Source organism: Lotus japonicus, chromosome 3, assembly GCF_012489685.1.
Source record: "Lotus japonicus ecotype B-129 chromosome 3, LjGifu_v1.2".
NCBI classification, from domain to species: domain Eukaryota; kingdom Viridiplantae; phylum Streptophyta; class Magnoliopsida; order Fabales; family Fabaceae; genus Lotus; species Lotus japonicus.
In genome coordinates, this window is record NC_080043.1 from 73,325,090 (window position 1) to 73,469,268 (window position 144,179).

The 144,179-nt window shown below is 36.7% G+C and overlaps 10 protein-coding genes, 1 long non-coding RNA gene and 1 pseudogene across 29 annotated transcripts; 5 read left to right on the forward strand and 7 right to left on the reverse strand.

Moving 5' to 3' along the window:
- Positions 1-1,097: 1,097 nt before the first annotated feature.
- On the forward strand, positions 1,098-4,538 carry LOC130745769 (uncharacterized). Of its 13 annotated transcripts, none has more exons than XR_009021863.1 (9): positions 1,109-1,570; positions 1,825-1,963; positions 2,387-2,713; positions 2,822-2,937; positions 3,030-3,052; positions 3,232-3,361; positions 3,507-3,613; positions 3,722-3,893; positions 4,178-4,538. XR_009021863.1 is itself a non-coding variant. In XM_057598141.1 (6 exons), exons 3-6 carry the CDS (start codon positions 2,532-2,534, stop codon positions 4,218-4,220), a joined length of 354 nt encoding a protein of 117 aa, XP_057454124.1. In that variant the 5' UTR covers positions 1,098-1,570; positions 1,825-1,963; positions 2,387-2,531; the 3' UTR covers positions 4,221-4,538. The 13 variants fall into 13 exon arrangements, 1 of the variants encoding a protein (XP_057454124.1); XR_009021861.1 differs by having other exon boundaries at positions 1,110-1,570; positions 3,011-3,052; XR_009021862.1 differs by having other exon boundaries at positions 1,110-1,570; positions 3,011-3,052; positions 3,290-3,361.
- Positions 4,539-23,743: 19,205 nt separating this feature from the next.
- Positions 23,744-27,632, reverse strand: LOC130745770 (transcription factor NAI1-like). Its single transcript, XM_057598143.1, has 4 exons — positions 27,341-27,632; positions 26,994-27,188; positions 24,603-24,956; positions 23,744-24,049 (listed from the first exon to the last, which is right to left on the reverse strand). The coding sequence occupies exons 1-4, from the start codon at positions 27,383-27,385 to the stop codon at positions 23,978-23,980; spliced, it is 666 nt and encodes a 221-aa protein (XP_057454126.1). The 5' UTR covers positions 27,386-27,632; the 3' UTR covers positions 23,744-23,977.
- Positions 27,633-34,927: 7,295 nt separating this feature from the next.
- Positions 34,928-35,389, forward strand: LOC130744691 (uncharacterized). The gene has a single exon (XM_057596855.1). It carries the CDS (start codon positions 34,928-34,930, stop codon positions 35,387-35,389), a length of 462 nt encoding a protein of 153 aa, XP_057452838.1.
- Positions 35,390-35,479: 90 nt separating this feature from the next.
- On the forward strand, positions 35,480-37,460 carry LOC130744692 (uncharacterized; annotated as a pseudogene).
- Positions 37,461-38,938: 1,478 nt separating this feature from the next.
- Positions 38,939-39,588, reverse strand: LOC130748617 (uncharacterized). The gene is made up of 3 exons (XR_009022747.1): positions 39,521-39,588; positions 39,331-39,429; positions 38,939-39,004 (listed from the first exon to the last, which is right to left on the reverse strand). It is a non-coding gene; the product is annotated as an uncharacterized LOC130748617 (long non-coding RNA).
- Positions 39,589-47,635: 8,047 nt separating this feature from the next.
- Positions 47,636-47,989, reverse strand: LOC130744693 (uncharacterized). The gene has a single exon (XM_057596856.1). It carries the CDS (start codon positions 47,987-47,989, stop codon positions 47,636-47,638), a length of 354 nt encoding a protein of 117 aa, XP_057452839.1.
- A 3,078-nt stretch (positions 47,990-51,067) lies between these two features.
- On the reverse strand, positions 51,068-52,330 carry LOC130744694 (uncharacterized). Its single transcript, XM_057596857.1, has one exon. The coding sequence runs from the start codon at positions 52,328-52,330 to the stop codon at positions 51,068-51,070; it is 1,263 nt and encodes a 420-aa protein (XP_057452840.1).
- A 348-nt stretch (positions 52,331-52,678) lies between these two features.
- Positions 52,679-55,558, reverse strand: LOC130744695 (uncharacterized). Its single transcript, XM_057596858.1, has one exon. It carries the CDS (start codon positions 55,556-55,558, stop codon positions 52,679-52,681), a length of 2,880 nt encoding a protein of 959 aa, XP_057452841.1.
- A 4,660-nt stretch (positions 55,559-60,218) lies between these two features.
- LOC130745772 (putative UPF0481 protein At3g02645) lies at positions 60,219-62,190 on the reverse strand. The gene has a single exon (XM_057598144.1). It carries the CDS (start codon positions 62,080-62,082, stop codon positions 60,379-60,381), a length of 1,704 nt encoding a protein of 567 aa, XP_057454127.1. The 5' UTR covers positions 62,083-62,190; the 3' UTR covers positions 60,219-60,378.
- A 14,358-nt stretch (positions 62,191-76,548) lies between these two features.
- LOC130745773 (mediator of RNA polymerase II transcription subunit 15a-like) lies at positions 76,549-87,027 on the forward strand. Of its 5 annotated transcripts, none has more exons than XM_057598146.1 (12): positions 76,551-76,806; positions 77,846-77,969; positions 78,248-78,359; positions 78,473-78,593; positions 79,457-80,653; positions 81,080-81,150; positions 81,866-81,940; positions 82,528-83,880; positions 84,027-84,365; positions 85,592-85,783; positions 85,866-85,954; positions 86,667-87,027. In XM_057598146.1, the coding sequence occupies exons 2-12, from the start codon at positions 77,860-77,862 to the stop codon at positions 86,866-86,868; spliced, it is 3,861 nt and encodes a 1,286-aa protein (XP_057454129.1). In that variant the 5' UTR covers positions 76,551-76,806; positions 77,846-77,859; the 3' UTR covers positions 86,869-87,027. The 5 variants fall into 5 exon arrangements, with proteins under 5 accessions (XP_057454132.1, XP_057454129.1, XP_057454128.1 ...); XM_057598145.1 differs by having other exon boundaries at positions 76,552-76,806; positions 84,027-84,371; XM_057598148.1 differs by having other exon boundaries at positions 76,553-76,806; positions 77,890-77,969; positions 84,027-84,371.
- Positions 87,028-87,144: 117 nt separating this feature from the next.
- On the reverse strand, positions 87,145-88,941 carry LOC130745774 (uncharacterized). Of its 2 annotated transcripts, none has more exons than XM_057598150.1 (2): positions 88,226-88,941; positions 87,145-87,373 (listed from the first exon to the last, which is right to left on the reverse strand). In XM_057598150.1, the coding sequence occupies exons 1-2, from the start codon at positions 88,789-88,791 to the stop codon at positions 87,325-87,327; spliced, it is 615 nt and encodes a 204-aa protein (XP_057454133.1). In that variant the 5' UTR covers positions 88,792-88,941; the 3' UTR covers positions 87,145-87,324. The 2 variants fall into 2 exon arrangements, with proteins under 2 accessions (XP_057454133.1, XP_057454134.1); XM_057598151.1 differs by having other exon boundaries at positions 87,973-88,935.
- A 33,919-nt stretch (positions 88,942-122,860) lies between these two features.
- LOC130745776 (protein TOPLESS-like) lies at positions 122,861-131,256 on the forward strand. 2 transcript variants are annotated; one of them, XM_057598153.1, is made up of 26 exons: positions 122,861-123,029; positions 123,438-123,575; positions 123,679-123,858; positions 123,970-124,083; positions 124,169-124,327; positions 124,802-124,985; positions 125,105-125,231; positions 125,346-125,455; positions 125,546-125,717; positions 125,820-125,929; positions 126,012-126,081; positions 126,243-126,316; positions 126,401-126,496; positions 126,574-126,669; positions 126,821-126,948; positions 127,068-127,302; positions 127,385-127,546; positions 127,619-127,711; positions 127,877-128,023; positions 128,852-128,962; positions 129,068-129,247; positions 129,347-129,475; positions 129,553-129,648; positions 129,813-130,001; positions 130,087-130,253; positions 130,771-131,256. In XM_057598153.1, the coding sequence occupies exons 2-26, from the start codon at positions 123,496-123,498 to the stop codon at positions 130,973-130,975; spliced, it is 3,414 nt and encodes a 1,137-aa protein (XP_057454136.1). In that variant the 5' UTR covers positions 122,861-123,029; positions 123,438-123,495; the 3' UTR covers positions 130,976-131,256. The 2 variants fall into 2 exon arrangements, with proteins under 2 accessions (XP_057454136.1, XP_057454137.1); XM_057598154.1 differs by having other exon boundaries at positions 124,808-124,985.
- The last annotated feature ends 12,923 nt before the right edge of the window (positions 131,257-144,179 follow it).

Consider the following 144,179-nt stretch of genomic DNA (forward strand, 5'->3'; position numbering starts at 1 on the left):
TCTTCGCACCACCGAAAGCAGCGCTCCTCCGTCCCAAATCGCACGGCCAAAGCCACCATCGTGTAAACTGTGTCGTCGTCGAGCCCCAAGCTACGGTGTCCATTCTCTTCCTCTCGATCTTGTCATTCTCCACTCTTGATGCCACTACCACTTCATCTCTCCACACTTATGCTCGAATCTGGGACCAGATGTGGGTTGGAAGAGGCTGAGGGACGAGATCGACGGATTCGACGGTTGTGGGTTCAGAGGAAGGGATTTGACGGTGGTATTGGTTCAGAGAGGAGAATCGGTGGTGGTGGAGGTTTTTGAGAAGGGGATTTGAAGGGGTTGGGATGGCAGAAGAAGAAAAAGAGAGAGATAGAAAAATGATGACGATGAGAAGATGATGATTGAAGAAGATGATGTTTTTTTTAACGTGAAGAAGATGAGATGATATTGTAATCCTTTTTTTTTTGTTACAAATGATATTGTATTATGTTTTTTTTTCCTTCTCCAGAAAATCATATTCTGTTTTTTAAATTTCTTTAAATATTTTAGGATTTTTTATTTTTTTTTAATTAATTTTATCAATTTAAATTATGTTAAAACATCCACATCAGCAAAAACGTTAGTTTTTGGACGGAAAACTGGTGAGGGACCAAAAGTACTAACAGAGTATAATGTGGAGGTAGCAAACTGCTATATTTAAAGTTGAGGGACCTTGTTTGCACAATTTAGAAACTTGGGGGACCAAAAGTGCTAATAAGCCTACTAGTTATTAGAATGAGCATTGTTATTCAGTACAAACAATTATCCAAAGAAACACGTACTTGTCGATGCTGGTGTAAAATCAGGAACTTGAATGTGGGTCTCCTTGAAAACTAATGTGGTCACCTAAAACATTCTTGCATTTCATTTTTATCATTTTTGTAATATTACCTATTATCAATCATCAATCAATATATTAGAAAAGAACAACTTCTAACATGACGTGTCGCTCCCACAAGCCAAGTTAGTGACGTGTCGCTCCCAGATTAATTCTCTCCTAATATTTTACACGTCAGTCCTTCCTCCTTGGCCCCACTTGCCACATATGCCCTAATTTCTCCTTACCTTATTTCTCCTTACGGCTAAACCTAAATTGATCTCAAATAATAAACTCAGAGCAACAACGAAGGTGCCATGGCTGAATTAATCACTTCTCCAACTAATTTTCTCCACAAACCGACCTCTCCCTTCTATTCCCTTCCTATCTGTTTTATGTTAAATTGTGGTTGATACAAGATGTCAATTTTCGTGAAAAGGGGCAGTCAATTCAGAATTTGAATTCTTTAATGATCCTTTCTGCAGATGTTCCTTTATCAAATTCTCTGCGGCATTGCTTACTGTGACATTTATTGATATAATATATTAATATCTTATAGTTGGCTAATTTGGTATAAAATGATTGTGCACATAATGCAGAGACTGAGCATCAACCTACCCAATATCCAACTTCGGAGGAGTTCAGTATTGAGAAGATAAAGTTCAAGGCTTTCAATATGGGTGGTCACCAGATTGCTCACCGGGTCGGAAGGACTATTATGCTCAGGTTTGTTTGATTTTTATCTCTTTTTTTTTTTTTTTTTTTTCTGTTTCAATGATCTGCTCAGATTCATGTTCATGGATATAGAAAATGGTTTCCATTCTTATTTGGCTACAATTATTTAGCGATTTCTCATTATAATGGTGAGTTGGACTCAATGGTTTTTTAGTATCTTGGTTCTTTCTTTTATATTTCTGGTGAATTGGTGTGGACAGAGTTTTTCATTAGTTGTGTCTTTAATTTCCATTTATGATTTTCAGTGCTGGTGAGATACCTTGCCAAGTATGTGGATCCAGGGACATAGGAGATGTAATGCTGATTTGTGGTGATGAAAGTGGCTCCCTTAGCTGTCAGTGTAGTGTATTACTGTTTAACTCAAAGTATGATTTGCTTCTTTGGGTAAGTATTCATTTGTTTCTTATATATTCAAATTTGGTTTGTTTTATGAAGGAATCAACATGCAGTTGTTTTTTTGTTCTTAATAATACAAAATATAGCTCCCATTGTAATAGTTGACTATGCATGCATAATTGTAAGTTGATCTGTTACTAATTTTTAGTATCTGCCATATGGTTTTTGTGCTATTAACCACATGCCTTACACACCTTTTTGTTTGGTTTCTTTCCATTTAGTTGTGTTTCTTTTCTTGAATAAGCTTTAAATGACAAATCACTTTTGTGATTTACTAGCTTTTTTCCAGAGAGTTGTTTTTCATTTGGATTTTATTTGTGTGCTTTTGACAATTTTTGACAACTACCATTCAAGTGTTACCTTTCCCTCCTTGTTGTGTTAATTTCAAATGCTTTATTCTTTTGTACGCAGGCTGAGAAGAAAGGGCTAGACCACTGGATGGATGTTGAAGCCTTGAAAGATAAACAAAAACAAAGAAATTGGTAAAGTACTATGCCTTTTTAGCTTCTGATCAAGCTGTGCAGTTTGATGGAGAACACCGGAAGAGAGAAGGCTGATGAGAAATCGATTGGAGCAAGCAAAGAGAAAATTCGAGAGTTTAATCAAATGTGCATTTAGGGTTTCAAAATGGGGATTTGAGATTGATATCCACCGAGAGAAGAAGCAGTGTGCAGAGGAGAGAGAGAATTCAGGGTGCATTCAACAGAGAAGGGGAAGATGGCGAGTCTCTCTGATCCGGTAGGTTTTCAATTCAATCTCTCCACCTCAGCCTTCATTTTTTCCTCGACCTTCTACCATCAAATTGAAATTTTGCTCTAAATGATTAGCTCAATTTGATGCCTACAGGAGCATGAGGATTTTGTGCGAGACTTTGACTTCATCATTTTTTGGGGATCTGTGGATTCCAGCGAGTTTGGTTGTGGTTGGAATCGTTGAAGCACATCCCATGCTCCGAGGAGAAGGTTGGTTTTCTGGATTTCTTCCTTCCGCTGACTTCTATTTGTTTCTTTGTTACAGTTTCTTGAATGATTGCAGGTTCAACAAATTTCGTCAGATGAATACAAGAAGCCCTCTTAGGTAATCCTCTACACTACCAATTTTATGTGTCCGAGATCCCATTCCCCAAATCCCTTTGTTCTGCTTTCTTATTCTTATCATTCATTTGTTGTGCATTATCCCTTTGTTATGTTTTCTCTTCCTCATTTTCTCTTCACAAGTTGCAGTATGTAGTTACAATCTTATGTTGGTTGATTCAGGTTTTAGTTGTCAGTAGTGAGGGTGCTGATTTCGTTGTTTTTTTTTACTTCCGATAAGCAGACCTGAAGATTGGGATAAAGCCCCTGATCCCAAGAAATATTTTGTTCAATTCTTTGGCACCGAAGAAATGTAAGCCTCTCTCACCTAGCCTTACATATAGTTTTCTTTGATTACATTCTATACTTTAGTTGTTGAATTGATATTATCTGGACTTTTAAATTTTCCTTTCATTCCTTTTGTCATTGGAATTCTTGAATTTGACTTTTCATTTTAGGTTTTTAGTGGAAATATATGGTGGCAAAGAAAAAGTGCAATCCACGGAACCACTTTGCCATCGACTTGCAATCCAAAGTGTAATCTTTGTTAGCCGTCTTTGCGTTGGTAATGTTTTTTATGTTGGTTTCTTAAATCTCAATGAGTATTAGTCCTTGCCTTGGACTGTATCAAGATTGTTAAGAGAAGTCATTATGCTCTTTTCTTCTGTGTCAGCGGCGAATGTTCTTCCATCAGCAAGAGAATGAAGAGACGATTACATCAGATTCTTTTATTAATCGATTTATCATGTATTAGATTTAGACCTATCAGCCTATTAACTAACCTTTCTATTGTTTTGCCGGAAACAATAATGGGCTTCTCTTGCCCCATACCACCACAGACCAAGGTGATTCCTATTAATATTTGTTTCTTTTTATTTGTAGTACTACTTGATGCTATTTCAGTGACTTGCAATATAGCCTGTCAAAACATCTTTATACCCCCACCACAAAACACCACCACTAGAAGGAAATATCAGTGATCAACATAATACTCCAACTGCTGTTTTAAATAGCATTGTCAAACGAATCTAACATTCTAACCTCATATTTTTAGCATTATAAATGGTGAAACACCTGTGTTAAAGGTATGCAAATTCAATTTACTGATATGTTCCCATCATGATTACAGGTTTGCCCATATTGGGTTGGTCTTCTTGAATCCAGGATGCTAATGGTTCTGATATGAATGCCATTATTAGTTTAATCGAGGTCAGGTGATTCTTTTTTGGGGTTTGACAAAGATGGATATTGAATTGTCTAAAGGTAGAGAGCTTCAAGTTGCTACCCACGTGAGTATGGGGACGGGTATATGTAAATTTTACAAACGCGGGTATGAGGATGGTACTATAGTACCTACCCATTGACATCCCTTCTTAGTTGGAATAAACACAATAATGTTATACTATATGATTTATCTTACACAATTCTGATTTGTGATACTATCACATTTATTTTTAAAAGATTAATATGTTGGTAATTTCTTATATCAATGATTTGTGTTATCGTCTTCATATTTACGAAGAATGTGAAACGAGTTCCCGTTGGTCTCAATCGGGCTTAGAAAAGAAGTCTTTATGTCCACTTTACTCATCAATTCTGACTCTTATATTTCATTCGTTGTTTAATATATTTTTAATAATCAAAGTATTAATTGATGTATCAAATACAAAAGACATATTTCCCGTGCAACGCGCGGGTAAAAAACACTAGTTTTATTAGAACACGACGAAGGTTTCCGAGGAACTTTATGTTGAGTGTTAAAATATAATAGAATATTATATTAGAATATTCTTTATTTATTTACCAATGTAATTACGCATGTAATCAAGTTTAGATTTGTTTAGCTTTTATTATTAGTCAACTATGTAATTGTATAAATAGAGTGTTTGCTCATCAATAATATTCGCGGAATACAATTCCTTCATGGTATCAGAAGCTAGTTCCGATCCTATAACCTAAGTTTTATTTTTATTTTATTTTATTGTTTTTTTTTCCTTTCGGCCGCCGCAGCCGCTGTTGCCCTCTATCCTTAGAGCGACGTCGCTGCCGCTGCTCTCACGTGCGCAACCCTCGTCGTGATTGAGTCCCCAGCCGCCACACTCCCCTCTTAGAGTGTCGTCGCTAGAGCTGGGTATGAGGTCTACCTCGCCCCGCATAAGCCCACCCTGCATAGGCCCGCACGTTAGCGGGCTTGTCCGTGTAGGCCCGCAAATAAATGAGCTTGTATTTAAGTTAACTCGCGTCCGCCCCGCTTAAACCGCAGATAAATGAACTGGCCCACAGGCCACTATTAGATTTTAAAATAAATCAAGAAAAAAAACCTAAAAAATAGAGAAAAAAACTAATTGCTAAAACAATTCTTCAAATTCCACATTACATAATCAAACTCTAAAATGTGCCACAAATTCAAAGCAAGAAGATTTCATGGTGGCGGTGGGAGACTTGAGAGAGACGGAAATCAGGAAAGAAAGAGAGTAAGAGAAGAGAAGTAGGGTACGCAAGGTAACTTGTCTGGTAAGTGATGAGTGTCTCTCACTTCACTTGGGTCTCTTGAGTTGGTTTGTTTTTGGGCCATTCTATCAAGATCAAGTAAAGTAGTTCATGGACTATGAAGATAGTTTTTTTATGTAATTATATGGCCCGCGGACCAGCCCGTAAAACCGCGGGTTCAACCCATTTAAACCGCGGGCTAAACGAGCCAGCCCAGATATGCCCGCATTTAAGCGAACCACCATACACCGGGCTATTGGCCATGCGGATCGCGAGTTACGCGGGTTGGCCCGTGGACTTTGGCCCGCTTACCCAGCTCTAGTCGTCGCTGCTCTCACGTGCGATCTTCGCTGTGATTGAGCCGCTCTCACATGCATCCTCGTCGTGATTGAGCCGCTGCTGCCGCACTCTACTTTTAGAGAGTCGTTGCCGCACCTTCTCTTCTTCTTCTCCTCTTAGTTCTCTCTTTCTCCTTCCTCTTCTCTTCCAAACCCTACCAAAAAAAAATTCACTCACAGCCGCGCACCACTGCAGCCGATGCCCACCGCCGTCCGCAACGCACCCCGTTGCACTGCTCCTTCGGGCGCCGCTCCCCACGCCTCCGTCGGCCGCTTGCCTTCTTTGCGAGCCCAACGCGCCTTGGGTCTTCTTCTTTACCACGCTGCACTCCTTCTTTGTGTATGCACGTGTAACAGACCCCCCAAGCGCCCCTCACCACCGATGCTCACCGCCGTATGACTACGCGGCTCCTGGCCACTACGCGACCACCACCGACGCCGCCTGTCAGCCTCCTCTCTCTCGTCGCCCTTTCGGCCGATTCCTCTCTTCTGCAGCACCTGGATCCAGCGGATCAGCCCCCATTCAACAAAACTGCGTGCCCGACCCGTCCGGATTCGGGTCCTAAGCCAAACAACTTTTTTAATTTTTTTTCCCTTTTCGGGTGAACCAGCCTCACTCGGTTCGAACTAGACCGGTTCGCCCAACTGGTTGAACCGGTCCACCAGCCACATTATATAAAAAAAAACCTAGTTTTTTTATTTTTTTTTAATTTTCCAGTCCATCATATGGCAGATCACACTCTGATTCAGGATCTCCACCGCCAACAATGGTTCCTCCTCTTCAAGTCACCTAGAGTTTTCTCCGGCCGCTCTCTCGTTTGAAGAGTATTTTATTTTCACGACAGGCCTACCTCGAGTCCTTTTTGATGATTTTGGTTCCAGTCTCAGCATCAGTGAACCTCCAGCTTCGACTGTGGGCGTGTGTTAAAATATAATAGAATATTATATTAGAATATTCTTTATTTATTTACCTATGTAATTTCGCGTGTAATCAGATTTAGATTTGTTTAGCTTGTATTATTAGTCAACTATGTAATTGTATAAATAGAGTGTTTGTCATCAATAATATTTACGGAATACAATTCCTTCATTAAGTTTAAACGTTGAATACATCGTCTATCATATTTTGAATGATAACAATTTTCAAGAGAATAAGTGAATTGGTTAAATAATTCATGTAAATTGTATTTCAGGAAATAACCTCTATGCTTCACATCCCCATCATTTGATGATAAAATACAAGACTATGCCAAAAGATGCAAGCGAGGCAAGGCATGAAGACGCTCAAGGAAGACTATACAAGCAAAGAAAGTAAAAATAGCCAAACCGTCTGAACAAGAGAAGAGAAGATAGATCAAGATAGAAGACAGTCCAAGAAAAGTCAAAGCTACAATGCTGACTACTTAAGAAATGGAAAGTCAAATCCCACTTAGATGTTTGACCAAGATAAAAGAAGAACGGTCGAAGAAAGAAGAAGAGTCAAAGCTTCAGGACCAAAACTATGCTAGACATATCCAAGCTGACAGATCGTTTTAGAAGACCATGATTAAAGAAGATCTATATCGTCTATCTCACAGGATTGAGTAATGTCTAGAGAAAGAGCGGCATATTCAAATTGAAGGCTCTCTGGCATTGTTGAAAGAGAAAGTTAAGTGCAAAGGATCACGTGATATCCCACAAAGCACTTTAGACAAGGAAACAAGTACAATGTTGCCACCATCAAAATTTCCTCTTTCTCTCACTAAAGGACTGAAACGTTTCTTCTAATGCTACCAACCGACTACAATATAGTATTTTGCCTCAGCAAAGGACACATTGCATTTAATGCACCTGACAAGAAGATCGTTTGATCAAACGGCCAGTACTCAAGAGCTCTACACGCTCCAACGGCTCTAAACATACCCTAGAAGCTCTTCTAGTATAAAAGGAGGACTTGAAGATTTTCGAAAGCAAGAAACTGAGCTAGAACTTTTACCTAAGTCGAAAGTCCTCTTCAAGCAAGAAAGAAGCATCATCAAAAGAAAAATTTAAGGGTCAAAACCTTTAGATATAGTCTACTTTAAATAGAGATATTCCTAAGAGTCAAATCTTCATATCCTACTCTCTCTAGATCAAGAACACAAAGTATTACCCAGAGTCAAATCCTCAAACACTTTGTAGTTCCCAAGTTTTGTAATTCCTACTATCCCTATGTGAGAATAGAACCTTGTAGAACCAAACGATCTTGAAAAAGATCTTAGGAGAAGACTTCAAAAATACTTGTTGTGGGAGGAGTCCGGTCTAATACTTGTTGGGAGAAGTCCTGTCAAATACTTGTTGGGAGAAGTCTTGCCTAATACTTGTTGTAAGAGGAGTCCTTGATACTTGTTTGTGGAAATCTTTGTTAAGCCAAGGACTGGACGTAGCCTCATCGTTTGTGGGTGAACCAAGATATATTGTTGTGTGTTTATCGTCTACTCTTTTACTTTTTATATCTGCTGGAGTAAACAATTGCAAAAATACCTTCATGAACTTATATTCGTTTGAAAAACTCAAGTTTTAAACTGAACGCAATTCAAACCTCTTTTTTGTGTTACTTTTTTCCGATATCACTTTATTTTTGCGAATCATTAAATTTTGTGTAAATCATGTGTTGTTCACTTTAACCAAGAGTGTTTTTTTTTTCTTCTGATGTGAAAAAAATTATGTTTTAAATGATAAGGTACATGGGCCTTATATTTTACAAAAAACTCTCCTCTCTCTCCCCGCACACTTATTTTCCGCATTCTTGTATTGATGTTACCATGCTGTGTCTGAATCGGACTGTACTAATCAGGCCCACTTTCTTTTTGCCTTCATTGTTGGGCTTCCCATATTGGCCCAAATCTCTTGTCATTTCTCCAACTCCATATTTGCCCCGTTTTTTCTTTAAATTTATATGTTTTTTTATAGGCAAATGTTAGTTGTTACTAAATTAGTTCTTCTCAGGGTTCAAACCCTGGACCCTTCGCCCTTCATTTCACTCAACCCTTATGTCTTTAACTCTTACCACTTGAGTTATCCTCTGAATATATATATATATATATATATGTAAAGTTTATTCTTAATAGTAAAACATAATTAATTATTATAACACAAAGTTTTCAGTTTCAAGCTTATAAGATAAGTATACTTTCAAAAAAAAAGCTTATAAGATAAGTATTATTCAAAATAGCTTCTAAGAGCATCTTTATCCATCACATTCACTAAAAAGTCCACACTTCATTTTATATTATTTTTTTACAATTTTCCATAGTGCCACATCATCTAAATCACTTTACTAATTTTTTACTCAAACCCAACAACTCTTAAAAGTTTCTCTAGTAGACCTCACAATCAACACCAAACCACTTTTACTTCAGTATAATAATAATAACATTTTTGTTTTTTGTGCACAATTTGAAGAGACATAGTGTCTGGTTGTAGACACTAATTTTTTACAGCATGGAGATCTCATTTGCTCCAATGGTGTGAGACACTCATCTTCAAGTGTCTTAGGCAAGAGACACTCTCATTGTAGATGCTCTAAGATAAGTGGGTTGTGTGGGTCAGTGCTGAAAATAGAATCTCAACTTTAAATCGGAAAAGCGTGGGCTAAAATAAGGGTCTTGGGATTACTTCTAGAGAGGATCCATTGTTGTGTGCAAATATAGAGGGAAGGAAAAAACAAATCGATATAGGCCGGAATTGGGATTTTTTATTTTTATTTTCTAGAGGGTTTTTTTTATAAACGGTACGTAATATATATATATATATATATATATTAAATAACAACTGAAAATACATCCACTAATAATGGCGAGTGAAGAAAAGCTAGAAAGTTATCCCACCAACACAGGTTGGGAAATTTCGACGTCATAGCTGCTAGAGTGTGAGCAACATTATTGCCCCCTCTTCTTACATGAGATAAATGAAAAGAATTAAAACTAACAGTAAAAGCTCTACAATCTTGAATAATAGAATCCAGAACCACACTCTCCTTCTTTCCGAGGAAACACGAGATCACCTCCATGGAATCTGTCTCAATCACCAGCGTGTCCAGCTCCAAACGTAATGCACGGTGATAGCCCACCTCAATGCGTGTGCTTCCGCCATGCAGGATCTGTGCGTCCGGCAAGAGTTTTGTTGCTGCAAAAAAACACTTTCCTTCATGGTCCCTAATAACCATTCCAAGTCCTTGATCAGCTACCCCAGTCCATCCAGCATCTATGTTAACTTTCAAGGTCCCTTTCACATGGTTTTTGCCACCCTACAACTTGGTGCTCAGCTACTAAATGAACACGAGACCCATGCGTTGTTGCTGACTTATCCTGCGCCTGCTGCCATTCCTTCAAAACAGTGGTAGCCATCACGTGAGTATCCTCAAAACCCCGCCTCAGCTCCATGGAATATGGTGGAGTTCCGCTGCTTCCAGATTGCCCACAACATCATGACTACACTAACACAAATCTCTTCCTGAGAAGACAACAACAAATCAGAGAGCCATTCCCGAAACTGTGGGAGTCCAGACGAACGAAGACAAAGGGAGGACGAGAACCAGCAACGCTGTGCCAGCTGCAATGAAGGAAAAGGTGGTCAATCGCTTCCGCATGAGAATCCTTGCAAAGCACACAATCGTTAGGCATTATCACTCCCCGCCTAACCAGATTTCTCCTACAAGGTAAAGTATTATTCATTATTCAGAGCCTGGGACAAAAAATGCTTGATCTTATTTGGGTTCCTCAATCCCCAAACCTTCTTCCAAGGAGGCTCGCTTGATGAACTTGCCCTTGTCATCAATCTCTTACCCTGCAGCTGGGAATAAAACGAACACATAGTGAACTTTCCATCCTCACACCACCTCCACCGAATATTATCCTTTAAGCCAACCCAACTAAGGGGAATGTTCTCAATAATTGAAGCTTCCTGAGGCATAAAAGTTGAGCGCACCAACTCAACATTCCATCATGGTAGGTTATCATGAACCTGTATCAGATCAGCCACTATCGTCACATCTGGATAGTCACCACGCATGGTCATTACATAGCCTGTCCCCGACCCTGGAAGCCACGGAGCATCCCAAACATTAATATCCCGACCATCTCCCACCTGCCATCTAGAGGTTGTTTTTCTATTTCACATACTTTGCGTTATTTTATAATGTCATTTTCTACATGAGTCTCTTATACTAAAATTATAGTAATAATATTTTTATTAAATTGTTAAACCTATTTGAATATTAAAATATTTAAAATTCACTTCACATTAAATCGTTGAAAAGTGAGATAAAATTTACTTCACATTAAATCATAAAAATTCACTTCACAAGTAAACATAATGTATTTTTAAAATAGAATATTCAAATAAATATATAAGAAGTAGGTTTAAATAAGTTTTTCGTCCCCGGAGAATACATCAATTTTGTATTTTGTCTCTGGAATTTATTTTTTGTTTAACATCCTCTCAAAATTAAACATTTTGTTTTTATTCCTTACTGTTACATTTTTCATCCAATTTAAACGGAATTACACATGACATGAGTTAAATAGTTAAAAAAAAAAGTTATTGTGTTTCTTCATTTGTACTCTTACATTAATTGTATTTATTCCGTTTAGATTGAAAGGAAAATGTGACGGCAAGTACTGAAAACAACAACACGTATAATTCTGGGAGGATGTTAAAAAAAATATTTTACTAGAATGAAAAACAAAAATAATGTATTTTGCAGGTGCTAAAAGTTTATTTAAACCTAAGAAATAATATCATATCACTCTCATTTGTATTCTTATCACTTTTCTATCATTTTTTCATTCTTTTTTACTCAATTCAAATATAAATTATTTCCTTTTCACTTGTATTCTTCTTTAATATTTTTTTAATTTTCTTTCCACTCATTTTCATGTGTGTAACACCCCGATTTCGGTGGCGTCACTTTAGTAACTCAAAAATAAAATAAAGCGGAAAAGCAGGTTTTTTTTTTTTGTTTTGTTTAAATAAAAAGACTTGTCGAAATAAGGTCTCAACCCAATCGCAATTAACAGCGATTAATATACAAAATAAGCACAGCCCTTGCTGCAACTAAAAACATCGTCACGAGTGTCCTCAAGTGACGGAAAGTAATATTAAGTAATTGAAAGTGTTGCCCAACGGCAAACAAGTGCGACTCATAAATAGAGTCATAAGTTTTATAAATACAGTCCTTCGAAAAGTAAGTCAGCCCAAAACGGCTTCCAAAAAGACTTCCTACGCCCGACAAACTCCCTGTGATCCTCATGGAAGAGAATCACACAAAAAGCTAATAGTCGGGAACCTACCCTGCCCCAAAATACAACTGATGAATCAGAGCTATGACCATGACAACCAAAATCAGTAACTCTAACCACCCATATCCTACACCACTATCTTCGACCCTCATCTGATCTTCCATGAAGTCCGGGTCCACGTCGAAGGCTCAGTAGTAGTCATTTCGCTCCGGGTCCTCCCCGAACGACGAACCTTCTTGAATCATCTGTTGAACGTCTGGCAGCAGGCCGACCGCCCAAACACAAACATACAAACAAAGCCACGGCGCTAGGGTCAACTCACGGAATATAGTAGATAATACAAACAGCATGTGAAGAATAAGGGGGTATGTATATATATATGTTGTATATATATATTTATATGTTCTGTATTGCCTACCCTAAGGTATATACTTAGCATGTTATCAAGGCTCTAATAACAATTCAATGAATAATATCTCAACAATACAATAAGCATTATCTCAACAATTCCATATTGGGCGCATGTATGCATGCAATGTCAATTCAAACGTTGATCCCAAAAATAGGCATGTCAAGTCGATCCAACCCATTGGGTCGAACACAAGGACTCGCACACGCAGTAAATGACAACGCCAAGTCGGTTCTCTCATTAGAGTCGAACATACGGACGTTGCGCGCGTCTAATGACTATCGCCGAATCGATCCAATCCCTCGGATTGAATATAAGGATCCGCGCGTGTCGAAATATTATCGCTGAATCGGTCCAATCCCTCGGATTGAACTCACGGACTCACGCGAGTTTATATGGCGATGGCTGAATCGATCCAATCCATCGGATTGAATATAAGGATTCACGCGTGCCCGAGTGACTACCGCCGAATCGATCCAATCCCTCGGATTGAATATAAGGATTCACGCGTGTCAAACGATTATTGCCGAATCGGTCCAACCCGTCGGGTTGAACATAAGGATTCGCGCCCGTTAAGCCGAAGATAATGTCGATTATGCGACAAAATGAATTAATCAAAAGAAGAAAGAATGAACTTGGAACTCATAGTTCCCGGCTAAACTTTAGATAGCCAAACAATAAACTGCTCATCGAGCGAAGAGTACCGAAGTACTTGGAAACTTATAATTTCCGACTAAACTTTAGATAGCCAAACAATAAACTGCTCATCGAGCAAAAGAGTATCAACATACTCGGAAACTTGTAAGTTTCTTCTAAACTTGGACTCGGCGACCCTTCTCATCTTTCAAACTAATATTCAAGCTCCAAGCTCTTATCTAAGGTTGTTACCATTATTCAATGGTTTTAGAGATTGATTAATGTCTTATGAGTTTTCCTTGAGAAAATAGGTTTCTTTTAATCTTATAATACTTCCTATAAGTTTCAGGGATCCCATAATCCCAAACAATTCCTTGAGAAGGTCTCGATCCATTAAAACATAACAAGGTCCGAACTCCGTTCGTCCTTTCGAACTCTCTCAAAAATCTCATAAAATTCGGCATGACTTGCCCGTTATCCTCACTCATCAGTATCACAGATATAAGTGGAATAGCATAACTAAATCAGCGCAATCAATAAGCATAAACAACATATTCCAACACATCCTAGATTAACCAGCAAACGGCCGAAGCCTCTCAGAAAACATTTTTCCATAAAGCGATAAACAATATCCAAGCAATATTCAATATCAACACAATAACCCAGTCGAATTGATCGACGCCTACAAGGAAATAGCTAGTAAGTAAGTTGCCCTAACCTCGAGTTGTTCTAGTCTCGCGGTGCAGGTCTCGCTCACAAGCTTGTTCAGTCAAGCCCAAGGTTTCCACAAACGAACCTTAGAGCAAACAAAGCAGAAATCAATCAAATTAAGTCGACATAATCGAAACAATACTAACTAGAGTTAGACAAAGCTCAAGAAACTTCAGAGTACAACACTTAGGCACGAATGAAAGGGCTTTCCCCGAATGGATGAGTTTTGACTCGATTCAAGTTTTGTGCAAAAACACTTTATTCGCTAAAACGTGCATAACTCGAGCTACAGAACTCGGAATGACACGAAACCGGCGCCAAAATTTCGACAATTGAAAGAGCTACGCAATGGCTCAGGTCATAGAGACCCAAAAATTATTTTTGGACACGGTACCCAAGCAAATAGGTTTCGGCCACTATGGAAAATAGGGTTTTCGAACTTTTTCTTCGATCTAAATCAATTCCTAGGTATTCTTAGGCGATATCTAGGCCAGGGAAACTCTCAGAAAAATTATCGGGTTAAAAACTGTCGCAGGGGTATTTTGGTCAATATTTTTAGCTCAGAATTTCAAAACTGAATTTTTGAAAAACAAATTGGATGGGGACGTCCACAACGACGTTTATGACGACAAATCCTACTAGCACTAAGCCAAGTCGATAGATTAGAGCGTAAAGGTTGCGACTTTGCCGAAAAATGGGTATTTAGGGTAGAAATTGATTCCGGCGGCATTTCGTCGATATTTGACAAAATCTAATCCGCAGAACACGCTCAGGAGCATGCAGGGAAGAAGTTTAGACGCTGAAATCAACTGATTTGAACAGTTTTTCAAAAACCTCAAAATTTTGAACTCAGAAAGTCACAGGAGAAATGGACAGAAACGACGATTCGAAGGAGAGTATAGATTACCTACCTCGAGGTCTTCGATTAGTGACGATCGGTGAAGCAAACGGGCAAGAAACGACGAAGATCCGGATCTCTCTCTCTCTCTAGGAACTCGCGGTTTTGGGGGTGGGGAAATGGGTTTTTTTTTTTTTTGCAAAAAATCTAATTTTCAAGCTATTTATAGGTTTTGGAAAAAACGGAAAAATGATTTTTTTGCGATTCCGATTTTTCCTGCGCGTTCCTCTGCGCATTCTAAGATAGGTTCTGGCGACAGAATTCCAGAACTCAAAATAGGATTCTTGGAATTAAACCAGAAGATCCAAGATCGGCATAAGTCGGTGTAAGTCGGTTTATCCCGAAAAACTACTTTTTGCAGTGATCGTCGGATGAGAAAACTTCCTTCTGAAGAAAGATCAGAATTGACGAGAGAAATAGGAGAACGCGGGTGGAATCTTCTTTTGCAGCTCCGAATAGAAAAAGTCTTCATCGTCTGTCGATCTTAGGTTTTCTCGAACTATCAGGGATTCCGTTTCGGCAAACTTCCGAGAATTGGAATTTGACGTTCGTACTTTCCAGGATTTCGCATCGAAATGGTTGTTTAAGGACGGAAAAGAGAAGTTCTAACATTTCTCTGAGGATTTTTGGAATTAGTTTCCATCGTGTCCTAAAACGTAAATTAACTATTCACTAATACCTTTGACCTAGGATTAAGCGTATGTTAGTCGTGCTATAACTCTTTCGGTTTTTCGATACATTCTTGGACTTTTCCTGAACCTTTTTCCTTCCCAAATTTATCTTAATCAAATAACTCTTTTATTTTATTCACTTATCCAAAAACGTTAAAACTTGGGCCTTACATTACTACCCTCCAAAAAGAAAGTTTCGACCTCGAAACTTAAGGGTCAGTAAAAAGTTCTGGATACTGTTCCTTGATCTTTTCCTTCAGCTCCCACGTCGCATCGCCTGTGTCCTTGTTCCAAATAACCTTCACTAACTCGATCTCTTTACCCCTCAACTGCTTTATCCTTGTGTCACCAATGCTGATTGGCGGTGTCTCGAAAGACAAGTTATCCTTCAACTCAATGTCATCCAGCTCGATGACGTGCGTCGGATCAGCAATATACTTCCGCAGTTGTGACACATGGAATACATCGTGAACGTTTGATAGGAAAGGCGGTAATGCGATCTGATAAGCTACCGGTCCTACACGACGAGTAATCTGATAAGGTCCAATGAACTTTGGCGTCAGCTTTCTTGACTTGATTGCTCGACCAACTCCTGTAGTCTGGGTAACTCGCAGAAACACATGATCTCCTTCTTCGAATTCCAGGGTTCTGCGCCTTTGATCTGCATAGCTCTTCTGTCTACTCTGAGAAGCCTTCATCTTTTCCCTGATCTGTTTAATCTTCTCAGTTGTCTGTTGCAGAAGTTCCGGTCCTACTAACAAATTCTCTCCATCTTGATACCAACATAAAGGTGTTCTACACTTGCGGCCATACAATGCCTCATACGGTGCCATGCCTATAGTCGTATGAAAACTGTTGTTGTATGTGAACTCAATCAGTGGCATTAGGGTATCCCAACTGCCCTTGTTGCCTAACACGCAAGCTCGTAGCAAATCCTCCAATGATTGGATAGTTCTCTCTCAGTTTGCCCATCAGTCTGTGGGTGATAAGCAGAACTTAATCTCAGCCTCGTTCCCAAAGCATTATGAATAGCTCCCCACAAATGTGAAGTAAACTTCGGGTCTCTATCGGAAACGATACTTATTGGCACTCCATGAAGTCGCACAATCTCAGCTATATATATCTCTGATAGCTTCTCCAAGTTGTACGTGGTCCTCACAGGTATGAAATGAGCCGACTTAGTCAATCGATCCACGACTACCCAAATCGAATCATATCCTTTTTGAGTTCTTGGCAACGCCACGACAAAATCCATCGATATGCTATCCCATTTCCATTGAGGTACATCCAAGCTCTGTAGCATACCTGAAGATTTCTGATGTTCCACCTTCGCCTTCTGACAGATTAAACATGCAGCTACATATCCTGCCACTTGTCTCTTCATCCCTGGCCACCAAAAATTCACCTTCAAGTCCTGATACATCTTTTTCCTTCCAGGGTGAATGCTCAACTTGCTTTTGTGACCTCCACTCATGATTCAAAACTTAACTCGATCGCTCTATAACTCATAGACGAACTATTCCCTTGGAATCTACTAGTCCATTAACGTCGATTCCAACTTCGTAACTATCCTCATTCGCACCATGAAATCAATCTTCTACTTAGTCATCATTCAAATTAAAACTCGACTCGAGTCTTGATACCTTGTGCATCGCTAGACCCAATCCCTTTTAACATCCATTCATCAACAACTTATAAGCTAATCATCATATCAATATCTTACAATCCATCATTGTCATCTCCCCTTTTTCGAGACTTCCCTTACTCGAACCATAAAACCAACCTTCACTTATTCACAACCCACTTTACAATTACCTAAAATCCTTAACACTTCCCCCAAATCCGAACTTATTCCCTAGAAGATCAAATCATAACTGTACCTCGGGAAACTTAACTAGTCATTTTATCATCCGATCCCTCAACATTCTGAGGTTTAACTACAATCGTTAATGCTAACACCACTAAATATCTTATTCGTACATGATTTTCACCTCCCAAGGTCAATCTTAACCCTAAGACCCTCATTCAACTTAGTGAAAATCACTTGCTAACCCCAGCATGCAACATCGGACTTCATAACAAAGTCCCATTCACTCTTAGACTCTAAGAAATTTGTCCACATATAACAACCTCAAGTATTCATCTTAATACTAACTCTTTATTTCTGTAACTAGATCGTCCTCCAATCAATCCGATACTTAGTCTCTCGTTTCAAGACCTGACAAACTTTGAGTCCTAAACACTTAAGGCAAGAATTATAGACTTAAACCTAAACTTTCACCAAGTTTGGACCTCAAATGTCCTTTAATTCTTCAATACTTCTTAAATGAATATCCTTTTCTTAAAACTATAACTCCTTCGCAAGCAAACAAATACTTCACACGAACTTTACCTCCCAACTCAACTAATCCTCGATCCAATCAAATCAACCTTACCAATCCATCTATCAAAGTCCATTGCCAGTTCTGATTCCGAATATCACCCCCTCAATATTAAGTTGATCAGGCCTAATACATCGAAGGTGAAGATTTAGAAAAACCCACTGGAACAGTCAATGAGTTCCTATCATCCAGTAGTCACAATTACCCTGATATTAAATCCTCAATGATGCCGCTACGGAACTACACACTCTCGACACCATACGTATACTATCCATACGGAATCTCTCGGAGATTCATTCTTCAGCTTCTAGCTCCTTTGTTAAACGCATCGGTGCAAGACTACTTTCTAGGCTTAACGTGTTATTCTAAACCTCGTGTAACTTCTATAGTTTAAACACGAGCAACGGTCAAATAAAGTATTATTAGGCGTAATAACTATAAAGTCAAAGCTCGACAGTAAAGGCAAGTTAGGTGTGTTGCACGTTCTACGAGAGTAATAAAGCATGTTATCCTAGAATGAGAAGGAATAGTTAGAAGGTTACCATCGTTCGTGCGCTCTCCTCTGACTAGTCTACCAGCTCCCTCGCCGCACGAGACATAGACTCCTCCCCGTGCAGCAGGATGTCTTCCTCTCACCGTAGGCACAGATGGCTCAACCCTGGTTACATTGCAATCCTTGGCTTGATGCCCCGGACGGTTGCAATTGAAACATAGAGGTCCCCCGTCTGGACACTTGTTAGAGTAGTGCCCCACCTTCTTGCACCTGTAACACGTTACTCCTTGGCCCGAAGTCTTGTTTCCTGTTCCTCCGGTAGCATTTATGGGCTTATACTGCCCCGAGGTAAAACCTTCCCTCAAAGGGCGTTGATACGGCTTCTTCTGTTGGAATTTACCTCTTCCTTTATAGTTCTGAGGACCTGACCTTACTGGTCCTCCAGTTCCAGCACGATTCAACCTCTTGTTCTTCATTAACTCCACTTCTGTGGCTTTCTCAACCAAGGACTGGAAGCGCATGATTCCCAACGGTTTCACTGAGTCCTCAATGTCAGGCCTCAGCCCATTCACAAAGCGTTTGCACATGTAGGGTTCATCAACCCCATTGCGGAAGAATCGAAAGTGTTTGGCCAACGATTCCAGCTTAGCAGCATATTCCGGAATGGACATGCTACCCTGACGAAGAGTCAGAAACTGTGCCTCACGCTCGTCACGAGCACTATCTGGAAAATACTTCTCCAGAAAAGCAGCACGAAATGAAGCCCAGTTCACTTCCACATTATTTGCTTCCATCATTCCTCTGGTACCCCTCCACCAGTACTCAGCATCGCCCAGCAGCAGATAAGTTGCCAGGCCCACCTTGGCCCCTTCACTAGTCTGTAGTACTTCGAAAATCTTCTCAATCTCTTGGATCCATAGATCCGCATTGTCCGGGTTAGTCCCACCCGTGAACTTGGGCGGATCCTGTCGCCTGAAATCAGTCAGCCCCCTATTCTGGTCTAGGGCTACCTCCCTCTCATGCTTATGACGCTCACGTTCAGCCTTGTCAGCACGCCACTGAGCGTTCTCCGCAGTTTGATTTGTCATTGCCTGGGCCATAGCAGTCATTGCCCCAGCGAGTTGGTTCATGTTCACCATGTTCTGTTTAGTTAAACAAACAGTTAGTACTAATCATAAGATAGCATCTAACATAACTATACAATATGATTAAGCACTAACTTCAATCAATTCTAAGCGAAAAATCGCTCGGCAGACAATCAATTTTCACTCTTTGCAGATTCACACAACCTAGCACAGAAGACCTATTCCCCAAAGACTCCCGAAAGACTCGACAAGCTCTGATACCACAATGTAACACCCCGATTTCGGTGGCGTCACTTTAGTAACTCAAAAATAAAATAAAGCGGAAAAGCAGGTTTTTTTTTTTTGTTTTGTTTAAATAAAAAGACTTGTCGAAATAAGGTCTCAACCCAATCGCAATTAACAGCGATTAATATACAAAATAAGCACAGCCCTTGCTGCAACTAAAAACATCGTCACGAGTGTCCTCAAGTGACGGAAAGTAATATTAAGTAATTGAAAGTGTTGCCCAACGGCAAACAAGTGCGACTCATAAATAGAGTCATAAGTTTTATAAATACAGTCCTTCGAAAAGTAAGTCAGCCCAAAACGGCTTCCAAAAAGACTTCCTACGCCCGACAAACTCTCTGTGATCCTCATGGAAGAGAATCACACAAAAAGCTAATAGTCGGGAACCTACCCTGCCCCAAAATACAACTGATGAATCAGAGCTATGACCATGACAACCAAAATCAGTAACTCTAACCACCCATATCCTACACCACTATCTTCGACCCTCATCTGATCTTCCATGAAGTCCGGGTCCACGTCGAAGGCTCAGTAGTAGTCATTTCGCTCCGGGTCCTCCCCGAACGACGAACCTTCTTGAATCATCTGTTGAACGTCTGGCAGCAGGCCGACCGCCCAAACACAAACATACAAACAAAGCCACGGCGCTAGGGTCAACTCACGGAATATAGTAGATAATACAAACAGCATGTGAAGAATAAGGGGGTATGTATATATATATGTTGTATATATATATTTATATGTTCTGTATTGCCTACCCTAAGGTATATACTTAGCATGTTATCAAGGCTCTAATAACAATTCAATGAATAATATCTCAACAATACAATAAGCATTATCTCAACAATTCCATATTGGGCGCATGTATGCATGCAATGTCAATTCAAACGTTGATCCCAAAAATAGGCATGTCAAGTCGATCCAACCCATTGGGTCGAACACAAGGACTCGCACACGCAGTAAATGACAACGCCAAGTCGGTTCTCTCATTAGAGTCGAACATACGGACGTTGCGCGCGTCTAATGACTATCGCCGAATCGATCCAATCCCTCGGATTGAATATAAGGATCCGCGCGTGTCGAAATATTATCGCTGAATCGGTCCAATCCCTCGGATTGAACTCACGGACTCACGCGAGTTTATATGGCGATGGCTGAATCGATCCAATCCATCGGATTGAATATAAGGATTCACGCGTGCCCGAGTGACTACCGCCGAATCGATCCAATCCCTCGGATTGAATATAAGGATTCACGCGTGTCAAACGATTATTGCCGAATCGGTCCAACCCGTCGGGTTGAACATAAGGATTCGCGCCCGTTAAGCCGAAGATAATGTCGATTATGCGACAAAATGAATTAATCAAAAGAAGAAAGAATGAACTTGGAACTCATAGTTCCCGGCTAAACTTTAGATAGCCAAACAATAAACTGCTCATCGAGCGAAGAGTACCGAAGTACTTGGAAACTTATAATTTCCGACTAAACTTTAGATAGCCAAACAATAAACTGCTCATCGAGCAAAAGAGTATCAACATACTCGGAAACTTGTAAGTTTCTTCTAAACTTGGACTCGGCGACCCTTCTCATCTTTCAAACTAATATTCAAGCTCCAAGCTCTTATCTAAGGTTGTTACCATTATTCAATGGTTTTAGAGATTGATTAATGTCTTATGAGTTTTCCTTGAGAAAATAGGTTTCTTTTAATCTTATAATACTTCCTATAAGTTTCAGGGATCCCATAATCCCAAACAATTCCTTGAGAAGGTCTCGATCCATTAAAACATAACAAGGTCCGAACTCCGTTCGTCCTTTCGAACTCTCTCAAAAATCTCATAAAATTCGGCATGACTTGCCCGTTATCCTCACTCATCAGTATCACAGATATAAGTGGAATAGCATAACTAAATCAGCGCAATCAATAAGCATAAACAACATATTCCAACACATCCTAGATTAACCAGCAAACGGCCGAAGCCTCTCAGAAAACATTTTTCCATAAAGCGATAAACAATATCCAAGCAATATTCAATATCAACACAATAACCCAGTCGAATTGATCGACGCCTACAAGGAAATAGCTAGTAAGTAAGTTGCCCTAACCTCGAGTTGTTCTAGTCTCGCGGTGCAGGTCTCGCTCACAAGCTTGTTCAGTCAAGCCCAAGGTTTCCACAAACGAACCTTAGAGCAAACAAAGCAGAAATCAATCAAATTAAGTCGACATAATCGAAACAATACTAACTAGAGTTAGACAAAGCTCAAGAAACTTCAGAGTACAACACTTAGGCACGAATGAAAGGGCTTTCCCCGAATGGATGAGTTTTGACTCGATTCAAGTTTTGTGCAAAAACACTTTATTCGCTAAAACGTGCATAACTCGAGCTACAGAACTCGGAATGACACGAAACCGGCGCCAAAATTTCGACAATTGAAAGAGCTACGCAATGGCTCAGGTCATAGAGACCCAAAAATTATTTTTGGACACGGTACCCAAGCAAATAGGTTTCGGCCACTATGGAAAATAGGGTTTTCGAACTTTTTCTTCGATCTAAATCAATTCCTAGGTATTCTTAGGCGATATCTAGGCCAGGGAAACTCTCAGAAAAATTATCGGGTTAAAAACTGTCGCAGGGGTATTTTGGTCAATATTTTTAGCTCAGAATTTCAAAACTGAATTTTTGAAAAACAAATTGGATGGGGACGTCCACAACGACGTTTATGACGACAAATCCTACTAGCACTAAGCCAAGTCGATAGATTAGAGCGTAAAGGTTGCGACTTTGCCGAAAAATGGGTATTTAGGGTAGAAATTGATTCCGGCGGCATTTCGTCGATATTTGACAAAATCTAATCCGCAGAACACGCTCAGGAGCATGCAGGGAAGAAGTTTAGACGCTGAAATCAACTGATTTGAACAGTTTTTCAAAAACCTCAAAATTTTGAACTCAGAAAGTCACAGGAGAAATGGACAGAAACGACGATTCGAAGGAGAGTATAGATTACCTACCTCGAGGTCTTCGATTAGTGACGATCGGTGAAGCAAACGGGCAAGAAACGACGAAGATCCGGATCTCTCTCTCTCTCTAGGAACTCGCGGTTTTGGGGGTGGGGAAATGGGTTTTTTTTTTTTGCAAAAAATCTAATTTTCAAGCTATTTATAGGTTTTGGAAAAAACGGAAAAATGATTTTTTTGCGATTCCGATTTTTCCTGCGCGTTCCTCTGCGCATTCTAAGATAGGTTCTGGCGACAGAATTCCAGAACTCAAAATAGGATTCTTGGAATTAAACCAGAAGATCCAAGATCGGCATAAGTCGGTGTAAGTCGGTTTATCCCGAAAAACTACTTTTTGCAGTGATCGTCGGATGAGAAAACTTCCTTCTGAAGAAAGATCAGAATTGACGAGAGAAATAGGAGAACGCGGGTGGAATCTTCTTTTGCAGCTCCGAATAGAAAAAGTCTTCATCGTCTGTCGATCTTAGGTTTTCTCGAACTATCAGGGATTCCGTTTCGGCAAACTTCCGAGAATTGGAATTTGACGTTCGTACTTTCCAGGATTTCGCATCGAAATGGTTGTTTAAGGACGGAAAAGAGAAGTTCTAACATTTCTCTGAGGATTTTTGGAATTAGTTTCCATCGTGTCCTAAAACGTAAATTAACTATTCACTAATACCTTTGACCTAGGATTAAGCGTATGTTAGTCGTGCTATAACTCTTTCGGTTTTTCGATACATTCTTGGACTTTTCCTGAACCTTTTTCCTTCCCAAATTTATCTTAATCAAATAACTCTTTTATTTTATTCACTTATCCAAAAACGTTAAAACTTGGGCCTTACAATGTGCACCCAAACAGAACATCTACTCTTAAACACTATCTAATTTTCTTGAGTTATTTTCATATGACTTAACTAAGTTGGTGCACTTTAGTACGTTGAACTTAAAAACAGAATTACAATAATTTCAAATAAAAAACAGAATCACATGCTAATTTGTTTTTTTTTTCATAAGCTAAGAAATGCATTAAAAGGACGCAGAAGTGGTGCATCAACCCATAATACATAGTTCTGTCAAAAAAAAAAAACCATAATACATAGTAGAAGTTCATAGAAAATTCATCTAAATGCTAAAGCAAACATAACTACCAAGTTAGATTATAGCTGATGCCAGAAACTAGAAGAATACACAAGAATTGACATGAGTGCAACAGCATAAATGAATTTGAAGATGAAGATGCCATCTATGTACAGTACTTATTCCATACGTACGTAGACATGCTACTGAGTCAAGATAGCTACTCTCAGGGTTTTGACTAGTTCATCGACTGTCATGTTGTATTCATCCCCCATCTGTAGCATATATGGCTAATCAGAATCCATGAGTATACTCATTTTATACGAAAATATAAAATAAATAAATCATAACTGTTAAATTATTTTAATCTTAACCGTTAAATTCAATAATAAATTATTAAGATTAAAATAATTTAACAATTATTTAATAATCATATATGACTACTTAAAAATGTCATGCTACTTTTCTGAGAAGTCACAAGCACTCATTGTGCATTATCTAATATAAATTTGGCTTACCCAAAAAAATATAACTTAGAGTTTTAATCTTAATCGATCATAACACATGAATGCAATTAATTAGTAAATAAATATGGTACTCTGATTTGTTTTCTCATGATCCAAACAATTCATTGATGCATTCTTTATATATAACACATTACAATATAATTAGATATTATGTTTACTTTCTTGTAACTTGTACTTTTGTCTTTCGACTCTTGCTCTTTTGTTGTATCTTTTCCCTCACCAGGGATAGGTTTGTCCCCTTGGAATGTTTTTCTTTATTCAATTTTTCTCCTTTTTAAATAAAAAATTAGTTATTATGTACCTGAGCAATAATGGTGATGTCGAGAGTGGATTTCCCAAATTGCAAGACACTGGTGTTGGCTACTGAGAGATGAAGATTTTCAAGATGAGAGAGTATTTTGAGCATGATTCCCTTTTGTTTTTCACAATGGATTATAACCATTACTTCCTTCTGTAACACTCTCACTCTCACCTCGGGAAAATTTTCATTTGTTCTTCCACCAGTACGGTAATTTTCAGAGTTCACTTCGCAAGAGGTGGTGCCTTTGTTGCTACGAATGTGGGATTGATCAACTTCTTGTTCTAGCTCCCTCACACGTTCTTGAAGTTGTTTCACGTAGTTGCTAGCTTTGTCCAGGATCGAAGTATTGTCCATCTACACATTTCAATAAGAACTTTTAATATAATTCATTACTTATATAGTTATAAGGATCTTAACCGTTAAAAAAAAGAAGAGACGTACAATTACGCTTGAAGAAAACGGAGGAGCCTATATGCTTTTTTTTTTGTACAAAGTAGGAGCCTATATGCTACTCCTACTATGTAAGGAATGAAATCAATTAGAATAAAATAAATATTACATTATTTTATAGTTTGAATATTTATAGTTCAGACAGTTTCTGCTATGGCATGTGAAATACCTTTAGAAAAAATATAGTTTGAATTTTTAAAATATACAAATAATATCAATTCTCTTTAAAAAAATATCAATTCTCTTTTAAAAAAAATATCAATTCCATCCCATATCGCCGCCTCTCATTTCATTTTATATTATTTAACAGAGTTCGTACAATATTAAAAAAATTACATTATTCTATTTCAAAAAAAAATTGCATTATTCCGTTTCTTTATGAATCCGGAGATTAAGGATAATGAAAAGTTTGGATGTCGATTTGGTAATATGCGCGCAAATCACTTTGGGAGATGATTATTTTGTCCTTTTCTAAAATTTGGAACATATTATATTTTTTTGAAGTTTTTAGAAAATACCAAACCATTATATATATAAACCTTTTAAAAAAAGAATTGCAAGTTGAGGAACTTTATTTCGTTAAAACCTCACGTGGTCGGGGCCACCCGCTTAAACCTTTTTCTTTTATATAAATGGTACTAGAATTCATTAAAATAAAGGTATAGAAATTAGGACATCAGCCTTAACAAGAGAAATAATGAGTTATGGTGGAACCTTCTAAACCCAAACTGACTAAGGATAGATGAAAATGTTCATTGTCAAGAAATCTGCTACACAATTGCCACTTCTACGAACAAACGATAAAGAAATAACATCAAAACCTAAAGACAATCGATGACAATCCTTGACCACCATGGCCAGTGAGACCTCGGGTCAAAAAAATTTCCAAGCGTGGAAGAGTTTGCAAACAATCTGTCTCTAAGCAAATTGATTAGACCCAAGTCAATGGCTAAAGACATAGCCCAACATAGACCCAAACTCTTTGCTAGCTACCATAGGCATAATTGTCGACACTGGAAACAAGCAACCGCACCCAGAGCCGCACCATCTGAGTCACGCGCAACCATTCCTAGGCTTGCAGTGCTCCTCCTCGCTTAAACTCTCCCATGAGGAATTAGTTTTAGAAAAATATAAGGAATTTTAGAAACAATAATATGTGGATTTCTTTATTTGAAAAGTATTTATAATTTTAATTTTATTATTAATTAATTAATATTTTTATTTGTAGCACTAGACTTGGAAATAATGCTTTCTTAATGCAATTAGACATTTTAAAAGAATAACACAAAAGCATCTTTCTTTAAAAGATAATAAGACATGGACGGCATTGACCCCATCTCATGTCCTTTGCTTAAATTACACTCTTAAGCCTTAATTAATATGTTTCATAACAAAAATATTCATCTCTCTATATCACAGTACCTTCCATTTGAAGTAATCTTCTAATTTCTAAAGAATAATTGGATGAGCAAAATTCATACAGAATCTTGTCCTACCAGTGGTTAACCCATCACCATCTCTACTTTATTTTTCCGGGTTTTTTCTGTTACTTTTTCTGACCCAGATTTAAAATCTACACAGAAATTAAATAACTTTTACTCTTTCCTTAATTGTATAGGCAAAGAAGAATATCGGTACACAACTCAGAAGCAAAACATGAAAGATCCACACAATTTTAGTGCATGTTTGAAAATTCATATATAATTGTCTTTCTTTTTTTTACAGTCATATATATAATTGTTTGAATCTAAAGTTAGGATCAATTCTCGTGAAAAACTGCTACGGGACACATGTAATTGAAATGAATCACTACTTCTCACTTCTCATAAGAAAGACAAACAAACATTTCAGTGTCTAGTTTTAAATAACAGCTCACAATAACACAGAAAAAAATGCAAAGAAATCAATGGCTTGAGTCATGTTAATATAGTTTTTACTAACCTTCTTCATGCTAGGTATGGTGGCTGAAAGTGCAAGCAATTTCTCAGAGAGTTCCCGCTGTCTCTCCTTTCTGTCTGTCAAGGGATCTACAGTCTCCTCAGCAAAAGAATGACCATCATCATTATCATCACCAATAAATTCATCTTCAAAACATAAATCCTTAACGTCGTCATCATCACCACCGCCACCAACTTCCTACACAACACAATCAATGAAAAAACACCAAAGCAACAGAAATGATCAGTTACATATAGATAGCAACACACGCGCACACACACGATCCAAGAAGGTCCCGATCCATAACCATATATATATAACATATCATGTATGTGTGTTGCTTTTATTACCAATACAGAATGATCACAAGGCCAATTTTCCCCTGACTCCACCATAATTTGACGACCGTGATGTAAAATTATGTACTATATATTAAAAGAATTCGCAAAGAAGATGATGTTGGAGTGAAGATCGTGTGGGTAAGAGAGAGAGGAATTAGGAGATTCGACCAGTTAGAGTTTGGATTAGGTGAGGAGAGAACTGTGCTTGAGGTAATGAGCATGGGCTGTGTAGTCACGCAACTCATCATCAACCTATAAATATATAGAAAGAAAATACACAAATCGATCCATAAGAGGACATGGACAACGAGTGATTGATAAGTTTTCGAAGGAGCAAATGTTTGTATATCTTTTTGTTATAACTCGCCAAACATGCAACTTTCATCTCAACCCTTCAATCTTCAATTTTTACACGTGTCATCCATCGCATGACCATGTGGGAGAGACTGCAAGGAAAGCGTGGTCCGCGTGTTTCGTCTTATAATATACTAACACTAATACTTAAATTCATTATAAATATAAAAGAAAGCATAACATATATATTAATATTATATATACATAGTTAATTACGTTCAAAATAAAATATTTTATACACATAGTAGTGCATGTAAAAGATTTTACACTGTAAAATAATTATGATTTTAAAAAATTCACATTAGTATCTAATTTGTAAAATAATTTAATCAAACTAAGTAAAAAATTTGACTCTTTTCCGATGTAAGAAAAAAATAAAAAATTTGACTTACCTATCGCATTATATTATAAGATAGGAAAAGAAGTTGCAAGTTGGTTACTTTGACATTTACCGACTAGTCATGTGACTTTGACATTTACCAACTAGTTATGCATGTGACGGTTCCGGAGCACGGGTACGGGTCAGCATGAAACCGTTTAAAAGTTAGTTACAACTTACAAGTAATCTGTCAAGTGAAATGGAAAACGAATATTAAAGATAGTAATTATATAGATATTTGAATTAGAACGAGACCAAGAACAACAGCCAACGTAAACAGTCATATATATGGCTAGCTACCAATCATGATGGAAAATAATACTCTCTCCGTCCCTAATTATAAGCTAAAGTTGTAAAAATCACGTTTATTAAGAAAGCCTTAATTGATGCTTTGATTTTTTAAAAATGGTATAATCTTTCATATTTACCCCTATTTAAGTGGGTAGTAGTAGGAGGAAAGAGAATAAAAGTGGATTTTAATTTCAAAATGTTGGAATTAAGAAACCAATAAATGCAAGGATAAATATGGAAAGACATATTAGCTTTTACAACTTTAGCTTATATTTAATAACAAAACATAAGTCTTAACTTTATCTTATAATTAGGGACGGAGGGAGTATATATTATCCCACCACATTTCACCTCCACCTATAGAAAGGGCATAAATAATGTTTCCTTCACATCTCTCTTTGAAGTGAAGAGAGGTGGAATATGGAGAGAGATAGGAAGAAAATAAAAAAGTAAAAGAGAGAAAATATGAGATGTGATAGATAATAAAAGAAGAGAGATATAAATAAAATGAAATGAACATTATATTGAGTGTTTAAAAAATAAAGTGTGTATATATCATTATTGGAAATAGCACAAATAGTCAAATAGAAAAGAGAGGAGTGGTAAAAGACATACTGCATGATATAATAGAATAAGAAGATGAATATGAAAAAAAATGAAAATGAGATAAAAACGAAAAATACATGTGGATACATAAAAAAGGCAATCAAAATAGCTGGCCGATCAAGTGGTCGAATCAAAATTATGGGCCAAATATGTGTACTAGCTAGAAATGATAGTTGGCCACATGTCTTACCGCATCCGCATGCATGCCACCTTTCGGCATGGACCATTTCAGGGTAAGCAATAAGTAAGTCTTAATTAGGTGAAAAGATCGAATAAATCTTGTACTTTGAAACATGCATAATTAAGGATGTTACATCACGTTTTGAGCGTGAACCGGATCCAAACATGCATTCAACAAGATGCAATACAATGCACATTGCACATTTGGCAACATACACATATGTAGAGGAACACTGTCATTTTCACATCTTTTGGTATAGGTGAGGAAGATGAAAGATGACGGGGACTGCGAGAAGAAAATTTTCATTGTTGGCTTTAGGGAAAGAAAAACTTGAGAGGAAGGGTAAAAATGAGATAATAATGATATTTATTTCATTAATCTCTTTAAATTAGCAGAAAAATAACGAAATAGTACAACTCTTAAACTCGATAAGATAAATGATTGCTTCCAATTATCCAGTAAAAATAAGATCAAACTCAATAAAAAACTAAATCAAGAAAAGAAGAATGAATTTGGACATCAATGGCGGCTTGTTGTCTCCTTTATCAATACAAAACTTTGACTTCCATCACAAAATGTTAACCTTAAAATCGCTTTCCGCAAGTGTTATAAAAATGAAAACATATGTTTCTGATAAAAGGAAATGCTACCCACCTTAAAATTTCGGTGTAAGGCAACGAACCGCTACCCAATGTTTTTTTTTTTCCGTTCAATAACCCACACTGTACGTTTTCTCAATCTTGTTGTCCTTCCTTTTCTATACCCTAAACCCTAATCGTTCTCGATCGTTCGCACCGCAAACCCTCACCGTTCCTCATTCATTTGGCCGTCGGGACCCGCTCTTGTTCAGGACGAAGCTGCAGACTCAGTATAGCTCTGGTTCTGAATGGACGAAGTTGCAGTCTCTCATGATAGCTCTTGCTTGGGCCATTCGAGAGCTTCTTCAGCTTTTTTCAAGTTTCACTCTCCCTTTCTTGCGAAACCCTTGCTTTCTTCCTTTCTCGTCAACTAATTTTATAAGTACTCCCTCTGATTTCGATTTTGTTTGGTTTTTGGCTTCTGTTTCGTTTCGTTTGGTTTTTGCTTCAGTTACTAACCGCTGCCAAACTTTAGCACTGTCTTGTTCATCACTGCTTGGGGAACCGCTACCCAATAACGCCTTTTTTGCAGTAGTGAGAAATGAGTTTATTATCCTCATGAATTATGTGAATATTAGTTTCACCAGTTAAATATTAATCTAAGAGGATAAAAGGATATTTGACAATTATATTTTGTGATTTTTACAATAAAAGAAAGCAATAAAAGAAAAGAATATAAGAAGGTTTACGAAGTTAACAAAGAAAAAGTCTATCCAGAAATGGATTCACATAATCGTCTAATTGCTTTTCACTCAAACACGCTTTCAGAATGTTTCATTTCACTTGCGATGCCTAGAACTATCCACCTAACTATCCAATGATTGGTTAGAAAATGAAGTATAGATAGAAACACATATATACAGGAATGATTTCTATTTACATCAATGAAGGAGTTTTCAACAATTAAAGAATCAAGCTACAACATCCTAGATACAAAAATAGAAAAAAAAAATTATATATATACACACGCACAAGGGATAAGAAAAAAAGAGGTGAAACCTAGAAGAACGGCGACAGATCCACGACCATAGAAACCTTACCAAGACGCCCATATCCTCCGAGAGATTGTCATGCTCCTCTCATGGTTTCCACCACGCTCTGGAGCTCCACTCCATCAATCCTAGCCCAAGGATCCCTCCTCCATGAAGCTCAGCCTCCCTTGCTCTGTTTTGGTACAAAAATGGGAGAAATTTTGAAGAGAAAAAAATTGTGTTCTGGCCCTTAAATAATTGTTGAAGCTGTCAAAATGGCGTTAAGCGCCAACCTTGCTTTAGCCCAAGGTTTCCACCAGTGCCCTTTGGCGCTAAGCGCCACTTCTTGGAGAGCTTTCCTCATGGAGACTAAAGAGACATAACTAAGTGACAGAGTGGCATTGGGCATTGATTTTATCGATGGGAAATACTCATCTCATGGATTGTTGAATCAACTCATGCTGAACGAAAAAAATTGCAAGTATTGTTACTACTCCGTTCCTTTCCAAACAATAGAGACACTTGTGAGTTCATTGAATAACTCAATACTACAAGGTGTTCTAACATTTGACATAGTAAAAGGTAGTATATTCTATGAAGAAGGAAGGAACAAAGAATGCAGAGAGAGTCTTAGAGGCGCTTGCACTGAGTATCATGGAAGAAACACCCACAATAATTTCAACACTAGAGACAAGTCAAGGGGTGAGTTAAGAGATAAATTCAGAGGAAGGTCGAGGAAAAGAAGAGACGTAGAATGTTATTGTTGTCACGAGAAACGTCATATAAATAGAGAATGAAGGAAGCTCAAGAGAGAGCAATAAGAAAATGGTGATGCGAGTAACGTAGCCGCTGTAATTTTTCAAGGCAATGAGGTAATTTACGTTTGCGATGATGGTCATGTTGATTTGACATCACACAAGATACATGTTGGGTAGTGGATTCTGGTGCATCATTCATGTAAACTCACGAAAGTATTTCTTTTCTTCATATACGAGCGGTGATTTTGGTCACGTGAGGATGATGAATGATAATCGATCCCACATTGTGGCCAAAGTAGATTTTTTCTTAGAAACCAACATCGGTTTTCTCGTAACATTGAAAGATGTGAGACATGTTCCTGACATGCGTCTCATCTAATATCCACACGACTACTAGATGAAGAAGACTATACTAGTGTGTTTGGGAATGGGAAATGGAAGCTAACAAAAACTTTCTTGGTGATAGCCTGAACTAAGAAAGTAAGCACTCTTTATGTGATAAAAACTGAATTCAATAATGACTGTGTTAATGCTCTCAAAGAAGACCCCTCAATTGAGCTATAGCATAAACGACTCAGACATAAAGTACGAGAAGAAAGATACATTGGCTTGTGTGAAAGGATAAATTTCTTATCTTAAGAGATGTACACATTGCTTGGAAGGAAAGCAACATAAAGCTCAAGTGTCTATTTGTTTTGGCATCCAAAAGGCTATTGACCAGAATCTACAATGGGGAGTTGTAAAAAAAATGCACGTATGGATAGGGTACACAAACAGTTGACCAATGCCTACTAGTACTCATGGAGGTGAAATGTATCTAGTAGAGTTTTCAATAAGGCTCAGCCCGACCCATATATATTGGTCTGTCACGGGTTAGGTTGAAAATGGGTTAGGTCAGACCAACTCATATTTTGACGAGCCAAAAAAATGAGTCTAATCCGGACCACTGCGGGTTGGCGTGTTGCGTGAAATAAATAAATAAAAACTTGAAAAAATCGAGAAATTAAATTAAAAAGCGTTGAAAATGTCATAAAAAGTAATTATAAGAAAAAATACTTATAAAAAATAGTGTTAACACATAGGCAAGAGACTTATAATTGTCACATGTCATGAAACATGTTTACAATTCTTATCCAGAGTAGATTTGAATTAACAATCAAAAAGACTTATACTAAGACATTGTGCATTTACCAAATCTACCAATCAAAGATCATAAAAATATTACACCATTCACTTTATGCATATCTAAAGTCACGTTCAAACTCCAAATCAACCTAGTTTAACAAATTGACATACAAATGTTATAAAAAATAAAAAAATAAAAAAATAAAAAAAACCTAACTTGTTGGTTGCCTCGCTTGACCAGCATGTCGACCCGTTTAACCCGTGGATTAAATGAGTCGGGTTACCGTGGCCCGAGATCTCTCGGAGTTAAAATTTAACCAACTCAACTCGGCTAACTTATGGAGTGTAACCCAAATCAACAACTAGTACATAGAGCATCTGCAACAAAGAAACTTTGTGAGTTTCTTTGTGACATGTCATCTGAAATAAAGTTTCTTAACTGTTGCAGAAAATGAAATTTCTCCACATGGCAAGCAATTGTGCTCCAAAGTTTCTCTTCCAAATTTAATGATTAAAAAATAAATAAAAAGCAAATAAAAAAACAAATAAATATTTTTTTATATTTGAAACAAGATAAGAGGGAAAAAATAACAAACAGAAGTGACATGATTGGGTTAATTTTGAATAACTCAACCGAATTAAACAAACAGACGAGATATTTGCTATGCTATCAACGTTAAATTAAATTTGCACTCATTGCAATTTTTTCTTCACAGTTCACATCCTTTCTGATAGTGATTTTTTCTTCAAGAATGGATCCTAACCACAATTGCTTTCTACAATTGGAAGAAAAATTCTGAACCTTCAAATGATCAAAATACCCAAACATCCCAAAACTCTTCAAATCCTGCACCTTTCCCAAACATGGGAAATATTTCCATGCATCCATTGCCTAACCATTTTTATCCACGAGTGGCAAATATGGGTAATCCATATGCAATGTCTAGCCAAAATTGGGGAAATTTTCAACATGTAATTAATCCCACCATGTATGAAGGAGCTTTAGCGGAAAGTAGTGCTGATCAACGACCGCAAACACCGACGGGGGTCGTAGAAGAGTCTCAAGTTTCGAATCTTTCATTCGATGCTGATGCTAGAATTGGTGAAGAAGGTGGAAGATTGAATGGTCGCCCAAATAAGAAAGTAAGATTTACACTGGCGGAAAATATACTTCTGATTCAATCATGGCTCAATATTTCAAAAGATCCAATTAAGGGAAATGATCAAAAATCAGATACTTTTTGGTGAAGGATCACAGAGAACTATAATGAGTATCGCGGTAATTCACCAAAGAAGGGACTGGGCGCACTCAAAAATCGTTGGCAAAAGATAAATTTTGTCGTTCAAAAGTGGGACATCCGAGAATGATGTCCTGCAGGATGCATATACAATATTTAATCAAGATGAAAAAGAATTATTCAAGTTTGAATATGCATGGCGTTTATTGAAAGATGATCCTAAATGGAATTCACAGTGGAGTAGCGATTCTTCAAAGCGTACAAAGAAGTCTGCTTCAAGAGACACATCTACACCAGCATCGGATGCGCCAACATCATCTCATTTACTCCGCCCAATAGGAATAAAAAAGGCAAAAAAGAAGGCCAAAGCAGCTAAATCTCAAGATGCATCCTCTCAACTTGTTGAGCTTAGGGCAATGCAAGAGTCGCAAAAAGAAAGATTTGCAGAAATAGCAGAATTGAAACAACAAAAGGAGACGCATTTCCAAATAAGAGAAAGAGAGGTAACTTTGAAGGAGTATGAAATTATCATGAAGGACACATCTGATATGACTGAAACACAACTTCATTTCCATACTGAGTTGTGCAAAAAAATTAAGGAGATGCATAAGTTGGATTAGACTTTTATTATTATCATATATTATTTATGTTTAGGTTGCATTGCTACCTATAAGAATCATAATGCAAACTTCAAATTCTATGTCTATTCCATGTTTTCAACATTAGGGTCATCATGGTAGCTCATGTATCATTTATGTCGGATCATCTAATATAAAATTCTGTAAACTTGCATCATATTGTTGTTACTATGGTTCAATGTATAGTCTTATGAATTTGTTAAAAAAAACTAGTTGCTATAAAATTAGCAATTATAAAACTAGTCGTTGTAAAATTAGCCGTTATAAAACTAGCCGTTGTAAAACTAGCTGTTGCAAACTAGCCGTTATAAAACTAGTCTTGCAAATGGATACTATATATACATTTTACATTATTTATGTTGGATCTTATATCCTCTCACATTGTGAAAAAGCTTCACGTCCTAAATTTATTTTCAAATGGATCCTTATGATTTAGAAAATGAGGATGAAATTGAGTGGAAAATTATAGAAGATGAACTAAATGATCTTCATGCTCAAGAAGCATGTATTCAGTTAATCATTGAGGAGCATCTCCAACAAGTTGATGGAAGCTCTAGTAATTGTAGACGTCAAAGATCTCACATAGAAAGGAATCGGGAAGAAAGACACGTTCGTTTGTGGAATGACTATTTCTCGACAAATCCAGTTTACACAGAAGAGCAATTTCGGCGAAGGTATAGAATGCGAAGACACGTGTTCCTTCGAATTGTAGAAGCCATCAGCAACACCGATGATTATTCCCAAATGAGAAATGATGCGACTGGGAGAATGAGCCTTTCACCATTGCAAAAATCCACTGCTGCAATTCGTACGTTGGCTTATGGATCCTCGGCCGATAGTGTAGATGAGTATGTGCGTATTGGTGAAAGCACTGCATGAGAATGCATGATGAGATTTGTTAAAAGAATAAATGAGGTATTTCGGCCAGAGTACTTAAGAAAACCGAACAACAAAGACATCGCACACCTTATGGAATTGGGGAAGGCACGTGGCTTTCCTGGTATGTTAGGTTGTATTGACTGTATGCATTGGATTTGGAAAAATTGTCCTACTGCATGGAAAGGTCAATATTGTCGAGGTGATCATGGTAAGCCCACCATCATTCTTGAAGCTGTAGCATCACAAGATTTGTGGATTTGGCATGCATTTTTCGGTGTTGCAGGTTCAAATAACGACATCAACGTCCTCAACCAATCTGATGTCTTTAACGAGGTTTTGCAAGGGAAAGCTCTTGAGGTACAATTTACATTAAATGGAACAACATATAACATGGGATACTATTTAGCAGATGGAATTTATCCAAAATGGGCAACATTGTTAAAACCAAGGTTATCAGAACCGGACCGGTGATGAAAACGGTGAGGGTACCGGTTCAAGGTTCAATGGTTCAACCGTAGTTCAACCGTGGTCCAACCGGTTTTACCGCTATAAATTAAACAATATTATTTTTAAATAAATAGATAATATATAAGGTAACATTGAATAAAAAAATATCCAAACAAATCCCACCAACACCTAGCACCAAAGCCACTACCATTGAAGCCTAATTTATTATGTGACTTCTGAAAATTGAAATAGTACTATATGATTTTAAAAAGGTATATAATGTAACTTATCATGCTATCTCTTGCTCGCTTTGTTTCTATTTAGACCAATGAATCCATCAATTTCATGTTTTATCATAATATATGCAAATAATGCAATACAAATATTTTATAGACTGTACTTAAAATTATAATATGGTTTTTTTTTTGGGTAAGCTAGCCAAATACTTGTATTAATCTACAAGGGGTGCCCCCCAATCGATATTACAAGAGAAAGAATAAAAAAAAGGAGATACATAAAATAAATTGGAGAGAAAACAAGGCATAAAACCAAGCCTCAAAATAATGAAAAAAGGGGGAAGAGGGGGCAAAGCACAAGCACAGAGATGAACAAAAGTGTATAGTGATGAGGTCCCTCGTGAGAAGCAAGTCGTCCATCTCCATAATACTTGTATTATGGGCTACTAAAGTGTAGTGCATACTGTATAATTACTGGTAATTTCACACCCTAGTTCTGTGTAATTCTCAGGAACAACACCAGTGGCGGTAAAAAACAAAAAAAAAACTCACTAGTGGTGGCGGCTGGCGAAGCACGGTGGAAGGAGGAGCACGGTGGAGGGCGGAGCACGGCGGCGGGCGGAGGGTGGCGGAGATGGGTGACTAGGGTTGTGGAAACGTGAGAATGTGAGATACGTAAACGTTTCTATTTTGAACCTTCTGTTTTCCTTTTTTTTGAATCCAAATTTGGGCATGGGCCGAGCCCATTATTCCAAAAAACGAAAAAAAACAATAAAAACATAAAACCGGCAAAAACCGCCAACCGGCCGGTTTTCACCGGTTCGCACGGTTCAACGCCGGTTTGGGCGGTTCATCAACGATTTTCAACCTAGGCGGTTATGTGGGTGCTTTGGACCGGCCAAGGGTCCGGTACCCGGTTTAACCGGTCGAACCGGCCGGTCCGGTCCGGTTTTTACAACCATGGTTATAACTATCTCAATGCCCCAAGGAGAAAAAAGAAAATTGTTTGCCCAACATCAAGAAGGAGCAAGAAAAGATGTGGAGCGGGCATTTGGAGTGCTTCAATCACGATTCACAAATATACGTGGCCCAGCCCGAGCTTGGCACCTGCACATACTAAAAGATATAATATATGCATGCATAATATTGCATAATATGATTGTTGAAGATGAACGAGAAATGTATGATGGCAATATTGACTTTTCATATGATCAACTAGAAAATGACGCTTCAACGCCTGAAGTATTTAGCGGCCACCTCATCCTGATTTTGCAACGTACCTTCAAAGGAGAGCTCAAGTTCGTGAAAAAGCAGTACATCGTCATCTTCAAACAGATTTAGTGGAGCATGTTTGGGAACATTTTAGACGTGAAGATAATCACAATTAGATTATATTTTGGTTATCTTGTTATTGTATTTTAATTTCAAATATTTCATATATATTATTTAGGGAAATGCTAACTTACTCCCTCTTGATTTTGTGAAGGAGTAAGTTAGCAACCAACACCTTTTCCTTTTGGACAAAATTAACCCCACCTTTATGTTTAAAAGTAATAAAGATATGGGTTTTTTGTCATTTAATTTACTCAAACTTCAAAAGTACTGATTTTTTCCCCTCTCCTCATTTACCAACAACTTTTCTTTCTCTTTCCCCATTCTTCTTCTGTAATTTTCTTTCCCTCTTCTCCCTGCATAAGATCTGATTTGCTCTACTCCATGTTTAAGCAACAAATTTTTTATTGAAACTAGGAGGTAGTTCCTAATAATGAATCAACTTACCACTACAAAAAAACGTTATTTAGTGGGGGTTTTTTTTGCACTTAGCGGGGGTTTTCAACCCCCGCGAGTTACTTAGCGGGGGTTTTGAAAAATCCCGAAGTTACACTCCCTACAAATTATTAGCGGCGTTTTTTAGCAAACCCTGGTACCTGCACAAGATTTAGCGGCGGTTTTTAGCGGGGGTTTTAAACCTCCCTTATCCGCAAGCTTTTTTTAACGGGAGTTTTCAACCTCCCTTAATTGCAAGAGATTATTCACTGTTTTAAACCTCCCTTGGCTACTAGAGTTTATTCTAGGGACATTTTTAACCTCATTTAATTGTTGAATTTACTTATTAACCATTTAAAGAGGTTTTCTAAACATCCTAACTAGTCTTCATTTTTTCAGAAGTAAAGAATGAGTAAACAAAAAAGTCTGGTATATTGGTGAAACAATAGTGAAACAGGACCATACAGACAAATACAAGCAGAATAAATTGCAAAGGAAATTCAGTAGAGGCAGACCTCTGGAACGTAAAGCATCAAAAAGTTGTTGGCGCATACTGATAATACGATCAGCCATTCCCTTCAACTCAATAGTCCACTCATTGTACAAATCCCTGACAGAAGCAAAACAGTTGAGAAACTTTAACAAAGGCTCAAAGAGGATAATATCACCTAGCAAAAGAATATATAGTGGCATCTCCTGGCAGTTAAATATATACACTTAAGAAATATATGAACTCAACCAGTAAAATCATCTCAGTCAAGGACAATGTTCACTTAGAGGTACAAGGACCTTAATCAACTTGAAAAATATCAAATACAAAAGCCCCTGAAAGCTGAAGTGTGCTTATATCATGTGCAAGCTTATAACTAACTGCATAACTTAGCTAGTTTTTAGCATATTGCAGTACCAAAATCAACTCCCTTTGGCTTATTATGAAAGGTTCAATGGCCTGTATAGGGGCCTCTTGCGGTCTCTGGTGATTTCACTTTGCACATATGCTTAAGTCTCACTTCGACAATGATCGTACACTAACCATACTTCAAGCCAAAGTTTTATTTCACTTACAATCCTGGGGACTAGGAGTCTTGGATATAACATACCTTGACAAGTTATTTTCAAGTCTTTTCTCCACTATGACCAACACATGTTGGTGAAAATCATTCCTCTGTAATCTACATGCCATGTAAATCAGTCATTATAATATCAAAATTTAGTAAAAGCTTCAAGACAAATATATTTGACAATTAAGTAACAAAAAGAATAAGATAACTGAGCCCAACATTTCAATATATCGTTCCAATGTTATGCAGGTTAAGGTCAATAGGTCATCCAGAAAATATATCATATAATTCTAAAGTTTATTTCTGCTAAAGAAAAACACTGAATCATCACGGAAACTAATTATCCTGATTACAACTTTCCTATCTCCACAGATATCTCATGTTATTTATTTTACAAACAAAACAATTGAAGTTCAAAGACAATCATTACCGGGCGCAAAGGAAGGCCTGCAGGACTAAGAATGGCATTCACTTTCGGCGCAGCATTCATGTCTGCTTGATGTTGATACCTATATGAGTGACCAGATGCCTACATGAGTGGAACTAGATGCTTAGCACATAACTTAGATGAAGAAAATAGCTCCTAAATAAATAAATAAAAAAGAGAGAGAAGTGCGTACTTTTGTCCATCACCATCACTATGTGTATCAAACCCAAATAAACCATCTTCCTCACAGCTGCAAGCCTGCAGTGTAGTATAACACCAAAGCAGTGTTGAAGAAAAAAGCATTAATGATTGTTACGCTTGAGATATAACAGCAGTTTAAATATATGGATCAAAAAGTAATCAATTCACAATAGAATAGGGACAACAGAAACAGAAATCATTTCACATCTATCTTAGTATCTTTACAATTTGAAACTGTTTAAAGACCAACACAACAAATTGCTTTCAACTTATATCTCAAACAAGTTTAAAACAATTCCTACACAATCATAAGTGACTTCACCTAACAACCTCAATTTTTTATAATCAGTACTTGGTATGTTATTTTTTAATTTTTATCCTAGAGTTCAAGCCTTGTTACATTTTCTTATAAACAAGAACTGAACTTCAACTCAGGGTATGTGAAATCAAACTTGAAAGACTTCTGAATGAAGGTATTTATGGAGATGTAATAAAAGAAATACATGTGCATTGAACTAAGTTACTAACATTTCAAACTTTTAAGGAAATTGACACTTGACAATCATAAATAGAGAGGGCAATATAAGTACCACCAATGAGTTAATGGTAATAGCCAAGAGACAAGTTTCAAATTTCTGACAATTCTGGATTTGCTATTAAGGTTAACCACTGTCAGGATGGTATGCAAGGGTGAAGGTACTGGTACAGGTAAAGAAGAAAGTGAAACACATAAAGCACCTGGCACACAGGCTGGCCTGCTCGTTCTGGATAATCCCCTGCAGTTCTGGCAGCTCCAATAACCTAACCAACATACACACACACACAGAAATCCCCAAATTACAAAACAACACTGAATCAGAGTTTACGATGGAAAATTCAAAAAGCCTTTCTGATTTAGCAAGGTCATGAGTAAGATCAAACCAAATTGCTTCATAGATGCACATGATGATGATCACATCAAGCACTAAACAAACAAACAAGGAATTCACCGTGCCACGGTCACGGGGATGATTGAACCGGCACCGGGAACCAAAGCCGCAGAAACCGGTTCTCAAATAGTAGGTGCAATCAGCCTCATCGGGGTGTTGAGGATACGATTCGTCGGAAGCAGCACCACCCAGCCCCAATTGCCACATAGGCTCTGCATTTTCCAGAATCACACGTACATGGAAAAGTTTTATATCGAATACTCAAAAAGGATTTCCATTAGGTCCTAAATACAGGCATAAATGTAACACCCCGATTCCGGTGGCGTCACTTTAGTAACCAAAAGTAAACTTAATGCGGAAATACGTGAATACTTTTTTTTTCGATATAATAACTAAGACAAGACTGAATTAAATAAAACCCAAATGCGAAAAGCAATAAAACTATTATACAATATATATTTACAACCCCCGCTGTAAGTACCCAACCTCGTCACGAGTGACCTCCAGTGACGGAAAGTAGTAGCAAAGAACGCCCGTAGGCAAAAGGTATAATCCAAAAGAAAAGGTTAAGTGTCCGCAACACTATCCCTCAAAATAAGAATAAGTCAGCCCAGATGGCCTAAAACAAGACCTCTTAAGTCCAACCAACTCTCTGTGATTCCCGTAAAGGAACCACACAAAAAGCTATAGGTGGGAAACTACCCTGTCCCCAAAGAAAACAAATGATGTTCAGAGCTAAGACTCTACTCCTACACTAATCCCATCTCGAGGAGCTCACACCAGCACTAAAACCTACATGCTAGCATGATCGTCGTCCGAATTCGAAAACCAGAACGACCTAGTCTATGTACACCATCCGTCCTCCGCTCGCTATCGCGATGCGCTCCTGTTCCAGCATCCCAACTCTAGTTTCCCCCGAAGGGTGAACCGTCGTGAACCAGTCCGCCAAAGACATCTGACAAAGGGCGTTTGTCCGCCAAAGCACATACAGAAGACGCGAGGGTCAACTCCAAAGAATTACATAAATAATAGCACCAATAGATATAGATAAGAGAATAGCCACTTAGGCTTATAGCTAGGGATAACATCCTAGGGTTGCATATTCCATAATGAACTTAACAGCAATAATAACAATTAACATGTTCCAAATAGGATTAACAAATAACAATCACACTCGACAACTAAATCAGTATGCATGAATGCAGGATGATTAGTCAAACAACGTCTCCGACTCTCACTCGACACGTCGCCACGTGTTCTAGGTAAATTAAAGTCTCTAAAAGCTTACCCTAAGGTAAAGTCGATTCTGCGACAAAAGACACTTCTTCACATCAACATAGTAACTCATGATGATCTCCGGATCATCCGACTCATCTCAATCCGACGGTCACAACTGCTCAACAAGCAAAGAGTATCACATACTCGGAAACTACCGGCTTCCCGGACTTATCCCCAGGATAGCCCAACAATTAGGCATGTCAAGTCGATCCAACCCCTTGGGTTGAACATACGGACTCGCACACGCAACTCCCACAATTAGGCATGTCGAGTCGATCCAACCCATCGGGATGGACATACGGACTCGTACACGCAACAAATGACAACGCCAAGTCGGTTCACTCAAAGGAGTCGAACATACGGACGTTGCGCGTGTCCAATGACTATCGCCGAATCGATCCAATCCATCGGATTGAACATACGGATCCGCGCGAGTCGAAAGGTTATCGCTGAATCGATCCAATCCCTCGGATTGAACATACAGATTCACGCGAGGTAAAATGGCAATCGCTGAATCGATCCAATCCCTCTGATTGAACATACGGACTCACGCGTGCCTGAGTGACTACCGCCGAATCGATCCAATCCATCGGATTGAAAATACGGATTCGCGCGTGTCGAAAAGTTGTCGCTGAATCGATCCAATCCCTCGGATTGAACATACGGATTCACGCGAGGTAAAATGGAAATCACTGAATCGATCCAATCCCTCTGATTGAACATACGGACTCACGCGTGCCTGAGTGACTACCGCCGAATCGATCCAATCCATCGGATTGAATATACGGATTCGCGCGTGTCGAAAAGTTGTCGCTGAATCGATCCAATCCCTCGGATTGAACATACGGATTCACGCGAGGTAAAATGGCAATCGCTGAATCGATCCAATCCCTCTGATTGAACATACGGACTCACGCGTGCCTGAGTGACTACCGCCGAATCGATCCAATCCATCGGTGTGAATATACGGATTCGCGCGTGTCAACAATTATTGCCGAATCGGCCCAACCCGTCGGGTTTGGACATACGGATTCGCGCCGCAAAGTCGAAGATACACCCAACAACATAGCTGCTCCAACAGCACAACCACAATAGCTGCTCCAACAGCACAACAACAAACGCTGCTCCAACAGCACCACAACATCTACATACTCGAAGCCCCTCATCTTTCTCAATACTGGGATCCGACGACACTTCTCGTTTTCCAAAACTATGATTTGCATCCAAAGCTTCCTTCCGAGATTATTACCATTACTTAAAGATTTAGAGGTTGTTTAATGTCTTATGAGTTTTCTTTACAAAATAATTATCCTTTTAGTCTTATCGTGAATCCTATAAGTTCTCGGGATCTCCTAATCCCCAAATGACTCCAGAGAATGTCTCGATCCATACAACACCACAACAAGGCCCGAATCTCATTCGTCCTTTCAAGCTTTCTCAAAACTCTCAAAATAAAATCGGCATGACCTGCCCGCTTTTCTCACCGTTCAGAAACTCAGATTATAGTGCAAAAGCAGAATTAACTCATCATAATCAATCAACATGTCATATGTCAATATCTTAAGCAATAACCACATAGCACCTAGCATATAAGGCATGCACCACACATCCTAAATTACCCAATTAGCACTTAGCATGTCATTCACTCATCAAAAACATTCAGTAGATGCATCATCTACATTGTCAGCCGAAGCCTCAGAAAACATTTTCCAATCACACACAATTCCAGTGCATAAACAGTAAACAATGTCGAAACATCGACCCTAAGCATTAACTAGAGATTCAGTGAGAAGCCCTCACCTGAAAGTTCTCCAGTATGAGCGTCAAACGCTTCCTCACACTCAAAGTGTTGCTCCTCAGGAAATTCCTCAAAAGTTCCTTTAAAACAAAATCACAGAAATACTATCAGAATCTATCGAAAACTAAGTTATCGATACTTACTAAGGTTACTCGAAGTAATCTATACTCTAAGGTACGATAATCTAGCGCGAAAAGACAAGTTTTCGGAAAAGGAAATTTTCCCCTTCCTCCCCTATAGGGCTCGGCCACTTTTCACAATTGTGGGGCTCGATTTTTCTTCGATCAAACTTGGTTCCTATGCTTTCATTAGCCGTAACTAAGGGTATTCTGAACTCGGAAAAATTATCGGATCAAAAACTGTCGCAGGGGTATTTTGGTCATGATTTTTAACTTAGAAATTTCAAAACTGAAATCCCAAAAATAAAATTTTGCAGGGACGTCACCAACGACGTTTATGACAACTAATCCTACTAGCCCTAAGCTAAGGCGATAGTTTTCAGCCTAAAGGTTGAAGCTTTACACCAAAAACTCCAAAAATGGGTATTTTAGGTTCAAATTGATTCCGGCGGAATTCCGGCGACATAACGGAAAATCTAACCCGGCAGAAGTGATCTTGGGCACATATAGAAGAGGTTTAGAATCAGAAATGAAAGATTCAGGATAGTTTTGCAAAAACCCATAAACTATCCACTCAGAAAACTCTACAGAAAAGCTATGGGAAAAGCGATCAGAGGTAAGGATTAGCGACTATACCTCGAAACCTTGAAGCAGCAACTGATTAATCAACGATCAAGCAAGGATTGAACAAAATCTTCTTCTCCTCCTCTCCTCTCAAACTCGCGGCCTCCTTGGATGAAATGGGTAAGATATTTGTTTTTTTCTCATTTCTTGGCTATATATAGAGGTTGGCAAAACGCGGGAAAATGAAAGTTTCGCGAATCTGATTTTTCCGGCGTCATTCTCCGTGAATTAATAGATATGTTTTGGCAAAAGAATTCCAAAACTATAAAGAGGTCTCCTTGTATTTTTGGCAACTAATGCATAGTCGGTATAAAACTATTTTACCCGATAAGTTGCTTTTTGCATCGAATGTCGGAATAGAAAACTTCCTTCTGAAGAAAGATTGAAATCATCAAGAGAAATGGGTGTACGCGTGTAGAATATTCATTTGAAGCTCTGAATAGAAAAAGTCTTCATTGTCGAGAAATTCTAGGGTTTTGAAAAACCAGGGATTCGGTTTCGGCAAACTTCCGATGATTGGAATCGGACGTTCGTAGATCCTAGAGTTTCGCCTCGAAACGATTTTGATATATGGAAAAAGAGAAGTTCTAACATTTCTCTGAAGATTTTTGGACTAAAATCCTACAGTGTTCCAAGGGTGGAACATAGTGTTATTTCCTAAGATTCTTGTCCTAGGTTTTTAAAGCGAATATTAGTCGTGCTATAACTTAAATCGACTTCGATACAATCCTCAGACTTTTCCTGAACTTTCTCCTTCATATATTATATTTCATTTAATAAACTTTCGTTCAGGTTTCCCTTCACATTACATCAACCCTAATCGTAAATGGAAATCTCTTCCACTTATTCTAAGCTTAAAAACTTGGGTCTTACAATAAACTTCAAAACAAAATAGCAGAAGCCAAGTGAAGGATCAGGATCAATGTGCTCAATGAAATAAAACCTAAAGAATAACCGATCAACCAGACTTCACACCAGAGAATGAAAACCTAATTTAGAAATCTGAATAGGTTAATTAAGAAAAAATCGGTACCAGAGAATGCAGCATGAGACAGAGTAAAGGTTGTTGAGTCTCTGAGCGATGCATCCATGAGAAAATCGCAAAGAGAACTGCGAATGAAGAAGAAGAAGTGGCAAGTCAGTTAGCACAATTAAATAGCAACGAAAAGCAAAGGTGCAAAACGAGATCAAATCAGTGGAAAACGAGGTCATACCGACGGCGGAGGAGGCTGTTGCTACGGCGGCGTGCGGTGGTTGAAATCTATGGAGCATGAAATCGGTGGAAATCAGGTTGCAATCGGTGGAAACCGCTTGAAATCGTGAGCTTCCATGGTTGAACGAGAACGAGAGACTAAGATCGAGTTTTGAGAGTGAGAGTGAGAGTGAGAGTGAGAGTGAGAGTGTGAGAGTGAGAGTGAGAGGGAGTTCAGAGTAAATTAATAAAACATTTGCGGGGGTTATTAAAACCCCCCTTAACTATTAACAATTACCCACACTTGCGGGGGTTATCAAAACCCCCGCTAAATAACCCCCACTAAATAACGTTTTTTTTGTAGTACCAATTCTAAGATCGGCAAAAAGAATTAATTTATGAACAGTGTGGGCAAATTGAAGAAAATTTCAATCGTTTCCGGTCCAGAAATGAAGCCATATGAGATAGAGAGAGATGGAGGGAGGAGGAGAAGAAGAGACGCAACAGAGAAGAAAGAGAAGAGAAAAGGTAATTTAAATTTTGAAATTAATGAGAAAGAAAAGTGGGAAGTGAGAGGAGAGAAAAAGTTGATTTTTTAGAATTAAAAACGAAAATTACACAAATACCCCCGAATTAAAACTGGATTGAAAGAAAAGGAATTGGGTTATTTTGTCCAAAAGGAAAAGGTGTTGGTTGCTAACTTACTCCTTCACACAATCAAGTGGGAGTAAGTTAGCATTCCCCTATTATTTATTATAATAACTAACTTTTTTAGATAAACATAATAACTAATAAATGACGTGACATTACCAAAATTTAAATTAGAAACTCTAATGATAGTCTTAGTTACTTTTATTCATGACTACCCTAGGAAAGCTTAGGCCCATAGCCTCAAAACAAAAGACCAGGTATATTCAAGTTGTTTCATGCTAGTGTGGAGAAAGCGGTAAAGAGTTGAAGTGTGTTGCACTAACATGAATAGGAGTTATTTTAAATCCAAAATTAATTAATTCTTTAATTTGTTAACTTATAAAAATATGAAATTTGAGAAAACAATTACGGAAAAAAAAATGAGTCGAGGCCTTAAGCGTCCGTTTGGGCTATCCTTTATTTATACAATAAAAAAAATGCCTACTTCCCCAAATCATGGCATATGAAGTTAAAATCTCGCTAGCAAGCTGCAAGGATCAATAAATTGAGAAAATAAAACAAGCAGAGGAGAAAAGAAAAAACGATCTGAAGGAGCCACCAGAGAGATCTTTGTTCCATGTAAGCTTTCTCATCCTTAATTGGATCATTCTATTTCTCTCTGTTTAACTAGTGTTCTTTACCCGTGCGTTGCACGGCGATTAAATTTATTGTAAAGATGAATCAGTAGTAATGTGTTTTAACTTAGTTTAGACTCTTTTCAGTAAGTATAAAAGATATGGAACCGAACATATGTTACAAACATGTAGATGAATGGACCACAATAAATATATTAATTTGATGAGGTTGTAAATACCTCACAGTGTCAACACTTGAATAGTAATAAAAACCAAGTTTTTAAGTAATGCATTACATGGAAATTGAAATAAGATAAACATAACAATGACAGCAACATGAACCCTTATTCGAAATTGTAGTCCATGATTAATGATAAAGTCTTCATAACCGAGCTTGTTGTCAATAAAGCATATTTGAGCTATAGAACCTAGAAAGGAAAAAAAATTATTAGTGTAATAATCAGTAACCAATACAAATATAAACTGTGTATAATTTGAAAGTATTAAACAAACCTTATAGAAACGTCAATACACCTTCAAATTAGATGATCAATAAATTGCTTGATATCTTTTTATGCTGTAAAATAATAAAGAGAATAACCATATCAGTTTTCCTATTTCTAAAATTTAAATTGAAATTAATTGTAAGATAAATAAACACTTACATGTCAAATATTATCGAAGACTTCTTGATACACTACGTTGCGTGTAGTGTTAGATACAACTCTTTCGTCATCTATGATGAGCATCTTCAACCCTTTTCTAGATTTAACTCTAGAAAGTGCAACATATAGCTGCTCGTGAGTAAAGACAGGCCTTGGCAAATATAGTCCAACATGAGATAAATATTGCCTCTGACTTTTTTTTATAGTCATTGCAAAACATAAAGTAACAGGGAATTGTCAGCGCTGGAATTTGAATGGAATGTCAAAATTAGATGAAGTTAAGCTCATCCTGGGAATAAATGTTGTTTCTCCCATCTTGTTTCTATTTAAAACAGTAGCAACAATTATATATTTAGTCAAAGCATTGACTATCATTCGAGTGCCATTACACAACCCTGCAGCTTGGTCTATGTTTCGAATGAGCATGATAGGGACATCAACTTTCAGCTTAATTGCATGGTTTGGAATTCCAGAGCATTTGAAATCATTTAAGAATTCAGATGTGAACCATTCTGCATTGACACATGAATCTTCGTCTGACTTGCACGGAGTATCACAACTCAAAGATTCTGTTTCATCACCAGGAATCATTGCTAACATAAAGTTGTTGATTTCCTCTACACTTTCAAGTGTTTGTGCAAGGATCACTCTTTCTTGAAGTTAAACCTGAAGGTAATCTCCTTAAACGGCAAGACATTATTAAGATCGCAGAAGCTTCAGCTTCTCCACCCACTGCCTATCTTCGCATACTTCTTACTTCGAGGAATGATTACATTACACTTTACCTCTGAACCGGAACTCCCAATGAAAATCCAACTTTGAACACCCGCTTGAATAAGGTATTGCTTAACCCTTTTAGGAGCATGCTACATGTAACAGAAAAAGAATGCAAGTTAATACATTAACAAAAAAGAATTCGTGCAAACTGTCAAAGTTAGATAAATAGATTTGAATGTAACTTTAAACACACCAGCATGTAGCCCTTAGCTTGACAGATGCTAAGGGTGTGAGTCCATATTAATTCATATTGTCCATTGAATTCTGGAATGAGCACGGGCTCAGGATTTAGCCCTTCATTCTGATGATCTGGTAACCCAACGTCTGCAATAGGTCCCTCTTGAGAAACGTCGTCAACCGAAACATCATTCATGCCAGGATTGTCAATGTGCAAAGGGCTTTTCGGTTGTTCAGTGTTGGGATAGAGAACTTCTTTATCCAGATAATCTTTTACATGGAAATGGAAGACAAAGTCACCAACATACCGGAGAGAGAAAAGACAATCTTCTCCAATCTTGTAGAAGTCACGCAACGCAAAAAATCCTTCTGTCAGTTTAGGATCCGAAGGATTCATGTTGTATACAACAACATGAGTATTCCCAACAGGGTCGATCAACGTCCATTGGTCTCTGAGCTCATCCTTGAAATTACGCACAAATTTTTTCGAAATAACTCAGTGAAGCTGCATAAGTAAAATAAAAGAGAAGGTTAATTATTTAGATACGATAAGGGGAGGGAAATTCATAGGAGTTGTGATTATAAACATACCCGCCACTTGTTACTTAGGATAGGAACCCAACGCTTGTAGTTCAGCCATGGATAGTCTTCAATATTTTTCATGGTGCGTGAATTTTTTAGCAGACCAAAGAAGGTTAGAAATATGTCAGGGGAAAAGCAATTTAGACCGTATATAAGGGGAAAAGTGATAAATAAATTAGGTAATGATGGAAAGAAAGCAATTTATTATCTTCCATATTATTTTCTTAATTACATCATAGTACAAAAATTGAGTATATTTTATTTAAAAATTAATTGCATCATTTGTTTGCATTCAAACGTTTATTAGGAGCAAAAAATTCCATGATCGTAAAGATTTTCATTTAAAATTAAACGTGGGCCTATCATTCCCATAAATTTAGTATTGTTTAATTATTAAATGATAAATTAAGTAAAAAAAAACGTGGATCACAACCCAAAATAAGGATTAAAAAAATCAAATTACTTGACTTCCGTTGAAACCAATAAAAACTGATTACTTTTCCTAATATGTCCCACATGAAATTGAAGGCATATTGTGTAAATGCATTGACCAAAAATGTATCAGTTGTTGCATATTTTCCATTTAAATATGGGACAACTATTAATTTAATGTGCATTTATGGTTGATTGAGGTAGGTTTAAAAGTATAAGGAACATTTTAAATAATTATACGTAGATATTTATTTTTTTGCCAACTTATTAAATATTCCTTATCAAAATTCATTATAATTTTTTCCATAAGTAAGAATCACCCATTAAAATATGAGACAAAACGTAATTAAATCTTAAGATTTTATTCAGTTTTTCTTGCAATTTTTGTTGATACTATTAATTATTTGACATTTATGAAAATATGTTTTAGCAAATATTGCCATCATTCCTTTTTTTAAAACTTGATGGAAATAACGATGTGCATTTTGGTTTTAATCATTCCTTATTTAAAATCTCCGTCAATTTAGCGGTTATGGGTTTTGGGAAAAAATGGAGGAATTAATTCAGTTTGCTCTATTTCCTTCAATTTTTCTGTTTTTTTTTTAATTAGAAATAAATCAAGCAGAGATTAGTTTTAAAAAAAAAACCTTAATCCAGTTATTTTATAAAATATAACTAATACGAAATTGGTGTTTAATTAAGGAAATACTGGTTAATTAGATAAAATCTCACATTTAATAACCAAATTATTTTATTATGGGTTGGAATCAATCAACAATAATAAGAAGTTATTTCGTGCCGGAAAGGTCTTTGATGTTTTTGTGCCCGACGGGTCCGGGTGCCCTAGGGGTCTTTAATAATTTTGTGCCCGGTGGGTCTTGGTGCCCTGAGGGTCTTAAATAATTTCGTGCCCGGCGGGTCTTTGATAATTTCGTGCCCGGTGGGTCTTAGTGCCCTATGGGTCTTGGTGCCCTGAGGGTCTTAAATAATTTCGTTCCCGGCGGGTCTTGGTGCCCTATGGGTCTTTAATAGTTTGTTGATGCGGTCGTATATATTGTCAGTTCAATTAATTCAAATTCAACATAAGAAACTGCTTCATTTCTGCGCTTGGAGCTCGTGGCTCTAGTCGTCTACAAACTTGGACGAGGTGGGTGTGTACCCTTGATTACAAAAGACTAAATTAAAAAAAATGCTTGAACAGATAGCGGGTTCCTGGTCGGTCGTGGCTTAGCTATAGTATCTTCTCAGGTTGGCTGCGTTCCATGTACGAGGGACTTCCTTTCCTGCTAGAGTTTCCAGTTTGTATGCTCCCGTGCCGGTTGCTTCGACTACCCTGTAAGGGCCTTCCCAGTTGGCCGCTAGCTTTCCCCGTTCGGTTGATCGTGCTCCGACGCTGGCCTTCCGGAGAACCAAGTCCCCTGCGGTAAAGGAGCGGAGAACTGCTTTCTTGTTGTAGCGAATGGCTGCCTGCTGCTTTGCGATTAGCTCTCTGCAGTTGGCTACCGCTCTCCTTTCTGCCAGGAGGTCGAGGTCTTCCCCTATGAGTTGATCGTTCTGGTTGGGGTCGAAACCCGCTGTTCGAGCGCTCGGTTCTCCTATTTCCGTCGGAATCACAGCTTCTGTGCCAAAGGTGAGGCGGTAAGGGCTCTCCCCCATAGTCGAGTGCGGAGTGGTGCGGTATGCCCACAGGACGTGATCGAGCTATTCGGCCCAGTCGCCCTTGGCGCTCCCCAATCTTTTCCGGAGGCCCCTGAGAATGACCCGGTTGGCTGACTCTGCCTGTCCGTTCGTCTGGGGGTGCTCGACGGAGGTGAAACGCTGTTTGATGTGCAGCCCATCCAAGAGGTCTCTGAACCCCTTAGAGGTAAACTGGGTCCCATTGTCTGTGACTAGGACTCCGGGGACTCCGAACCTGCTGATGACGTTCTTGTAGAAGAAGCGTTGTACTCGAGCTGAGGTAATCGTTGCTAGCGGCTCGGCCTCAATCCACTTGGTGTAGTAATCCACCGCTACCACCATGTACTTGAGTTGGCCGGGTGCGGTGTCGAACGGGCCCAATAGATCCATGCCCCACTGATGGAAAGGCCAAGGACTGACCAGTGATGAAAGACGGGCAGGGGGAGCGTTGTGCAAATCAGCATGCCTCTGGCAGGGGTCGCATTGCTTAACATGATCTGCCGCGTCTTTCTCTAGGGTTGGCCAGTAATAGCCGGCTCGGAGCACTTTCCGGGCCAGGGAACGTCCACCCGGATGGTGGCCGCAGCTGCCTTCGTGGACTTCCGCTAAGACATAGGTTGCTCTGTCTTTAGCCAGACACTTCAGAAGGGGGGTGGAGAATCCCCGCTTGAAGAGATCATCGTTAACGATAGTGTACCAGGAGGCGCGCCTTACCAACTTTTTGGCTTCAGCCTTCTCTTCGGGTAGCCATCCGGATCTGAGATACTTGATGATCGGGGTCCTCCAGTCTTCTTCGGTACCGATCGGCATCATAACTTGTCCCACCGGACGTTCGGGGTCTGCCACATAAGGGAGGGCTAAGGTCCCCTGAATGACGGTTCCATTTAGGCCAGGCTTTCCAATGCTGGCCAGTTTGGCCAGGGTATCTGCACGATCATTCTGGGTTCTGGGGACGTGGCGGAACTCAACTTTGGAGAAGGTTGAAGCCAGTCGCTTCAAATGGGCTAAGTACTGCTCCAGGATGGGGTCTTTTGCTTGAGCTTCTCCGTTCGCTTGCGAGACGACTAGAAGAGAATCGCAGCAGACCAGTATCTCCTTAGCCCCCAGGTCTCGAGCTATGACCAGTCCCGCAATGCAGGCCTCATACTCGGCCTGGTTGTTCGTAGTTGGGAAGTTAAAGCAGAGGGATTGCTCGACCACCATCCCGGTGCTACTCTGTAATACGATCCCAGCCCCGCCAGGTGACGTTGACCACCCAGGTGATCTCAGCAGGGGGCTCTTCCTCATCGGTGAGTTCGACCAAGAAGTCTGCTAGGACTTGTGCTTTAATGGCTCTTCTGGGTTCGTAGCGGATGTCATGCTCGGAGAGTTCGATGGACCAGCTAACCATCCGACCGGCTAGGTCGGGCTTATGAAGGACATGTCGGACCGGCTGATCGGTTCGCACCACGATGCGATGAGCTTGAAAGTACCTCCTTAGTCGCCGCGCCGTGGTCAGTAGGGTCAGCGCCACCTTCTCCAGCATCTTATATCTGAGCTCCGCACCCTTCAATGAACGGCTAACAAAATAGACCGGTAGTTGGATTCCCTCTTCTTCTCTGATCAGGACAGAGCTCACTGCTTTTTCTCGCACGGCTAGGTATAGGTATAGAGTCTCCCCTGGCTTAGGGCTAGCCAGAATAGGGGGGAAGAGAGGATCTCTTTCAGCTGAGTGAATGCTGCGTCGGCCTCTGCCGACCACTCAAAAGTTGCTCCTTTTTTCAGGAGGGTGTAAAGAGGTAGGGCCCGGAGAGCAGCCTTTGGCAAAAATCGGCCGATCGCAGCCATTCGACCAGCCAGTTGTTGGACTTCTTTGACCGTGCGCGGGCTCTTCATATTCATGATCGCCTGACATTTATCAGGGTTCAACTCAATGCCGCGATTGGTGAGCATATACCCCAGAAACTTCCCGCTTCGAACGCCAAAAGTACACTTGTCAGGGTTCAGGCGCATGTTGTGCTTCTTTAACTGCTCGAAAACGACAGCGAGGTCAGCTGCGTGGTCTCCTCCCTTCGGGGTCTTGACAATGATATCATCGATGTAGACTTCGACCGATTTTCCCATTAGGTCCCCGAAGATTCGGGTCATCATCCTTTGGTAGGTTGCCACTGCGTTCTTGAGGCCGAAGGGCAGCATAGTGTAACAGTAGGTGCCCCGGTCGGTGATGAAGGCAGTTTTCTCTTCATCGTCCCTATGCATGGGAATCTGGTTGTAGCCTGAATAGGCATCCATAAGAGAGAGGTATTCGTATCCCGAGGAGTTGTCGACCAGTGCATCAATGCTCGGTAGGGGAAACGGGTCCTTGGGGCAAGCCTTGTTGAGGTCAGTGTAGTCGACGCACATGTGCCACTTCCCGTTTGCCTTCTTGACCAAGACCACATTGGAGAGCCAGGTTGTGTACTTGACCTCCCGAATGATCCCGGCCTGAAGCAATTCTGTGGTCTGTTGCCGAATAACCTGCTGCTTCTCGGCGCTCATTTGCCTTTTCTTCTGAGCGACTGGTTTGTACTTCCGGTCGACTGAAAGTCTGTGGCTGCAGAACGGGGGGTCGATGCCAGGCATATCTGCTGACGACCAGGCAAACAGCTTCCCATTGGAAAGTAGTAATTTTTCCATCCGTTTGGAGAGGTCTCTGGGAAGACCCCGAGCTAGGTTGGTGGTGTTCTCTGGAAGGGGACCGACCTGGATGGGGTGGGACTCCCCGTCGGGTTTGAGGCGCTGATCGTCTCTGGACGGGTCCACGCGGGGGTCGAGGTCGGTCAGGATACTGGTGTGGTGAACGTGACAGTTGTCGTGCTGGTCGTGCGCTTTGGACTTCTTTCTCTTTCTTTCCTCCCTGGCCAGTCTGCAGCTGGAGTTGTAGCAGCTCCTCGCCATTTCCAGGTTGCCGCGTACGGGTACCGCCCTTCCTGCCCAGGGGTACTTAAGCATTAGGTGGTGGGTGGATATGATAGCCCTGAAGGTGTTGAGGCTTGGACGGCCAAGAATGGCGTTGTACGCTGTTGGACACTCCACCACCAGAAAGCGGGCCTTTATATTCCTGCAAATTCTGTGATCTCCCAAGGAAAGGCAAGTATCAAAATATCCTAAGGGTAGGACTCTGTCCCCTGTGAACCCGACCAAATCATGGTCGTAGGGGAGCAGATCCTTCACAGATAGTCCTAAGCTCTTGTAAGCATCATAAAACATAATGTCAGCAGAACTACCTGTATCGATGAGTGTCCTTCGGATCTTACCGTTGCCGATCAGGGCTTCAATGACAATAGGGTCGTCTTCTTCGCCGGTGTCCTCGCCGTAATCGTCCTCCGTGAAGGTTATGGCCACCTTCTGCCTTGGGGGGTGGAGGGACCCTGGTCGGGGCCGTCCAGCCGCGGACATGATGACGCGGGTACTCCTCTTCCGGCTGTTGTTGGTGGGCCCGCCTGCGGCCCATCCTCCTGCTATTGAACCGACGTCGACTATATTGCTTCCATGTTGTCTTCTGACTTCATCCCGGCCGTGGCGGTCGGGGCTTCTTCTCCGTTCTCGGCTTCGTCCGCGACGCTCGAGGCTCCGGCGACGCTCGGGGCTTTGGCGACGCGGTGGAGTTCTGTCTCGTCGTTCTGCCGATCGGCGCTTGGGAGGAGTCCGGCCTCGGTGCCTTGGGGGGGTCGGTGTCCGCCTCGGGGGTGGCGAGCGCGGGCGCGGGAGGGCCCCCGTCGACACAGCTACATACCTGGACAGTCTTCCTGCTCTGATCAGTTCCTCCACCTTGTCCTTGAGGTTCAGGCACTCGTCGGTGTTGTGGCCCGGGCTGTCGTGGAACTCGCAGAATCTCTTGGAATCTAGCTTGTCCCCCCTCGTCAGGAGTGGGGGTGGGCGGTCTCTGAGGTCGGCTGAGGCTTTCTCCCTCAGGATACGTGAGAGGGAGGAGTTCAGTGGGGTATAACTATCATATTTCTTCCGTTTCGGCTTCCGTTCGTCCTGACCCTTCCGTCGGGACTCCCGGGTTGAAGGTTGGTCCTTATGTTCCTTCATCTTCTGTGGTCCTTTGATCGCGAGTGTCTGACTCGCGGCTCTTAGGGTCGCGGCATCCTGCATATTTATGAATTTCTCTGCTCGAGCTAGAAATTCCTCTAGAGTGTTGGCTGGCTTGCCGTCCAGCGAGGTCAGGAACGGTCCTGGTGCAAGGGCTGCGGTAGCCAGGACCAATCTAGTGTCGGGGAGGAGACCGGTGATATCGTCGGCCTCTTTGTTGAACCGATTGAGAAATGCTTTCAGAGGTTCCTTCTCTTTTTGCTTAACCAAAGCTAGAGTCTGCGCGGTCTTCGGTATGCTGTGCACCGAGGAGTACTGGGCTAAAAAGCAGGTCACGACCCCGTTCCAGTCGTGCAGCGAGTTGCTCGGTAAATTCTGGAACCAGTTCATGGGTCTTTTTCCCAGGCTCATGGGGAAGCATCGGCAGTATAAAGGGTCGCTGGCCCCAGCATACTGCATCGCGCCCACGAAGAAGTTCACGTGTTCCTGCGGGTCGGAGTCTCCCTCGTAGAGTTTCACTTTGGGTCGTGCCCACCCCTGAGGGAAAGGAAACGCCATGATCTCCGGGGATAGAGGACCTCCGATCGGCGCTGGATAGGTGACAAGCGCGTTTTGGACCTGGGGCGGTTGTACGTCTTATACCGAGTCGGAGTTGGGCTCCGGCGCCTGGATGGGCTCCGGCGGGGGGAGTAGCGTCTCCGTGGTGTATGGCTGGCCACCCGCTCGGCCGCGGGCGCCCGGCGGCGTGCTTCCTGGTAGTAAGGGGGTGGGATCGGGCCCCCGTTCGTCTCCTCTTCCTGGGAAAACGCGGGCGCGGGGCGCGATTGAGTTTCCTGCTCTTCAAGTTGTCGCAGGCGTGCTCGGAGCATGTGAATCTCCTCTTGAGCGTCTCGAATCTTCATACTATGGGCCTGCTCTCGCCCCGCCCCATTGTCCTCTTCCATTGCCCGGATGCGAGCTTCCAAGCGGCAGAGTGCCTCATGGGCCGCATGTGGGGTAATGGCCGCGGGTTCCGGCGAGCGAGGGGGCTGTGGTTGAGGAGTCGGGGGAGGAGGGTGTTGTGGAGGAGGAGGGGTTCTGCGATCCGTAGTTTCGTTGACAGTCTCCACATGGCCTTCAGGAGTTGGAACAGGACGGCGTGAAGTCTGACGTGTCTCTACCATAGCTTGCTAGTTGATGACTTGAGGCGACGGCACGCGGTGCTGGGAAGAGTTTTACCAGTTCCCCACAGACGGCGCCAATTGGTCTGGGAGAGACCAAGCTACCCGTTGACAAGGGGCTCTGGGAGGAGGGATCTGGACGTGTTGAAGGGGCTCCAAGTAGGCAAGGTCCCGGGAGGGGCTCCTGCAAGACACTCCGATGCTAAAGTCAGTGAGGGAAGTTGTAAGAATGGTGAAGTTGGAGAGAATACGTTACCTTAGGAAGAAGAAGTGTCCCCTTTATATAGGAGAGGCAGGATTAGGGTTGGAGCCATGCAACGTCATGCATGGCTCGTACCTGGGGGCACGGATCACCGTTGGATCCCCTGCAGAGGAACAGTGATCCAACGGTTTGGGGGCCCCTACGGGTCTACACCAGCCAACCTACCCCTAGGGAAGTTGGCCTAGGTCAACCCCTATGTAGTGGGCCCCAGGTTCCTTGTCCTCACCCTTGGTGGTGGGGCTTAGGAGTAGGAGGCTCTTGGCTTCCCCCGAACTGCCCCTCGTTCGGGACTTTCTGTGGGGCCAACCCTGTCCTAGGTCTCCTGTCCGTCCTCGGTCAGGGTTCCCGGAACAGAGAGATATGAAAAAAAGAAAAAGAAAGCAATTTATTATCTTCCATATTATTTTCTTAATTACATCATAGTACAAAAATTGAGTATATTTTATTTAAAAATTAATTGCATCATTTGTTTGCATTCAAACGTTTATTAGGAGCAAAAAATTCCATGATCGTAAAGATTTTCATTTAAAATTAAACGTGGGCCTATCATTCCCATAAATTTAGTATTGTTTAATTATTAAATGATAAATTTAGTAAAAAAAACGTGGATCACAACCCAAAATAAGGATTAAAAAAATCAAATTACTTGACTTCCGTTGAAACCAATAAAAACTGATTACTTTTCCTAATATGTCCCACATGAAATTGAAGGCATATTGTGTAAATGCATTGACCAAAAATGTATCAGTTGTTGCATATTTTCCATTTAAATAAGGGACAACTATTAATTTAATGTGCATTTATGGTTGATTGAGGTAGGGTTAAAAGTATAAGGAACATTTTAAATAATTATACGTAGATATTTAATTTTTTGCCAACTTATTAAATATTCCTTATCAAAATTCATTATAATTTTTTCCATAAGTAAGAATCACCCATTAAAATATGCGACAAAACGTAATTAAATCTTAAGATTTTATTCAGTTTTTCTTGCAATTTTTGTTGATACTATTAATTATTTGACATTTATGAAAATATGTTTTAGCAAATATTGCCATCATTCCTTTTTTTAAAACTTGATGGAAATAACGATGTGCATTTTGGTTTTAATCATTCCTTATTTAAAATCTCCGTCAATTTAGCGGTTATGGGTTTTGGGAAAAAATGGAGGAATTAATTCAGTTTGCTCTATTTCCTTCAATTTTTCTGTTTTTTTTTAATTAGAAATAAATCAAGCAGAGATTAGTTTTAAAAAAAAAACCTTAATCCAGTTATTTTATAAAATATAACTAATACGAAATTGGTGTTTAATTAAGGAAATACTGGTTAATTAGATAAAATCTCACATTTAATAACCAAATTATTTTATTATGGCTTGGAATCAATCAACAATAATGCCCAAAGTATTTTCCCTGAATTAAAGCTGGTTTAGGCAAGGAATAGCAAAGTTTGATAAGTTAAGCCAATGTACACATTCGGTACTTAATATTCTTTAGGTGCCAATTTTTTTAAAAAATACTCCAACTTCTAAATTGGTCCTTTTTAACTTATGCCAATATGCACATTAGGTCCGTTTTAAAATTATGATAGGTTCTTTAAGGAGTTTGGTGGAGTTTAGCCATATAAAAATTAAAAACCAAAAACCAAAGAAATTTAAGCAAAGAAATTATGATAGGTTCTTTGATTAGGGAATGATGACGGGAATGTTTTAATTAAATAAGGAATGTTTCAAAAAAAATGGAATCCGTTCTAAAAACCATAAAGAAAATTCAGTGAACTTCATTTAAAAATATCCGTTCTAAAAACCAAAATGAAAATTCAGTTTAAAAAACATTTCAAATTTCTTATGCCTAATCTTTAAATGTCAATATCATCATTCAAATAGCTTTAAATAATGGGCCTCCATAAAGATTACATAATTCAAAATGGGTTTAAACTATATTGGTCCAAAACAATAATACGATGACACTTGTCAAGAAAAGAGGGGGCTAGGTGAGAGTCATTCCTAGAGTGCTAAATCATGGAGGTGGGGCTCACAACCTTCCTCTTTTCTAAAGTATATAGATAATGTGCTACTTCATTTCATAATGTTGGTTTGCATTCAGTGAGTACAGTATGCCTTGCAATGTAGTGAGTTTTTTTTTTTGGTCAATTAGTGAGTTTAATAATGTGCTACTTCATTCCAGGTTCTTGTCTTTGGGCTTTGGAGGAGAGCTGGGCCAGGCCCAATTTAGTATTTTATGATTTAGTTTTTGATTAGTAACTAAATAAATAATTGAAGATCTATATATATTGGGATAGGATAGACCCAGAAGCCCAATGTTTGGAGGTTCAGATAGCTACATTACCATTTTAGGCATTTAGTTTAGTATTGTTTCATTTTAGTTCAATGAAATTAGTTAAGTACCCGAATGAAAGGGAACATTAAATTGAAAGAAATTGCACAATAATTTCATTTTTCTAGACTTTTTGAGCTCTGTAAATATTAATTTTTATAGTTATCCGGTAAAGATGTGTTTAGTCTTTGATTATAAAGAATCTAAAAATTTGCTTTCATTATCATAAACATTCCAAAAATATAATTTAAAGGTGTAGTTCTACACGATCGCACCCAGGTTCATCTCGCTTTCTATTCTGTTTATGGTGAACATTCCTCCCCGCAGACTTCTCCATATGATGGCTCTAGTTATGAATACGTGATGCATGAATTGACTTTTGCAAGTCTTTGATTCGTAACTCGATTGTTTTAAAAAATCATCAAGATTTGGGATATGATTCCCAATATGTTCTTGAGGATTTAAATTCTCATCATGCTCGGATGATGGCATTCCTAATGGTTGGTTCTTTGGAGGAGAAAACTTCATTGGAATGTTGTCTTCTTCGTGTTCCAACCATGTATTGCGATGAGATTAGAAATATAGCTTAGAGCACCTCTAATCTTCGTGTGGTAGATGAAGGTTGAGTGCACAGTGGAGTAAGGAGTATCCACGGTAAAGTGTGGCGGGAGATATACTTGCAAAAGACACTCTAATGCTCAAGTCACATTCCAAATTAGATACATATACTCATAGACTTAAAAGAATATTCGATGAGTAAAGTGATGTAAGGGCTTAACCTTTTAAAGTGTGATATGAGGTGCAGTGAAGAACTTAACCTTAATGAAGCTATCACGAATGATTTCTCAATTAATGGTCGTGTCTGGTAGCCATGGTGTTATTGGTTGTGTTGGTTATGTTTTTCTCAACTGACTATTTGGACGAGTTAATCTCACTTTGGTTGTCTTGGTCAAGCACGACATTCAATCGATCGTGATTTTGGGCCATCCAGAAATATATTTGGGCCTTATAGCCATTTGGACCAGCCATAACAGTTGTCACCTTGGGTCTTTCATGAGCATACCCAATATATGGGTGTTATGATGTTTCAGGATGTCTTAGTATAGTGGGAGTATATATTGTGTTTAACATAAGATACTTTTGTATTATGGTATTTTCTGATAAAAAATTATGTTATTCAGTATTAAATTATTGTGTTTGACTAGTATGGCCCTCTAATGTTTCATGTTGTTTGACCAAAAAAAAAATATTGTGTTTGACTCTATTACATTGTGATAAAGCGTTGATCTCACTAAAGTTAAGGGTGACTTGTTGAAAAATTTTCCATAAGTTGAACAATTTTTTTGTTATGAAGTTACATATGTGACCAAATTGGAGTTTGTTGTAATAAAATCCAGAATTAATAAAGTGAATACCATGAAAACAATATATAAAAGGTACAATTCCAAGAACGAGACTTAAAGAAGTAAATACCATATCCTGAATTTGGGTAACTTTTAATTAACTTTGCACACACTCATATCAATTACTTGGCTTTTGCTGTAGCGCAGAGTTGAAGAAGCGATTGCAGGTATAGACAGAGCAGAAGGATTGCATGGCTGTCAAAAGCAAGAGGAAGATAGCAGCTATAAATGTCAAAAACTGCCAAGAACTAAACACATAAACCTTCATGAATCTCCAAATCTTAACCTTCAATCTGCTGTTATGATACTTGTTCACATCCTCAATCACCTTATCTAAGAATGGAACCTTAGACAATCTCAACGACTTGCTCATCCCATTCCACAAGTTAGCCACCTCTTTATCACTCTTCAAGTGGCTCAGAATAATCCCTTTCTCTCTCAGAATCTTCGCATCCTCCTCTGAGTCTACGATCCCGTTCATCATTTCGGTGTAACGGGTAATTACCAATGGCCCAGACCGAACCGCAGCTTCATATGCAACCATGTTTCTCAGGAAAGGTTCTGTGTTCACGTCCAAACAGACCATGGGAAGGTAAAACGAGCATGTTTTCACATCGAAGCTGATTTGTGATATGCTTCCCTTGACGGGCAAGAAACGAACCCCGGAATTCAAGAGCTCTGTGACAGATGGAATCGTGATTTCCTCCATCGAGGGCGGCTTGTTCATTAGACTTTTCGAGCCTGAATTCTCATCTTCTGGTTTGCCATCATCACCTTTTTCTTGAGAGAAAAATAAATTCTCAACAGGTTCTTTCATAAGTTTAAGTCCTGGAATGTTTGATACAATTTTCCAAGGCAACTTAACTATGAGTTTTAGAGGTCTAGATACAAGTACCTTTTTCACCAAACTCACTGGCCCTTTGTTCAATTTTGAAAGCAGATTCCACAATTCACTTAAGAATTGCTTGACTTGGCCTATTTCAGCATTTGATTTTTCATTTCCTTGATGCTCCTCTTCTTGTTCAAACACAACTTCAATCATGTCAGGTATTTTCTGATCCAATTGTGGAACAATCACATCATACAAGAAATCAAGCAAGTGTGCACTTTCTGAGACATTAATGTTTGGAAACTCCTCAATCATCTTGAAAGGAGAAATCTCTTTAAACAGCCCTATGAGCATCAAGAGAAGAGTCTCATCTGCAGTTTCCAGTGATGAGAATTTCAACTCCAGCATCTTTCTCAGAACAAACAAAGGGATTTGATTCTCAAGCATCACAAAATCTCTCAATATTGCATTGTGAGCTGATTTCTTGCCAGCATAGTCCACCAAATGAGACATGCTAGAGGAAACCAAAGGGACCTTTGCACCTTCTTGTATGGCGAAGACTTGAAGGAACTCAAGTAAGAACAAGGCGTCAACCGCCATCATCCACACCAATGTTTCGCAGTTGAAATCCAAGAACTTGTGGTAGCATCCTCGGATCCTCTGCTCCAAGTTTTCCAATTGGCAAACAAGGTTGTCTAACTTGTGGCCTTGTAGCTGTTTCTGGAACCTTTTAGCTGCTGCAAGCTTGTACCTTTGCATCTCATACAACTCCGGACGCCAATAGTGGTACGGACCGATTGCAATTTGTTGCGGGACATAAGAATCTGGATCACTTGCCATAAGAAGCTTCGGCACGTTGAAGATGGACACAGTATATTGTCCATCGTCCTCGAGTTCTTCTTCGAGGGTTTTCCGGATATGAATCACCCATAGTTGCTCATCAAAGCTTGATTTAGAATTATATGACATGGTGGCTCTTAGAGAAGAAGACATGTTTGAGGGAAACAAAACTTACTGCAGAATTAATTGATGGAAGTTTTGAATCTTTGATGTTATTTAGTGAAATTAAGGGGAGACCCTGGACTTAGTTATATATGAAGATGAAGCTTAATTTCAACACCACACCACTTCACCAATATTAGACTTTAGTGTCACTTTACCTTAAACAAATTGGAATGTTTTACTCGTGTTTAATTTACTATAGCAACTTGTCCTCTTGGTTGTCTCTTTCACTGTTTTATCAACTGAAAAAATGATTACCCACTAGTCAATTTATTGAATTTTTTTTTCTGGAAAGGTAAGCATGCTATTCAACATAATGATGAACCATAAGAAACTACCCTTCTCAGGTGAGAAATTATATCTGTTTGTAAAAAAAGTAACTTCTTATCAGGTTCTGTCCAATATACAAACAAATTAATCTGAGATGGAATTTCTGGCTACCAAAATATTAAATCCGTTTAAAATCTTAACACCCATATCAGAACACTCAATAAGACAATAACAACACATTCCAATTAACAACCAGCACACTGAACTCATCCTAACAATAAAAAATAACAAGCCAAACTGATCTTACTCGCATCACTTGGCATTAGAGATCCAATTATACGTTGAGCAAAGCATGTGCTAGCTGAGGGAAGAATGAAATCTTAAGTTTATACCATAAGAAGACAAAATCTAACATGAGGGAAGATAACAAGTATTATTTGAATTGCCCTTTTCCATGAAGGTGATAAGACATTCTGCATCTAGAAAAGATGTTGGAACCAAGATCATGGAAAGGAGTTTTGTATAACATAATAAGATTCCTTGCAACCAACGCCAACTATTAACACAACTTGGTGAAAAAAAGTTGCCCACACGATTGAATAATACTCCCAAGGCTGGGCCTAAGCGAGTCCACCAAACAGTAGCAAAAAGAACACTAAATTATCGATTGCTTACAACTCCTAAATATAAAATTCACCCAAAGTTTGAACACTACCACACTCAAAGGCTGTGTCACCTAAACAATTTGCAATAAAAATCTATGCTTGATGGAAAAAAAAAACACAAGAAGCAAAACCCACCTTGATGAGAAGCCTTCCATTCTCCACTCTCGCAGGTTGTTTGTTTCCTAATAAACTATTGACACTTTGAATTTTGAAATATGGGAGACAAAGAATTTAATTAAAAACATTATAAGTTTGTTGACATGTATATGCTTAGGTTAGAAAATAGTATAAAATTAACTAATTAACTAGCTAAACAAACAAAGGGTGATTTTTTTTAAGTACAAAGTTGAACAAATTAAAATGAAATTTATGAAGAGTTCATATTTTCATGTACACTGAGCTCTTCATAGTTTTTCTTTTTCTTTTAGTTCTTGTCTGTAGATATTCTTCATTGAAGGTATAATATTTCTCGAGTTAGGCGAGACATGAAAATTTAATTTTGAGTATAATTTGATATTGTAATTAAAAATACATCTCGCATCAAAGACTTGAAGGAGGGCTTTATAGTCCATATATAATAGCTAGCTCTATTCAACTTAAGCAGCATTAATTACCTCTTATATGCAAACGTGACTATAATATATGGAAGAAAAAAAAACTCATGTCCATATTATCATTTCTAGTTCCATGTGTTAGTCGGGTAGTTCCTTCAAATCCGCCAACTGCTATCTAGGGATTGGGAGATTCACCTCAAGCATATTGCTAGGAGTGCAAATGAGTCATGCAGACTATCTTGAAGCTTCAGGTGCAGAGCTCTAGTGCACCATCACAGTCTTGGATGATCCTCCTCCAAGGATAGAGGCCCTTCTAGCTAGGGATATATGTTTGGTTTGTAAAAAAAAGTTGTGTTCTTTTTCCAAACACAAACAAAAATTATCGTTTGATAGCTTTCAATTAAATAATGAAGAATGGGTTTTTCATGCTTCCACAATGACGATATTTTGCGTGATTAATGATGGTAATTGAGTCATCTCGCTTCCATTTGACTTAACTCGAAAAAAAAAATCTTAAAAAATTTGTGAGCTCTTGGCCCTCTCAAAAAATAATTTTTTTATCAAGTAGGCAAGATACAACAATAATGCCATTTAAAAAGATCCGGATAATTATTAGGATGCACAGCTTATTTAATAGAAAAGCTAACCAAATAATATATATGTCACTATACTATACCCCACCACAACTTTGCTTTGCTAATACATAACATAAGCAATATAATTCTTACCTCATTAATTCATTATGCATCATTTTGATCATGACATAAGTCGTAAATGGGTTCTGCATGTTTTAATTTATTTCTATTACTCTGTAAAAAATTAAAAACCACAAGTGTAATGGATATGTAAACGTAAAAAAATAATGGTCATGGTGGGTAGCTGGGTGTATAAAACTAAAACATAACCAACCATGCATGCCTATTTGAAAATTTACACATGGGAACGTAATAACAATGGATCTAAGGTACCCTTTCTCGTTGAATTAAATAAAATAGCGTGTGAGGATAAGCCGGCTTTCCCACTGTCCGGGTGGGTTAGGCACTAGGTTTTTCTTTTTAATGAATAAAAGTTTAGAGGAGGGCCAAAGCATGAAATATTGTGGGTGGTTTTTATGAGAATTTGTAATAGACTTATATTTATATTACCATAAAAATAAGTCTATAATCTGCAATATATTAGATATGAAAAACTCTTTATATATACTTCACTCAACCAACCCTTTAGAGCATCTCCAATAGTAGTATCTAATGTTAAATACATACTCATATGGGTATTTATTACCATTGGAGTACATATTCAATTCCAACATGACAAAGATGAGTATGTAGGAATAGATACTCCAAACTAGACTTGAAAAGTGAGTTTGTATTTATTACAAGCACTTACAATTAATATAATTAAAAATAAAGAATAAAATATACAAATGTGATGTTGATGGTGGGATCCACTATAGAAACTTTTAAGAGTTGTTGGGTTGGAGTAAAAAGTTAGTAAAGTGGTGTAGATGATGTGGCACTATGAGGAATTATAAAAAATGAAGTGTAGATATTTTAGTGAGTATGATGGATGTAGATGCTCTTAGGGTGGGATAGCCAAATACTATAGGTGGTGCTACCTATTAGATGTTTTTAATAATTCCTATAAAATAAGGATCCTTTGATTTTGGCTACATGTCTATTTTATTATCTAGTCTTATAAATTATGAGTTTAATGAATATGCACTGACAGTGTAAAATAGTTTTACACAGACATCCAACTGAATTCCGCCAAATTAGAAAATATCTTATTCTTTTAATTAAAATTAAAATCAAATGTAATTATTTCTCCTATGTGGCATGCTTTGATTGGATGACTGTGTAAAACTATTTTACACTGTCAGTGCATATCCATTAAACTCATAAGTTATACCCAAATAAATAAGTGGTTTTCATTAAAAAAAAGTTGACATACTTTATTGACACATTATCTATTTTATGTACGAGGGATCTATGGGGATCTCTTACTCCGTCTACCACAATGTGAAGAGCTTAAACTAGCACACTTCGGCTATGTTTGGCATGCCATTTCAGCAGGGCCGGCCCTGGGCCTGTGCAAGCAGGCCCACAGCCCAGGGCCTCCAAAAAGAAGGGGCCCCAAAAAAAATCCATTAAACTTTCCCCTGAAATAAAATCTAGTTATAATAATTAATGTTCAAGATGTTAATAATGACTTGAGCTGGTCTAGTGGCTAGTAACTATCTATGTTACTTTTATGTACCAGGTTCGAATCTCACCTTTTGGCTTTTGACATGTTATTTGTTAATTAATTTGAATTGAAAGAATTCAAAAATTAAAGCAAAAGGTCACGTTGCTTGAATTCGAACACGCGACCCCTGGGCGGGTTGCAAGAGGCCAGTTGCCAAACGAACCAACATAATGGTTCTGATGAAACTTCGAACATTAAAATTATTAGGGGTCCATTTTTATTATTTTCCCAGGGCCTCCAAAATGTCGGGACCGGCCCTGCATTTCAGCTAGCTTATAGCTTATTTGACTAGCTTAAAAGCTCTTCAAAAGTGTTTGGTGAATGAGCTTATTTCAGTAGCTTAAAGCTTTAAGCTATAAGCTATCTCAGGTAGCTTATAGCTTAAAGCTTATAGCTTATTAAATTTATTCTCATTTTTATCCTTATTATTTTATTAAAATTCCACCATTACCCTTATATATTTATAAAAACACTAAACATATTTTCCCCTCACACTTACGTATGCACTTCCCGCCACACCCCTGCGCACCATAAGTATTAAAAATATTATATTAATAAAAATAAGTAAAAATTAATATTATATTTTTAAGATGATAAATAACTTGAGTTAATAAAAATATTTAAAGTGATAATAATTTTAATATTAACATCATATAGGTATTAATGTGAAAATAAAGTAATGTTAAATATAAAAATAATTATACAAGTATGTCTTTTTATGTCCTTTTACAATTTCAGCTTGTTTAACAGCTAGTTTTACCAAACACTTTTGTTTCAATCACGTAACTTTTCAGCTTTCAGCTAGCTTATCAGCTAAACATGCCAAACATAGCCTTCGTCTTATCCACACCTACTTTTATCATCCTTTCTTTTTCTTAATTTTCTCAAATGACCCTTTAGTACTTATTAAGTTAAAAGAGTAAGACGTTATTAAAATATGTAAATTTTTGAATGCGTAGTGTCACCTTATATGAAATTGACTTTTTCTTTTTTCTTTTATAAATGGTTTATGTTATGCAGCGAAAAATCATTTCAGAGAGATTTTTAATTGCAAACATAAATCACCCATCAGAGTTGGGCACACACACACAAGTCAAGAGAAGCATAACAGTCACCTGCATACAACACATGTACCATAGATATAGGCATAAGGATTCCATGTCCATCAAATTTCAGAAAAGGTATTCTAATCAAAAGACACCAAGCTGGTAACATAATCCAAGAGAAATGATCAGGACTACAGCTAGCAACAACCACAACAACATAATAGATAGTCAGATAGAACAACTGCTTCACTGCTTGCTCTTTGTCCTCTCACCCTCCTCCCCATCACACCATTAGACGATCCCTCTATATGGACGAGAAACCTAGCAGTACCTAAGGCTCTCCCTTGATAAACATATCTCTATAAACTCTTTCATCCCTCATCCTTCTCAAAGATCATACCCTCTTTCTAGTGACAGCAATAATGAACCTAGGGGCCAGTGGCCACTACTCTGTTGAAGTATATGCAAGTTTGAATGAAGGAAACAGTCTCACATTGAATATGTGTAAGCAAGAGTTAAAGAGTTTATAAGTGGAAGGACTCACTCACCAATTACCTTAAGGTTTTATGGTGAATGTACGTGGATGATATCCAAGACCGCTTATGCTCTTAAACTCTTAATTCAATTTGTGGATAGTAAACTCCAACAGCAGTGTTCCGCGGCGTCACTCCAACAGTGGTATCAGAGCCCACTTGCCCAATGGCCCAATGACCCAGATTAAAAGAAGAGTCTGGAAAAAAAATCCAACCGAAAAAAAAATGGGCTCAAAAAACAAAAGAAAAAATATGGGCCTCTAAGACTCAAGTACACACAGAAGGAGCACAAGCCCACAACAATGGCTTTTGAGGTTCCGCTTGAGTACAAGCCCAGGTAGAGCAAGTCTAACTCGAGTACTCCAAGAATATAAGTTGTAGAGTTGCAATCCCAATTGCCTTAAGGTTTTTTTTGTAAAATTTCTACACCAGCGTCACAAGTCTACTCTCCTTGATCCAGACCCAACACACTCTATCTAAGTGGGTACATACAGAAATGGGATGGATCTGTGCAAGATGCTACGATAGAAAATGATATAGGGGCAGGTACAGTTGCTGGTGGCAACACGACAAGTGGGGGTGCTTGAGGTACAAGTCGTGTCGGTGGTACAAGGTGGGTTTTTTTACATTAATAGTATAGATTGGAAACTTATTTACCAATTTAGTGTAACTTTTATTTTATTTACCAAACTAGTATAAATCGCCACCAACATTGGCGATAATGTTTTTTTCATTTCCCTTGTCTCCATCAGTATTGAAGATTTTGGTTTTTTTATTTATTTATTTTCAACAAAAACGCCACCAGTGGTGCCGATATCTACCATGTTCTAATTTATTTATTTTCAACAAAAACGCCACCAGTGGTGCCGATATCTACCATGTTCTAAGGTAAAAAAAAATTAATAATTGACCTATGTATATCTTTAGCAAGTTGGATTCCATAAATATCCATATCTTACATGTGAGACATCTATTTAATTTTAAGATGGTATAATACATAGATCCCATGTTATATGATGAACTTTACTGGTAATAAAAATCGCCAATGTTGGTGGCGTTTTTATTATAAAAAAGGAAAAATCGTCAATGATGTCAGCGACACCTAAAATGAAATAAAAAGTATGCATGTATCGTCGGTGGTAGTGACGATTTAGAAAAAAAAAATCAGATAGATATCACCAACTACAATTGCGATTTACACTAGTTTAGTAAATAAAATTAAAGTTACGCTAGTTTGGTAAATAAGTTTTCAATCTACACTATCAATGTAAAAAAACCTACAAGGGGTGATCACAATAAGTGAGAGTAGGGCGTGTAATGGAAGATAAAAAGAGAATGATTGAGGTTGGGTAACCATGTGATATTGTATTAGGCTGACGGTACCTAAAACAAACATGCCTACATATGTATAAAGTCATGTAGTAGGATCTATATCCCATCCAAACGATGAGACAAAGTCAACAAGGGTGGTGTCGGCCAGAGGCAAAGTCACCGGTATACCTGTCACATTCTAAAATAACCATTTAAGGATGAGATACAAACAATATGTACATAAACAACACTATCAAAACATTCTACTAGAAATCATGTTATTTAATCACACAACAATACAATAACACAATCAAAAGAATCACAATACAACATAATGTATGCATTCTGCATTCTGCCTCTTCCAATGTCAGTTATCCTACCTATCATTCTTCATTTGGCTACTATCACCAACCAGACAAGCAAGGAGGATATCTCTACTCGTATCAATTTTCCATTTATAATGGGTCCTAAGCTTTGACTCGATCGGCCTTAGTCCCTTCGATTGTCGCACGAGAAACATAATGCACTATAAATATACCGAGCTATAGAATACCATATTAGTTTTCATGTTAGGACAACACACTCACCAAGATCCATGGTACACATCACTAGCCAGACACGCGGAGCCCTCCAAGTCTGGTGATGATACATACCATTGAATTTTCCCCACAGACTCCATCTCTAGAATCTCCACATTGGGTATCACGGTATCCCACACCGAGTGCACATCAGTCTAATTGTGATGAGCTGCCGCACAATCATACTCCTTATCCCTCCATCTCAATGATATGATGCACGTGTTGAACATAATTCACAATACAACTCCCCTTTTATTTCTCCAATTATTCCATTATTCCTTCCAATAGGCTTGACTTATACTCAGTCAACCTGTCTAGCATCATTTATTTTAATCTTCGTCTATTACCAAACGAGTACCTACACTAAGGTCATAAACACAAGGTGATTCCTTAGTACTATCATCAGAAATACTCTCAAATTCAGTGATTGACCCTAAAAGGTTAATGTAGAAAATATGCTAAAACATTTGTCATACAATATTTAGTTAGATCTTTAGCTAAGGGCCACCTAAGTTCATTCAATTATTTATGCAAGATTAACTTTTGATTAAAAAGAAGCTAGTCAATCACTAATTAGACATCTCGTCTCAAGTCTCCTTCTGACGCCATTTACTTCCATCAGTATCATTCATTTTCACGTTCATCATCTTATTCCTGAAGGATCCTCCTCTCCATTTATCAAATGCATTATTCAACAATCAATCACTATAGTTACATAGATGATTATCATTCAATATATAGCATATCAACATTAAAAAAAAGGCCGAGATGATGGTGGTTGACTGTGGAGACAAGACGACGATAGGAAACCAACATTGGAGATCGTTGCTTCTCGACGTCAGGAACACAATTGTGGTGGTTTCAAGTCTAGAAGAGGTCAAGTTAAAGAGAAAATGATAGTTACAAGCGATTAGCATTCGCCAAAAATTTGGTTTCATGGTGAAGCACCGCCTTGCTTTGATTTTCTCATGTTTCTTCGCCCAAAAAGGCAATGGATACAAGATAAAGTGATTTGGTGGTGTTTTATTGTGGATTTGAAGGAAGAAAAATGAAGAACATGGTGGTGGTTATTGTTAAGTTCAAACGTGTTACAACGTGTTTCAATCTTATTTTGATCCTAACAATTTTTATAAATACCTTTCTATACTAAAATCTAATTCCAGATGTTAATGACATTTTTCAGGAAATATATATTATAAGGTCGCATGCTTCAACGAATATGTCTAAGCCTTATAAGGAAAAAGAAGTTTACGCAAGATATGACCGCATCGTCCAGTAAACAAGGAAGACACTTATTCTGTATCGTTCTATGCCACGTCATACCTCAGAATTTCAGAAGAAGTCTTTGAGCGGGAAAGTCAAAATTGTATCTCAACTATTTGCCCCATGCTCTAGTCAGAAGGAAACTAATCTGGTCACGTGCAAACTGATTTATCTTTGAAGAGAGAAGTCTCGATGACCAATGAAGAGGAAAAAGGACAACACGTCAACATCACTTTTCCAAAATGTCTCTCTTCTGCAAAGTAGCCCAAAGCTATCACCACCTACTAGCTGACAAAGTACACCTTTTTGGCTAAAGGATAGCTTTGAACAGCAGCATGCATTTAATGAAGCTACCAACCGGAGATTTGAATCAATGGTTAGATGACACTCACAACGGCTACAAACAACGGCCAGATTTTGTGTCTCAACGGCTACACAACTAGCAAGATCATATATAAAGGACATATCTGAAGATTGAAGCAGAATAGAAGAGAAAATTATTGCAAGAAAAGAAAGAACTCAGAGCAGTTAATCAAAACATTCTTCAAAGCATTAAAAGCTCACAGCAGATTTCCTAAGAGTCAAATCCGATCTCATACCTCTGCTAAATCAAGAGAGAATACCAAACCTTAAAAGAGTCAAACCTCTTCTTTTACTTCTCTCTTAGATTCTGAACTCTTGTGTGGTCCAACGTCCCTTCAGAACCCAAAACACTTGAGAGTTCCAGTGCCATAAATTGTCTACACCAACTCTTTTAAGAAGAGATTTCTTGTAGAACCAAACAATCTTGTTGATTGTAGGAGGAGTCCTGTACAATACTTGAAGAAGTCCGTGATAATACTAGGAGGAGTCCTGTACAATACTTGGAGAAGTCCGTGATAATACTTGGAGAAGTCCTGTCTAATACTTGTATTGGTGAAGTCATTGATACTTGCTAGTGAAAATCTTGGTGGTGGCCAAGTACTGGACGTAGCCCAATTGTTTAGGGTGAACCAGTATAAATTCCTGTGTGCTGATCGTTCTGCTTTATTTACTTACTTCCGCTGCACTAAACAGTTTTTGAAAAGTCACCAGAACAATTTTCTTAAGAACTTATCTTCTTTTCATAAACCAAATTTTTAACAAGTAATTTTTAAAGAACACAATTCAAACCCCCCCCCCCCCTTTCTTGTGTTACTTATTTACATATCAGTTATGTCACAACCTTGTAGAGAGATGCGAGAGCTTTTCTCTCTACTCCAAGGCTTTACATGTAAAAATGAAAGGATTGTGAAGAATTTCTGAGTTTGAGTGAACACCAGACATTTGAGCTTGCCCCACTTACCTTGTGCGTAGGGTGATCGTGGAGCATGGCTTGTCCCTCTATTGAACATGCATGGTGAAGTATGAATTATAGGTCAAAGACTGAAGAAATGATGAGAAGTAATTATTGGAAGGTTGAGTGTGTGAAGGAGAGAAGAATGTTTTGGTAATAGAGGAATAGTGAAGAGAAAGGGATGAAATAGTTCAATGAAGATCAAGGCCATGTGATAAGAATTGAATTAGAATTTCATTTCAATTGAATTTGAGATATAGATCAATGAGAGTATTGTTGCTCTTGGAGATTAACTTGAATTACATGATATAATTGATTTCACATAATTATAAATAATAATAATAATAATAATAATAATAATAATAATAATAATAATATCACACGTAAAATAAAGCACATTAGTATATTTTTAATATAAATATATTATATTTTGAAAATTATTTATCATAACTATCTTTTTTTTGGGGCTGTCTATATTGCTTGGTGATTTGCTTTTTGGTGCGCAAATCTCCACTTTACTCCTACTCTTGATTGTTAGGCTTTGAAATATATATATATATAACATTACCCTTTTACTGTCAAAAAACAAAGAAACACACGTATATATAAATACGTATCGTGCGATTTTTATACGATTTTTGGGTAACGAAGGTACGAGATATTACAAGATCCTACATGGCGTTTTTAATCTAGTTAATCCTAAGAAGATACTTTTTTTTGTGCACCGGAAAATTAACAAACAAGTAAAAAACTAAGGGATCGCGAGAAAGTCTTTCAACAATAAGACCTCAAACTCAGGGGAAGGGAAATGAACCCTCTGTACTCCTAGGGAGGGCAGAGACGAAGCTCTATGCGCAAGCCAATCCGCTGAAGCATTTTCATCTCTATTGATCCAAGTCAGTTTTACACACCAATCTCTAGCAAGCAACCCACGAATCTCACCCAGCAATGTTGCACTACTGTGGTGCCTCCAATTAACAACACTCTTGAGTACTGTGATAAAGTTGAAGCAATCAAGCTCACATATCCTCGCAGTGTCCCTGGTTCCAAGCGAATAACAGTCCCTCGCGGAGCACTGAAGCCTCAACAATAAATGAGTTCCCTCCCACCTCATGCCACAAGAAGCCACCGAGCCAGCTATTTGTGTTATCTCGAAGTAAACCGCCTCCTCCCATATTGTCTTCTACCTCTCACAAACTCTCATCCGTATTGAGTTTCACAAAACCCACCGGAGGGGCCTTCCACCGATTGCACAACATGTCCATGCCATCCACTATAGTTGTCGGTGAGCAAAACTGCACAAACTCATCATGTTCATGGCGAACCTTCTGCCATGTAACTTGTAATATGTCCACAAATTCTGATCAAGGACTATGTTATTGCGCCACTTCCATGCTCCCCAAATCCCAGCTAAGAATTGCATTGCATTGAGACCCCTCGAATGGTATTTAATCTAGTCATGGAGTTCCAAACTCTAGAAATTCCACCAGTTCCAAGCTCCTAATCTGCCCCACAACTCGCTAGAGTGAGGGCAATCTCTCAACGCGTGTATACCATCTTCCATATCCGCTGAACATCGAGTGCAGGCCCCTGAAACAGCAAGGTGGCACCTATGGCGATTCGTATTTACAAAGAGAGCATCGTGGAGGGCAAGCCAAAGGTACTCACAAGATTAGGGTTAATGTCATGCCCACAATCACATTCTCTATTCTCCCTGCTTATCAAAAAACATTCTCTTAATGAAGTTACTTCCAATGCTCTTTCTCTTCTTACGGTGGATAGTGAACTTCACATGTCATCCATACAAGAGTGAAGTTCATTACTTCTTTTAAAATTCAAATACTTTTAAAAAGTTTTAATTTAAATTTTTAAAATTCAATCCTTTTACTATACTGAAGTTTATTAAAAATAAATTAAATACATAAAATATTAAAATATTAAATAAAAAATTATTCTGTATAAATAAATAAGTTAGTTCAATACATATAAAGTGTGCTGCTAGCTTGCTAAAGAATTTTTTTAAATTACAACAAAACAAATTCTTTAGAAACACACTTTATATTATTAATGATAATAATATTATTATTATTTAATTCAAAATATTAATGTTTATATATCAAAGTACATTAATTATTAAAAAAATTGGTAAGAACATTAATTATTAAATTGAAATTTACTTATGTAAAACTAAAATAGTAATTAATTTTTCCATATTTATATCATTTAAACAATTATTTATGATACTTTTCAAAATTATTTATGATATTAAAAATAAATATTATTTATATTATTGAAAATAATTTAAATAGATAAAAGTTAAATATATTAAATAAAAAGTATAATGTATATAAATGTCAATAGTTCACCGCATAGTTATACACTTTAGCAGCACACTTTATATATTTGTTTTTTACATCAGAAAGATAAATTGATCACTAGACCTCCCCTTCCCAACTCATATCTCCCTCAGCTCCCTCACTAGACTTTATATTATTAACAATACTATTATTATTTATTATTTAATTCAAAATATTAATAATTATATTTCGAAGTACATTAATTATTACAATAATTTGGTCCAAGCATTAATTATTAAATTGAAAATTACTCATGTATAATAAAAAAACAACAATGTCTTGGTTTAATGGTAGGCAGGCTAGATCCACGTAAGGGTGAGATTGATCGAACCCTGGGAACCGCACTTGTTAGGTGGGGCAGCTACCGTATCCCAAACAGGTCCACACTTGTCATGGATAATAAAATATTAATTAAAAATTATATATATTTATAATATTCATTTGGAAAATTATTAATGTGGGTTTTATTTAATTAATATTTCATTAAAAAATGTAAATATAATTAATAATTCTTTTTATTATGTATATTAGTTATTAATCCAAAACTACTAATATATAAAAAAATATTCATTTTATATATATATTTAACATTATATAGGCTTTCAAAAAAAATTAGATAGTATAATTCAATATGAAAAGTATTAATGTCAATATTAATTCATTATTATTTATGTTTATTTTTTATGTATATTTATATAATTACTATTTATTTTACTAAACATAATTTTAAATATGAAAAAATAAATTTTTAAAAAAATATTTTTATAAATATAAATAAGTCAGTTCAATGCAAAAAATTCTTAGAATAACACTTTATATCATTAATTATAACAATATTTATTATTATTTCATTCAAAAAAGTAATATTTATATTTCAAACTACTTTTACTGTTACAAAGGAAAATAATTTCAAAGTACATTAATTATTAAAACCTTTTTGGTCAAAATATTAATGATTTAATTGAAAATTACTTATGTATAGTCAAAATATTAACTACTTTTATAAAATATATCCATATATATAATATTCATGGGAAAAGTATTAATATGATAGTATTATTTAAATAACATTTCATTTCAATTTTTTAATTACAATTATGAATGCTTTCCTTATTATGTATATTAGCTATTAATCCATTAGCTTATATATAACCAAACATAAAATATTCATTATATATATATATTTAACATTATTTAGTAGAATTCATTTTGAAAAGTATTAATGTCAATATTAGTTATTATTATTTCTGTAAACGTTACATATGTATATAATTATTCTTTATATTATTAAATCAATTAATTAATTCATAAAAATTTAAAATATTAAAAAAATATTCTTCATATACAATATAAATAAGTCAGTTCAATGTACAGTTATATTCTTTATCAGAAAGTATTAATATAGTAAAACGTCCTTCCGTATTTATAAAGGTCAAGTTTGATACTTTATAGAAGATATTGTTTTATTAGAATCAACTTTATATATTCTTAAACTTTAAAACGAGCTGACTTCTGATAGTGTAAAAAACTAAAAATCATTATTATACTCGTGCGTAAAGCACTCATAGGTAGCAGTTTGTTGTACTTGTAACCTCCAGTTTCATACTGTGGACTCGAAAAGGTGCACGGTGGCGCCAATTACATGTAGAATAAACTAATGATGCGTAATAGCAACACTCACTATAACACTCTTTCTTCAAAACTCTTTTATTAATTACTCCCTCCGTTCCAAAATCGTAGCTTAAGGGTTATGCACAAAGATTAAGAATTCATTAATTAATGTTATAATTTGACTGAAACACCCTTATTTAATATGAGTTATATGAAAGAGAGAAAATGAAAATCATTGGTCAATTAATTGGTGAGAATTGTGATTGGTGGAATTAAGAGGTGATACTTGGGTGATGTAATATTAAATGAGGGCATGAATGGAAGAGAATGAGATAAAGTGTTTTGGATATGTAAAACAACAATGATTTTGGAACAAAATAAAAAAGTTAAAACTACAATAATTTTGGAACGGAGGGAGTAATTAAAATTCATATGAATTTCATTAAATTAAAAATACGCCTCATATTTGTAATATACCTCACATAAATTTTAATAAATTTATGACGAGTGTTAAAGTGAGTTTTACTATCATTTCTCACGTTAAAAAAAAAATATCATTTCTCATAAATTAAATTTAATTATGAAAAATAAAATCATTAATAACCCATATTTTTTTTTGAACTACTGATTATTAATGATTAATTACACAACAATCTGAGTCATTGGTATAATCCACATCGATAATAATCTTGGACCGTTACCTTAGGTTGGTTTTGGTGCTGACGCAACAACAACGCTAGACTTCACTCTGGAGAGTGCAAGCAAACACACACACACACACACACAAACTCTTCTGATTCTCAAATAACAAGAGCGTTGGAATGCAAATTGCAATGCACAATCGATTCAATTTTGATTTCTGAATTCCGAGAATTCCGCTGCTGAATCCTCAATCTCACTCTGCTTCCGTCGCGGAGGCGCGCGCCACCGGACGCCGAGTCCTCTCTCCGCCTTCGTCGACAACGACGGTAACCTTTTTACGTTTCCGCCATTTTTGTTCTTCTCTTTTTTTTTTGCTGCTGTGTTTGTTTGTTTGTTTGTTTGTTTGAATCGATGAATGATTGAATGAAATGTTTGTTTCATTTTCACGAGTTTTGATTGAATGCCTCGATCTTTGGGAAGATCGGTGTCTGAATTTCTAGTGGTTTGATCGGAAATTTCAATGTCGATGATAATGGTGATAATGGCGATGATGTTAATGGAATTGTCAAATGCTGGTTTTGTTTTTACGGAAATTTAGCAGATACCATCCATGCAAATCAAATTTAGTGTGTGATCGATTAAGAGGAGGAAATTTAGTGAGGAAGCTAAGATTTTGGGGAATTGGTGAAGGGGAAACAGGTGGGATCATACTATAGATAGGTACAGTCTAGGCATTTGTTCATGATTTTACAATTGGAAATGTTATATGGCACGAGACGAAATTCGTTTCATTCGGTGCCTTGCATGTTTATATTAACATGGTCTGAATGTGATTTTATTTTAAGTCTATCAGTTTTATGCGTTTTAAATAAAACTGATTGGATGTAGCTTGAATTCGTTGAATTCGTGGCCTGATCTTTTGGGCCATATAGAACTAGTCAATCAGCTACATTTTGTTTGGACTGTGATTATTAGTGAAATCAAAACAAATGACATGCTACAGCTAACTAAGAAAGCTGTGAGTATGTATTCTGTGTGGTTCTAATTCAGAACTTGCCATGAGCTTATTTTTACATCACAGTGATGCTAGTTTTGTTTCTCTGGAATACATTGTTTGGAGGTTTCAATGAATATTCATGTCATTTGAGCCCGTGGTAGTTCTTATTGATTAACTTTAGATGTTTTAGAAATTGGAGGGAGCAAAGGTGGCAAAACTTTATGCTTTTGATTCTATGGTGCACTCATAGTTGATAATAGCATGATATAACAGCGCTACAGACATATCATGTATGCGTACATATGCCGCCTTTATATGCTTCCTTTTAGAATGATATTGTTTAGAATGTTCTTTTTCTGGTGGTTCAGTTAATTTTAATTTGATGGATTCCAATAACTGGAGACCTAATCAGGGTACTGAACCCGCTATCGCCGCGGGTGATTGGAGAGCTGAACTCCCACCTGATTCACGACTAAGAGTTGTCAACAAAATGTAAGCTTCAGTTTCAGTACTGTATCACTGAGGTTTTATGAATAGGTTTTTTACTGGGTGTTGCATATCTAAAGGTCGTTACTAAATATATAATTAGTCGATTACTTGGCTACCTTTCTTAATGGTTTCTTTTGTTTGTCATATAAAAGCAATTCTATCCAAGAAAATAGAAATATATATATATGTTGGAATGAAGGTTTCTCTGATGATTTAATTGAATTTTCACCGCTAATCGTGTTCTGTACCATAATTATGAAACTATTGTTTTTCATGTGCAGAATGGAAACATTACAAAAACATCTTCCGCCTAATAATTCTACGAGACCAGATGAACTTCGAGATGTTGCTCAAAGGTTTGAAGAGAAGATTTTTACTGGTGCAACAAGCCAGGTACATCATTATAAGGATTGAGAAGTGTCCATTTTCATTTATGGTTACTTATGTAAATATATACACTATGGGAGACTAATGTTTAACTTGGTACTGGCATTCCATCTTTTCAGAATGATTATCTACGGAAAATTTCTATGAAGATGCTTACAATGGAGACTAGATCCCAAAATGCCATGGCCAATAATATGCCATCTAATCAAGTTGGCTCTAGCAGTAACCCTCCTGATCAAGGTTAGTATTTAATAGCCTAGGTTTGGTTATTGTATTCTAATTTGATATCGAAGAGGAAAGTCCTGCTTAATTTTTTTCTATTTAAATATTGAGAAAAGAATATTTAAATCCCCTCAACTTTGGGGCATTACTAGAAACTTCATAGTAGCATCAATCATTCCCTAAACTTCAATCATCACTCTAACAGGGATTTAATGGATCTCGAAGAAAAAACTTGCTAAATCCATTTTCAATCATGAGAAAGTGAAAATTGATTCTGATTTAATGATTTTGATCCATAGGGAAGCAAAATGTTCTTATTATGATGATTTATTAGGTTATTTTCAAATTTGGTGTTTTTTGTTTTTTGATTTTGGAAAGCATTAAAATTAGGTAAAATTTGAATTTAACTGATAGGTTTAGGACTCAGATTGCACAGAGATGGAAGGTTGAGGAATTTCCATGTTGCAATTTGGTTAAACAGAATAATCTATTGGAGTAATAGTTAAAGTCTAAGTACTAATGTTGATGAAGTTCATGGTGTCACTTACAAATGCCCCAAAATTTAGGGGAGCCAAATGCACTTTTTTTTTTAAATATTGTAATCCTGTATCTTTATACAGAACTCTGAAATGTTCATGTTTGTCAGCATATGTTGCTGGGACAATATAGTAAATATGGCTTGAAATATAATAGATAAGTGAACTTTTTACTCCATTAGCCATTCATACTATCCTTGTCCTTTGTCTTCTTTTATTTCTTTCTTTTGAATTTTTACCTTGACCTTTTCCATGTGTCGTCAGGGTGCAAATGGATAGTCATGTTTTATTGTGATGCATACTATACTATTCTCCTCTCACTAAGGTAAACCAAAATTTTCACAGGACTCATTTTGCAGCATCAAGTTCATAATCCAGGGCAGCAACATTCTATTCCTTTGCCTAGTCAGGCCCATCAACATCAGGAGCTTTTATCTCAAAACATTCAGAATACCGTTGCACCTCAACCTAACCTTCCACCAATATCTAGCCTAGCCCAAACTTCCAGCCAAAATATTGGTCAGAATTCCAACGTACAGAATATACCTGTTCAAAATTCAGTTGGTAGCAGCGCTATTATAGGCCAGAATTCCAACATACAAAATATGTTTTCTGGTTCTCAGAGGCAAATTGCAGGCGGGCAGCAGGTTGTTCCCCAACAGAAAGCGCAGAATCCACAACAGTATATCTACCAACAGCATCAGATTTTTAACCATAAGCTCCAGCTGCAGTCTCAGCCACACCCCCAACAACAGCAGAACCTTCTGCAATCAAATAAGCAATCTATTATGCAGCCTTCCATGATGCAAACATCTCTCCCCAGCCTTCCACAGAATCAACAATCTAATAATGTTCAACAGTCAACACAGTCCATGCTTCAGCAACAAGTTTTCAGGCATCAGCAACAACAGGCTTCTACTGTTCATCAGCAACAAACATCAATGACTCCACAACCGATCTTGCCTGTGCAGCAGCAGCAGCAACAGCTTATGGGGCCTCAGTCAATTGCAACAAACTTGCAACAACAAGCTCAGATGTTTGGACCACAGAGCAATGTTGGGGACATACAGCAACCACAGAGGTTACTTTCACAGCAGAATAATGTTACAAATTTGCAACAACGCCAGCAACATAAACAGTTAATAAATCAGCAAAACAATCTGACAAGTATACATCAGCAGCAGCTAGGAAATAATGTCCCTGGGTTACGGCAGCAACAGCTGCTTGGACCTGAATCTGGAAACCCAGGCATGCAAACAAGCCATCACTCTGTACACACAGTACAGCAACCAAAGGTCCCAATGCAGCAACAATCACAACAAAATGCATTGCCATCTCATGGGCAGCAATCACAGCCACAGGCTTCAGCGCAGCAATTAATGCCACAGATGCAACAGCAATTGGGTCTGCAGCCGCAGCCAAATCACTTACGAGAGATACAGCAAAGACTTCAAGCATCAGGGTCTTTACTTCAGCAAAATGCTTCTGATCAAAATAAAAAATTATATGAATCTCAAAGAGCTCTTCCAGAATCATCAACAAGTATGTCTGTGCATCTATTTACTTCTCTCTGACATTATATTTTTGTAGTTTATGGTTTCAATTGGCAAAAGCCAAGCACTCTGATAGAACTGGATTAGTGACGGAGTGAAAATAGGGAGAAGAGCCAGAATATGTTGTGTTATTTAGCAGTAACCCCTCTGGTCAAGATGATCCAAAGGTAGAAGATGATACACAAACTGACTATTCCTCAGGATATTCTAGAGACCCTGACCCTTTCTCAACTAACTAATGAACACCAATATTTTTCTCCCCCCCCCCCCCAACTAAGTATCCTCTACTTCTAAATAACTATAGATAGTGGTGTGGTATCCTCTGCTGTTTGTGCATAATGTTGGTTCTTTTTATTACTGGCCTGCTATCATGCTCATGCATTCTTATGTTCGTTTCATATCATATATATTGTAGCTTCTTTGGATTCGACAGCACAGATTGCACAGCCAAGTGGGGCTGATTGGCAAGAAGAAGTGTACCAAAAGGTACTGTGCTATTTTTCTTATCACTTTTACTTCCTCACTATAATTTTTCTATGACAACAGAAATTGATGAAGCAAACCGTGAAGTAAATTAAAGAAGAGTTATATGATGACTTTTATGGTGAAAATATTAATTAACAAGAATGTGAAATCTTAATTAGTCTTTGAGGAAAAATCATGATATAACTTTTTTTTCTAAATATACTCATTGGTCTGGCATCTTTTATTCATCCTTCTGAGCATAGCATTACTCAACTGTTGATACTGCTTATTTATTATGATGAAATAAATTGAGTTCTATATCTGAAGGAACTTCTTTCATTACTACTTTTTCATCCTCTTTTATTTAGTGCTATTCTGCAGTTTAAAGACTATAATTATTAATCCAATGCTATAGTGATATAAATGGCATTTCTTCAATGCAAGTTGGTACTATTGTTTACACATCTAAATTTGAGAATGAAAGTGAAACTTGCAATTTATGGTACCCAACAAAAGGTTAAAAAAATAAAAAGAATCTCTTTTATTTCCTCCAAAAGTGTTAAAAGTGTTGACGCAACAGTGATACAAAATGCCTTGCGTGAGGGGTCTCAAGGGTGACTATTGTTTTGATTATTTGATAATTGATTCTACCAATTTCAACCTACAGATTAAATCATGAGAAGTCTCGAGGTTACTAATGTTTTGATTATTTGATTCTGCTTATTTCAACCTACAGATCCAAACCATGAAAGAAAATTACTTCACAGATGTGAGCGAATTGTACCAGAAAGTTGCTTTGAGACTTCAGCAGGTATGTGAGCAATTCTTTTTTGACTTACAAATTTTAATAGCTACTATTGATAAAAACAGCCTTTCCATTGCAATTATCATGATAAATACTAGAATTTGTAGCCTGTGCTAAGCAGTAATTATATCAAGCCATAGAGTGGTTTATTCCTATGTGTTTGCTTATAGTTTGAGTTGAGTGATACAGGACTCAAATAAAAATTATTAAATGACAACTTGTAAAAATTATTCCTATGTGTTTGCTTATAGTTTGAGTTGAGTGATACAGGACTCAAAAAAAATTATTAAATGACAACTTGTAAGCATTTAATATCATTAGAACACGAAAAGCTTTTAATTCTTTATTTTTTCAGTACTCTGGAGTATTTATTCGTAAAACAATATAAATGAATGGTATTAAAGATTAACTAGTTCCTTGAGTGCACATGTTGTCAAATGCCATATTCTATCTATTTATGTGTCTGCATTTACTGTGTTCAATCCAATATCCGCTTCTCTTCCTTGAGTGCACATGTTGTCAAATGACATATTCTATCTATTGATGTGTCTGCATTTGCTCTGTTCAATCCAATATCTGTTTTTCTCCATCAGCATGACTCTCTTCTCCAACAACCGAGCTCAGATCAGAATCAGATTGAAAGACTGAGGAGATATAAAATGATGTTGGAGCATTTTATGACAATCCTACAGATTTCCAAGAACAGTATTTCACCTAGTATGAGGGGTAAAACAGATTCATATGAGAAGCAGATTGTAAGTATCCTCAGTCAACTTAGGCCTAGGAAAGGCATGCCTTTGCTGCAGTCCGGACAGCTTCCCTCAACTCATATGCCTTCCATGCCACAGCCACAGTCCCAAGTTACACAAGCACAGCCTCATGATAATCAAATAAACTCTCAGTTGCAGCCATCAAATAGACAAGGCTCTGTAGCAACAACACAGCAGAATAATATTTCTGATTTGCAGCACAACTCAATATCTGGTGCATCAACCGCACAGCAGAGTATGATGAATTCGATGCGACCTGGTACTAATTTAGATTCTGTGCAAGGAAATTATGTTAACTCCCTGCAGCAGGTTCCAGTGAGCTCCCTTCAACAGAACCCTGTTAGTACTCCTCAACAAAATAACTTCAATTCCTTACCATCACAAGGTGGGGTAAATGTTATCCAACCGAATTCAAATACCCTTCAGTCAGGTTCCAGTATGCTTCAATACCAACTGAAACAACAACAGGAACAGCAAATGACGATTCCACAGCTCAAACAACAATATCAGCAGCAACAGTTGATGCAGAGGCAGCAGATCCTACAGCAGCAGCAGCAACTACACCAGCAGCCTGCAAAGCAACAGATGTCTGCACAATTGCAGTCACATCAAATGACTCAGCTTCACCAAATGAATGATATGAAAATGCGACAAGGAATGGGTTTCAAGCAAGGGGTCTTTCAACAACATCTTACCTCTGGTCAACAACACTCAGCTTATTCCCATCAAAAGTTGAAACAAGGGAGTTCGTTTTCTGCTTCTTCACCCCAACACCTTCAGGCTGCATCTCCTCAGATTTCACAACATTCATCTCCACAGGTTGACCAACAAAATAATCTTCCGTCTCTAACAAAAGTTGCAACTCCTCTACAATCTTCTAATTCACCTTTTGTGGCCCCTACTCCTTCACCCCCTATGGCTCCATCACCTATGCCAGCTGAACCTGAGAAGCCCATTTCTGGTCTTTCGTCAGTATCAAATGCTGCAAATGTTGGATATCAACAAACAGGCAGTGCAGCAGCACAAGCACATTCCCTTGCCATTGGGACGCCGGGGATATCCGCCTCTCCTTTGTTGGCAGAATTCAGTGGTCCAGATGGTGCTCCTGTTAATGCTTTAGCAGCTACTCCTGAGAAGTCAACTACAGAGCAGCCTCTTGAGCGCCTAATTAGAGCGGTGAGTCTAGCAAGCTGGTATGCTAGCTTGATAAGTTGTTGTTCCTAAAGAAGTTATTTTATTAGTGATGTCGAATCACAGGGAGAAATTGTTATTTAGTTATCTGTGTCTTATGTATGGAATTTATGTCTAAATCATGATTCCAGGTGAAATCAATGTCAACTGCAACATTGACTGCTGCTGTCAATGATATTGGTTCAGTTGTCAGTATGAATGATAGGATAGCAGTATCATCTCCAGGTAATGGATCCAGAGCAGCTGTTGGTGAGGATTTGGCTTCCTTGATTAACTGTTGTGTTCGGGCTGGAAATTTTATTACTCAAGATGATAACAATGGAATTAAGAGGATGAAGCGCTGCACCGAGGCTGTACCCTTGAATGTTGTATCATCTTCTTGTAGCATGAATGATAGTGTCAAGCAGTTAAGTGCTTCAGAGGCTTCTGATCAAGAGTCAACTGCAACATCAAGTATCAAGAAGTTGAAGGTTGAGGTACTAAATTCTGTTTTCTTTTCATTTTATAATTCATATATGTTTCTGTCCACAGTCCACACTTTGTTTGCTGGCTAGACGTTGTGATTTTTATGTATTGGTATAGGTGGAATCCAGAAGAGCAAGTTGTTTTCATCCACGAGTTACTTAAATATACAAGAAATTGGGGAGAAAAATGTGTTCTTTAGTATATGCAACACTTCTGTGTTGCTAGGAAATGATTATTGAATTGGAGTTATTCTTGGTTGTAATTGGCCTATTTCATTCAAAGTTAAACAGGCTGTTAAAAATTCAACAACTCATTGGCAGGATCTTCTACGTGAATAAAATGATGTTGATGTCATTGGATTCTATCAAAAACCAAATCTTTCAAATTTCAATAAACCCATTTCAAGTAAAGTATTTTATTTTATACTGGTTTGTTGTGGCGCCTGAGTTTTTTCATTTTCCTCTAGCCCTTTAATCATATTACTTTCATTTGATCCATTTTTTATTAGAGCCATTGTTGGATTTTACCTCACCTCAATTGGTGCTATTCCAACTTTCTACCAAAAAATATACTAGGATTTTGCTCCTCTAAAAGTCTAAATTGAGTGGGTCACTTTAGAGGGAAAACAAGAAACTAAAGTCATTGATTGAGAAATCAACGGTTGACATTGTAATTACATACTTGCATGTGTATACAAACCATGAATTTATTTAAATATCAATAGTTGATTTATCAATAAATGGGTTTAAGTCTACTTTACCCTCTAAAGTGACCCCCCCCCCCTCCCTTTCTATACTCATAACCTTATAAATGTAATTGAACAATATAGTATTTACTAATTAGTAAGATGATAATGATAACAGCCATTCAAGAATGAAGATGAACAATTAGAGTAGTAATTGTATAAAACTTATTTAGCGGTTAGGCTTATGCATGGTCGGTATTTAATTATTTTGATTTAACAATTTGTGTAATGTTTCCTGACTGTCTTTATCATCCCCATTTGGTGAACTAGGTTTCAAACTTATGATAAAGCCCTTACTAAGTTTTTAGGTAGATGAGAGATATTTTTAAAAATTTGAAGTAGACAAGTTTACTTTAGCTTTCTGGAAGTTATTGTCTAAAGACTCATTGTAATCACAATTCACAAGATCATTTCAACTTTTCTTTACTTGCAAGTGCTTGTCGAAAAGTTTATCTAAACTGGCTCTTAATGTGACTAATGTGGCAGGTGAATCATGCACTTCTGGAAGAGCTAAGGAAAATTAATAACCGACTCATTGACACTGTAGTAGACATAAGTGATGAAGATGCTGATCAAACTGCAGTTGCTGAAGGGGCAGAAGGAACTGTCATCAAGTGTTCTTTTACTCCTGTGGCTTTTAGTCCGACCTTGAAATCCCAATATGCTTCAGGGCAGATGGTGGGCTCCTAGATCTAGCAATTTCAACAACTTTTATTTTATTTTATTTTGTTAGCCTTACCTGTGCTTTATCACCATACAGTCAACTATTCAGCCCCTGCGTTTGCTGATTCCGCCAAATTATCCAAATTGTTCTCCCATACTTCTTGATCAGTTTTCATTTGAATCCAGGTGAGATAATGCGCATTTTGGCATCTTTACTGTTTAATTGTTTTGAACAAATAATTGTAGCACATAGGTGTATAAGTGTATTGCTTGCTTTTATCAACAGAAAGGAGAAATGTCACATTCTGTAAAGCTTTTATGCATGAAATATTTATATGATTGCATTAGACTAAGTATTTAAGGATGATCGTAGCTTTGTTAAGGGGTTGAAAATATAGGTGAAATTTCATGGACTTTTTAATGGTAAATTTATATTGAAAACTCATCCATGATTTCCCCCCCTCTGATTTCTCCCCATAAATAAGCTGAGCCTGAAAGGTAATATTGTTCAGTATTGATATGCTTTTATTGATGTACCGGATCACTTCTCTATTTGGCTGTTAAGTCACTCACTGACTCTTATGCATTAGTATTTATTACAATAGGATTTTCTGCATATACAAAGATATGGAAATTATGCATGCAATTAAGAAATTATTTTACTAGATTTCATTCCAAATATTTAAACCTGCTGTTTTAGATGTCATTATTCAATTTTATTTGATGCTAGTTTCCGTTTTTTTTTTTTTCTCCTCACTGAATTGATTCTTCTTTTATTGATTGAATTTATTCAATGGTGTCTCACTTTTCACCCTCTCCGTAGTTTATATTATATTTGCTGAGAAATCTGCTTTTTCTAATGTGAATTGGGGTTGCATCTGTTATTCTATTCTAACAGTGGGGAGAATGGAGATCTTTCAGTGAAGGCAAAGCTAAGGTTTAGCATATCCTTACGTAGTTTATCGGAACCGATGTCCCTTGGGGAGATAGTGAGGACTTGGGATGCTTGCGCTCGCAGTGTTATCTCTGAGTATGCACAACAGAGAGGTGGGGGAAGCTTCAGCTCTAGGTATGGAAGCTGGGATGCTGTTTCATGCTGACCTAGTTTTGGCCTAGAAGTCCTTGAACATTCTGTTTTTATTTATATGAACAGTTAGATAAAAACCTTTTTATGAAGTAACATGCCATGGAGTTTTTCCAATTTATACTCCGTGGCATATCTTTATATTTATCAAAGGTAATACTGGATTTAATGGTTACCTTTTTTTGCCGGGAATTATATAATGCATAATGGCGTATTATGCTAAGTAGTTTTGGCTTTCTTATCTCGTTTGCTTGATTAGAAATATTTATTGTTATTTAACTGCTGCATAGGATGATGGAAGTAGATGCCTGACTATTTGACTAAGAAATAATTACAAGAACAAAAATGGGGTCCCTCCTCACTGTTCTATCAATGGTGTTTCTAAACTATAAGAGCATGGCTGTACAACACAAGTCAAACTCAATGGTCACCACTTTGAGTAAACAAAGGCCTAAATAGATTAATCACACCTTCACATGTGTAGCCTGTGTAGAGCGTGGGGCACTTCCATCTCACCCCTTCTGCATGTTGAAAGGTTCAAACAACACAACAATAATGATATTACCCACATATCTTCAATAGTTGAAAGAAACAAATTATCATTGCAGGTAGGGAAAAAGGCTTTGCTCTAGAATTCAAAGGCAAGGTAGTATATTAGCTATTACATATACTTTGGTAAAGTATATATTGTCAAACATAAGAGAGTACAATTCACAAACTCAAGTCAATCATAACTGTTTGGACTTCAAATTTGCTATAGAACTGAACATCTATTTTAATCAATCTCTTCCCATAAACACGCTAATCTGGTGCAAATTTTCCCCTATTAAAGCTAAAGACCATGAACATGTAAAAGTAAAGTAGACAATCTCATTACTTAAACAGAAAGGTTCTGCTAAAGTTACCCATCCGCGTGACCCACACCACTAAAGAAAAGAAGAAGAAAAAAAGCAACACAAACAAACACTTTCAAATCTCTCTTGGTGGAAGAACCCAAAAAACCCTTCTCTCACCAACTAACTAAAAATAAGGGATCAAATCATAGCATGTTTCAATCCCACTTATCTTTCATCAGAATGAATCAGAATCAATTCTGAAAAAGAAACTAGAAACTACTCACAGCATGTTTAGATTCACGTTCAGATCTTCTAGAATCAATTCTAGCTCCACGAAAGCTACTCCTAGTAGGTTCTCCGTGATTCTCCTTCGACCGTGAAAATTTAACGTGTATCCAAGCATTCAAGCATTCATTTAGACCCCAAAACTGAAGGGTTTCCGATCCAAACATGTAATTCACCCCCTATAAAAGTTATTAAAAAAAAAACTGAGGAAATTTTCAATTTGGCTTTAGATCCTGAAACATAGTATCCCACCTGATCTCTTCAACAGCAGAAGACCAGTAACCATCATCATCATCACCTTTCAATTTTTCCTCCTCCTTCTGAAAATGGCACACCATAGGACTAGAAAAACTCTCAAGAGCAGGCAACACTGCAGGACTTCCATTTGTCAGCAAGAGCCTCTCTTGGCTGTTACTAGCCACCACCAACCTCCTGCTATTCCTCTTCACTACAGCGTTCTTCCGCCACAATCTCGTCCCATAAGGCCTCGACGTTATGGACGGCACCACCACAAGCGCCGACGACTCCTCGCAGCGGGTGAACATGCGGATATAATTGCTCAAACACCTCTTGGTCTTCTTGATCGCCACCATGAGCCTCGCTACCGGGAGTGGTCTCTTCCCGGCCTTGTCTTTCCTAGCGAGCTTGAGAATTTCTAGCCTGTGTTTGGCTATGGAGATTCCCATGCTCTGAAGAAACTCGTGGTTGAAGTAGATCATGTCTTCTTCTTCGAGCTCGTTGTGGGCGAAGGTGAGGCCGTACTCGTATACTAGGGAGGGTTCAAGGGATGTTTTGGAGAGCCAGGAGAACCAGTCCATGGTTGGTGAGTTGAAGGAATGATAGTAATGTGTTATGTGTGAGTGAGTCACTGTGTGTTGTGGGTTTGTGGGTTTCTTTTTCAAGAGTGAAGAGTGTGTATATATAAAGAGAAAGGGTGAATGGTATAGTCGTATTGAGTATAGTATAGAATAAAGAGAAACTGAAAAGAAAGTGGTTATGTGTGAGGAGTGACTTAGACTTTTATGGGGTGGGTATGTGCTTTTTGAAATTGGTTATTAGCTGAATCTTGAGAGTGACACTAAAGAAAAAGTAAGCAGAGGTGTGTGGACAATTTTTATTAGTGCATGTATATTGCACATTTGGAATCCATTAGACTTTTTAATCACATTAATCAATAAGCTACATCATGGAGCTTCATAACTAATATGTTTGGAAGTGTGTGCTAATACACATTCCTTATGTATTCAGATCCTCTCATGTTGCACAGCCTCTACAACAAGAAAATAATAAATTACGAACAAGTTTTTATAATTGAATTTTTCATTGATCAATTTCTACCGTTTAATATAATAATTAATGGATAAGATTTTGCAGGAGAGGTTGGCTAGAGAGGATCCATTTTGATCCAAATATATATGTACATATTTAATTATTTACCCTCATTTTTTCTTTCATCTCATTCTCACCAACTTTTTCTATTCTTTTTTCATTCTGTGTATTTACATTAACCTATTAGGTGTCCACCAACATTTTCATTTTCTTCACATCTCACTTTTTTTTCTTATTAACATATCTCCAATTTCTCACTTTTTTTATTCTTATCTAGATGGAGGTTGAATAAGTGCATGTTAATATATATATATATATATATATATATATATATATATTATATATCTTTCTCCATGTGTGGGGAATATTGTAACCCATGTTCATGTTCCCTCCAAAAATAGTCCCGGTATGATCAAACTTTGCGGAGTGAGTGAGACCTAAGAATACCTTGTGGAAATTTAATCGCAACAATCACGGGATAAGGAAAAGTGTCGCCTTATAGGGCCACCACTACTTGTTTGGTGTAGGTAGTTGAAAGTAAAAGGCGAATATATATGTATGCGTTAAACTTAAAACTTTGTTTAAGGTACCACATCCAGGTGTTCTTTAACCCAGGGATTCTTGGGTAAGAGCTTTGATTAAATTAACCAAAGCCAGGCCTTCAATTCTTTTGCTATCAATTTAATGAATTATCACATATTATTGATCTCCCACAACTTCTGGATCCCTAAGTAAGACAATTTTCTTTTCTGGAGCTTCGCTTTCTTGATGCACTTTCATTGTGGAAAAACCATTTTGATAAATTAAGGAAGCACTAATTGTAGTGAATTCGTTACTTTTTTTCTGGACAATAAACAATCGTTTTCTTTTAAGCTTTATTTAAGATATTGGAGTCTACTTTTTCTTGAGACACTTACATAATTAAATAGGGAGAAGACTAAGAATAGTCTGGGAAATACTTAATAAAATCAATAATAACTTTTTGACTTGTAATTAATATAAGATTGACTTTGGTTTTGGGTCGGATCACCGTCCAATTAGCCTCTAATTAATTTATACGTATTTTCTACTTAATTAGTTGAGCAATCTATAATAAAGCCTGATTAGTTCGCACGATTGAAACTCTTGCAACTGTGTCAAAGATCTAAATTTGCAATGATAATGATACTTTTCTCATCACTATATCATAAATCATACTGCCATATATATAACAATAACACGATGAATTATTTTTTGGTCAAGCAATTAAACGATGATAATTAAGAAAGATCTATATCCAATACTTTAGTATATGCATAGCAGATTTAATTTCAGAGGAATAACCTAAGAAAATGACAATGGGGGCCGCCCAAGTGTATTTTACTTTCAGACACTAGTGTCGGTTGCTATGTGAGGCTTTTATTTTTCTTCAGAAATCATATATAGTTAATTAATTTCATCAACTAGCAAAGGTAAATGCTACTTTCTGAAGAAAAAAAAAATGAAATTGAAAACAAGACAAAAGGTAATCCATAACTTGTTTTGACTACATGACAAGCCACTTTTCCCTGAACTAGAAAACTTGTCACAACCCTTGTAAGCTTCTCAAATACTATCCATGCATTATTGTCTCTCAAGGGCCAAGGCACTAAAAAATAGATTCATTCGTGTCCCATTTCCTTTGCCTTCACATGCTCCTGTCAATTGGAATTTAATTGGAATTTAACTCTAAAAAGGTTCACCTGCACAAATTGAAATATCAGATAGAGTATACTTTTCCAATGTGAATTAACATTCGGAGTGATGATACTCACACATTAAGAGCATGATTGCCATTTTGTTAAAAAAAAGGATTTTTAAACACAGAAAATAATATATATATATAAAATGTTCTTAAAAATAGTTTTATTTCATCTTTTCGAATAAAAATCCCAAAACATCTCATAAAATTAAAATTCCAAAACTTTATTTTTTCAAAACATCATATGTTCAAGCTGCATTATTTTTTCCTGCAAAACAAATTCACATTATTTCAAATTGTTTTTTTAGTTATTTTGTCTTTGACATGTGTCTCCACCCGTTAGGAAAACTGTAGCCGTCACTTTTAATAAATAATTTTCTCAGTGATAAAACTTATATTTCCACTCTTATGGAAATCTAATTAGTTTTTCACTAAACCAACATATATATTTCGATTTTTCTATGAAATATATAATTTAGAATCTATTTGAGTTTTTTTAACACGGCCCAATTTACTTCACCTCTCACACTAGATCTGATACAAGTAATATACTTCTAGTTATACGAATGTCAATTTTTTCGATGAATCATAGATGTTATTGGAGCTGGATTTGAAGTTTTTATCATGCCAACATGAGTGAGAAAGTGCATGATGATTTAACGGTAACCAGTTTAAAAATTAAGGTAAATTAAGGTTTCGATTTCACAACACTCCATCTTATGTGCGTGGCTCTTGCTGCTCATGAAAGCAATCGGGTTTTTGGCTTTTTATCTGTCTGCTTCCTATGACCAATTAAGCGTCCTATTTTTCACTATCAACATATAATAAAGTGAAGGTTTTCGTTTTGTGAAATTAAGTGAATTATTGAAGGAAAAAATAATTATGAAGTATACAAAAATGTCATGTTCTTGTAATAATGAAAAACTACGCAACTGTGTATCCACGGCATCATTTATTCACCATGCACAATGCGTAAGTATATAAAAAAGTTTCGGTGTTACACAACTACACTGTCAGCGCACTAGTTCCTCTCTAAAATGAAATTAATTTGTGGTTCTTGAGACAAACAATAACTATAAATTTTCCTTCAAAAAAAACTATAAATTAACTATTGCAAACACATGAGCATTATTAGCACTAAGTCTTCAGTTATGTCTGAGTTAATTGCATTTGGTTGGTAAAGGTGTGTTCGTTTGTGGAGTGTGGACATCATAATTAAGTTGATGTGTATCGGCAAGTGTAATCATCAACTTCGCCAACTTATTTCACTTTCTATTAATTAACACAAAATAAAAAAGGGACACTTAAAGATGATTTGAGTACTTCACATTATGGATGAGCATTTAAATTCTAAAAGGAATGTTATTGCTTCCAATTAATTAATCTTCATTTTTTGCAGGAGAAGGGAACTAGAAAATGTTGTAAAAATATAAGAGTTCAAGGACCAGTTCTGAGTAGAAACGAAGCATAGGGACTTGATTGTAAATGTTAGCAGTTAGTGCTTAATAGCTGAGCTGGCAAGTGGTTAGAGAGTATAACAGAATTAGAGAGTTAGTTACAAGTTTTTTATGTTAAGCTTTGTTATAAATAGCTTTACCTTCTCATTCCAGTGTAAGATAAATCATTCAATTCAATATACAGAAAATTTTCATCTTCTTCTTCAAGCTTCTTCAAGCTTTTCTCTGATTTCTTTGATGGTATCAGAGCCCTAGCAAAGGGTTCTGCCATCACAGCTTCCGCAACAATGGTGAATCGCAACAATCACAACAACAATCAAGTTCCTCAGGTGGTTCTCGATCCTTCACAGAACCCAGGATCTCCGTATTTCATTCATTCGAGTGATAATCCTTCTGCTACCATGGTGAATCCACCGTTGAATGGCAAGAATTACAACGCTTGGGCGAGGTCGATGAAGCGTGCGCTCGTGGCGAAGAACAAGTTTCGTTTCGTCAATGGCGAAATTCCGGTGCCGACTGCAACTGATGCGAACTTTGAGGCATGGGATCGATGCAACAGTTTGATACACTCTTGGATCCTCAATTCGGTAACAACTTCAATTGCAAATAGTATAGTATTTCTTGAAAATGCTTGTGATGCATGGAGAGATCTGAGAGATCGGTTTACTCAAGGTGATTTAGTGAGAATTTCAGAATTGCATAGTGAGATTAGTAATCTGAAACAAAATTCATTGTCAGTGAATGAATATTACACAGAATTGAAAATTCTTTTGGAAGAATTGGAGAATTATCGGCCAATACCACAGTGTAGATGTGCTGTTCCTTGTAGATGTGATGCAATTGAGAATGTAAAATTGTTCAGAGAGCAAGATAATGCAATCAGATTTCTCTTAGGGCTGAACGATAGTTTTGGAGTAGTGAAGTCTCAAATTTTGATGAGTTATCCTCTTCCATCTATTGCTAAGGTAGTATCCTTGGCAATACAACATGAGAGACAAACTGTTACAGAGGAAACAGGAGATTCATTAGCTATAGTGAATGCAGCAGAAGGGAAGAAGCCATATGGTAGAGGAACATCTGCTAATTCCAATTACAAGAATACTGGAAAATTTTGCACTCATTGCAAAAAGCCAGGGCACACTATTGAAATATGTTACAGGTTACATGGTTATCCAACCACTTTTAACACCAGATATGGTGCACAGAGTTCTAGTCATGTCAACAATACTGGTAGAAGTTATGATTCTTCTGATGATCAAGAGGATGATGCTTATTCACAGAGAGCTACTGAGGAGCCTTTCACTGCTGACCAGTACAAGAGGATAATTGCCATGATACAGCAAGTTACTACAACTCCAAAGAAAGCACCAGATAGTAACAATGCTTCTGTGAATCATGTGATAAAATCCACTGCCTATGAAGGAGAAACTACAAGACATGGTAAACACTTTGCCTTATCTTGTTTTCAGCACTATGATAGTAGAGATTGGATTATAGATTCTGGGGCAAGTGATCATGTTTGTTTTGATAAAAATAATTTTGATGCACTATCTGAAATCAAACCTATTAGTGTTAAACTTCCAAATGGAGCTACTATCAGAACATGTTATGCAGGCAGTGTTAGAATCACAAAATCAATTTTGTTAACACATGTCTTGTTTGTGCCTGAATTCACTTATAATTTAGTTTCAGTGCATAAATTAGCTAAAGGGCATAAATTTGATGTCATTTTTGGTGAATTTCACTGTTTTGTCCAGGATGTTCAAACCAAGAGGAAGATTGGTTTGGGTAGTTTACAAGCAGATGAACTTTACCATCTAGTAGTTAGTAGTCCATCTAGTACTTGTTTTTCCATTCAACATAGTCTTCCTGAAATAAGTGGCTTCAGTCACATCATACCACCTGGTGCTCTATGGCACTTCAGGTTAGGACACCTATCTCATGATAGATTACTTGCTCTACATAATATAGATAGTTCTATAGATGTCAGTAAGTCTCTTGTCTGTGATATCTGCCACTTAGCCAAACAGAAAAGAAAGATGTTTTCAGTCAGCTATAGTCATGCACAGAGGTGTTTTGATCTTGTTCATATGGACATTTGGGGTCCTTTGGCTCAAGCTTCAGTCCACAACCACAAATACTTCCTCACTGTGCTAGATGATTATAGTCGGTTTGTTTGGGTTGTGTTACTCCACAACAAGGGAGAGGTTCAGCAGCAGGTGAAGAACTTTGTAGCTTTGATCAAAACTCAGTTTGGTCATTCTATAAAGACAATCAGAAGTGATAATGGACCAGAATTTCTCCTTCCAGCTTACTATTCTGCTCAGGGTATTATTCACCAAAGATCTTGTGTCTACACACCTCAGCAGAATGGGAGGGTTGAGAGGAAGCATCAGCATATTCTGAACATAGCCAGAGCACTATTGTTTCAGTCAAAGCTACCTAAAAGAATGTGGTCCTATGCAGTTCTACATGCAGTTTTTCTTATGAACAGGATACCAAGTAGGCTACTGAAAAATAAATCACCTTATGAGCTACTGTATCAGGAGAAAGCAGATCAGGGAATGATGAGAGTTTTTGAATCTCTTTGTTTTGCTAATACACTAGCAGCTAACAGGTCTAAGTTGGATCCTAGAGCCAGAAGGTGTGTTTTTCTGGGACATAAGCAGGGCACAAAGGGATTTGTGTTAATGGATCTTACATCACAAGAAATTTTTATTTCTAGAGATGTCATATTTCATGAACATGTTTTGCCATATAAGAGTTCAAGCATGTCATCTTGGTCTTGTCTTGACCTTCAATCACAAGGTGAAACTGTCAATGAAAAAGGTGAAGGTATAGACACACAAGATGTTTCTACACCAGCAGAAAACACACAAAGTGAAGTCACAGCTACACCAACAGTTTTTGATACTAATCAGGGTGATGAAGTGGAAGTCACAACTACACCAGCAGTTTTTGATACTAACCAGGGTGATGAAGTGGTTATTGATCTACCTAATTCTGTGACTGATCAAACTCCTACATCAGTGAGAAAATCCACTAGACCACTAAAGAGACCTGCTTATCTTGAAAGTTTTCAATATAATGCTTTGCCTACTCGCAGTAGCACAGCACATAGCATCACTCATTACTATTCACATGATAAATTGTCCACTGCACACAAAGCCTATGCTCTGAACATATCCCTGGATCAAGAGCCCACTTCCTTTTCAGAGGCATCTAAGCATTTGCACTGGCAACAAGCAATGCAAGCAGAAATCAAGGCTCTTGAGAAGAATGAAACTTGGCAGATTGTGGACTTGCCTAAAGGAATAAAACCTATAGGTAACAAGTGGGTATATAGAATAAAGAGGAATGCAGATGGAAGTCTAGCTAGATATAAAGCTAGACTAGTTGCAAAAGGGTACAATCAGATTGAAGGTCTGGATTATTTTGACACATTTTCTCCAGTAGCAAAGATGACAACAATAAGAGTGGTTTTGGCTTTGGCTGCAGCACAAAACTGGAATCTACATCAACTGGATGTAGATAATGCTTTCTTGCATGGCACACTAGATGAGGATGTTTACATGAGTATACCTGCAGGGGTCACTTCAGAGAAACCAAATCAGGCCTGCAAGTTATTAAAATCACTTTATGGGCTCAAGCAAGCCAGTAGAATGTGGTATGAGAAGCTGTCATCACATTTGAAGGCTCTTGGGTTCACTCAAACAGCTTCTGACCATTCTCTCTTTGTTAAATTTCAAGACACAAATTTCACTGGTTTACTTGTCTATGTAGATAATGTGATTCTCTTTGGCAATACCATGACTGAGTTTCAATCAGTTAAGAATTCACTTCATCAGGCATTTGGAATCAAAGATCTGGGAGTATTGAAATATTTTCTTGGTCTTGAAGTTGCACATTCAACCTCAGGAATTTCTCTTTGTCAGAGAAAATATTGTCTAGATTTACTTCAGGAGACAGGAACTTTGGGAAGTAAACCAGTTTCCACTCCTCTTGATCCTTCTATTAAGTTGAGTCTTACTCAAGGCAAGCCATTTGATGATCCAGCAGCCTATAGAAGACTAGTAGGTAGATTGTTGTACCTTACTACTACTAGACCTGATATCTCATATGCTACACAGCAACTCAGTCAGTTCATGAGTAATCCCATGGATGTGCACTACAAAGCAGCACAAAGAGTCCTGAGTTACTTAAAAGGTTCACCAGGTTTAGGTCTCTTATTTCCGAGGAATTCTCCCTTGAGTATTCAAGGATATTCAGATGCTGATTGGGCAGGGTGCTCAGATACAAGGAGATCAATTTCAGGGTACTGTTTTTATCTTGGCAGATCCTTAATATCTTGGAAAGCAAAGAAACAAACCACTGTGTCTCGTTCCTCAAGTGAAGCAGAATACAGGGCACTTGCTTATGCCACTTGTGAGCTTCAATGGCTGTTATATCTACTTCAAGATCTAAGAATCAAGTGCACCAAGTCACCTGCTTTGTTTTGTGACAACCAGAGTGCACTTTACATAGCTGCCAACCCGGTTTTTCATGAGAGGACGAAGCATTTGGAGATTGATTGCCATGTAGTTAGAGAGAAACTGCAAGCTGGAGTTCTCAAGCTTTTACCTATTCCTACAACACTTCAAGTTGCAGATATTTTCACAAAAGCACTTCAGCCTCGGGTTTTTCAAGGGTTCATCACCAAGCTGGCCATGATAAACATTTTTCAACCTCCAGCTTGTGGGAGGGTGTAAAAATATAAGAGTTCAAGGACCAGTTCTGAGTAGAAACGAAGCACAGGGACTTGATTGTAAATGTTAGCAGTTAGTGCTTAATAGCTGAGCTGGCAAGTGGTTAGAGAGTTATAACAGAATTAGAGAGTTAGTTACAAGTTTGTTATGTTAAGCTTTGTTATAAATAGCTTTACCTTCTCATTCCAGTGTAAGATAAATCATTCAATTCAATATACAGAAAATTTTCATCTTCTTCTTCAAGCTTCTTCAAGCTTTTCTCTGATTTCTTTGAAATGTTGCACAAATGAAACAAAAGTTAAAAACTATAGCACATCAAGGTTAGAAACGTGCACGGTGTATGAGAATTTCAGATTCGTTTTCAATAAGAAATTCTAAATCACACGGTCAAAATAATATCAGTTATGGGGTTGTATATGAAGTATAGGTTTGATCAAATTCTTCAGATTAATTGAATGAATTTAGACTTGCATTAAGAGGGATTCGGGTTCGATTTCATTGCAAGATTAATTGAATCCCATATCTAAGGTTAGAATTTAATTACCTATTTTTATAAACCAAAGTTTATTGAAGTGAAGTAAAGAGAGAAAGATAATAAAACAGAGGAAAAATTACAAGAGAGCTTAGAAGAGGCTCGATCATGACATCTGATCACTTGGGGTTATATACTTACACCCTCCGGTCATTATTATAAGCAAAAGTTAGTTTTGTAGGTTCATTAAATAAATGATGTATGTGACCATTTTAATGGCTACATACATCATTTATTGAATGAACCTAAAAAGCTAACTTTTACTTATAATAGTGACCGAGGGTGTGTATATATATAAGGGGTTTCAACTTTCAAGAGTTGCATAAATAACATAAGACATAAATGCACCAACCCTTGTTATTTCATTTATTTCTTCCCACGTGCATCATATAATTTATACAATGAATGATGTAATTCAGAGAATACTAGATCTGTTCTCGATGTTCGAATACCCTGCAGCTGCTAGAAGAAGTTAACAATACCTTGTTGCTATTATCAACTAATTATAATATATAGCATGTTTGGAAACTAATCAAGTACTATTATATTACATCTTGAACTTTAATTACAAAGTTAATTCTCAAATACAGGCTTAAATGAGAAGCTACTTTGTGTTGCTTCTAGCAGCCAGAATCGATTTTGACCCACCAGCCAAGTGAATATCCAAACATGCAAATATGCTTTTCGAGCCAAGTTATATGCTTTTTATTCAGAGATAAAGCCAACCATACTCAAATTTAGTTTCTATTTTTTTTGACAAATAATAGCATAGTACTCCCTCCGTTCCTATATATAAGTCAATTTTACCTAATTCTTTTAGATTAAGAAAAGTAGTTACAAGTAATAAATTTGTAAAAGAATTTATTCACTTTCCTATATTACCCTTATTTAATTTCTTATAAATTTTTCTCTCCAAGTTATTATTTCAAAATCTCATTGTCTCTTTCATATTAAATATGAGGATTAAATATGAGGATAGTTATGGAAAAAAATAATTAATGTTCCATTGATATTGTAAATGGACTTATATTTAGGAACAAGAAAAGCACTAAAAAATGTCATTATAATAAGAAACGGAGGGAGTAATTATTAGACAAAGCATGTTTTGACCGCAAATAGACTGCATTATCCTCTGTTCCAGGGGTCTCTCAAGTGTATTTGAGTTGTAATTTCCTCTGTTCTTGCTACTCTTCTCTTTATCTTGGGTTGAAGTACCTCTTATACTTCTATTCAATATATTGCTTTGTTTATAAAAAAAAATTGTAGTGCATTGGCAATCTCGCTATACACATGAACAAAAGAAATGGACCTTAAAGCTAGAAGATAAACACCAAATTTCTCCCAAAATAATGCCCAAATAATAACTGTGTTGATTCTTGCTACTAATTCCTTGCACCAAGTTATGTGCAAATAAGAGCATTCTTAATAGTGCCTTATAGTGATGTTTTGCAAGAGACGGTTATTTGTGATATTAAATGTATTTAATTAAGCTCAAGTGCAGTTGGTGAAATATTGTTTTCTTTTTTTAGTAGATTTTTTTTTATAAGCTGAAAAGTGCCAATTTTACCTAGTTTTCCATTGTTATTAAGGCACTTATCTATGTGATTTAAGGAAAATTTGTATCAAAGTTACTCTCATTTGCTAAGAATTTATAGATTAGTGAATTCTAGCTAGAAAGTGTTTAAAATTTAATTCTAATCTCAACTTTTGTTGTAGGAATGATGATTTAAGGAACAAATGCAAGAAATCAAGGATTTTGAAGATTTTGTGTCAAAAGAGCTAAGCTTATTCCAAAAGGTGCTTAGCTGATTTATGGTGGAATGATTATGTCTTAAAAGAGCTGAGCTGATTTTGAGGGTACTCAGCTGGTCTGAGGCGGTTTGGAGATAAAACTCATCAGTGAAGGTAAACAAATTCAGCTCAGCGCACAGGAAAAAGAGTTGAGCGCCCTGCGTCATTAATTTCATATAAAAAGGCATGTCTCATCAGTTTTTAGGGATGGAACGTTGGAGATTACAAAGAACTCAAAGGGAAGGAAGAAAAAAGAAAACTTTGAGGTCGTTGACCTTTCATTACGCTGGAGCTTCGCCGACGGCGACACAGAATCATCATATCCTCTTAGTTTCTTCTTTGTAAGCTTGAAAGCATCTATATCTATGGATTGCTAAACCTTTCTTTGTTGGGATTTGGTGTAGTACTTTAACTTGAACGTATCTATATTAGTTTCTATGCATATGACTCCATTTATCTCTCGATTTCAATGCTATAGTCTTGTTCTTAACGTTAGTTTTGGCTTGATCAACTAGAACTTGATTTAAAATTTGATATGTGAGTGAAAGCTACATGTTTGAATTGGATATAGATCATATCATCTAATAATCCTAATTGCTAGACATAGAGTTAGGTTGTTAGTCATTGGACACCCGAATCAATCACGCTTTGCTTTGTTAGTTATGCGAGACATCGATAATTAAGGAAGTGATTCATTGATCGGCTCATGTAAGAAATTAATGAGAGATAAGAACTGGTGTGATGGAATCAAGAATAAAATAGATCATATGTGTTGAGCTAAAAATTGCATGAGAGTTGAAGTGCGAAACCTAATCCCAACAGTTTTTTCAATCTGATTTAAACTCGTTTTAATTTCGCTTGTTGACTTATATGAGCGTGTGGTTACCGAAACAAACTTCAAATAAACTTGTTGATTTTATTGCTCAAGTAATTTAGCTAAAGAACGGCGTTGTATTTTCAATTCCCTGAGGACGATAAAAACCTTTTACTATACTACGATTGAATCTTAAAAGGGATTTGAAAATAGTTGTGGTAAAAATTTTTCAACATAAGCTTTTTTTTAGTAGATAGGTGGAATATTGTTGGACTATGGACTAACAACTTAATATTATTTAACATTAAATATTATAGCTCAAATATGCAAGAAATATCTATAAAGTCACGCACATAAAACACACTATAAAATATTATATTGTCTTTTTGGGCCAAGTTCATTGAGCCCAAGCAATTATAGTGCGAATTTCATTGGTCGCATTGAGAGTGTTACACTAGAGTGTGCATGTTAATAAATAAAACATTAAATGTTCAAACCATAGTTACGCATTTCACATATACTTTCGTGTCTTCACTAGCATATACAAAGGTTTCTAGTGGGAGACTTCATTAGACTTCTGTAGAGACGAAGTTATTGTTTCATGCGCTCACTGTGTTATAAAGGTATTCTTCAATTCATCAATAGTTTATTTTATGGACTTTGAAACATGAATCTCACAATAAGTCTAAAAATCAATATTTAATTTGTGTTTTTGGTACCTAAAATTCCGATAGAACTCTTATTAGGCTTCCCACTCCAACTCATAATATGCCCAAATAGATTAGTTTCAAACCCAAAAGATTGATGACATTTATCTCGTTTTATCATATTTTGTTTAATTTTGATATTGTTAATCTTCTATTTCTAGAAAGTTCCCTTAATTAAATAGTGTCTGTTTTAGTGAGATTTCACTCTCTTGGTAGCCTTTTATATATGGTATCTTTTATATTTTAGAATGACTAACTAGATAATTATATTCATCAAATTTAATTTCTTTTTTCTTTCATTTAGTTTAGTCTTTTAGGTTAGATTTTAGGATTCTTCCTTAATAGAGAATTACACTCTATCAGATTCTCAACAAAATCAAGGACTTCTAGGTCAAGTTTGGAATAGGACCTCTCACTACTTAGAAACTGGATTTGGTAGAACTGTAGATGTCTGTCACTTGTCAGAATCAAGATAACATGAAGTTCCAATTAGCCTCACACCAACGTTCCCTTGATTAATACATATATTATACTAGAATTATCAAGGAACCAGATCAAAAGGTTTCCCCTAGAGACATGAAAAAGATGGATTCTATCAGCTTCCCCATCCTTTTAGAGACCCACCCAATTGGTGGTGATGCAAGAAGAGTGATAAACAAACTAGCTCAAGAGAATGGCAACGAGTTGTTACCAAAATATTTAATTTGCAAAGATGAAAAATCCCTTTGAAACTTTCTGCATCCAATGTTGTTTCTCGAGGCTCTTGGAAGAACACATCAGAAGTCTATTGCAACCAATCACTGATGCAGAAATCAGGAATGTTGTTTTCAACGTAGGTAGTTACAAAGCCCCTAACAATAACATCTAGCTCTGCATAAACGAATTGTATTCCTCAAAGTGCTCTGCGTATTTTTTGTTCCATAAAATGCTAATTATGCAACAGCTAGCTCTGCATATATAATAAACATTAACATCATCTGTTTTTATTTTTCTAGTGTCAATTTTAAAGAATCTGTCATATATGAGTTTTCCCTAACAATCTTCTTTGATATTGTATAATTCTTTCTCATTCTTGTTCTATCGGATATAGTTGGATGATTGTTATGAAAAAAGAATGAGAAAGAATTCTATCGGAGAATACTATTGGGAAAGCTCTTGTTCAATCGGAGAATACTATTGGGAATTTATCATCCAAGAGACACAAACAAGTATCCAAACATATCGGTATAGATAGTTGTTACAGTGGTTGGCCGACCCGCATGACCTTTGTATCTATATGGATTTGTTAACACGCACACTTAGAGTTCTGATTAAACTACCTTCCACCACTACCAGAGTAGAACTTCTCATATGTCGAGCATAGACGTAACCCTCGACCACTTAACGACCAAGTTCCTCGATCGACTCCCAAAGAGCCTACAAGCCTAAATGTCCAACCGCGCTCTCGAGGTCCGATCACACACCCGGGGTCGAGGGCCCCCTCGCTTGATTGCAGACTCAAAAGACCAACGTCATTTTGACGTCCCCTGCCCTAAAACAAGATACTTGAGCTTAAAATATTTACCTTCATTGCGCCGCATCAAGTGACTGCGACCCATCTAATAAAAATGCGATCGTAGAGTGCAAGACTGCAACGACAGTACGCAAAGCAATCCCCTGCCATGCGATCAAACTATGAATCAGAGGATGCAACGCTCCCCAATGCGGACATACCAGGTACTCATTACAACCTAGGAATTCTCATATCCCCTCTTATATAAGGCAAGTCTTACGACCGAAAAAAGCTGCACACTTCATTCCATTCTACTCCTTTTCATCTCTATCAACTCATTCTCTCTAACTTGATTGTTGGGGTCTCGTTGCAACATGCGTTACTCATGATGGAATCGAACCCAACCACCAAAGAAGACACTCTCACTTGCCCTATAGCTCTTTGTTCTCCTCTAAATCGACACTCTGTGAGTGATTTGACCCAATCACTTGAAATCAAGGTACCTTTTGTGCTAGGAAAAGTGTTCCAAAATATATACTTATGAGTTTTATAATACTTGTTTTTCATATATACTTGTATTATGAAAAGAAAATGATTTAGTTGTACTTTTAGTCTCTCATCAATCGTGATTGTGTGATTTGACTCTTTGATGTTCAAAACAAGCAATTTTGTTTCCTAAGTTTTAAATTAGTGAAAATTGAATCCTTCTATTAGGTTGACATCTAATTGATAATGAGAATTGCTAACGTGATCCTCAATAATTGGCGTGGGCGCCGCCAACTTGAGTGTGACATAGATGTTATGGATACTCTATATACATTTATATGTATGATTAAGTCATATAATAGTAATATCTGCACTCGTACACTTGTTGTAAAACTCCTCATCACCACTCCTCTTCAATATGGATATCAATACCGATCTCAATCCCCCCTTTGAGTATTGCATACGTAAGAATAAGGGCTCCCGAGCGAAATCTCCCCCACATCTCCTCTATTATCCTTCCTTTCCTACTAATTTTTTTTTCAGTATGCACTATCTTTTACAATAAAGCTTTTGAACATTGGATTGGTGCTCATCATACCCTAGCTATTACATATCATTTTTACAGGTATAATTAAATAACATTAGCTAAAATTTCCAAGTATGAAACAATTTATTGTTTTTGTAATATCTTGCTAAGAAATTTCTCCAACATATTACAATATTTAGCGTCTTTGGTGGCCTGCATTAATGGACGGCAAGTATGAAAAACAAAAGCTGCAATTTTGAGGATGAACAATGAAAAGTAATTTTTCACGGCTAAAATTAGAATTGGAATATTTTACAGGGATGAAAATTTTATTTAAACGTCAATTTTACTTAAGCTAATTTTTTTCATATCAATTATAGCAACATTGAGCTTACCAAAAAAAAATTATAGCAACATTGAACTAAAAATATATTTAAACAACTAGTAAATAATTGAGCTTCTTAAACATGTAGTCCATAATTGGATTCATAAATTGTGTATGGAAAAGAATTCGTTAGAAAAAATCTACCTGCTTAGCATGATTATCAATTTTTTTTTAATACATCAGAAAATTATGATCATCAAATTTTGAAAAGATTAATCTTATAACCAACTATTGTGTGTTGGAAAAAAAATATTCCATGCAACAATGTTGGTACATTTCTTTATCTGGCATGCCAGCTGACATCGCATTCTATATACACCACACAAAAGCAGAACGTGGAGTCGGCCACGATATTTACACAAAATGGTACTTTGACGTGAGGTTTTATTTATAACCACTGGTTTCCTATTTATCGCGCTATTTTGCAACCAAGCCATCAGCCCGTGAGTTTGTTTTCTTATTTTCTGATAGCACTCATTTCCAGACAAAGTGACAAACAAAACAAAAGACTGTTTTTATACTAGATTTCACATTAGATAATAGAATATAGATAATAAATTGGTGTACACCGATAGCTGGAATAATGCTTCATTGCTTCATAGTGAGATATGAAGAAATTAGAAAGAAATTAGTGATACAATAAGTGATGTAATAAAAGATATTGAGAAACATAAAAAGAAAAAAGAGCGAAAATAAGACCAAAAAACAATCAAAAGATAAAAATAGACAGAAATTAGAGGTGTTCCATTGTGTATACACAGTTGATGAATAATTATTTATTCACACCTCAAAATGAGGTGAAAAGAGATGGAGGACGAGAAAGATATGAAGAAAAGAAAAAGTAAGAGAGAGAAAGTATAAGATATGATAGATGATAAGAGGAGAGAGATAGAAATAAAAATATATGAAAAATGAAGTGTATAAAAAAAGAGGTGTGTATATATCATTGTTGAAAAATATTATATTATATATATTTTATGTAACAATAATAATTGTTGATTGATAAGTTAACATTTTTGTTTACTAATTTCATATTCTTAAGTTTAAAATGAGTCCCGTAAAAAGAGTATAAATCGAGACCTGATCACTTCCTTAAACACTTGTGACATAGTTAGCTTTGCACTTAGACACATGGATGCATAATATCATAAATAATATATTAATTTCTACAGAAAAAGTGTTATTCATAATTTCATATAGTGAATTGAAATAATGTGAAATAGTAAAATGTTTTATATTTCCGATTAAATACTTATTTATTGCATCAATTTCTTCATTTGTAGTATTTGTTTACAAATGACTGCATAGAACTAACGTGAATCTTTAACACATTGTTTTATGCAAGTGAGTTGGAGGTGAGATTGAGCACATAGATATATATGGAAGAAAAAAAGATTAATATTTCAAGAGGATTGTTATATCTCCCACTCCATCCTTCTACAGATCCTTCTAAATACCAAATGAAGAAAGAATAAAATGTTTTTTACATTTCCAAAATACCAAAAACAACAACTTCTTACTTTATTTAATAAGAATATATAAAAAGATTAATAGAAGGATAAATCATTTTCCACATTTTAATTATGATTATTAGTTCAGTTGAGACTTGAGAGATGATAATTCATTCTCTCTTCTCTATGTTATCTCCTACCACAAGCAAAACATAAAATTATGAGATAATATTTATTCCACACTTCTCTTAGAGGCGGAAAGAGGTGAAATGAAGAGAGAGATATGAAAAAAATGAAAAGTAAGAGAGAAAAAATATGAGATGTGATAGATGATAAGAGTAGAGAAATAGAAATAAAAATGGGTGAAAATGAAGTGTTTTGAAAATGAGGTGTGTATATATCATTGTTGTAATTGTAACACTATGTATTGAAAAAATCTACACGATATTTTATGCATAAAAGTTAAAACAAAATTATAACAGGCGAAAAAAAAATGTCAGATCTATCTTAAATGCAATCAATTAAGAGCGTGGGATTCACGCACGACAAGATGACAGTGGTGGTGAGTCTAAATGTCTACTCATCATGCGTCGCTTTCAGTTTATTAGTAGCAATTAGAAAAAATATATATTCACACCACTAACTAACTCACACCTAAAAATGAGTAATGATTTATACACTCCTACTTCTCTTATATTTTATTTTCACACATTTTTTCTTTTTGTCTTTCTCTATATTTTTTGTCACATCACATATCATATCACTTATTTTTTTCTCATTTTTTCACTACCTTTCAAGGTGGAGGTGAAATTGATTGGTGAACAAAACATTATTGCCTAAAAATCAACAATGATATATACACACTTCTTTTCAAAACATTTCATTTCTACCTATTTTTATTTCTATCTCTCTCATTTTATCATCTATCATATCTCATACTTTCTCTCTCTTACTTTTTTTTTTTTTTTTTCTATATTTCTCTTCATTCCACCTCATTCCACGTTCAAAAAGGTGTGAATGGAATACTATTCATTTATTAATAACAAATCTACGTAGACAGCCACATGTACTTGTTAAATTTATTATGATCTTAAAAAAGTTAAATTAAATTTAGTCATTCTTCTTTTAATTTTTTTTACATCGAAAAGATAAATTGAACATTTCAGTTATTGATCCTTGAACATCTTCATCCAACCTACACGTCATCTAACTCTTACCACTTGAGATATTTCTTCTCTTAATTTAAAATTATTAACTAAAATACAAATAAAAAAACTATTAATCCTAATTAATTAACTAAACTAAATTAAATTATCTTCAACTTTTATTTTTTTTCTTTTCCAAATACCTCATATTGTTCATCTTCATCTTGCTACCCTGCAATTTGGTAAACAAGTGATGAAGATGAATATAATGTTTGGATATATCTCTCTGTATTTATTATCACATCACATATCATATCACTCGTTTCTCTCTTTTCTCTTCATATTAATCAAAGGTGGAGGTGGAAAAGAATTGTTAACCCACCAATATTATTCAAAGTAAACATATCAAAGTTGGTTCGCAATAGTTTTAATAAAAAAATTAATTTTTTGTTGGGTTTTACACAATACCACATTTAATTTTTATCATTACAACCACTCTTTTTTTCTATCATATCTCATATTACATCACTTATTTTATTTAATTATTTATATATCTTTCATTTTTTATTTTTTTATAAGCATTTATATATCTTTCATAAGTGTGGGAGAAATATGTGTGAACAAATATAGGAGTCAATCCACTCAATCCTTTTGTTCGGTCACCACATGACACCACCGACCGTTCATCAGATCCGATATTTATTGCATACCTCGATAAATCACGATATATTTAACCACGAGAGAGCAATATCTCATCTCATGAATAAATAAAGTGAGGTCCATATTTTGCTTTCCCTTTTGCTCTTACCCCTGAATCGTAGACTGCAAACTAGTACTAGTATTGGCATGTTTTGAACTTATTTGAGTAATGATTTACATACATCTCGTTTTCTATTGCATCTCATTTTTATTTTTATTTTTCTTTATATTTATATCACATTATATATCATATCACCCATTTTATTATTTTATATTTTTATCTATTTAAGTGAAGGTGTAAAATATGTGTAAACAAAACATTATCTAGTTGCTAGAGATACAATTAACGTGCAAAATGCACATGTTTTAAACTTAAATTTGCACTAATTATAATATGACATTTTTTCTATTTTGTTATAGTATTCTCATGTCTGAGAGGGATCAAATGAGTTGACGTAATAATCTATTATCTTATTTTTAAATAAGTGATTTAGAATTTATATTCAATTTTTATGAATGGAAAAAACCTCTCTACACATCTTTTTCATATTCATTTTTTATTTATTTCTCTATTTTCTATCAATAAAATTATCTACTATATCTTTACCTTCTTTCTATTTTTTTCCTATCTCTTTTTTTTTTTTGATGAGAAATGCAACTTCATTAGATGATAACTGAAAATACATCTGCTAAAAGCGCAGCTTGAAGTATCCTAGCCATTGTTGGTGGGATAATTTCCCTTCCTATCTCTCTTTTTAAATGCTTCTTCACACCTCAAAACAAAAGATTATCCCCTAAAAATATATACATTGCCGGTGGAGGTGAATTTGAGACGTATAAACATAACCTTTTTCCCAAAGTTGTTGACTCACGCGCGCAAGGAAGAGTCTAGTTTTCCTCATCAAGCAACTGGTTCTTTCATTTTTTTTGTTTTTTACTGTATACGTTGTCCTTTTTTATTTATATAATTCGTTTTCTGAAAAGGTACCCCACACAACACAATGTGACAGCAGAGGCAGCTGCAGCTACGGAACTTCAAAGTTTGAGAAAGAAAAAATGGACCAAAAATGGACGATGTCTTCCGTGGGACACTAGGTTTAGTGACACACCGTGTACCTGTGAAAAAATATATGTGAAAGTTCAAAATACCCTGTAATAATATTGATTTTCCATATCTATCATTTTGATTCCCTAACCTCTTCTCTTATCTCCTGGACGTTCTTGGACTAGATCCGATGACACTTTGATTCTTGTTGACTCTCTCTGCATCCTCCTCACCGGATCCAAAATCCCAACAACGATGCTCGCCGGCCAGTCACTGACAGTCACCACCTTCTCTCCGACCGCGCTACCTCCTTCAACAACGTCAGGGTCATAGGGACGCCGTGCAAGCTGTGAAACGACCTGGTGAACATCGGGGATGGGTCAGAGCTGCCGACGTTCTTAGAGGGATTCTCGATCAACATCACCAGATCCGGTGGCATTCACTCTCTCTGACTTTGATGATGATCAGAATTTGTTTGACCATGGCGAATTTTGAAGCTGGGCTTTCTAGTGCTAGTGTCTCTTTCTGTAAATTTTATAGTTACTGATGATGAATGTCTTTCAACTTGTGAATTCAGAGTGTTTGGTCTTGTAGATTGAAGTTTCATTTTTTTTCATATATGTGACATGAACTATTTCTTTGATTGTTCAGAATTAGTCACTAAAATAATGCAGCAAGGTGGAACTTTCAATGAATGTTGTAGTCACCTTCCCCAAATTGTGATAATTTGCTCTGTGTGATAACTGATAAACATGGTGGTGCGGTGGATGTGGGTGGAGAGAAAAGGAAAAAGGAAAATAAACAGGAAAAAGAAAAGGGTGTTTATGTAAATGTTCATTTAAAATTAATTATATCTGTGTCGTTTATTATTTTAATATTATATCTAACGGTTGAAAATAAACTGCACTACGGTGAGACAGTTTTCAACTGTCCCACTGAAGCCAAAACCCCAAAAATGAGTGATGGAGAACATGGGCCCCACCCGACCCAAGTTGCATGAATGACCAGCTTTGTACCACGTCGGTATCAATCATCAATGGGTCGCGGGTGAGTGGTACACTACAAAAAAAAAAACGCTATTTAGTGGGGGTTATTTAGCGGGGGTTTTGATAACCTCCGTAAATGTGGGTAATTTTTAATAGTTAAGGGGGGTTTTAATAACCCCCGCAATTTTTTTATTCATTAACCCTCTCACTCTCGCACTCTCACTCTCAGAACTCTCACTTCTCAGTCTCGTTCTCGTTCTCGTTCGCCATGGAAGCTCACGATTTCAAGCGATTTGTTCTCGTTTTGAACCTATTGATCTCGTTTTCCACCGATTTCCACCGATTGCAACTTGATTTCCACCGATTTCAACCTCCACAGATTTCAACCACCGCACACCGCCGTAGAAACAGTCTCCTCCACCGTCGGTATGACCTTGTTTTCCACCGATTTGATCTCTTTTTCACCTTTGCTTTTCTTTGCTTCAAAAGCTGACTAACGGTTTCTTCTTCTTCATTCGCAGTTCTCTCTGCCATTTTCTCATGGATCCATCGCTCAGAGACTCAACAACTTCTACTCCGTCGCATGTTGCATTCTCTGGTACCGATTTTTTCTTAATTAACCTATTCAGATTTCTAAATTAGGTTTTCATTAGTTGATTTGGGAAATTGGGTCTGGTTTGCAAGTCAGATTAAGTGGGTAGTTGTTACTGGTTTGAGGAGTTTGTTCCTCTTGGGTTTGTTGATTAAGTGTGCACTTGAACAGGTTTTTGTGTATAGTAGAATTGATCGTTATGCAGATGTGAAACTCCAGATATTCTATATGTAGTTGAGGGATGCTCTTGGAAGGATACTTATGAGATATACAGGATCTGTTTCTCTGATTTCTTGTCATGTCAAGGCGTATAAGGTTAACAAGGGTCATGTGAGGAGTTAATACGATGTGTTGCAGAACCATTGCCTTCATTTTGTTGTCAAAGAATCAATTAAAAGAACAGGAGGGTGGAAAGTGCTTATCTAGCTATTTTTTTGTACTGTTGATCAATTTAAGGTTGTTGATACTTTGTTTAGAAGTAATTCTCCCTTTGCCCAATTGGATATCCTTTAATTGGCCAAGTGAGGAAGAAGCTTTGACTTATTTCTTTATTGTTATTTTTTTCATGTTGATCCTCTAGGATAGGTAGAGAATTTTGAGGTCTTAGTGATCATAATTATGGCCACATTGGTAATATTTTTTCATGAATGTTTACTATCTCAGTTTGTGACTTGACCGTGACTGCAATTCGAATGTTATATGGTGGATGCTATTGCTGAGAGTGAATTTTTGTTGTTGTGTTGAATGTGTTTTGAATATGATGATGTGCAGAGTTGTATCTTTGGATAGCTTCTTAGATAAAATTCAGATTTGGCGTTGAACAAGTGATTTGAATCATTGATCTTAAGTGTAAAAGCATAAATTAATGTTACATTGTGGTTGCTGAGAGTGAATTTTGTTGTTTTGTTGAATGTGCTTTGAATGTGCTGATGTGCAGAGTTTTATATATTGGTCATTGTTTGTTTGACAGCATTGTTGATGGCTGTTTCTTTATCTTCCTGTGCTTTGAATCATTGGTGCTTTTTATATTTTCTTGCTTTTTATAATCCAACATATCATGATTTTGTTTGAGTAACTTGTCCTTTAATTGTGCTGTTCGCTTCACTATTACATATCATTAAAAGCATATCATGAATGAAAATACATATTGAGATATGCAAGATCAGATAGCAAGGGGAATAAGAGAATATAATGCAACAAAAGTCAAAGAGAAAACAAATGGTATTGAATCTTCTAGCTATCTTCTCCTGCCTTGTTGGCTCCAAGGCATCTTAAACTTGTTGATCCTCCCAACCCCCAACACAAATACCCCCAAATGAAAAAAGTTATATTTCATGTCTCTTTCATTCTACATTAATTTCCAGCAGTCATAAGGATTCTTCCAAGACTTTAGAGGAGAGCTCATAGAAATTAATTTCACCCAAGGATCTGAGTCACTCCTATTATTTTAACAGAAATGCATCGCATTCAAGTCTGTGTGTTTAAAGAAAAGTCCTGCTCCTATGTTTGTCTTGTCTCCCTTACTGTTCATCTTAGTGTCCTATATGTTTGTAGCTTTTGGTTTCCCCATTTTACACTGTGAGAATGTAACATGCTGTTTGATTATCTCCTTTTTATGCTGTTTAACAACAATGTATATCTTGGATGAATCAAAATGACAGTTTTTGTATGAGAAGTTTCACTTTCTTCATACAATATAAATCCCACATTTTATATCAGCTATTTTAAGATCCCTGAAGAAATGGCTCAATTCTTTGCTCCTGAATCACATGTATGTGATTTTAAATTCTTAAGCTTTATTTATGATTTTAGTTTGGCATGCTTGTTTGAATGGATTTGCACTGAGAAGTCTGTCAAAATTACAACTAGTAATACATATCAGAAGTCTGTCAAAATTCCCTTTTGTGCATGAAACTAACTTCTTTTCATCTAATGTCCTATCCCTCTCTCTCTCTCTCTCTCTCTCTCTCTCTCTCTCTCTCTCTCTCTCTCTCTCTCTCTCTCTCTCTCTCGTGACGCCTTATCTTTTTCTCTACTTCTGTTTTGACACAACAGGGTGGGGTCCAGTCCAGAGCCAATTCTGAATTTCCAAACAACCACTAATTTGCGGTTGTTCAGGATAGTGAGTGACTTTTGGCATTTAAATGCTTCTTTTTTCTCAAAATTAACATTAATCTGCATGTTTAATCAGCTTATCTTTCTTCATAATCAATTGTAGAAACTAGAAACATTGTGCTATAAGTAAGTACATTTAAGGAGTTTTTCATTAGTTAGAATAGAAATCAATAACTGATTTTTTGTTGTTGGTTTGTGTCTGAATGGTAACTGTCAGTGATTGGTTCCATCATTTTATTTTGCTGAATTTAAATTAACCCAAAAGATCAATCAAATCATGTAGAGACAGATTAAGCATGTTATGATTTAGATATTGTAGAGGACCAATGGTAACTGTGTATTAAGACTTTAGCTAATGAGTGGAACAATCAAGTCTTTGTTGCCTGAGGACCTGGAAAACCTTAGAAGGGACTGTGACATATTTCAGAAGGACCAATATCAAAGGTTAAGAAACTGAAGCTGGTTTATGTAAGCTTGTTGTTCTTGTGAATTAGCAGCAAAATTGAAAATGAGATGTATGCTCACACAGCCTCATATGCCTAGGAACACAACATATTTATGCAGGTTAAGTATAAGCAGTTAAGCATGAACTTTTGTAAAACTTGTTAGAGTGTCTTGTTGTCTTATATGTAATGCTAATTAGTGTATTTCTTTTTATCACTCTTCTTATAAGTATTTTTATCATCTACTAAATATTTGAATTTATTATTTCAGGTAAATGATATTGAAAGTACATCCGACATACATTCGGATGAAAGCGGATCATACAATGCTAGCAACATGTAGTGCTATTTTATTTAGTGTTTTGTATTTTGGATATTGCAACTTAAGTTTCTCACTATGGATGTTTGTTTGGATTTGAATCTTTAAACTATATCACATTACATTAGTTATTTGCAATAGAGCTTTATTAATTCATATTATGTGCATTTAAATATTCAATAACTGTGTATTCAACAATTAAATGAGGTTAAAAATGTTCCTAGAATAACCTCTAGTAGCCAAGGAAGGTTTAAGGGAGGTTTAAAACTATAAATAATCTCTTGCAACTAAGGGAGGTTGAAAACCCCCGTTAAAAAAAAGCTTGCGGATAAGGGAGGTTTAAAACCCCCGCTAAAAACCCCCGCTAAATCCATATGCAGGTACCAGGGTTTGCTAAAAAATCCCGCTAATAATTTGTGGGGAGTGTAACTTCGGGATTTTTCAAAACCCCCGCTAAGTAACTCGCGGGGGTTAAACCCCCGCTAAATGCAAAAAAAAACCCCACTAAATAGCGTTTTTTTTTTTTTTGTAGTGGGTGGCCGTTTCCTTCCTAGACTATATATAGTATATAGTACTATTTCTTTATCATTTTCATAATCTTGTGCTTTTTATCCTTTCAGATTAGAATTAGTGGTACATTCTGAAATTTGCAATATATATGTGTGATTTTTCTTAAAAGACATTTTTTTAAAGCAAAGAAACAAATTTTCTAGACCAATACATACTTCGTGAATGGACCTCATTCATGTAATTCCATGGAGAATGTTGATTTTTCAGGTAATCAATTAGCTACTTTATTTATGATTCTACGATATGAAAACTCTCTCTTGTTGATAGTTTATCTTTATCTCGCTTCAAAGCTAGATATTTAAAAGGTCTCATATATACCAATTTTTGCGGTTGAGTATAAGTCTCTCAATTTCTAATATGGTATCAAAAATTATCATATATTCATTTGTTGTTTGCTGTCGAGGTCTCTCATATTTGGATCACCCGTTGTTGTTGATTCCACGTTCTAGTTTGTTCAATCCTGGACGTGAGGGAGTGTGTTAGAAGTCTCACATTGACTGGAGATAGAACACAGATAACCTTTAATAAGGATAGTGCAACCTTTAACTCTTAAGCTAACTTTTGTGTTGAGTACTATAAGTTTCCCAATTTCTAATATGTATTTCAAAGAGACACAATTTCAATATATGAAAATGTGAAAAAAAATCATATATACGAGAATTTCAAATCTTGAGGTGGCTGGAAGTCTAGAGGCACCTACATTAATACTAGTAAAAAATAATTAATGTGATGACGTATAAGTGTGTGAGGGCACACAATATTTGGTAAAGGCACTATAATAGTGTGAAAGCAAATATAATATTAGTAAAAAAAATATTACTACCTAATATACTATTAATTATTATAATATATTTTATCAGTAAGATACATGAAAATATTGGGAGCAATTGCTTCCCTCTTGAATAACACAGATTTGTCCTTGATTAGTGCAGCAAAGAGAAACAAGAAGATGATAAACCCCTAATTGAAAATTGGTCAATCCTCTCTTAATTTCTCAGCTAGGCAATAGGTAGCCTCCTCATCGCTCTTGAGAAAAACCAAGCCAGCTGATTTACCCATCAACCACACCTTCTTTGCATGCATGAAATAGGGCCTAGTGAAAGAGGGAGAACTTGTAGGCGGGGAGTCTCCACAACTTCCTCAATAGCAACTTTCGTAGGATGTTGTTGAAACATGAATGTTTAAACAAGACGTATCAATCTATCAACAAATGTAAATATTGTTGTTTTTCAGTTTCAACTAACCTAGTAAAACTCAAATAAACTGGACATATTTCATAAATTCAAAACTTGGGAAACATCTGGATGATAATGCCTTAGTTGAAACCAGAAACTGCTTTTTTCCAATTTGGAAAAATTATCTGCATAAAATTTATGTACAAGCTTACAAATTTTCTCATCATCAAATGATTTAAAATTTTCATTTAAATTTAAAATTGAATTAAGTATAAGAAGTTTCACTACCTTTACATTAATTATTTTATTTAATTTAGATAGTTGCAAATCAATTGCAGAATAAAATATATCTATTCTATAATAATGTTTCATATCTACAAAATAAAGAGTTTTCATGTCAGGAACTTCAATTTGATTAGTATCACAAAATGATATAACACTCTTTACCAATAGTAGCTTCCAACCATGTCTCTGGATTCTTGAAGTAGATATTTAATTGTTAATATAAGATTCAAAGCATTAACTATCTTGACGCTCTTGTAACTCATCATAGTTTTTTTTTGTGAAGCACAAATCACATTGATTACTTATAAAAAAGCACGTTGATTACATATCAACCGAATTCTTTACAAACCCATGAACTTCATCAACTTCCTGAGATACTGCAACCATAATTAATTGAAGTAAGTGAGCAAGACAATGAATATAATAAACATACTTAGAAAATCTTCATAATCATTGGAGGTCGAGCTAAGAGTAAAAAAGTTCTATATGACTATACATGCATATAGTTAGAAAAAAAAAATCAAATTCTTGTGGGGTCGTGACCCCTACCTGCCCCTCCCTAGATACGCCCATGATTCTAGAGTTTTTCCTTCCTGACCCAAACGTTGAAAGATACCATCTTTCTGTTGTTTTCAACATATCCTATTATTTTTGATCTACTATAGTGTTTTTGCCAAAACAGACAATGCGTTAGAATATTGATTTGTATACATTTGCATATAATGTGGATACACTCTATTCCATACAATATATTTCTTTTTATTCTCAAAAGAGGGTTGTTTTCATGTGTTTCCTTTTTATCATCAATAATATCTTTTGTTTTAGAAAAAATAATATATGCGGTCTATTTTTCCCTTTAAATCTTTAATTCTCTTTCACATTTTAATATTGTATCACACTATATATAATATTTATTACTTTTATCTGTTTGTTTTTATTTTAAGAGTTGCTAGTGAGGTCTACTCAACATTTGTTTTAATTGTGAACTTTTCAATTATCACACAGTTGTTTTCAAGGGCTGACCCACCATTTTTGTTTTCTAGGTACAATATAGAATGATGTTAACATTGTACTTCATTCGTTCATATTTATAAGATATTCTTTTTCGAGAAAAGAAATATATAAATAAAGGGATAAGTTCATGAGAACAACCCTCTCATGATAGGGAAAGTTTAAATCTAGGTAGAAATATAATAACAACCAGCAACAACAAAAAATAAACAAACTAAAACAACAAGAGAGATAGCTAAAACAAGGAAAGAAAATAAATTAGAGAAAGCACTACAAGCAAAACACCAGACAACACTCTGATGGCCTAAATAGCAGAAAGACGAGATTCCCACATAAACAGTGATCACAAGCCCCTTCCAGCAAACAACGAAGGATCTTCTCACATGGACCCGAAACGATGGTGCACCAGCAGTTGTCACCCGAGACAAATATTGCAGACTAGAGAGAAATAGCAAGGCCTTTTGAGCAGCAACATCAATAACATTAGTGAAGATAGCCCAGATAGGAGATCTATTGGTGCCTGATTTTGCCAAGAAATCCGCTGAATGATTTGATTTCCTGAAAATGTGGTTAACTCCTATGCAATCTACCTCAATACACAATAAATTTATCATGTTCAGATATTGGATTAGTTTCCAGAGTCTATTAAGTTTGTAATTCACCCATCCTATTTCAAGAGAGGAATCACTTTCAATCAAGACATGACGAAGTTGAAATTGTCGATAGAAGATGAGGGCATGTAGAATAGCTTTTACTTCTGCCTCATACGCCCAGAGTTCTCCCACACTGCCTTAGAAAGAATCCCTACACTTTGGCGGGCATAGTTTCTGATGATTCCCCCAATCCCACTCCTTCCCGGATTACCAAAAGAGGATCCATCAACATTGATCTTCAACACACTGGGGGGTGGAGGAACCCAACTATTAGCATTGATTCTAACAGATGGTGCTTTAAGGCGAAGCTCAACAAAATTCAGCAGAAAATCTGAAGCAGAGAAGGGACAACTTGTCCACCAAGCTTTTGTCCACCAAGCGACCCTAGAGATGTGAAGATCCCAAACGACATCCTGGGAAAAAGCTTTATTTTGGAATATCAATTCATTGCGAGCAAGACAGATTTAAACCTCAACTTGGGCCATTCATGAAGCAAGTTAAGAGGCTCTTGAGGTGAGCACACCTTCACAATTCAAAATAGAACTCCGGAGAACCCAAACTTTCTCACAAAGCAGCATGCGATGATCTGCAGTCTCTACTGTCACACCACATAAATTGCAGCGACCCTCACTTTCAAGTACAAGGCCTCTCGCGACTAGATGGCTCTGACAACAATCTTTTTCTTTACCGCTTGCCAAACAAATAGACCTTTGGTGAGACAACACATCTATTAAGAAAACATATAATGAACTTAGTTAACATTTACCCTTAAAAAACTAACACAATCTGTCACATTTACCCTTAATTAATATTTTGGGTAGTGTCGCAGGGAATTAATTATTAGTGGTAATCAAAACTTTGGAAAAATAAAAGTTAAATAAGTACAAGAAGTATATATAAAAGATGGTAATAAATATTTCAAAAATTTAGTATGATGTCTTATATTAAGGAACACCAACAATACTTTAGGAAGTCTTATAAAAACAAATGAAGAGAATTGTATAAATGAAAATGTTTGATGTACAACTTAATGTCGGCCACTTGGTTCTGGAGTGTATGTAGGAAGAGAAAAAATATATGAAGTGATGTGGGAGAGACAAAAATAAATATTAGGGTATGGTTATTGTTTGTAGTATATAAATCATGACTATAATTTAAAAGAGATCAATTTTTATGCACCGACAGTGTAAATTTTTTTTACACGACATTCAATCACATTCTTCAATTTCTTATTTTAAATACAATTAAATTTAAAATTAATTATGAAGAATGGAAGGATGTGATTGAATGATTATATGTGCATAAAAATTAACCTCTATTTAAAATAAGATTTTATTCAGTCTCTACTTAATTTTCACTTTCATCTCAATTTGACTTTCTATTTTTCCATTTTTATGTTATTTCTATCACATTACCTACTATATATCTCATTTTCACATCTTCTTTTCATATCTCTCATTTGGTGTAGGTGGAAATGAGTTATGAACTAATCATTTCCAAATCAAATTAAAAAATTATTGACAAATATGTTTATAATATTAAAATTCAGGGTCTATTTGTTTTACATAAGCGCCGCCTGGGTCAAACAAAAAGTTGAACTTACCAGTTGGATGCAATATAAACCAAATAAGCTGAAAAAAAATCGTGCTTGAAGATTACTTGAGAAAATTAGGGCATGTTTATTTGCAGTTTTCAAAATAGTTTTCAGTTTTTAAAACATGTCTCATTTTCAGTTTTTAAAACTCAAAAATCAAAACAACTAAAAGATGTTTTCAATTTCTGTTTTTAGTTTTCAGATATCAGTTTTCTAAATGTTGGAAAACATGTCATTCAAACTGTTTTATTCTTCTAAAAACTATTTTTTAAAATTGTTTCTAAAAACTGGAAACTAAAACTGCAATCGAATATACCAGTGTATTAATATTTTTTTTTGAATATTCACTAACTACTATCCTTAAAAGGATTAAAGCTCTATGTGCTTTTAGTGTGGATCTTGTTTACAATTACATCTAATTAACTTTCACTGCTCATATAATATAATTTTATGTGACATAATATGATTCAATGTAAACCTAAAATTGTTTTAAAATGAAAGGGCATCACAATTGAACCTCATAAGTATATTTAATGATAAACTTGTGTCTTGTATTTCTAATGAAAGTCAACCAAACAATTTAAAAAAAAAATTCTAAGAAGTGTATCCAAATATAAATAATACCACTTTAGTTGTTTTTTTTGTTGTTACAATACCACTTTAGTTGTTTACGTTTATCATACTCAATTCTACTAAAATAAGTTCTCTCAAAATAAATTCTGCAAAGTGCAAACAGTGAACAAAACACACACACACAGTGACGGATGTATGTAGAAGACTATGAGGGCACATGCCCTCATTTAATTTTTTAAAAAATCATTAGAAAAAAAATTGAGTAGTAAAAGTATGTGGTTTTTTATGGCTCTTTTGATAAAAAAATGCTCTCATTTGTGTTTCACATTGCTAAATGCCCTCACTTGTATTCCACATTGCTAAATGTTCTCACTTGAGTAGTAAAAGTGTGTGATTTTTGATGACCTATTTGGTAAAATATGTCATTACTTGTGTCCCATTTGGTAAAATATGCACTCACTTTTAATAGTAAATATTAAAAAAATTTATACGAATTTATACGTGTATTGCCCTCACACCATCAAATTTTTGGATCCGTCACTGCACACACACACTTTATTATAGAAAATATATAAAGAATCAATGAAAATGAAATGGGTCATTATCACGTTGCTGTTGGAGAAGATAAAATCAAGAGAGTATGGTGGTGGGTAGGCATTTCCAAATTGTTGAGCATCCATGAACCACACTCTTTACAGGGACGATTTCAGAGGGCCATACCATAGATTTTTGTGTATCATTTTTAGTGGCTATATTCTCTTTCTGTCCATCTAAAAGGGTAGAATACACATTGAAAGTGCTAACAAGTGGATCTAAATAGTGCTACATAAATTAAAAGTAATAAATAGTGAAAAAATATAAAATATTTAGTAATATTATTTTAAATAATATATATATATATATATAAAGGATACTTGAGTTTAGTTGCCCTCCTTTACATTAAATGCATTAAATGATAAAACATTTCTTTTGCATATTAATACCTTGAATAATAAAATAAAAAACTAATTAAAAATTTCTAAGTCTTAATCTATTCCACTACCTACTAAAATGTAAAAGTCACTTTGAACTTTTGTATTGAATAAATTAAATTAAAATATTGAAATTGAATAAAATTGTCTAAGTCATTAGTTATTCAACTACATGCTAAAATGTAAAACTCAATTGAAATTTTGTTATAAATACATAAAAAAATGAAAAAATTCCTTTGTATTATATACATTAAACTAAAAACTTATCAATAAAAATTTCAAATCAATAAGCTATTCAACTACCAACTAATTTTTACGTTTGTTATATAAGATAGAACGTAACATGACAAAAGGCTCCAGAGCATAACTATGTTCTCTAAAAAAGAGTAAAACAAGACACTCTAATAAAAAAATTACATTGATATTTGTCGACCAAAAAGTTACACTCACAAAAGTACACATAATTTACATGTGAACAATTTTAGTTATATAACAATAAAAAATATTAAAATAATTTATGTAAATAAATATCTTAATAAAACATTGATTTAAAATATATTTGTGGATGCTTTATTCCCCTTAAGAAATGTCTCGGATTCAAATATTGTATATTGTGTGCGTGCGTGTGTGTGTATATATATATATATATATATATATATATATTTGCATGAAGCAGACTTGAATCATAGCATTTAATACAATAGTAGAAATGAAGACACCCTACTCAGTATCTTTCATGATAAAAATCAAATTTGCCTACATAACCAAATTTAACATCAAGAATCAAAATAGAATAATAATAAAATATGAATTATTTGTAAATAATTTAGACAAAACAGTTTTAAAATTAAAATTTCCCCATAGGTATTTGTGTATTATTTTAAAAAAATTAAATATATTTTTTGATCTATTATATATTAGTGCAAATGACTTGAGAAGCCATACCAGAGGAAACTAATTACAAAAAAATTAAATAATTTTAAATTTAATAGATATTGTTTTATGTTATTTAAGTTTTTTTAAAGAGCTATTAAAGTTATAATTTATTTAAAATTACTTTTTTATTGATAAAAAGCACACGAATTATGTTATTATTATATCTTATTTGAAGATATCAAAACTTGTTATTTAATATTAAATATTTCAAAATTGAATAATTATTTTTCATATAAAAAAATTAATGAATTATTAAATTATTAAAACTAACTCCATGCTAATTAGTAAATTACATTATTAAATTTAAGTATGTATTGTTTTACACAAATAAAACTTTAAATTGTCTCAAGATAATTATTTTTAATTTTATAATACTTACGATTAAAAATATTTTAACATTCATTTAAAGTATAATTATTTAAAAATAATGCTAATAAATATTGTAAATAAACCCGTGCGATGCACGGGTATAATATCTAGTTAAAAGTATGTAACAGATGTGTTTGCTAACTTATTCCCGGGCAATTCTTTAGAATAACTAAGTCAGCAAACAACAATTTTAAGAGCAAATAACAAATTGAAATCATAACTTGACCATGAAATAGTTTCAATCTTATTCATTTATGATTAAATCTAATAGTTACGATTCATTTTCATGTTCTCATATAAAAACATTTTTCTCACAAATATAATAACAAATATACTCAACTTATATTTCATGATAAAAGCATTGAGAAAATATGGCTTATAATGAGTCGGGAGTCTGATATTAAATGCTTACCCATAAACTCTTCCAAATGATATTTATAAAAGCTGAAGTCCATGTGTATGGATGTAAGTGAGTCTTTTCTCGTACAGTTTATTATCAACTCACGTCCTTCTGAGTTTGGCCAGTTACAGATAAACTACAACACCATTAAGGGAAAATAGAACTTTCGAGAAATTAAGGTCATGTTGATTCAGGAGGAAGGGAGATTAAAGAAAGAGAAAGACCACTCCATTCATCTCATGACTCATAATGGAGCTAGTAGTAGCAAGGCTAAACTGGGTAGAAAGAAACAGAAGAAGGACAAAGCCTTAAGGCTTCGTTTGGTTGGAGGGAGGGAAAAGAAAGGGAAAGAAAACACGGAAATCGAGGAGTGAATTTGGTCTAATGTTTAATCCAAGTTCACTCCTCGATTTCCGTGTTTTCTTTCCCTTTCCTTTCCCTCCAACCAAACATAGCATAAAGGTTAAAGAGGGCTGAATCCATAAGGAGCATGTATGCCATTTCTGTAAGAAGGTTGGACACTTCAAGAAAGATTGTCCGAAAAGAAAAGTTGAATCAGGTTCAAAAAATAAAATATATAATCAGGTTCATAAGGAGCACATCTAATTGATAGCTGAATTTTAAGCATTTTATCCAAGTTTTAATTGTTGGACAGTGAATATGGAGAATTTTTTTTTTTTTTTTGATAAGCATGGAGAAAAAGTTATTGATAGATGCCCACATACTTAATATAATATCCGAACTTTAAGGAAATTAATCTCATACTACCTCGGTCTTGAGATACCTTTTGAGAAAAGAAAAAAAAATAAAATAGAAAAAACGTGTTTTTATTACTAACAATATGGAATTAATTGTACTAGCTACGTGGAAAAGAACAGGCAGAGGGACACACCTGACAAGGACATGAACCTACACACCTCTCTGACCACACATTTAATTCACTTCACTTACTTTATTAATTAACTCCCATCTCGCGACTCATACATAACTCCCATATCTCACGCATTCATAACAAAATCAAAATCTCGTATCGACACAACGATTCGCATCATTATCACGTGACCCTACTCCATCTCGCAATGGCATTCACTGTAATACTCCCTAAACTCCAGGGCCAAACATCATGCAACCCCATCCCACAAAACCTTGTCGTTACCGGGGGGATCTCAACCCAGTAAAAGTCGCTTTCTAACCAACGACTATCCTCAAACTCCTCAACCGCCAATCTCCACCGTTGGATCCTCCAAATCACGATCTCCAACACCCAAGATTCACATCCAACGGTCCGTGTAACACACGCGCTACACGCTGCGTCGTGGCAGGAAGCTAACTCGCGGTCTGGAGCTGAAGGACAGCTGTGAGCTCCAGATTCCGAGCCGATTGTTTAGACAAAACCGAAGCCGGCTTAGTGGGCCCCGCGATTAACTGCACTTGTAATATAAGCACTCTTGTCTGCAGATAAGTGAAACCACTTATCAAACCTAAGAATGGTTGTCGCTGATAAGTGAAACAACGTATCGTCTCCTCTATCTGTCGCCTCTTGTATAAAAATACACCCATTTCTGCAACTTCAAATGTCCCTTCTCTCTCTATATATATTCGGAGTTTCTAGAGAGAGAAAGAGTAGATTAGTCCATTTCAGACAGGAGAGAGAAAGTGAAGAAGGGATCGGAAGAGATAGATAGAGAAAGGTTTGGCCTTTTTGTTGTGGTTGCTGTTTCCTTCTTCCCCCATGTGAAGGTGAGAGCGAGCTTCTTCGAGTTTCCGAATCTATTTACTTTTTAAAGTTTGTAGCTTTTTCTAATTTTTTCTGAGGAAAAAATGGTCTTTTTTGTTTTGGGGGTTGACACTTTAGGTTCATGCATCTTAGATTAAAGCTGTATTTTTTTATGGTTTGGGATAAGAGTTAGATAGATAGAGAGATAGAGAGAGAGAGAGAGTCAAATCGTTATCGCAGTTTTTCTAAGGTTTTGTTTGGCCACCAGAAACCACATCTTGCTACCCTTTTGGTTAATTTTGGTAATATTGAAGGTTTGCATCCATAAATGCTTTCTGTGGTTGTATGATTTTAGGTTTTGGCCTATTTTTCTGTGATTTTTTTCTTCTAGCTGAGTTTTATCTAATTTTTTTATTTTTTTATTTTTGCAGATCTAGTTCACTGGTGCTCATTTTAGTGTGTATCTAATTTATTGGAAGAGGGATTGAGATGTCTTCTCTCAGTAGGGAACTGGTGTTCTTGATCTTGCAGTTTCTGGATGAGGAAAAGTTCAAAGAGACAGTTCACAAGTGGGGTTACTTTGTTGTCATTTTGTGTAAACCTATGTTTGACATGTTGTTTTCTTTTACCACATTTGTTAACTGGTTGAATTGTCCTTTGTTGAAATAACAGGCTTGAGCAAGAGTCTGGGTTTTTCTTCAACATGAAGTATTTTGAGGATGAAGTGCATAATGGGAATTGGGAAGAGGTTGAGAAATACCTCTCTGGATTCACAAAAGTAGATGATAATAGGTATTCCATGAAGATATTTTTCGAGATAAGGAAACAGAAGTATCTGGAGGCATTAGACAAGTAAGCTGGAATTTTTTTTCACAATTTTGATTTTGGTGTCGTGTGTTGACTCTCAGCATTGTAGTTTCTAGTATAGAACAACTTGACTTGAACTGTTTTAAATTTTGGTAGGCATGACCGGTCCAAGGCTGTTGAAATATTAGTGAAGGATTTGAAAGTGTTTGCTACATTCAATGAAGAACTGTTCAAGGAAATCACCCAGCTCTTGACATTGGAGAATTTTAGGTACCAATTTGAATTTTTTACTCCCGTTTTTAGTCTAGTGTTTCTGTAAGGACTCGGCCACTGAATGAGTTTTCGGTTATTATAGGGAAAATGAACAATTATCAAAGTATGGTGATACAAAGTCTGCACGAGCAATCATGTTGGTTGAGCTCAAAAAGCTCATTGAAGCAAATCCCTTGTTCCGTGACAAATTGCAATTTCCCAACCTTAAAAACTCGAGGTTACGGACTCTGATCAATCAAAGGTAATTTTTCCAAAGTCAAAGCATGCTTATTTCTCAATATGGAATACAAAGTAGTGCCCTGAACGTGAAATAACTCTAGTACATTATGGCCATTTGATTGCATTTAGTATCTTTATGGAGATCATCTGCTGTTGGATTCTGTGTTTATTGGTTTATACTATACACGCATCATGTTATCGTTATCCAATTGTTCGTTACGTCATATCATTTGTAGTTTTGATTTTTGCATGTACTTTTTTTATTGTATCAATGATAGCACAGGATATGTCCATCAACTACCTATTGCAATTTTGCTGATAGACTTTTTAACATGTATCCGTCTCCAGGACAATGTACTTCAATATATATCTTTTGCATGTCTGCTTCAATGCAACTTTGCTGTTTTATGGTGCTTTTTTATGATTTGGTTATCTTCTATTAACAAAGAACTCGTTTTCTTTTCCTTTTTCCTTTTTTGGTTTTGTAAAAAATAAGTTACAGCTTGAATTGGCAGCATCAACTTTGCAAGAATCCACGTCCAAATCCTGATATAAAAACTCTCTTTGTGGATCACTCATGTGGACAACCAAATGGTGCACGAGCTCCTTCACCTGCTAATAGCCCGCTACTAGGGTCCTTACCCAAAGCTGGAGGATTTCCTCCTCTTGGTGCACACGGGGTGCGCTACTCAACTGATTATCGATCTTCTTTTAGTATCATGGGCCTCATTTAATATGTTTCTGTTATCTTTTGATTCTCATTATGGTATGGACTTTGCTGTGCCTTCATATTTTACAGCCTTTTCAACCTACTCCAGCACAAGTGCCAACACCCCTGGCTGGTTGGATGTCAAATCCTACCCCTGTAACACATGCTGCAGTTTCTGGAGGAGGAGGTATAGGTCTTGGTGCTCCATCAATCCCTGGTAATACACTCTTCCACTTTCTGTTTTTCTCCCACTCTTTGTGTAGTCATACTAAGAGCTCAGAGACTTTCTTATTTGACATTTGAGTCTGATGTGTTTCATTTCCTTGTCAAGCTGCTTTGAAGCATCCTAGGACCCCTCCAACTAATCCCTCTGTCGACTATCCGTCTGGAGATTCTGATCATGTTGCTAAGAGACCAAGGCCAATGGGAATTTCAGATGAGGTAATACAGTATCACTTATGGACACGTTAGCAATTCATTCCTAGGCATATGCAAGTATTGATCCCTCATATTTTTGCTATCTGTATGTAGGTAAATCTACCTGTGAATGTGTTGTCAGCATCATTCTCGGGTCATGGTCATGGTCATGGTCAGGCTTTTAGTGCACCTGATGATTTACCAAAGACTGTCGTGCGAACTCTGAACCAGGGTTCAACTCCTATGAGCATGGACTTTCATCCAGTTCAACAAACTTTGCTTCTTGGTTTGTTGCTCTTCTTGAGGCTTTTTAAAATGTTAATTTTTTTAGTTGCATGTAATTTCTATCAAATTGCCATTTGACTGTGTTTTCGTGATGTGATGTCAGTTGGTACGAATGTGGGGGACATTGCTTTATGGGAAGTCGGTTCAAGGGATAGGTTGGTCTCAAGGAACTTCAAAGTTTGGGATCTAAGTGCATGTTCAATGACGTTTCAGGTTCTCTCTTTACCTTTACTCATTAATGTTCTTGATGATAATTTGTACTGAACGAAGAGAAAACTAATCTTGACCAACTCAGGCTGCTCTTGTCAAAGATCCTGGTGTTTCTGTTAACCGAGTGATTTGGAGTCCTGATGGTGCTTTATTTGGTAAGTTGAGAATTTTTTAGTTTTCCAATGTTAGATACGATGATACTTAATTTTTAATTTGTTTTTTTAGTAAAGCATCGATACGGCGATATTATATAAATGTATACTTTTAAATGATGACTGAACCAATTACCAATGTCCTGAGTTTATTCAATTTACAGGGGTTGCTTACTCTAGGCACATTGTTCAGATATACTCTTACCATGGTGGGGATGAAGTGCGACAACATCTGGAGGTACACCCATGCAAATACACACGACACACATGCACAAATATATAGGCATTTTTGTCATTGTTTACTTATGAATCTATTTTCTAGATTGATGCTCATGTTGGTGGAGTAAATGATCTTGCATTTTCCCACCCAAATAAGCAACTATGTGTGATAACCTGTGGTGATGATAAGACCATTAAGGTAAGTTTTGTCAATTCATTAATTTGATTTATTGAAGTGGAGACCAATACGTTTCTAACTATATTATGTAATTTAAGGTGTGGGATGCAGCTTCAGGTGCAAAGCAGTATACTTTTGAAGGTCATGAGGCTCCAGTTTATTCTGTCTGCCCACATTACAAAGAGAACATTCAGGTAGAAATTGACTTCAATATCTGTGAGGAGAATATTAGCTTAGTTTGTTGCCGTGTTCTGGTTTTGCTATTTAATATATTACCCAAAAGGGAAACTATTTCACTATTTCTTCTGGTTGATTTTCTTGCTAATACTCCTTGTGTTGTTGCAGTTCATCTTTTCAACAGCATTAGATGGAAAAATAAAAGCATGGTTGTATGACAATTTGGGATCTCGCGTTGATTATGATGCTCCTGGTCGATGGTGCACAACCATGGCTTACAGTGCTGATGGTACAAGGTCCATATTCTCAACCATGGCCCCATGTATCGTGCTGAACATTCGAATTTTTTAATTTTACTTCCCATTGTCATCCACTTTATGTTCAAATGTTTTTGGCTGTGATTGTATTACTATAGGCTCTTTTCATGTGGAACAAGCAAAGAGGGGGAATCCTCTATTGTGGAGTGGAACGAAAGTGAAGGAGCTGTAAAAAGGACTTATCAAGGATTCCGTAAGCGATCTATGGGTGTTGTGCAATTTGATACTACCAAAAACCGATTTTTGGCTGCTGGTGATGATTTCTCCATCAAGTTTTGGGATATGGACAATGTTCAGCTTTTGACTACTGTTGATGCTGATGGGGGTCTCGCTGTAAGTTCCTTATTATATTGCGAATCAAAAAGCTAGTATTTGGAAATAGTAATTGCTAATTGTTGTTTGATCTAAACTCTAGGCAAGCCCACGTATTCGTTTCAACAAGGACGGAACTCTTTTAGCTGTCTCTGCAAATGAGAATGGAATTAAAATTTTAGCCAATGGAGATGGTAATCGTTTATTGCGTACATTAGAGAATTCTATATATGATGCATCAAGAACATCAGAAGCCTTGGCAAAGGTAGTGTAATAGATGTTATACTTTCCTCACCTCATATTAATAAAACCTAATCTAACACAATGTTTGTGGCAGCCTACAATAAATCCAATTTCTGCTGCGGCTGCGGCTGCAACTAGTGCTGCACTTGCAGAGAGGGCCTCATCTGTAGTAGCTATTACTGGAATGGTTTGTGATCTTGTCCTATCTTGGATTTTACTCGTAGCTTATTTCCTTTTTAATGTTCATTTGGTCTCTGAATTAGCAACTTGGCTGATGTCAGTGACTATCTTGTCATGAATATTATTATTATTAATTAATTAATTAAACTACATGTCAATTTCATCTCATCAGAATGGGGATCCCCGAAACTTGGGCGACGTTAAACCTAGAATAAGCGAAGAATCCAATGACAAGTCAAAAATATGGAAGCTCACTGAAATTAATGAACCATCTCAATGCAGAACCTTGAAGCTAGTGGAGAATCCTAGAGTAAACAAGGTATGTTATTTACTTCAAATTTATCAAACACCCTTCATAGAAATTACAGTAACAAAATCTGATTGTAACTTTGCCTTTCTCAGCAACCTGATTTTTAATTGCCCAATAAAAAGAGCCTGGCATGTGTCTACATGTATTTTTGTATGCCATCCTTTGATGTTTGTAACTGCTTGGTCTAGGTTCTCCTCTATATGCAAAAGTTTTGGTGGTACCATAGTTTTATATCAGAGCCAAGTAGCCTGCAATAATGATTTATGATTCACTATAATTACCAAGGAAAAGACGTGAGTTTAGTAAGGGTGTGTCCATCTTAATTTAACCTAAAGTGCATCATGATCCTAATCAATAGGTGACTTGAGAGTGGTTACACCCTTACTTGCTCATGTCAGAGGAACATTTCCAATAATCTTGTAACACAAGTATCTAATAGTAGCTTTATGCAACTTAGGATAATTGATGATTTACCTCCTCCTATTTACTAGTAAAATCTCTCATCTTATAAGCAAAACTTGTGATACCAGTTTATATTACCACTTCGTACATGGTGGATTTAATGTAGGACCTGAAGTTGTTTAGTATTTGACTGTTTGGTTAATTTGCTGTTTTTTCATATAATTTCTTCTGTCTTATCTGTAACTTATTGTAGTTATTTATGCTAATGCCACGCTAGATGGTCACATTAAAGTGTTTTAAGTATAAAATAGCATTTATATGAAATTATTTTTATTTCTAAATATGGGTTGAAACAATAGTGTAACCTTCCTTCTCTGAATTTTCTCTACCTCGCCCCTCTCCAAAAATGAATTTTTTTTATCTTTGTTATGACAGATATCAAGGTTGATATATACAAATTCAGGTAATGCTATTCTAGCATTAGCATCGAATGCCATTCACCTGCTCTGGAAATGGCAGCGAACTGACCGCAGCTCATCTGGCAAGGTATGGGACGTGTGAAGTTACTTCTGTTAGACTACTACAATTCTCTATTCAGAAACTGGAAATATGAAATTTACCGTATTCTTATGTTGATATTTAATTCTGTAGGCCAATGCCACCGTGCAACCTCAGTTGTGGCAACCATCAAGTGGCATCCTGATGACTAATGACATTGCTGATGGCAATCCGGAGGAAGCTTTAGCCTGTTTTGCTCTGTCCAAAAATGATTCATATGTAATGTCTGCATCAGGAGGGAAGGTATCCTTGTTCAATATGATGACGTTTAAGGTAATCTACGAGCCTGGCCATTCTTCAAGAGTCAAGACTATGTTTTGTGATTAAGAGTTACGCCTATTAACCAATTTTAATATTCTTGCATATGCGCAGACAATGACTACTTTCATGCCTCCGCCGCCTGCAGCAACCTTTCTTGCTTTCCATCCTCAGGATAACAATATTATTGCTATAGGCATGGATGATTCCTCTATTCAGATATATAATGTCCGTGTTGATGAGGTAATTAACAGTGCTGTCTGTAAACAAGTTCTAACCTTGAGTTGAGATTTTGCTGTTAATGACAAGTTCTTTGGCAGGTTAAAAGTAAACTCAAAGGCCATACAAAGAAAATAACTGGTCTTGCTTTCTCACATGTATTGAATGTTCTAGTTTCATCTGGGGCTGATAATCAGGTAATAATTGCCCAATGTAGATCTTCTAAATCTAGCTTTTCTATGATTATATTGAACTAAAAAAACTTGTAAGAGTTGAATCTTTGAGTAGATTTTGTCAACCATAGATCCCCTTTGAGTTTTCATACATGGAGAGTTACCTCTGAGCTCTGTTTATTATGTAGATTTGTGTGTGGAATACTAATGGATGGGAGAAACAAAAGACTAGGTTCTTGCAGCTTCCGCACGGGAGGACTCCACCAGCACAATCTGATACTCGTGTACAGTTTCATCAGGATCAGATACACTTCTTGGTTGTACATGAAACTCAGCTTGCCATTTATGAAGCAACAAAACTGGAAGGACTAAAGCAGGTTAGCCCATTGAGTTCAATTAATGTGTTGTCTGAATAATAATGTCATTTTGTTCTGTTTTTCTGATTTTGATGTCAAATTGTAGTGGTTCCCACAAGATTCTGCGGCACCAATATCGCATGCAACTTTCTCATGTGATAGCCAGCTGATATACGCCAGCTTTTTAGACGCAACAATCTGTGTATTTAGTGCTTCAAATCTCAGATTACGCTGCCGTATCAATCCTTCTGCTTATCTCCCATCAAGTGTCAGGTAACCCCCCTTGCTTATCTTCCTACTTAACTTCCTGCAATGTTATTGGCCTATGGTATTCATATTGGATGAATGTAAATTTTCTTTTAATGCTTCAAAATCTATATGTATGCCAAACTACCACCTGTAAATTGGAAAGAGTTTTTTGTGAATTTGAATAAAAATATATGGCTTGCTTTAACATCTGAACCTGTTAGATGATGAGACTCAATCTTTGTTCAGGTAGTGAAACTCAATCTAGACTGGATCTGATTGTGCCATTGTGAATAGTTGTCACTTTTTGAAGTTAACCTGGTTATTCTAAATCTAGACTTATTTTATGTTCATAAAAACTCCTCCTATGCTGTTTCATAGCTAGCCCTTGGTCTGGGTAAAAGGAGGAATGTTGTGTTAGGCCTGTGGCAGTGGTCGACCATACAGTCAATATCACCTAATGGGATTAGACTTTTGTTGTACTATATATTTATAATAATAACCTATCAATCTACTTTTTGTTGACACTGTTTTTACGTAGCAGTTCCAACGTGCAACCACTTGTAATCGCCGCACATCCGCAAGAACCGAATCAGTTTGCTACAGGACTGTCAGATGGTACCGTTCATGTGTTTGAGCCCCTCGAGTCTGACGGCAAGTGGGGTGTGCCTCCTCCGATTGAGAATGGTTCAGCAAGCAATGTGGCAGCTGCTTCAGGTGGACCTTCTTCGGAACAAGCTCAAAGATGATGATGATGATCCATGTCAGCTGGAGGCAAGTTTCTTTTACATACTTGTGCTGCTGGCCATTTCAAGAATCCATCCTTTTGTCAGGGCTGACCACAATCACATCATTCTAGAGCTGTGGAGCTACTCATCTGGTTAAAACCAAAAACCACATTGTAATTTGCCAATAGATGTGAAAAATTCTTTTTATTTAATGCTACAGTTTAGAAGTTCTTTGGAGAGTACTTTCAATTCAACCTTCTTCTTGTGGCTATTTAATGTGTTTGGATAAATAGTTTAATTAAGCGCCCATGGTAATAAGTGTTTTTTCATAAGTTAATTTGAGAACATATCATTTTAAGTGTTTACTCATCGTCAGCTAATCTGAGCTGTGTTTGAAAATAAGCTCGAAGACAGCTTATACGCAAGTCCTAAGCTATTTAGATAAGTTTTACTAAATACTTGCATAAATGCACATGCTACAAAATTAAATTTAAATAACCTCTTCCAAAATGAGGTCTTAGCCCTTAATTTGATTTGTTCCTGATTTTTTACCCTAAATTTGTCACTTCTTTCAGTTCCATTCCTCTCTTCAATTTCCTTACCCTTCCTACATATAACAATTTTCTAGATGTGGCAGTTTGCAACTAGTGACAGTCTTCCTCATGTTGTTTGTGGTCCGCTAAACAGTCAGTCATGACAGCACTGAGACAGTTTGGTGTGTACAGAGTAAAATATTGCTGGAATTTTGGTTGCTGATTTTGATTAATGCTGTATTTCACTTTGGGACCCGCTGACAATCTGACATAGGGTCCGGTCAAATATGTTTTAGCTATTTTCATTCAATTGAGATCCACGTTCACAGCTAGTGTTGCCAGGGTCCACGTTATAGTTTCAGATCAATTCAGTCTCCAAAATAGGAAAATAGAGCATAGGGAAATTTATTTACTCAAATATACATAGCGCGCCTGTGAATTCACATTTTAGTTTTCACTCATGCGATTATATTATGAATTAATATATTGGAGAACCTTAGAACTTTCAAGATGGGCCAAATTACAAGTTAGAAGAAAGAGGGTATAAGAGGGGCAATTGCATGATATCTGAATATGTGTAGGTTTTGAAACTGTTTTTGGAGTTTGGGAATTGTGTACAAAGATAGTGAGTGGAAAGATGATACAAAGAAAGTCATGAGAAATGAAGTAGATTTTGTAGGTCATTTGATATAATAGAAGTTTGAGATTCCTAACAGTTCACACCGAGTGAAATTTTTTTTATGAGATGCACTTTTTTTTTGAGATGCACACGAGTGAAATATACTTGTGGTGTCTAAAGATAGTTTTAGCCAACTATATATCAAATGATTTTTTTAGGCTTAAATACTCTAGAGGTCCCTGAAATTGTATGGAGTACGAAAATAAGTCCCTAAATTTTTTTTTTTCAATTCCGGATCCCTGGAATTTGTTTTTTAATCTAACCAAGTCCCTACGCGTGTTGGGAGCTGATGTGGCTCAAATTTGGTCCAGTCAAGTATTCCACGTGGCTTTTCTATTATTTTTTTTATCAATAAAATATAATTAAATAATTTAAATTCAGAAAAAACCCTAAATCAACTAAAATCTAATCCCTTATCCCTAATCACTTCTCATCTTCTCCTACAAGCACAAACGTAGCTGCCACCTCCATCTCTCCCATGGCCTCGCCGCCACCACCATCTCCTTGGCCTCGCCGCCACACATCCATGGTCGTGTCGCCACCACCACCTCTTCTCATTCTTTCTCCACAAAACCGCGCTGCCGCCATGCTCTTCTGTGTCTAGCGCTGCCGGCACGCTTCTTCTCTGTTGTCGTGACCAGTCCGCCGCCACGCTCCTCGCCGATTCCAGCGCCAATCTCCCCCACGAGGTCCGATCCGCCGTTGTTTCTCCTCTCTCGCGCCACCCCATTCATCGCTGCTCGGTGGTGAAGCCACAAGCTCTATATCTGAAGGGGGGAGGACCAACCACCACCACAAGCACCAGATCGGTGGTGGGTTGGGGTTTTCCTGTAAGATTTGGGATGCGGGAGAAGGAGGCTCTGTGCGGTGGCTGGATTTGTGAAGGCAAAGGAGCAGGAGCTGGCGCGACAAAGATCTTGATCGGAATGATAAGAACGGAGCCTCCAATGTTTCCACTGTCGAAGGTGGTCCTGTGATGGTGATGGTCAGGTCCATTAGTTGATGCAAGTTGCTTGCGTTCTGTTGATTTTGATCCTCTCTGTTTGCAGGAGTTTGAATTTTTTTTTCTGGTTTCCTTACATCTACAAACATTCTGGGTTTTAATTAATGGAGAGGATAAAGTGTGGGTCTTTTGAGTTTTAATTTCTAAGTTCTATTTGTTTGAAGTTTGAAGATGATAGAAGATGATGGAAGTTGAAGATGAAGATCATACATGAACATGATGATCAACAAAATGTTTCTGGATTTTGGGTTATTTTAATAAAAAAAATAAGCCTTTCGTTTAATAAGCCATGTGTAATTAAAAATAATAATAAAGGCCACATGGAAACAATGACTATGCAAAAATAGAGTCACCTAAGCTTTAAACACGCGTAGGGACTTATTTTGATTAAAAAAAATTCAGGGACCCGGAATCGGATTTTTTTCTTTTCAGGGACTTATTTTCGTAAGGGGTACAATTCTAGGGACCTCCAGAGTATTTAAGCCTTTTTTTTATAAAGGCAAATTTGTTAGAGAAAAACAAGAAAAAACCAGCATGAAGCCCCTTTCTTCTCATTTTGAAGAAACCAAAAAATGTGGTGGGACCTACCTTCTAACCTCCTTTCACCCCCTCCCACTCCTGTAATCCAACAAGGGGTGCCTCCATTCTCGGGTGAAGGGCCACTTGTTGGGAAATAATATGTTGGGGAGATGCTGCAACACTTGAATTGATGAAGATGTTGATGATGGAAGCACGAAGATTCAAAGCGTGCATACGCACTAACCTTTAGGTTCAATTCGTCCCCCCAATTACTGTGTATTAGATGCCAGTGAGAAAACCGGCGAATTCCCTTCAGGATACTTTGAATATTTTGATGTGGTTTGCACTAACACACCAAGCATATCTTTGATAATAGTTTACAGAAGTATGATTCCCACACTTCACTCATGCATTAGTGAAGTGGAGGATGATTTAGGATAAAGTAAATGGAAGAGAAATTGGCCAAAATGAAGTCTAATTTCGTGCATATGTTCTGTCTCTGTTTTCTGCCCAAATATCTCTTTAGATAGAGATACTAACATCCCTTGGTGAAGAGATATATCTCTTTGAGAAACAATTTCCAGAAAACTGTTATATATCATTAATGTTCAAAATTAATCACAATAGACATGTTGGTTCATCTGGAAAATCGCGACATGCACCTCCTCATGAAAGGGTGCATGTTTGAATCCTATAGTCGCACCTTTTTGCTAAATAACTTAACTTATTTCTGGAAATTCACAAATAAAAAAGATGCCACCAAGATTTGAACCCACTACACGCAAGTAGTAAACTAGTCACACATCCACTGGACCACCATCAACATATTAAAATAACTTGAACATTAATTATTATAACCATTAATAGAATGCATATTTCCAAGTTCATATATTTTGGAAATATTACTCACAATCCCTCACCATTTATAAAATATAACTAAATCCATATTTCTGGAAATATCATGGTTTCAGATAATGGTATCTTACGATTTGAATCATTACTTAGTAAGAAATGAGTTCCACTTATCCCGAATAGACATTAGTAGACAAACTTTGAACCAACTATTCAATGTAACAAGTGTGCATAACTTACACATGAAATCTCGGTATTATCAAAATAATTTTAAATTTGACACATTCAATATGACCTTGTGTCACATGTAAGACCCAGGATTTTAGAATTAAATAGATAAATAATTTCCAGCTCACGCGTAGGATTCAGTGTAAGCGTGAGAGGAACTTGACTTTCGTTTAATGTTGGGATTAGCGCTATGAAGAAGAAGGTTCAGGAAATGGTTAAGAATAGTTATATAGTCGCTATAGGTTATAGCACGAGTCTTATTCACTTCCGCCTTAGGGCAAAAACATTAGTAAATGACTAATCTGCTCTTAAAGCACCGTAGAAACGATATTCAAAAATAATCAGAGGAATATAAGAATTTCTCTTATTCCTTTCCTTGACAAGTGTTTCGACATGAAACCCTGAACTGTACGAACGTCCGATTCTAATTCTCGGAGGTTTGCCGAAACTAAAACCCTGATAGCTCAAGAAACCTAGAATAAACGGTTGATGAAGACTTTTTCTATTCGGAGCTTCAAACGAAGATTCCACACACGTACACCTATTTCTCCTGATGTTTCCCATCTTTCTTCAGAGAGAAGTTTTCTCATCCGACATTCACTGCAAAAAGTAACTTTTCGGGTAAAATAGATTTACACCGACTTTGGATTGTTTACCTTAATTCCAAGAAATCTCTTTTGAGTTTTGGAATTCTGTCGCCAAAACCTATCTTAGAATTCACAGAGGAATGCGCAGGAAAAATCGGAATCACTCTTATATTTTTATCTTAACTCTATGAGTTAAATCCACCAGTGTCTAAACCAATCTGTACCGGTTTAGAAAATATCTTCTCAAAATATCTTTACAAAATATCTTCTCAAAATATCTTCACAAAATATCTTCCATTTCATTCACTATATATAGGTTGTAGCTTGAAGAATGAAAAACCAAAAATCTCACCAAAACCCACCCAAAACCCGCGGCCAAGAGGAGAGGAAAGGAGAAGAGTTTTTCGCCGATTCTTGCCTGATCGTCCCACAGTTCGTTGCTACGCGTAGGCCTCAAGGTACTGATGATAATCCTTACTTCTGATCGTAAATTCTGCCGCTTTTCTCTATGCTTTTCTATGCTCTAAGTTTTGAGCTTTTTACAAAACTATCCAAATAACTTCATCCTTCTATCTAATCTTGTTCTGTGCGTGCCCCTGAGCATGTTTAGCGGATTTCATTTCGCCGATTCTCGCTGAATTGTCGCCGAATTTCAATTCTGCTCATAATACCTATTTTTGGCTAAAATTCCAACCTTTGGGCTTAAAAACCCTCGACTGAGCTTAGAGTTAGTAAGATTAGTCGTCATAATCGTCGTTGGTATCAACCCCATCTAATTTGTTTTTCGAAATTCTGATTTTTTAGTTTCCAAGCTAAAAATATTGACCAAAATACCCCTGCGACAGTTTTTCGATTCGATAATTTTTCTGAGAGTTTCTCTGGCCTAGATATCGCCTAAGAATACCTAGGAATCGATTTAGATCGAAGAAAAAGTTCGGGAACCCTATTTTACATAGTGGCCGAAACCTATTGCTTAGGGTACCGTGTCCAAAAATTTTTTTTGGGTCTATATGACCTGAGCCATTGCGTAGCTCTTTCGATTGTCGAAATTTTGGCGCTGGTTTCGTGTCATTCCGAGTTCTGTAGCTCGAGTTATGCTCGTTTTAACGAACGAAGTTCTATTGTCAATTTCGTGCCTTAAGAGGAACTCTGAAGCTTTAAAAGCTTTCTTTCCGGTTTCGGTTAGCGTTATTAGATAGTGTTATTTCTAGTAGGGCTTGTGTTGATGATTGTGTTTCCTTGTTCTAGGTTCACAACTTTCATGCCCAACTTCTACTCACGAAGGTAAGGGTAACTCAGTTTTAAAGCGTCATTTGAGTCTTGCCTGCTTTTATCGTAAGGGTAACTCAGTTTTAAAGCGTCATTTGAGTCTTGCCTGCTTTTATCGTAAGGGTAACTCAGTTTTAGCGCGTCTTTGAGTCTTGCATGCTTTTATCGCACTGCATGCGTTTGAGATGAAGATGTTTATATTGATTGGCATTGGATTATGATTATTATGCTTGCAATGTTGTATGCTTGCTTATATTGACTCTTTCTGAGGCTTGTGCTAAATCTTTTCTGAAGGTTTCGGCCGAGTGAACTTATTGAGACGTGTGTCTCCGTTTTCTGAGAGGCTCCGGCCGTTTACTGGTTTCTGTCTTTACTGCTTCCTAGAGGATGGAACATGTGGTTACTTTGGATTGGTCCTTGGTTGGGCTTTGTTGTTGTCTGACTTGGCATATAGGGCTTGAGTCAAGTGGCGATGAGGAGGTGTGTCCTATCATTGTCCCGTCTTGTGTGACGTTAAGTGGCGATGAAGAGGTGTGTCCTATCATTGTCCCGTCTTGTGAGACGCTAAGTGGCATCAGGAGGTGTGTCCTATGATTGTCCCGTCTTGTGAGACGCTAAGTGGCGATTAGGAGGTTTGTCCTATGATTGTCCCGTCATGTATGACGATATAAGTGGCGATGAGGAGGTGTGTCCTATCATTGTCCCGTCTTGAGAGACGATTTTGATCAATCCATTTTGTTAGCAACATATAGTTGCATTATAGGGAACTAACACCTGACCCTATGTTGTTGGATTATAGTTATTGGTTTATTGATATCTGAGTTCATCTATGTTTAAGTTGTTGATATATGAGTTTAGTTATGTTGCTAGTTTATTTACTATGCTAGGTAAGTATATTTGAACAGCATGATTTTCTCTTTTATACATGGTAATTGCATGGAGTTAACCCTTTCTATTTGCTACTTGTTGTTTGGGCGCTTAACGCTATTAGGCGATGGTGAGCCTTCCGCTGAAGCTTAGCCGTTCGAGTTGGAGACCGTGACCGTGGGCGGTCGTGTAAAGGTGGATGAAGCAGTTGCTTCTTCCTTTTGGTGGATTATGTCTGAGTTTCTTTCTCCATCTGAAAACTCTGTTGTTCAAACCTTATCTTCGCCACTGTTTCAGTGAGCGTACTTATTTTGGAAACCTGCTTACGATATTGTAAGACGCTATTATTATATGTCGGGAACGGGTTGTTGAATAAAGTCTATGTTTCGTATTTAATTATGTTCAGTTGTTTCGAAAAGGAAAAAAATATATATTGTGTTTTCTTAGGATTACGAAATAGTTTTTAGATTTTGTTAGGTAACTAATGTGACTCCTCAGTTGAGAATTTGGGGCGTTACATCACATATCCTTTTCATGAGAATTTAAGAGTCAAGCCCTTTAACTCTATGAAGCGGCTCCACTTCATTCTCATATAGGTAGACTATATCATAAATGCACCCATAATTATGCATTCCAACAAATATATGTTATATGTCTATTAAGAAGAAACCTTCATCCTACCACTTTATTCTTATGGTCCAAGTACTTCTACTCTTTGGGATGTATCGATAATTAAGTACTTGCAATCACTCTTATAGTGTACTTTCATCATTGAACTCAAGACTTAATTTTACTTAAGTGTGAGTTGAGTTTCCACTATTGGTGATCAATTCGATATGGACTTGAGACTCATCCCCAATGATGTCTTCAACACCATGTCCTTTGTCAGACCTTTCGTCAAAGGATCTGCAAGATTCTTCTCAGTTCTTATGAACACTATGGAGATTACTCAATTTGAAATTAAATCCTTCACATAGCTATGTCTTAAACCAATATGTCTGGATTTTCCATTATATACTTGGCTGTATGCTTTTGATAGTGTGCACTGACTATCACAATGTATGGATACTTGTCTCATTAGTTTTGGCCAAATAAGTATCTCATACAATAAATTTCTTAGTCATACAGTCTCTTTACTACATGCAGCAAGAACAATAAACTATGCAGTCATGGTGGAGTCGGCAATGGAAGTTTGTTTCTTTTAACCCCAAGAAACTGCACATCCACCAAGGTTGAAGATTCATCCCCTAGTGGAAGCATGATCTTCTACATAAGTTACCCAACTAGCATCTGTATATCCTTCCAAAACTGAAGGATAACCATTATAGGTCAAACTAAAATTAATTGTCTCTCTCAAGTATTTCAATACTCTATTAACAGCATGTCAATGGTCTTTACTTGGATTACATGTATACCGACTTAACCTACCGACATCATATGTTATATCAGGTCTAGTATAGGTCATGACATGCATTAAACATCCGATTGCCTTTGAATATTCAAGTTGTGCTACATGACATCCCTTATGTGGTTGTAAATTAGTATTTGATCAAAACGGGTAGAAACTTATTTGCAATCAAAATAATCAAATTTCTTAAGCGCCTTCTCAATATAGTGAGATTGAGATAAACCAATACTCTCACCATCTCTTATGATTTTAATTCCTAGAATCACATCTGCTTCACCTAGATCTTTCATATCAAAACTATTCGATAAGAAAGATTTAGTCTTTTCTACCTCATTTAGATCAGTGCCAAAGATTAACATATCATCCACATATAAACAAATCATAACACCTTTTTCATTGTGAAATTTACTATAAACATATTTGTCAGATTCATTTATTTTATATCCATTAGCAAACACAACTTGATCAAACTTTTGGTGTCATTGTTTGGGTGCCTGTTTTAACCCATATAACAACTTAGTCAATTTACACACTTTATGTTCTTGACCTTTGACAACAAACCCTTCAGGTTGTTTTATATACACTTCTTCTTCCAACTCTCCATTTAGGAAAATTGTCTTAACATCCATTGGATGTATTACAAACTTATAAATAGAAGCTAGTGCCAACAACACTCTAATTAATGCAATTCTTGCAACAGGTGCATAGGTATCGAAGTAATCAATACCTTCCTTTTGTGTAAATCCTTTAGCAACAAGTATAGCCTTAAATTTATCAATGGTACCACCAACTTTCATTTTCTTTTTAAAGATCCATTTACAACCTATTGATTTGGACCCTGGAGGAAGATCTACTAGTTTCCGAGTTTTATTTCCCATAATTGAGTCTCTTTCCTTATGAATAGCTTCTTTCTAAAAAACGGAATCTTGAGACTTGATAACCTCTTCAAATGTTTCTGGATCACTCTCTAAATTATAGCAAATTGGTCCATAACTATTTATGAAGTCATTAGTTCCTTCAACAAGGAACATAAAGAAGTCTGATCCATAATCTTTCACTTTACGGATTCTTTTACTTCTTCTAGGTTCTGAACTTTTCAAGGCATCTTTATTAGATACATTGGTTTCTAGACTTTGTACATTAGAATGAACAATGTCTTTGGGTTTTTGAATTGATGTAAATCTATTTTCTTGAAAAATTGCATCTCTTGACTCAATCACAATATTAATAGGATATGAGTCATTTGATTTAACAATCATAAATCTATATGCTTTGCTATTTTCAGCATAGCCAAGAAATACACATTCAACTCATCTTTCACCAAATTTCTTTCTTTTTGGTTCAAGAACCTTTATAGTTGCTCTACAACCCCAAACTTTTAAATAATTAAGGTTGAGTTTTCTCTTCTTCCAGAGTTCATATGAGGTCATATTGTTCCTTTTATTAGGAACTCTATTTAATATATGACATGCATTTAGCATGGCTTTCCCCCAGTATCCTTTAGATGAACCAGAATAGGAAATACCATATTTTTCTTTTATGCTATTCCGTTTTGTTATGGGGAATATGGTGCAGGTGTTTGATGCACAATACTAGTGGACTCAAAATAATCATGGTGATAAAACTTTCCTCCTCTATCACTTACTAAAACATTTAATGAAAGTTTCATGGTAATAAAAATTATTTTGATAATTCATTAATTTCACAAAATACAAGTGAAACACATTTATTTTACTTTCACCATAACATAATATATATGGGAAAATGATGAAACATAAAAATTTGTTTCGAAAATAGTAATGATATTAACATTTAATATCAAAGACATGACAAAAACAAATAGCTAGTTGTGTGGTTTGTTAAGGCACCTGGAGCGTCACGTCTTGAGTTCAATTCCCATTGAATTCACACCATTTCATTATTAAATTTTTTTTTTCTTAACCTTCAAAAACGTAAAACAGGTACTGCATGGGATCGAACACACACACCCTCACCCACACAACTTCCAGCATAGTCAAACCACTCTTGCCGACGTTCATATAACATCATCATTAACAATTATAATTTATTTAAACGTATAAGTTAGTTTTCCATTTCCAAAGCATTGACAGAAGTCACAGTAATCATAAAATTGCATATGATCATCATTTATCATCCTAATGAAGCAGAAATCATAAATAAGGATTCTCATGATACGAATACTTAACTCTAATTTTAAAAACATGAACAACAATAATTTAGATTGTAGCAATCACATAATCTCAATCATTTGTTTAAATCATCATATTTATGCAGTGAAAAATTAATAGTTAAGTTCTCAAAACCATCAAGAATAATTTTAAGACATCATTCATAGATCAAATCACCATTAAAGAAAAACAACAAATTCTCTAACTCATGCTTTGCTACCACATGTAAACTTAATCATATTAAAGCATGTAGAAGATATATTAGATCTTAAGAATTCATAGTCTTCACACAATACGAATGGTTGTGGGGTACTAACCTCTATTCATAAGTGTAATTGATCCCATTTGATCTTCTCTTGTTTCAGTCATGGTTTCATTTTCCTTCTCTAATGATCTTGTGGTGTTCAGAACATACACCACTTCCAAGGTTGTAAGAAGGAATTGCATCTTCTTCTTCCATCGGTAGAAATTGCCTCCATCAACCTTGTCCAATTTAACAAAATTAGACATCATAACTTTGAGTGATGCAACCCTTGATTAAGAACAATTGAACCTAAAGATTGTTGGGAAATAATCTGTTGGGGAGATGCTGCAACACTTGAATTGATGAAGATGTTGATGACGGAAGCACGAAGATTCAAAGCGTGCATACGCACTAACCTTTAGGTTCAATTCACCCCCACCAATTACTGTGTATTGGATGCAAGTGAGAAAACCAATGAATTTCCTTCAGGATACTTTGAATACCTTGATGTGGTTTGCACTAACACACCAAGCATATCTTTAATAATAGTTTACAGAAGTATGATTCTCACACTTCACTCATGCATTAGTGAAGTGGAGGATGATTTAGGATAAAGTAAATGGAAGAGAAATTGGCCAAAATGAAGTCCAATTTCGTGCATATGTTCTGTCTCTTTTCTGCCCAAATATCTCTTTGGCTTAAATGCATTTGGTGCCCCTGATGTATTTCAAAAGTGCAAATGATAACCCTACTCTTTTTTTGTAAACGTTTGTACCCCCCTTGTTTTGAAAAAGTACACCGAATGCCCCTCCGTCAGGTTGACGTTAAAATCCTAACGGAGGAGCTGACGTGGCTTTTCTTTTTCATTTTTCTTATTGCCACGTGGATTATAATAACAAAAAACAAAAAAAAAAAAACAAAAAAAGATGGCACGTGATAATCACGTGCTAATTCTGAATCAACACTAACCACACCAATGGCGTTGCCAGCACCAATTCAACTCTGGCACTTCATTCCTATCTCCCCAAGATCAATTCCCAATTCACAATCAAGATTTTTCCCCATTTTTAAGAAAAAAAATCAAACTTAGCCCAGTTTCTCTTTCTCTTTCTATAATCTAACCGCAATTTCCCTCTTTCTTTATATGAATCCATCTGAATCCAACAATTTTTCCCTTTCTAGAACAGTTTTCAATTTCATTCTCCTCATACCCACATATAGAAACCGATTTTCCATCAGAATCAATCCAATTTTCATTTCTGCATTTTTCCCTTTCCAGAACAGTTTTCAATTTTCATTCTCCAGAGGCTGAGATCCCATCACAGCAGAAGAAAGGAAAGTGAGAGTCTTTGAAATCGAAGGTGGTGGAAATTGTAGGAAGGAGTAAGAAAGGGTTTTTTAATTTTCTAAGGTTATGAGAATAGGATTTGAGATGGTGAAGCAGCTGCTGCTACTGCCAGTGGTTTGGTTGATTGGGGTTTGTGTTGTGTTTTCCCCAATCTCGATCTGGGTTTCGCTAGGTTGGGCTTGGAATCGAACAGATTGAATGGAATTAGGTCCTGGGTATAGGACCAATCAGGGAAGCGAGATGAAGAAGCATTTGCATTTTCATGGTGGAGAAATTGTTCTGAATCCTGAAAGAAGGGAGAAGGGTTTGGTGGAGAAGGGTTGAGGGAGTTTGGGATGGAGAGAGAGGTGGTTGGTTTGGGAGAGAAAAGGGGTACAGGACCACCTTCTCCCTCACGAACCAGCACCATCAAGCCATCATCTTCCTCTTTTCCTTACCTCTGGTTCAGATACGAGCACACCACCAACGTCCAGCACCACCGCGAGCACCATCATCACCAACATGATGAGAAACAACAGAGAAATAGAGGAGAAACCAAACCCTAGCCGCCACCTTCAACCTCCGATCTCCGGCGAACCGCTCTCCTTTTGGAGAAACCAACACCATGGCTAAACTCCCCTCATCATCCGCTTCAAAACCCCTCAATCAATTTGACGATCGGCCACCGTCACTCCGGCGACCGCCACCACCGCCACTGGCGTTTCTCCGGCGAGCTTTGTTCTGAGAAAGAAGACCAATTTCTTGAAGCCTTTGTCATTTTTCCTTTTTTTTTTTGTTTTTAGTTGATAAAATCCACGTGGCATGAGAAAATAAAGGAAAAAGTAAAAATAATATCCATGTCAGCTCCTCCGTTAGGATTTTAACGTCAACCTGACGGAGGGGCATTCGGTGTACTTTCTCAAAACAAAGGGGGTACAAACGTTTACAAAAAAAGAGTAGGGTTATCATTTGCACTTTTGAAATACATCAGGGGCACCAAATGCATTTAAGCCTATCTCTTTATATAGAGATACTAACATTGGTGAAGAGATATATCTCTTTGAGAAACAATTTCCAGAAAACCGTTATATATTATTAATGTTCAAAATTAATCACAATAAACATGTTGGTTCATCTGGCAAACCGCGGCCTGCACCTCCTCATAAAAGGGTGCGTGTTTGAATCCTATAGTCGCACCTTTTTGCTAAATAACTGAACCTATTTCCGGAAATTCACAAATGAAAAAGATGCCACCAAGATTCAAACCCACTTCACGCAAGTAGTAAACTAGTCACACATCCACTGGACCACCATCAACATATTAAAATAACTTTAACATTAATTATTATAACCATTAATAGAATGCATATTTCCAAGTTCATATATTTTGGAAATATTACTCACACCACTTTTGTCCCTAAAGTTACAGGCGTCAAGCAATTTAGTCCCTATTCTTTTGAAATGTCACTTGTGGTCCCTAATGCTTAAAAACGTCAATCAAGTTCGTCCCTGGGTTGGAT

Coding starts and splice junctions, on each gene's coding strand:
- LOC130744691 (XM_057596855.1), top strand. CDS start 34,928: ATGGATCCTTATGATTTAGAAAATGAGGATGAAATTGAGTGGAAAATT.
- LOC130745772 (XM_057598144.1), bottom strand. CDS start 62,082: ATGTCTTCTTCTCTAAGAGCCACCATGTCATATAATTCTAAATCAAGC.
- LOC130745774 (XM_057598150.1), bottom strand. CDS start 88,791: ATGGACTGGTTCTCCTGGCTCTCCAAAACATCCCTTGAACCCTCCCTA. Junction 87,374..88,225: donor TCTGCTGTTGAAGAGATCAG/GTGGGATACTAT, acceptor TTCAACATGCAG/AAGGGGTGAGATGGAAGTGC.
- LOC130745776 (XM_057598153.1), top strand. CDS start 123,496: ATGTCTTCTCTCAGTAGGGAACTGGTGTTCTTGATCTTGCAGTTTCTG. Junction 126,317..126,400: donor AAGTGCGACAACATCTGGAG/GTACACCCATGC, acceptor TCTATTTTCTAG/ATTGATGCTCATGTTGGTGG. Junction 126,670..126,820: donor ATTACAAAGAGAACATTCAG/GTAGAAATTGAC, acceptor GTGTTGTTGCAG/TTCATCTTTTCAACAGCATT.
- LOC130744694 (XM_057596857.1), bottom strand. CDS start 52,330: ATGAGGAAGAGCCCCCTGCTGAGATCACCTGGGTGGTCAACGTCACCT.
- LOC130744693 (XM_057596856.1), bottom strand. CDS start 47,989: ATGATTCCTGGTGATGAAACAGAATCTTTGAGTTGTGATACTCCGTGC.
- LOC130744695 (XM_057596858.1), bottom strand. CDS start 55,558: ATGCAGTATGCTGGGGCCAGCGACCCTTTATACTGCCGATGCTTCCCC.
- LOC130745770 (XM_057598143.1), bottom strand. CDS start 27,385: ATGGTGGAGTCAGGGGAAAATTGGCCTTGTGATCATTCTGTATTG. Junction 27,189..27,340: donor CTTGTGATCATTCTGTATTG/GTAATAAAAGCA, acceptor TGTGTTGTGTAG/GAAGTTGGTGGCGGTGGTGA. Junction 24,957..26,993: donor CCATACCTAGCATGAAGAAG/GTTAGTAAAAAC, acceptor TGAAATGTGTAG/ATGGACAATACTTCGATCCT.
- LOC130745773 (XM_057598145.1), top strand. CDS start 77,860: ATGGATTCCAATAACTGGAGACCTAATCAGGGTACTGAACCCGCTATC. Junction 83,881..84,026: donor TTGAGCGCCTAATTAGAGCG/GTGAGTCTAGCA, acceptor TCATGATTCCAG/GTGAAATCAATGTCAACTGC. Junction 85,784..85,865: donor AATATGCTTCAGGGCAGATG/GTGGGCTCCTAG, acceptor ATCACCATACAG/TCAACTATTCAGCCCCTGCG.
- LOC130745769 (XM_057598141.1), top strand. CDS start 2,532: ATGAGAAATCGATTGGAGCAAGCAAAGAGAAAATTCGAGAGTTTAATC. Junction 3,053..3,292: donor AATACAAGAAGCCCTCTTAG/GTAATCCTCTAC, acceptor TCCGATAAGCAG/ACCTGAAGATTGGGATAAAG. Junction 3,362..4,177: donor TTCTTTGGCACCGAAGAAAT/GTAAGCCTCTCT, acceptor TCATGATTACAG/GTTTGCCCATATTGGGTTGG.